This window comes from Lepidothrix coronata, unplaced genomic scaffold (assembly GCF_001604755.1).
Source record: "Lepidothrix coronata isolate B3197 unplaced genomic scaffold, Lepidothrix_coronata-1.0 Scaffold8, whole genome shotgun sequence".
NCBI lineage: Eukaryota > Metazoa > Chordata > Aves > Passeriformes > Pipridae > Lepidothrix > Lepidothrix coronata.
This window is the reverse complement of record NW_016690188.1, coordinates 8,889,907-9,023,912: the sequence shown is the minus strand read 5'-3', so window position 1 is coordinate 9,023,912 and position 134,006 is coordinate 8,889,907. Positions and strand designations below refer to the sequence as shown.

Here is a 134,006-nt window from a genome sequence, read left to right as displayed (position 1 = left end):
TCCACTGCGCAGGCTCGAAGGGTTAATGACCTTTCCCAAATCTTCGCTCGCGAAGACTGGCCATTATTAGTCGTACTACTATGTAATTACTCATAATCTCAGCTCTAAAAACACATCCTTTAGTTACAAAAACAAGATGAAAATGGGAACAATTAAGGTTTAAGAATTTTAAGAGAAAAAGGAAGGTTCCACATTTATTAATTTTAAGCCATACCAATCATAGAAGGGGAAGGATAATATGGATTTGGTACTTGATGCTCTGAACAGTTGGTGCTGACAACACAGTTTTCATAATAAAATCAGTTGTTGGCATGCCCCATGGATCTGAATGACTAGAAAAAAACAGTGAAAATACATTTTGGTTGTAAATATTATCCACTTATTAATACAACATATTACCTATTCTTTTTTTCCAATTCTACAAAAGATAATCTAAAGTTTTAGTATTTCCTTATCTTGGTAAAGTAGAAGGACCATTTACAACCCAAAATGTTGCTGATTTCCAAGTTATTCCTATTCCTTTATACAAATGAATCTACAAAATTTTAAACAAGGGTTCGTATTTTCCCTGATCTCAAGTAATTTTATCTCTTATAATAAAGAAATAAGAAGTTTTAAGACGGAGTTCCAGAATTTGCTTCACATAATCACAGCAAGTAAGACATTCTTCCAAAAAGTGTTCATAATTGAGTGACAGAGGAATCTAGGTAAAACATTTGCCATAGCTCAGAATTTGCTGGAACGAGAAAAAATGTCTGCTGACCACTAAGAACCAAAAAAAGGCATTGAATAATTCAAGAGACTCATAAAACCCCTCTTGCTCGTTGGTCTAAACTAACATTCTAAAAGCATATTCTTTCCTTATAGCAACTCCAAAATATTTCCATGACTATATATATAAACAAATTTAATCTGTGCAAATAGATCGGCAGTTGACAATATCTGCTTAACATAAACAAGAAAGGACAGTAATAACATTATATTTTTTCTCTACAGCAAAAGTGGCTGCTAAAGCTAGATTTTTAATAATCACAACATTCTTATACCAGGGTACTATATATATACTTAACTTCTATTTTATTTCAGAAAAGCTAGATGAGAATGGAAACAACTGAACACTGCATTTTGGGATTCAACTGTATTTTCAAATAAGTTTAAACTCTAGATCTTCATCTACAATTGTTTTCTGGTTAAGTATCAAGAAGGCTAGTTGGGCTTAGTTAAAAAAACCACATTCCTCTTCAACTTATTAAAAAAACCCCAAATAATTAAAAAATAAGTAAACAATTCTGTTTCATGCTGCAACCATGTAGTGGAATCTTGCTATTACAGTCTCCGAAATCTGTTTTAATTAGGGGGCTAAAAGGCGTAAGTATCACAATGAAAACAACAGTACCCAATGTCACATGGGTTTGGGCTAAGCTAATATAATTTCATGAGGTTCTGAAACAGTGATAGTTATCTTCTAAATTTTTGTACGAAAATAAAAGTTAAAAAAGTTATAATTGTACTTAAATTTTTAAATTACCCAGACTAATGATATTAGGAATGCTGCTAAATGGGATTGTCACGGAGGTTTAGTAAATGACACACATGTGAAATCATCCATTTTTATAACGTTTCTCCATATTTCATTTCTATGTCTACTGAGTGAAAACCACCACTGAAGTGGAAGTTCTTGCTTATACTTTGCTGAATTAAAGCACAGAATAAGAGCAGATGTATATTCAAATTTATTATAACAGCGACATTTTGAGTGGTTATTAAGACAAAAATATTGTCAACATAAGCAGGTGTCCAACTGATTTTATTGTTTCTATTTTTGTTGTCTATTCCATCAATTGACTATTAAGAAAAGCAAAAACAAAACAAACAAGAAGGTGCAACCACAACAAAACAAAGGTAATTATGCAAGATGCACCCCTTTCTGTATGTCCACTTTGTTCTTTTGGGGGAAAAAATGCAAACAACAGACTATTCATGCTACACTGAAAAACTTCAAGAGCTCTGAAGGAGCCATATTAAGAAATATTCTTCATCTAAAAAATGCAAGAAGTACTGCAATAATGCAGAAGTACCATAAAACAAAAGACTTCAAGAAGTATTATCTGCCTGGTACTGTTTGACACCTTTGCCACTCAATATGTTATGGGAAAGCAGCCTACAGTGTAGCTGAAGAGCAAACGTAAATTACAGAACCAAACGGGGAGGCAGCCTGTTGTCAGCCTCTCCTGCAAGCAGAAATCTAGGGGGTTCCAGCCTTGCATAGATATTCCTCTACATTTACTGCTCCTCATAAGCTTGTTGAACTAAAACACGTGCACATTGATCAGAAACTTAGAGCTTTCACAAGAAATACCTGCAGATTATTTTCCCACAGCTTTCAGCAGAAACAATGCATGTACTCAGAGAGAACATCTGATATGCTCGAAAGTCACCAAAAGTTTGCTTTTTCTAGAAAAAGTTAGAAAAACACTAACCAATTATTAGAAATCTCTGCCCACCAATGCAAGTATCTGATTATAAATGCATTTTACCATACTTGTCCAGACTTAACAATAACTAATTGGTTGAAAATCTATCTCTGAAAAATGTCAGAGTATGAAAATTAACTAAAATTAGAACAGAAGCAGAATACCATCTTCAAAACACAGTTCAGCCTGGCTACTAAAACACTGAGTTTTCTTTTTCCCTTTCAATCTGGTACATAGCTGAAATCCAAAACAATTGTAGCAACCCTGAAGGAACTAAAAAGGAGGCATTCATGCCAAGAAAGTTCCTCAAGAAGAAATCTACAGGTTGTTCTTTGATGTGAACTGTTGGTAGTGCACAAAGCAGTAGCTGCTCTGCTATGACCCCTTTTTATCTTGCTAAATTCCAAAGGGAAGCCAAGTTGGTTTTCCCTAAAACACTGATGAAAGGTATTTGTACCACTACAGAAAGAAATCAACCTAATCCAAGCAACTAAGTTTTGTATTTGGAGTAAAGGAATGCATCATGAAAATGTTTGAAAGAAGATGCAGTGTAACAAAAACCTCAAATACCAAAGATCACTGCAGCAGCATTCTTGCCGTATGCTGTAGCACAGACAGAGAAAAATACTGTGGGAGGAGAGGTCTCACATCAGAGCATTGTCTGAAAGAGCAGACAGCAAGGTCCTACTACACAAGGCAAGGTCAATGCAACTGGAGAGTCATCTGTTTAAGAAAACACACTATTATTAGATGCAAGTTATGCAGCACTTGTGCATACTGATAGAATAAAACCATTACCCCAAAAATAAATGTTTTCAAATGGTAGCTTCAAATTTGCTCTAAGCGTTTCTACTTTTTGTGTATCGTTTAAAACACTGAAGTGAGCAACATAAAGAATACTGAAAATACCCGAGCATTTAATTTTTTAATTACTTATGAAATGTTACAACTGACAAATACAATAATATATTCAATTTAATAAAGAGGCTCCACTGAAAATGTTGTAACAAATTATTAAACCTTACTTACTGATAGCACTGTAGAATAAAAAGTAGGTCAGAGTTGATAGCCTATTTAAACTACTATGATGTGCCTCAGACTACTGTGAATAAACATTACAGTAAATATACTGGCTCATAGAATACACTGCCTTGTACAAGACTCAAGCCTGCTCAATACTCTCCCGACTCAAAAGCTACACCAAATACATACCAGTTTTGGATGCAAAGAACGCAAAAGACAGCTCCACGGAGCACCTCACATAGGCCATAAGGTGTGTGTCCCTGCTGCTTTAAATTATTTACTGAAAGAGCTGGGATTACCTGCAGCACCATCATTGACACTTGATAAACTGCAGCAACGTAGTGGGCTCTGACAGAAGGATAATTCTGGTGGACAGTTGAGCTCATTCCTTCTAGCTCTTGTAGTTTACCCGTTTTCAGTAAGTGATAGCACATAAAGCTCTTGTTTGAACTTGCTGGATTATTTATGAATGACTGGGCAGTTAAGAAAAGAGTATTGTGGATGACCTACTTTAAAATCAGTGACATTAATTATGTCTTGCATAGAGATGTCAGCATGACAGAGTATATAAAACCAGAGGACCAGACTTCAATCTCACAGCAACATATTTACAAATTAACTTTGTTGTTTCAAATAAAACCAAAATTCTGTGCCTCAAAACAGAAGAAAAATTAGAGACCTCCCGATACAGGAAATTCATAGAAAAAAATGTCACCAGTTTATCCTCAGGTCTTAAACACAAGTCTCACTTCAGTAGATGAATGTTTTGCCCAAAAAAATCAGAGTGAAATATCACCAATATCTGGCAGAATCAGGACTACGGAAAACCCCACCCACAAGCAGATATATGTATAGGTTTGCCAAGACAAATAAAGCAATGTGCAGAGTAAGCTGGACTGCTCTCACATAATATGTACTCAGTCATGTAGGTCCTCAAGTACACGTGCAACAACTCTCTTCTAAATGATTAAGAAGGCTCAAGAAGGGACAGAGTTAATCTAAGGAAAAACATGGATTTCACGTTAGCATGCTAATAGCTTTCTAAAAGAAAGATGTGATGAAAAGTATTATTTACAAATGAATCAGATTTCATATTACAGGTACAGACAGCCATTAACCTGCTGTCTGCATAATCAAATGACAGTCATCGCTCAAATGAAATCATCAATGGCTGCATTGTGAACAGGCATGACAGTAAGTCTGTCCATGCTGGAGCTGTATGACTTGTTCCAGTGTTTCAGTCACTGATATTTTCAAGAAGTACACAAAATAAAAAAAGATGTAAATTATTACTAATAACACTTACCATTGTAATTTATAAAGTTTAAGAGTCATAGTCATGACCCAAAATCCATTTCATGGTAAGTGCTGTAAAAACATTAAACAAAATGACAACCCTTGTTCTGGAGTGTGGTCTTCAGTGTTTTAAAGGAAGACACTCTTCGAGAAATACTTTTGTAAACATGCATGTAAATTAAACTGATCACTAAAAAAAACTTAATTTTAACACTTTATGAAAAAAATCCCTACACAAATCATGGACTTCTAATGAAATAATAGATTAATTACTTTTTGCCTCCTTTATAACTAAAGAGTTTTTTAACTAATTCTCATTTCAAATCCAAAAACTACTGATAAATTACACCTGCTCTTCTCCAAAAAAAAAAAAATTAAAAAAGGGGGCTGGTAAGTTGAGTAAGATGTTTCCAGTGGTTGTAAATCTACAGCCTTTCATGAACAGTCACAACCATCACTTTCCAATATGTGCCTTGGATTTTGGTGCAGGTTCTAGTCACTGGTGGATCTTAACCTGAATATTTCTCTTAACTAAAACAGCCCTTTTGATACAAGAAATATTCTTTTCTATGGGTACTTAAAAATGGAGCTCAGATTTTTCCATTACATTTTTTTGGATAACCTAAATATAAAGAATTTATTTTTCTCATATTAAAAACTCCCAATTTTCAAATTATCTTATCATCTCTTTCATGAACTTGTTCTATGATCTCCAGTAAACAGAGTTTTCAGAAATTTTTTATTCTGCAGTTGGGCTTTCATGTTTCTCGATCTAAAAGTTTTACTTTGTGGGGAATTATTTTTTCCTTCTTAATGTCTTGGAACTCTGGTTTGAACACCCCACTTACACTGTACAAGATGTATCACATGAAATCTGTGTTAACTGAGAGGGTAGGAACTGCACTGCCTGGTCTGCAATCATAAAGTCTTAATAAAAAATTTCTTACCACATATGAAAACAGGAATGAACACACTACAGAATCTGAGATTAATACCTCGATATGGCAGAACAAGAATGAAATCTATTTAGATTACTAAAAAAGTAAGATTTTTAGTACTCCTCTGCCAATTTATGTAGATTGGACATGCTCTTTCAGTCTTGGGAATTTCTCCGTCAAGCACTTCCTAATACACAAAATGTTGTGTCTGTTTCTCGTTTCACTTTGTCTTACTGTCCACAGATTTGTTTAGGTGTTTTTGTAATGATCACAAACATTGGTTGTTTGCTATTGACTTTTCAGGGGATGAGATACCACAGATCAAAGATGATTATTTGTAGATGGAAACACATGCCTTCTCAAACTACATAATGGTCGCTGCTTTGCAGTGATTATTAAGTGGCTTCTTCATAATTGGCAGGTTCTCTGATCTCCTTTCAAATATACAAACGTAAAGGACTGAAATATTTAGCAAACACTTGTCATACAAACGTAGAGGATTGAAGTATTTAACAAACTTTTTGTCAAACTTTTAGCAAACTAAATACAACAGCAAGGCCAATTCTGCTTCTCACACAAACGCCTCACTATGAAACAAAACATTTTACTATTCCTTGAAGTACAGCCGATCCTTCAGGCATTTCTCTAGCACTCTTAACCCAGCTCTTAAACTTCCTCTATCAGAAGCCCAATTTGCAGTCACCTGTCTAGGCTCTCCTCTGTATCACCTGTGCTGGTGGCGTCCCAAGAGCGCGCAGCAGAATGGACAAGCATCGCACTCAGACACCTTGGTCCTGATTCTACTAACACTTCAATGAAACTACTTCTCTAAGTGTTTGCAGACTTTGAGTCATTGTAACTCAACGACACTTCACCAAGTGGGGCAAAGAGAAGTCTGGAGCTGGAAGGAATGCATTCGCACCTTCATGCCTGGGCGCCAGGGCCTGCAGCACCTGCAAGGAGCGCCTAGAGCCTGCAAGAGGAGCTTGCTGAGACCCACTGAGGGCACCCTTGTCATTTATAGCCACAGGGTCCTTCCAACACCACATCTCCGATGAGCTGCACCACTTTTGGACTACAATTTGCCAGACTTTAAGGTAAAACATTGTTTGTAGAGCCGCAGTGGAAGAGAGCATGTGGGATAAGGGCAATCATCCCATTTTGCTTTTGCGTTTGGGATTTTCTTGAACCCTCCCGGAGGAAGGGGGGAGCCCTGCAGCCGAAGGTCAGGCGAGGAGGGCGCGGGCAGCGGGTCCTGCCGGCGCTGCCGAACATGGCCGAAAGCGGAGCCCCCGCCCGCCCCCGGGCTCGGCCGCACCGGGCAGCCCTTCGCAACCCCCCGCCGGGGCCAGCGGGGCCGGAGGTGCCGGGACCCTGCCCCGCGGAGCCCTCGGAGGAGAGCCAGCCTCATTCGGGAGTCGGGGAAAGAGCCCGGGAAAGCGGGCGGGGGCGAGCAGGGGACGCACCTTTCAGCGTCCCCCTGGCATCTTCTCCTTCTTCTTCTCCTCCTCCTCCTCCTCCTCCTCGGGTCGGCCGTGACTCCAGCGGCGGCAGTGCCTCGGTGGCGGAGCGGTCTGCGGGACGGAGCCGCCCCGCCTCGCCGGGGCTCCACGGCCGCCGCTGCCCGGGGCGGCGGAGGGAGCAAGGCGCCTTCCCCGGCGGGCCAGGGGCGGGGGCTGCGGGCGCGGACCGCCCCGCCGGGCCCGGCAGGGACGGGGGGAGCCGGGGAGGGGCTGGGGGCCGCGCCGCCGGCTGAGTCAGCCGCGCTCAGAGGGCGCGGGGCCGCCCGCGAGGGTTGCCCCGGGACCGCCCCTCCTCGGCAGTGGGGAGCAGGGTTCTCCCGCCGGGCAGCTGCCCCCGGGCCGGGTCGCTGGGATCATACTCCGCACACGCGGCAGGCGGGGTGCGGCAGCTCCTCCTTGTCCTGCCCTGTGCAGCCCCGCGCTCCCACAGGCACCGCGGCGAGGCGGGCGGCTCTGCAGCCCCGCGGCAGCGCCGCCGCTCCCGTGCCTCGGGGGGTGCGCGGTCCGGGGCAGCTCCGCTCGCTCCGGGCGGCGTGTGGAGCACTCCACGTCCGGCAAGTGCGGCGGGTCACCCCGCCAGCAGCAGGGAACTGAACCGCTCCCTCCGGCTCCCAGTGCACGCCACTGCTCATAAAGGAGCAGGCGGCGCCCGCTGAGGGGGATCCTCGAAGCCTGGGAGCGCCCCAGGTCCCGTCCCGCCGCTGGGCACTCGCCAGCTGGAGCCCGCGGAAGAGCTTCCTCCTACCGCCCGCAAGCGAGCGCCGCCGGCCGAGCGCCGCAGCCCCGCGACCCCGTGCGCCTGGACGCGCTCCAGCGCCATCGCCGTGCGCGCCCCCCGAGCGGGGCCGGCGCGGGGGCGGGCCGGGCCGGGGCTGTGTCACCGCATCGGAATGTCGGCCCGCGCCCCCCGTCCCCCGCGCTGCTCATCCCCCGCAGCGTCCCGGGCGCGGAGCGGAGCGCGGGAACCGCGGCCGGGCTCGAGGAACATCATCTCCGGGGAGAGCGCGGAGCCTGGGGAAGGGGAAGGGAACGCGGCGTGGTTTCCATCGCCGGCGCGGAAAAAACGCGGTTTGGGAGAACTCAGCAGTGCATTTTTGCTTACGAGCTTTTCCATAAGGAGTACAAGAAGGAAAAGAGCCCCGTAAACTTCTAGTTTAAAGAAAGCATTCTCATTTTTTAAACTGGCGAGACTTGTCCATAGATAACACGGGTTTATTTAGGACATTTTTACGTGAAGGGCAACGATTGTCATAACAAAGGTATGTGGGGATTGTGTCCCAGTGAGGGGCTATAAAACTTACAGTTCATTCTTCATTCTCTTCCAATGCAAGGAACTCATCATACTATTTTCTATACGACCACTTGAAAGTCAGATTTATCCCTACATATTCTACTCTGTTACCTCAGCAAACACTCAGCACCTCATTGCAATAGTCTTGTGACCATAATGTATGAGTACTGATGCCCTGTAGATACTGATGATAGCAGAGAAAGTCTATTAGCACAAAGTCTGTTCAACAAATACATAAAAAAAGCCAGTGAAATTACCCAGTGGTGAGTTATGTATTTTCAAAAACTTTATATGTTGTTATTTGGATTTTTAAACAAACTAGGACAGATATAGAGTGTTATATATATATCATCATCATGGCTAGGCTTCGCGAACAAAGACTTGAGAAGGATTCTATCCACGCTTGCTACAAGCGCGCTGGAGGCTAAAAAGGCCAATGTGAGATAGACAAGTCCGGCTGCAAAAGGCACAGCGGAAAGTCTCCTTAGGTGGTATTGGCAAGACACGGTTCCTTCTGTGTTGTCTTTTCTCCTCAAGAATGATTCTGCATGTGTTCTCAAAAGAAGCAGCAGCGTTTTATATATATATATATATATATACACACTCATTCCTGGCTTTACATTTATTATCTATTCTGACTCTTTCCATGGCTTACAGGTTCTGATTACTAGAATAGGGAGAAAAAATGTATCCACTACAGTAAAACACGTTGATATTTTTAGCAGTGAAACATCTAAATCTTTTATTAAGAACCATGAGACGTGGCCAGTCTGAACTAATTCAGGTAATTAACTCATAATATTGAGCATTCTACACTGAAATACAGTATAGACTGGATAAAATCCAGGTCCTACGGAAAATTTAATATTCCCTTTGCCTCCAGCATGGCCTGGATTTCATTCACTGCATATAGTACCCAAAAAATGCCATAATACAATATTTTGCAAAAAGTAAAATTCGAGTAGTGAATCTTTTCCAATTCATGTTCTGTGTGATCTGTATATTTTTCAGTACTTTCATATATTTATGAAATACTGGCCCAAAATACATTACATAATACTCTAGTGTACTCTACAATTTCTTAGTGTTAATTGCTTCATAACAAATCTTGCAATAGGTTTTCAACTCTACAATACTGACAATAAACTATCCTCTAAACACGCAGGCAACAAGAACCTTTCCATGGAAGCTTTTTCCAGTTTCTCTCTGCTTTTCCATGTTTTTTCAAGAGTGCAGGAAAGTTACTATTGCATTATTCCAAGGGAAAATATATATAATTTCTCCTTTGCAATGTGTTCACACTTTATTTTTTTCAATTTGCAAAACTTCAACAATAAAAGATATCCCGTCCTGAAAAGAAAGTGATACTTTTTACAGAATGGAAAATTTGGAGAAATCACCATATCCTTGACTTGCCAAAAAATTAGGGCATCTGTCAAACTTCAGGCACACATCATTGGGCCAACTTGGCATACCAGGGATCAATAACATGCTCAAGCACTTTGTTGTATTAAGGATTTCATTCTTGAGATCCAGCTCCTGACCTGGAAATTGAAGACTTCCTTGTTTCACTGAGACACTGGAAGATTATTTAACAGTAAGATTTTTGAACACTGTGAAAGAGACAAGTCAGATACAACAGTGGCAGGTGATATGTACAGAATAATTAGATGCTCATTCCTTCCAGGATGACATCTGCTTCTGTGAATACTGTAGGAAAGAAGAAATTACCAGTATAACAAAGCTTCAGCACTGCTCTCTTTCTAAAATGTATTTATGCAATTAACAGTTCAAAAACTGCATCCCTGTAAAGCATTGGAGGATGAGAAAAGTTTGAATATGAAGTAATAATGATGCCTAGAAATATCTAATAAAGTTGCTACTTTTAATGTGATTTCCTTCTTTAAAAACAAGTCAAAAATTACACGCAGCTGATGAGAAAGATGAAATTGCATCCCAGCTACACATTTGCAGTTGAGACAAGGCATCTTCTTTCCATTCCAACAGAATGCAATGCTGCAATGCTGCAAGCAGATTTACTTTGGAAGAAGTGCATTTCTTTGGTGACAGGTTAGAAAGCTGCCTGTTAGGATAGTTAACCCAAGTAATCTCTTTGTCTCCATTATGGTAAGATTCACTGGGTTTGGACCTCTCTCCCTGGTTGTACACACAACAGAAATAATTCCCCTCAACCAAAGTCACTGACCTTTTTTCAAAATTAATTTGTTCCCAAGGCAGATACAGACCTGTCAGATACAGATCTGTCTGCAGGCACCCAGACCTCCACTTTCTCTGGGGACTCCCATGCCCGAGCTTTACAGAAGTGAATTTTGAGCTGCCTGGCAACCTCAGTGCTATACAGATGAAGAAAATATTTTTTTGCTGAACTTGACTCATGGGTCACAGTTTCTTTTTAACATTCTCAGCCAAGCAGAGAGTGCCTTAAGAATGCTTCAGTTTTCTCTCCCATTGTCCATCAGTGTCTACCCTGTTTTCATGAGAACTCACTGTTAATCATCACACTGTACTGCTACTCCATCAGGCTCGACAATACAGAAAGACAACACATCCAGCTCAAATACAGTACTTAAAGGCAGAGAAAAATACAGGACTTTCAGAAAACTTCGATGTGTCTTTTAGCTCTTTTATCAGCTAACAGTCTTCTACCGACCATGTATTTTGGAGTTTGGGTTACAAAACTGATTTAGAGATGAACTTCAAAGTGATGCATAAATATTAAATTCCACGCATTCCTGTGAGATGGTAAGTATTATTAACATTATACAGATGGGGAAACTAAAGCAATGTGAGTTTACTTGGGCAATTTTCCCATCATGAAAAAAAGTAACTACAGTGGTAGCATCAGTAGTCAAGAATACCTGGCTTTTTTCTGCACTCACTCTGAATGGCACATCACCTGCCTAAACCCTGCAGTATAATCTATAAAGGAATATTTTGTTTTCAATCATGATATTATATAGCAAAATTTTCAAACAACTTATTTAACAAATTACATAAAACACTTAAAATATGCTTTTAATTTAAAAAAAATAGCCAAAAGGTTTTTCCTTGGGCTTTGCTCCAAAATTCACCCTTCAGCTAGGACTAAAGAAAAGCACGCACACTTGCACACATGCAAACAGAAATTCTAAAGAAAATTAGAAACATATGAAAATAAGGATTGAGAATGTTTTCTTAACTGCACTCTGGTTTCAATACAGCAAAATTTTCATTGATTTACTAATGGATAGAATTTTTCTTGTGAAATAACACACAGGCCTTATCTGCAATTAATTCCTTGCTTCCATTAAACGAATTATCATCCTACAGAATTACAGCCCACAGAGGCAGGGCAGCTCAGATCTCTCTATAAAGCACAACCCTACTTAAGTCATACGGTGATTCCACCCTATGAGGAGAGTTTTTACAGAAAGAGTTTCAGTTGAGACAACCATTATTTTAGTAAGAGCTAGATTTTGAGGCTATTTATTATTGCTAGATAAATAATCACAAAATACAAGTTCTATACTGATTCTCAAAATAAATAAATAATACGAACTACTTGAATTTCAGAAATTGTTTTTAAATTATTAACTCTGGACTGGAGGTTTCTTATGAAGCCTGCTATTCTATGAATGTTACAGCTTTGTAACCTCATTACAGACTTATTGTTACTTTACGTGATGTAATGTGAGGTGTTTTGCCTATCTGACCACTAAAACCATCACCAGTCATGGAGGCAACTCTGAAAGTTTAATGAACTTGCTCAATGACTTTCTGACATTTCAATTAGGAAGAAAAAAATTTAACAAGATAAAACAAATAACTGTTAAAAAAGACTGAAATAATGACCTTTGGAATTGGTATCAGCTGTTTGACTTTCAAATCATTAGTAAAGTCATCCTCCAATTAGTCTTTGGAAGAGATACAAAAGGGTTTGTAGTAAACATGAAAAAAACTCATACGTTATTTTCAAATATCTCTAAGATAAGGATAATTAATTATACATATGGAATAATTGCATTATCACTTTTTTGGCTATTCAAGTTTTACTCTGAGAAATTTCATATATCAGTGGAGTAACTTCTAATATAGATCAAAATAAAGAAAGCCTTTTACATCTTAACTGTAAACTGACAGTTTAGGTGTACTCCCATTGTATAACTTAGCTATATTTTTAGTATGCCATTATTTTATGGCATCATAAAATATGACAGTTTTTTAAAAGTTAGAGACTATATTAGAATGCAGGTCTTCAAAACATTGGAGCAATAACTCTTGTTTACTTCATATTACAGTTCAGGGACAATGGAAGTCAAATTATTAATACCAGTAATTGAATAAAGTTAATAAATGTAATAAAACTGAACACTATACCATAATTTTCTGTTAATTCTCTCTAGAAAAAACCAATAAGACCCCAGAAGATGGAAAGTACATAGCTATTAATTAATCTATGAGAGTTTATGGGTCATTAATAATACATAAATATTAGTGATATTAAAGTGGCAAGTAATAAACACATCCCAGATCATATTATACAGTCATGATGAAAATGTATTGAGAAGCCTGCTTTATTACTTTCCTCATATAAAGTTCCTCAATACACAGTAAAGTCTTTAATATATTCATAATGATAAAATGTATTGTTGCTTATATGAAATTACATGGTCCAACCAGGATGGACTACTGTCTTGAGCACCTAAACAATAAAGTCTGATTTATGTAATCTATTACGTGTATCTGTCCCTGCATAAGGCCATTAACTGTTCCAGCTCACCTAATTAATCCTGTTGAACAGTATTTCTAGGCTTGTTTCTCCTGAGTGACATTTTCAAGGAAGCTTCACCAAAAGATAGTTTTTTATTGCCTCGTAATTGTGCCTTTAGTTTGAATACCTAATTATTATTGTACTCACGGATTCAGTTCATCTGTAAAACAACAAATGAGCTGACTTGCCTGTGCTCCATCATTCCTTTAAACAAGCAGCCAGGACAATGAGTTATTAATTTAATAAATTATAAAATCTATATTGTCTTAATGCTCATATCTAAACAACGACTCTGCAGGTTAATTTACTATTAACTCCATTCAGTTCCTTTACTGTCAACCTGCCATAGGATATATTTGACCAAATTCAAGAACCAACACAAGAATTTGTTTAGGTAACCAACTAGAATGGTTAAAGCCATAAGATATTTTAACTGTTTATTTTTAATAGCTGAAAAATTTGGTTGCTAACACAGTGGGCAATGATATTAGAAAACATGTAAGTACCCAGTATGTTTGTATTTTTGCTCTTCTTAATGTTAAGATACTTTATGTTGGATGATTCCAAGTACCCTCTTTGTAAAAAGTTTAACTCAAAATCTTGTAGTGTTTTCCATGTGTAGTGTAATTCTAACGTAGTATTACAGTAACAGACTCATTGAAAAGGAAAATAAAGTGAGGAAAATCTTTTAGCACTGTAACAGCACCCATGTTTTAGCCTGGTGAGCACTTCAATGCATTGCTGAAATCTGTAAAAGGTAAATAAATAAATAAATAAATAAATAAATAAATAAATAAAAATAATAATCTAGTGTTTTCTACAAAGTCAGGCTGGCTGATTAGGTGTTGAAAATGTGAGAGCACGGGAATGCTTGTGGTTAATAGTTATTCAGGAATGAGCATATATGACCAGGACTTTCCATGGGAGAAGCCAGACAATCAGACTGCAAAAAAGGTAATAATTACTTTGCTTTTTGCTCATGAAATTATAAAAAGGATATTAACTTTGCAATATCTATTACAGCCTCTCCCCCAAAAAGGAACATTATTAAATTTACTGTAAATTCTAAAAATACGTACTTTACAATCAACATGTAAAACTCTAGTATTAAATAAAGAAAAAAAAATTGCCTTACTCCATTGTCACATCTGTGTGCATAGTTTCACAGCTAGTCCTGAACAACTCAATTTTATGTAACTTTAAATACAACAGAACCTTAGTAAAATGTTTTTTTCTTTTATAATAAAACCAAAATAAACTTCAGCTTCTGTTTTATATGCCAGTTGAGATTCTTTGCAGTAATTCCTTCCACATCTGCTCTGCAGCTTTCAGATTTATAAAAGCAGTATCTCCCCATTTCCTTTCATCAAAATAGCCTAATGCTGTGCTTTATAGACATGTTGGTAGAGTTTAACACTGAGTCACTAATTACAACTTGGAGTCATATATAGGCTAAAGGCTAAGAAAATAAATACGTGTGGTTATGAAGAATTGAATACTGAAAATCCCAAACAACCTAGTCAAAAATTCTTCAAGTGTGATAACATACCAATAAAAGTACACATGAAATTATCACAGACATTATAAAAATAAAATTGAGAGTTAAAGAAAAAGTAAATAATAAAACTAAACACAAGTACCACCAGATTCTAAATTAATGACCTAAGATCATGTGCAGAAAATTTGCCAACCAGATTGTTACAGAAAAACTGTCCCTTAAGAACTAAATGGTTTGGGAAAGAGGCTGGTATGGGAAGATCTTCATAAACCATTTTTCCAAAACATAAATTCCTAGGATTTCTGAAGGCAGTACAGTATTAGTATCTCCCAATTTCAAGTTTCTCAGTTGCCAGTGTATTGTAAATGCCATTGGCTTTCCAGTGAACAGCCCATCGATGTGAGCATTCGAGAGGACAGAGAGCGTAACATGGGCAACCTCAAACCACATTAATCTTCACTATATGCAGGATTAGAAGTTTTGCATTGTCCTGACTGATCTGTAGTGCTGTATTGCCTTTTCTGTGCACTGTCACTGCACACCCAATATCTGAGGAAATCTGTTTTGTCACAAAAAATTATCAGTAAAGACTGCAAAAATAAAGCTTTTAATCTTGAAATGAAGTTCTAAATATCCAAGAAAATGATACAAAAGGCAAAATAGAAAAATATGCTACAAAAACATGAGGGCATCACAGAACCTGGAAAGACCAGAGTCCTCCAGAAAATTTAAAAGAGCAGAACAAATTGGCAAGTATATTTCTCTCAAAGAAAACAGCATATAAGTTTGTTGATCAAAACTGACATCTAGAGAGCTACAAGCTAACTAACATAAAGTATTATCCAGTACCTCAAGGCCAAGGTTTCCAGGTTTCAATAAAGGCATACTAAAGAAACAGAAATGTAGGTATAACTCTAGTTTTCCTATTTTCTTCCATGCTAATCATGGGATACAGGCTGTAATCTGAAGCAAGGAACATGCTCTTAAGGGTATTCTTATATAATCAGCAGAGAACAAACCGTTCCTTCTCTTCCTTAAATCTGTACCCGATCACACAAACAGGGCTCATTGGGACAGCTTTGCTGCAGAGTACTTGCCAGTAAGAGAACGAAGATTATCCCCCAGACTTTTCCTTTCTGTTTTCTCTCCCCTCCCTCCTATAGAACGGCAGATACAAGGGGCTGTTCTCTAGAGCTGGGTCAAGATGATTCATGATAGACATTGACATTAAAATGTACAAGTCCTATTGATGCAGAAAATATGGTTAATCTGTAAAGTTTACAGTCTTTAAATCTATATGTGTATACATAGATATGGGTATATAGATGTTTCACACCTTCCTCCCTTCCTTGAAAAAACAACATAGCCTAAGTGTGCTGATAATATCATAAATTGAAATCAGCCACCTTTACTGCAAATTAAGAACTAATGAACTGCAAAGGAAATAAGCTACATGGTTCTGGCAGACAAAGCAGGAAAGGGAGATGAATCACATGAGCAAACGAGGCTTCCAGGGTAGAAAAGGCTATCTGGCTACTTGCAGTGCTCCCATGGGAGATTTCAGACTTTTAATAATGAAGAAAATGTTTTGTCATATGGCAAGGATAAAGAACATCAGCTAAGTGTTTTCGTATGGAACCCCTACATATATTACTACAAACAGTAGAACATAGGATCTTGGTCATATTACATAAAGATGATGTTTAATGAAGAAATTGAATACACATCTATTACAAGGCTTTGGTTGGCATGAAGTATTTCTGGTAAAGTGAAAAAAACCCAAAAAAATCAGGGTTACTTTTTAGAAGTGAACAGCTTTTTCCTTCACTTCCTGATCAAAACTTAGTAGTGATTGAACAGTTTTTATAGTAATATAAAGGAATATTTGTTTTAAGAAATAAAGAGCAAATGGGAAAGTAGAAAGTAAATATTAATATCTGATTCACAGTGCACTGTGAGGGTTTTTTATGAAATAAAATGGATCTGCCACGTAGCCTTTCCAAATAATATTAAAAAGGTTTTTCTCTAGCATTACTTAGCCTCCCAAAAACTGTCCGGTACTTCCTATTAAGTAGAACAACACCTACCAGTGCCAGTTAACACCAGCAAAAAATCCTCCAGCCAACCTTCCAATGGAAAACATTTTGACAAGTATTTTTTCTAGCTTACTGTAGTACTTAACTGCGTCACCTCCTCCCTTTCTAACATTCTTCTCCCTTAAATTAAATTGGAACCACCCTTCTCAACTGTACCAGGCTTTAGGCGCAGCACGGTGCACCTATGCTCAAAAGCTTGCACGACTTCCCCACTTAATCAACTGCTCTGACTGAAGAGGCTCTTCCAGCACACCTGGTCCTGTCCATAGCCCTGTGCTGTGGTGACCAGAGCAAGAGAGTTACTGGGAAACTCTGGCATTGGAAATATTGGGCAGCAGGGCCCTGGAGATAAGGTACGAGATAATATATAGGGCCTCCCTGCCTCAGCACTTGCACCAAGAACCTGCTCAAGAACTATGTAGGGGTCTCACCCCAGCCCCAAAATAAAAATCTAGAGTGGAACAGAAATATCTTTTTAAATACCCCAGCCAAATAGGAGAAAAACAGCGGGCAACAATTACAACCTGCTGATAACTGCTCAGACAGCATACATGCCCTGTATCTGTGCAAAATTAGAACTAGTAACCTAAATTCATTCTAGCTCATCACTTTGATTCTTGCCCCAAAGAATTTAATAGCGAGAATGTACTTGTTATCCCTTCCTTTTTTCTTTTTCTTTTAATAAAAAGAATGCTTAAGACATAAGCTACATATAGATTGCTTCATACCCAGCAACATCATTACCAGTGAGATGTCCAATTTCTGCTAATTCATTGATGTTCACATGAAGGGACCAGGCCCACTCTCTTCTTGCTCCCCAGAACTTCAGAGAGTGTTGCCAAAGTCCTCCTGTACCCTCTAGTATCTTTTGCTCTGAAAGGAGGTGGATGATACCTTTTAAAACATCAAAGAGATTATTCAAGGACCTACTGAGCAGCATTCTGTATAGTCATTTAAATGCTTTAGTGGTACTTGGACTCCTATTTAAATGTAATATTTACAGTGTGTACATCACACTGCATTGAAACTTTTATTGTCCAGAGCTGCGGATTGGGATTTTTAAGAGGGTTTAAGTTTATGCACTAAGGAATAAATTAAGAAAAACAGCCCCACCTGCCGACAGAACCGCCACAGTACAGAGTGAAAGTTTAAGAACTTCATACTTGCCAACCAGAAAACACGGGTCTTCTTTCCATCTCTTTCACAGAGACTCAGAATCACCTCATTTCAGCAGAGCCAAAACTCAAATCTCTCTTTTTTCCTTTGCTCAGGATGTAAATTCAGATGACAAATTAGTTTCTCATTATCCTTTCCAGAATTCACTGCTCCTCGACAGGATAACATACGAACTTCATTCAGTTCAATAGAAGCTAATTGAAGAGTACAAAGTATCAACTGAAACCTATCTGAACAATTCATCTGCATATCATATCTCATGTACTGTTTCCTGTGCTCAGGACTGTAAAAACACTTAACTGAATCAATAAGGGGATAATTCACAGTGTTTGTTCTTTTTCTTTTGGGTTTGTGGGGTTTTGGCTTTTTTTTTTTTTTTTAGTGAATAGACATAATTCTAAAATTTTGTTTCAAGAGATTTATTATCTAGCAATAGATAATAGCTCTCATCTCTCATGCTATGTCGCCTACCATTTGTAAATAAGGAAGATTTCAATATTATCTATCCAAAAATCTTTTTCCCCTTCCCTTAAAGCTTAGATTTCTATCTATTACATATTTTTAGCTGTTTGGGGAACCCACAAAACTGCCAAGAGAAAGTGGCAAAGTTTCTTTGACAATTAATCTTCCCTTGCCTATACCTGGCACAGTAAGTTCTCTTGAAGTACCTTGCTTTTTCCTTTACTGATGCCTGTGAAACAGATGGCATCAAGTTGTCCTACAATAAGTTAATTTTTGAGCCTACTAAGTGAAGAAGGGGGTGCTGGATAGACAGGCTAACACTGCTAGTTATTTCCCACTATGTAACTCATCATTCCCCATCTATTTTTCCCTCTCTAACATTTCAAGTCGCACCCAGAAATAAAATTTGCTCCATGCATAAAGCTCTCAAGCATAAGCTTCAGAAGTCCACCGACACTGTAGGAAGAAGCACTTACAAGGATAACAAAAAAAAGTACTCCAATATTTTTGTAATATTTATCAATGATGACGGTTTTACACATGAGATTTTTTTCCCTGCTTTTTCCTCTTTAGTGAAAAGTTAATTATTGACACACTAAATAATGGGAAGCACTAGGATGAATTAAGTATCACCTTGTGACAAGAGAGATAAGACTTGAATTCAAATCATGATGTACAGAAATAAAACAAAACAAAAAAATACACAGAAACAAATCACCACTTGCACACAGGAAAATTGAACTTTACTGATCTGTTGATGCCACAGTGTTTCCAGTCAAGAAACTGCTGTATGGAAGCTGATGGAGCTTCTTTTTGTTTCTAGCCAGTTGCAAGGCACAAAAAATGACATAGCATGATAGTATTAGCAGAATTTAAGGCATATGCTCGTGTTTAACAGGGACTGTTTGATTAACAGTTCTTTCAAAAAGCTTTTACAATCACTACATTCAGTTATATTCCACTAATCAATGCAAAACCAGAGACTAATTCTTCAGGATCATTTTATTAGCAATGATGAATATAAATCTCTTATGAAAATATTCTTAACATTTCAATATATAAGAATTGTCTATAAAAATATACTACTACATAACAAAGCCAATACCTTCTACAAAACATATAACTCAACATATATTTAACAATACATAGGATATAGTAAAAATCCTTTAATTAATGCTGAGGGTATTTTTACCCCCTTTTGTCATACAGTAACTCATATAACATAGGAAATTACTCATTCAGATATACAGAAGTGTTATCACCATAGAAGTCTACGTATGTTCCACCCTGAAGTTACCTGCATCTGCAGGAATATAAAGCCAAACTGTTCTTTGGATGGACAGGCAGTTAGGACCACAAAAACATTCTGCTGGTAGCTGCAATGTCCTGCTGAAGTCAGTGTTGCACATCTGCTGTCAGCACTACCAACGCTGAACCCCTGCAGGGACAGAGATCGTGTTTCTACTGCCTTCGCGGGACTGATGCCACAGATGAGCCTACCGTGGCTACATAGGAAACAGACTCTTCCTGGTTAACTACTGCTAGTTAGCAAGAAAATAACTTCTAAAGAGGCTACCTCTATAGAAATAAACCTTCTTCCAACAGACAGCTTGAACAAAAGCTCAAGGAAGAGAAAATACCATGGGAGTGTTTATTCCAAGTGATGATCAAGGGTAGTAGTATCCATCTTGTCATTGCCAATTACAGGAGGCTCCATCTTGGTGTTTTGGAATTGGGAAAGAGCCTAGTTTCAAGTTTCAGAATAAAAATGACACATTGAACTAGTTATTTTACGAGTGCTGATAAGGTGAGGCTACTTCATGCCTAGTGTTAGACAAATGCAGGAAATCCATTTTAATTATGCAGACTGCCCTTGTCTACACAATGAGCTTGTCAAATTCTTGGTGTGGGCTTTTAGATCATACTTTTGACAACCAACTTAACCTGAAAGAAACTGGCTGCTGCACAGTAACAGTATATAGCTTTTTCTGCCATCAGCTTTCTATAGAAGAGTTGGGTACATAAGGCTTTAAGGCTATAAAGTCCCACTGAAGACTACAGACAATTACAGTGTCTTGCATAGTGAAGAACATAAGAACCATGCATGTGATGCATCAATAACAACTATATCTTTTGACCCTCCCTATGTTTATGTGCAAAACAATCAATAATTATTACTCTTTCTACTCAGAATCCACTGAAATCTGTACATTGAATGAATATATTGAAATTCAAGAGAAACTTAACTTTATAACACAGCAACTGCAATGCAACAATATTCCTTTGTATTACAAAGGAAGAAGTTTCTAATAGAAAAGTATGTTTATCAAACTTTAAAGTAAAGATCACAACAGGACATCAATATACTTCTGACTCAAAGCTCAGAAAAATATCTTTTGACCCTGAGAAACTTGCTGTATTAAAACTTTAAAAGCTAAAAAAGATCAGAATCTGAAAGAATCAAGGCTCAGCCAGTTTCCTTTCAGATTCTCAAACTGTTAAGCTTTGAAGAAAAGTTTTACCATCTTAACAGAAATTTTAAGAAATATTTTCCGTTAAAAAACCCCTATCATTTCACAGTACCCATACTTTTGCAATTTCATTATCTTCAAGGGTTACAACTAATATTTAGGTTTTCAACCTATCTTTGAGAGGAAGAAAAAATATAAAATTGAGGCAGTTGAAAAACTTAAAGCTTAAATATCTTCCATGCCCAATATCATCTAGAAAAGCTAATTACAGAAACTAGCTTGTTATACTTTATGACTAGAGAAGCCCTAGTCAAGTCCTTCATTCTCCTACCAGTTAAATAATTCTCTAAAAGATGGACCAAAATCAAAATAATGTTCCAACACATACAGTGTTCTCCAACATAGGATCTTGTTTAGATAATTATTTTAACAACTTAAATATTTAGGAAGGTTTGGGAACAGCAAGAGGAAATAAGCAGATGGAGCCATAAGGAGACCCTATAGGTTTGAACAAAGAAAAAAAAAATAGTCATCTGGGTTTTTTGGCACCACAGGTATGAAAATATATCAAAAGAGTTTCTGCAAAAACTTGAGATAAAAATTACCAGTCACTATATTTGGATTCTGATTTCAGATCAGCTTATTTTCTAGATTTATTTATATGTTAAGGGCAAGAAAACAATCCTTTCTTCAGCAGCCTGTTCTTCTCTACCAAGTGTAAACAAGATTCATTGAAATCATATGAGCTAAAGAGTTCTTGATGTAAGCTTCCACATTATTTTTATTCTGTACTGACAAAGCAGCATTCATATGCTGTAATTTGAAGTATTATCTAATTCCCCTTCCTACTGTTTTTATACTGTCATCGAGTTCAGGCTACCCTGGTTTTGCTCTTTCCAACAACCCTACTAAAAAGATACATAGCTGGATCAGCTCCCAGGTCTAGCTCATCACATAACCACATAAGCACAAGCACTGAGCCAACAGGAGGGAGCAAGGCTAGCTGACAATCCAAGTTTACATCAATCTGAACTGCTCTGGAACCACACCTTTATAAGTGGCAATTCAAACATATGCATATTAAACATGAAGTGAAGCAGTAAAAAATGCAGTTTGTTTTCCTTCCCTTCCCTGAAAGTTATTGCTTAATGGCAGAGATGGCTGAGCAGCAGAAAAACAATCCCGGTTCACAGTTCCAAGTATTAAGCAAAATAGGTGCCAAACTGGAATTTTATTACTATGAGGCTTTAAAGAGATAGGAAAGCAGTTTCATGCTACTCTTGACCCCTTCAGGAGTAGTTGAACTTCAGCCTTCAGGAGAAGCAGAAAACACATAACTATGAGCAGGAACTGACTCTTTCACTCAAGTGGAATCTGCTCATACCCATGAACACATACGGATTCGGGGTGCTGGTTTACGTACAGAAACTCGCACAAAGAGGCTTCTCACACCAGATACATCCCAAAGTACTATATGCATTCCAGCCCTTCGGGACTGAAGTCCCTAGATCTGCCCTGACAGGATGCAATGCTTGTTGACAAAGGAAAAGACATGTGACTAGACATCTACAAATCAAAATAAGGAAACATCCACCACTTTCAGTGATTTTGAAACAAATGTGTATCAAGTGTATAGAACACTGCATTTTCCTTTAGAAAAACACTACAGTGAGTAAATAACTGAAAACTTCCTCATGATACAAATGTCCAAACAAAGATCGACTTAAAATTTTCTTTAAACTCTACTGAGACAAGACCTGAAAGTACATAAGACTCAACTTGGGAAAATCCCACTTCCTGATACTAAACATTTAGTCCTCCTCAAACGTGAAGGACACCAAGATCAGTAACACAAGTATTTTTTCTTAGTGTTTGTTGCTATCAAGATAAAAGTGAGAAGATGAGCAAGAAAAGTGATCAAGGTAGATTTAAAAGCGCCAGCTGCAGAAATGGGGCTGAAGTTGCCCACTAGCACTGCCTGATGTAGTGTGGATGCTTGAATGTGATGAGATGTGTATGCATAGCTTTACCCTTCCACCAAGCTCTCCTCAAACCTCTTCTGTAGAATCTCTGTATGGCCTTGGCCAACCTGCATTTTCTGTGAAACTGCAACTACCTGCACTCTTGTACATTCTTAGGAAGTAGGCAAAAGCTCTATTGTAAATGCTCCTAACTTTATGAAGGCCAAGGAGACTTAAACTTGGTCTCATAAAGAACTTTCATACAGAAGAATCTAAACAAAAGGGTCGTAAGCAGCATTAAAAATAACCTCTATTAAATACCTAAAAAATATAATCTTTTGCATAGAATAAAGAAAAGTGCAGCTACAGAGTAACATTCCATACCACAAGAAATGGCTAATTTACAAGTGGTATACAATTAAACATTGTCTTTCATCAGTGAGAGTGCAGCAACTAAAGACATGTTTATTGAGAAAATCACATTTGGGAAAAAAAAGGGGATTAGGTTCTTTCACTGTGTCTGTAAAGCAAATGCACACACTTAACATTCTTTTTAAAAGAAAGCAAAGCTGATAGATAATTTTCGTAAGTTAATTTTCTCTTTATATTATTTGGAAAGATGAAATATCTTTTGTTCTTTTAAAATCCAAATTAAAAACAAATCCCCATTTGACATCTGTTTTGTGCAAAAAAAATAGCTTGTAAATGTGCAAGCTTTATCTGTTCTATAAAAGTTGGTTGCTTAAAGATTACTAACTCTCATTCCTTTCTAACTTTTTACTGCAATCCCTCTGGTAATCAAGCACAGAATAGTATTAAATAAGCCTGGGAGACTATTTCCACTGCTCTGAAGAATAAAGAAAGGGTCTAAGAAGTGGGGAGTCAAGAACTTTAGGAAAATAAATATTCATAGAATCACAGAATATGCAGAGTTGGAAGGGACCCATCAGGACCATCATATGCAACTCCTGGCCCTGCACAGGACACCCTAAGAATCACGTCATGTGCCTGAGAGCGTTGTCCACTTCTGATAGGAAGCAACAACTTTAAAGTATCTTTCCACTGCTCATATTTTCAGGCCTAAATATGAAAAAGAAGAGCATATACCTAATCAATTATTAAAACATCTTCAATTTTGGTTTAAAATAAAAAAAAAATCAATTTATTTTATTGGGTATAATTTGGTACTGCAATTTGGTAAATGGGATGTTTAAAATAAATAAATATTGTGTGTGTATATATATCTCTCAAGATTGCTTGTTTCTGCAACCAATTAGTGTCTATACTCTTAGATTTCACTTTGTTTAGCTTTTTTCACGCTTTGTCGCCACTTGCGAATGGCGGTTCCAGAACTACTGGCTACTACACACAGGGCACCACCCACAGTCCACCAAGTTGGCAGATGATTGAGAAAAAGAATTTGCAAAATAAAAGCAAAAACCACATCCATTGTTCTCATTATGGATACAGGTCCAGCTTTCTCTATCTGTAATGCTTTTGTGAGAAATATCTGACCCCCTAAACCTAACAAGCCTATTAATATTAGAAAAACTCTATCTTTACCACAGTGTGGTAAACGCCATTCATTCAAAACAAACAATGCTATAACACATCCAATTAAACCAATGACTGCATAATACCAAATTGACAAAAAATAATGCACAGATTTTCCCACCTTCCTTAGTATAACAATAGTCGAAGCTGCAGATGCTGTGCTTGCAATTGCTGCTATAGTTCCTTTAAGGTGATCTGTGTAACTTCCTTCAATCCCCACACCACGTGACCCAAACAGAAATGGTGGTCTAGCAATAAGAATCACTCCAGTGATTGCAAAGAGGGTAAACAGAAGATCCCAAGGACTGTATTTCTCTTTGAGAAAGATCCATGCCAGCAATGACGTAAAAACAGGACTGCTAAAAGTTATAACAGTGGCATCAGCCAGTGGCATGACTTGGTAAGCGTAGTAGAGAAGAACCATTGCAGTAGAGCCAAGGAATCCTCGGAAGAAAAGAAAAATTCTTTTACCTTTTGGTCCCAAAAACCCTGTTCTGAAAAACAGAAATGTCACATTAATGTCACTGGCTTGCTTATATCATGACTAACATTCAAACACATTTAGATGTACGCATCCATCCAGATGGTACACACCTTTCTAGATAAGGGACTTCGATATCCAGACATTTTAACTGTTTGATCACAGAACAATTTACTTTCATCATGACCCCCGATCACATTCAGAGTTCAGAACCTGTTCTTGCTATTAATTTTTTGTGTGCAAAATAAGCCAAGAGTATCTACAAATTATCTTCTTTTTAAGATCACCACTTCATGGAAGATCAAAGCATTTGATAAGATAATCCTTGTAGAAAATACTACAATTCAGGGAGTCAAAGATTTTCAGTTTTCTGAATCATATTAAGAAACTACCAACTAATCCAAAACAATGCAGTTATGCAACTGAAGTTCAAATTAAAATAATATTGCAATCTGATTTGAGTGATAATCGTAGATATACTTTTAAGAAATAACTTTAAATTTAAACATTTGCTATACTTACTTGTAGTATATTAAACCAGGAAGAACGAATGCCATTTGGAAAACACATCGAAATGCACTCACTTCCACTGAATGTATATCTTCCAGTTTTTTAAGAAATAAAGAGGCCACTGAGAAAAGGAAGGCAGACAGTACGGTATAAAACAGACCAAGTCCTGGACACGCAGCTTTCTTCTTTGTTCCTGCAACAGACATACTACAGTTAATAAGGATCTATTAGAAAACTTCTCTGATCAGGTAATTCTCCACTGCAGTGCTCCATACATCTGTAGCAATTCTTGTGGTAGAGGACAGGGGGATCAAAGAAACAAATGCAAATATTACATGTATTTACCAGATCTACCTTGAAAATATTTTTCACTGACCACCACAGGTCTCTTTTTTAACTTAACACAAGGCATAAGAGATGAACTCTAACACCTGAGATACACAAGTTCTCATAGTTCTACACAAGTTAGCTTTACTTCTTGTAGCTATCAGACTAGTATGGGTGATTTACTATAGGGACTAGTTATGATTCTGCCCAAGGACCAGTAAACTGGTCTGTAACTGACTACAAAATGGCCCATGGTCAGATTCTGAAACTTATTACCTTATTGCCTTAGTTAATTAAGGTTCAGAAGCAAGTATTTAATTTCCTTTCTCACCAATCCACACATATAAAAGCTGTGTAAAGAACATCACTTTTGTTATACCTCATATTTACTTTGTAGCTAAATCACCCTAAATATGACCTAGAACTACAGAATTTTCATATAACATTTTTATCTTGCTGTAAAAATTCAAATATGTTTTTCAAATAGGAATCACATATACATTTTTAAACAGAATAAACTCAAGTGACTAATGGTAAAGAATCATAGGCCTAATGACTATCATAATTTCACAAAGACCATAGTTTATGCTTATTTATCATACTTGTCTTTCCAGAAATAGTGTCCCAAGTCCAATGTTTCTATTCAAGCTTCCTGATTACCTCAGGCTCTCTTTAGCAACATACTCCTCCTCATTCCACTCATTTTCTCCACCCTTAACTATTAAAAAAAAAAAAAAGCCAACACAGAAGGAGAACTGCTGCTGCTGACCTCAACACCATCTACAAAGAAATTAGCCTTTTCTGTTAACTGCTTTGTTTCATAGAAGGAACAGCTTTTCCACTGAACCTAGAGGTGAACACCATGGAAAAAGAGAACCCATCTAAAAATTTGAGTGGGATGTTACCTCACTGTCTCTTTTTCTCTGTCTGCCTAAAACACTGGTATTTACCTTTTCTTCTACAACACTCTCTAAAGATAGGAGCAAGAACTCCATGTCCCACAGACAGTGTTTTGATAAAAGGTGCCTCATCTCACATTAGTGCAGCAGCCTGTGAGCCTTATGGATCCTCTAAAACATAATCAGCAGGGTACTGCTGTGAGTTGCTTAGCAACTAAATATGGTTTTGAGAGGCTTTTTTCGCTTTGTTTTGGGTGTGTGGCTGTTTTTTTTTAACTAACAAAACTTGTCACAAACTCTTTTGATCCTCCTCGAGATCAGCACTCAAGGCTGAGAAACTGCATCTTACTACCTAAGAGCTGAGACTGTGGGCTGACACAGTTCTAGAGGCCCAGGCTTTAAAACAGATCTGAAGTAGGCAAAAGGCCTGCTTCTCAAGGGATCCTGCTACACTGCAGCTGAAAGTGAGTTACAGCTTCTACTAGAAATATTTCTATTTAGCAACAGCCACTTACATAAAAGTGACTATAAAAACTACCACCAACCAATACTGGACCGGGACATCTACCAACTATGAAACAGTGGATTTCAAAAATGTTCATGAATTATGTAATGTCCTAATCCACACAGTCACACAACAGAACTACAAAATCAACAACGTCTCAATATTAAAGCAAGAAGAATCAAACTGGCCTGTAACTGAAATGGGAAATCCAAACCCATGGTGGCTTATGGATGAACACAGCACAAACAGAACTATTAACTTTCATTTCAGGCATGATAGCTTGTCTGATTACTACAGAACAAAGCCAATCTAAATAATGAAAGTGTTGAAATGGAAAACCAATCCAATTAAAGCAAAATATGCTGAAAGGATCTTATACCCAGAGCTAAGCTTTGCACTGGCAGGAACAAAGAAAAAGCAGAAGGAACTCATTTCTGTAAGCTACCCAATATACCAAGCCTACCAGAAACATAATCTTTTAATACTAGAATTTAAACCATCAACATCTTGCATTGCCAAGGCATGTACTCACTGCAATGAGAAAGTGTTTTATTTCCTTTTAAAAATAAAATGGTACAAGTTCTTCCACCAAAAACAAGAACTGCAGTTCTGAAGAGTACTTATTTCGAAGTAAGTTGTAAGGAGAAGTTAGGTTAAGATAATATTCCCACCCCACAAAATCTTAAGCCTCCAAATACTAGCCCAACACCATCAAAACACTCAAGCACGCATGCTTTTTTAAGACTACAGGAGCCTGGAAATAAAAAAGTTTCAAGCAGTACCCAAGTCATCTTTTTTGAGTGGCTAAAGATTTGGTTTTCCAATTTTATTCTCTGGCCAACTCCAACCTTTCTAAAAATTTTCCACTCCTGTTTTAAGTCCTAGGCAAATGCCTCCCACTGCACACCGTTTTATGTGTAAATTCCGTTGGTGTTTTAATGCCATGCTTTGTTCTAAAAAGTTTTTATGTGAAGAAAATCACATTTCTCACATATATGCATCTCAAGAATAGCAGCAGAGACAGACGAGTACTGGCTATTGCGAAGGTGGTCAGCAAGAAGATGATTCGCCCAGACCTTCAGGAAAGGCAGAAGACTGTGATCCATTCTTCACATAATAAAAAGCAGAACAGCTCTCCTACAGTCTTCTGTTAAGTGCCAGGAGCACAACAGCCTGCGTATGAACTAATCACGGTCATGCAAACAGGATCTAAGGGTGATTCATATAGTTCAGTCATAGACTCTGTCAAAAATTTTGCTAGACAGACTACTCAAAAACAAAGTACTTTTCTTGGTGAGTTAATGCAAGTTTCTCAGTTCAAACACTGGTTGCTTCCCCCCCCGCCCAGCTTTGCCTCAGAAGTGACACTAATGGGAATTTCAGTGGTCAAGTACACTCTTCTCTTCTGAGCTCTCCACAGCACACTATCAAATCTATTTTCCGCTAGAAAGTTAATTAGAGTCAATTTAATGACAAATACATTTTCAGCGATGTTGTTTAAAAACTACACATGCTAAAGGACTTCAGATAACAATTTCAGAAGTTATTTTAAGATGGCATTTATGTTTTAAAAGGACTCCATGTAAAACTGACACATGTTGAGTATTTCAGAGGAAGTTTGTGGCTTTAACAATTGAAAATGACCAAGAAGCGAAGCACGGATTAAGACAAAACAAAGACTACACTCACACTAAAGCATGGTAAGAACTGCCCAGGAAGTCACAGCCACAAGTTCGTGGACTTGCTGAACTGCACTCATGCCCCTGCTCAAACGTGTTTAGCAGTGCCAGAAGTTCACACTGCCAGAAGATGCCTCTTATTTACCCGAAACTGTCAGGTCTTTCTTCAAAACTTTGACAACAGGAAGTACTGTTTTCCGAGGGATAATCGCTCCCGAAGCGCTCTCAAGAGGCGACAGAGGAGCCGCCCACCCCTGGGGATGAGCGGCCCCAGCGCTCTGCCCGCTCCCGCTGCCGGGGGGGTCACCGGTCACCCGGGGCGAGGGGCACGGAAGAGGTCGTGCCTGCCGTTCCTACGCACTTCTCCGCGGGGGCCGGCTTGCCCGGGGAAGAGGAGCGGGAAGGAGCGGGCGGGGCCGAGCACGCTCCCGGGTGACCCGGCGGGCACCAGGTGTGACCCGCCTCGGCAGCGGCGTGGCGGCCGCAGGTACCGGGCGCCCTCTGCGGCCGCCCGAGCCCGCTCGGCTCCGCGCCCGCCGCCACGTGCGGACAGCCCGGTGCCCTCGGGCCGCTCCCCTGCCCCCGCGCCGGCAATGTCACCCCGACAGCGGGCAGGACGCTGCCCTCCCTGTCCCACTCCCCCTCCTCACCAGCTGCCTCGCAGCAGCGCGGCCAGGGCAAGCCCGAGCTGCAGTCACAAGCGCGGCGCTCCTCGGCGCCCGCCGCCTCAATGCCGGGCGCCGGGCACAGGCACGGCTGCCCCGCACCCGCCCCGTCCTCCTGGCCCCGCTGCACCTCCGGCTCCTGCCCGCCCGCCGCCGGAGCAGCGGCGCCCTCGTCGCCCTGACCCGGCACCATGAGGACGCGGGGCTGCCGCGATGCTCCCGGCGTTTCTCGGCTGCCGGCGACACCTGCCCTGCTGCGCATGCGGCGCGGCCGCCCAGCACCGCCCGGCGCCCTCCCTCGGCCCGCCCGCAGCGCCGGGCACCCGCGGGGCGGGGGGGTGCGACCGGGTCCCGGCTCCGCCACCCCCCGCCAGGCCCCGCCTGGAAGCAGCCGGGTGGCCGTGCCCTCCCGCGGCCGTATCTCACCGGCTGCCCGGCGGCAGCCGAGCGCCCCTCCGGGGGCAGGAGGCAGCGCCCTGCCGCTTCCTCCCCGGCGGCCCCCCGAGAGGGACCCGGCGCGGGCAGCGGTGGCTGTGCCGGGGAGGAGAGAGGCTGCGGTGCCTCGGGAGGGGGAGCTCTGACCCCGCCGCAGAGCGGGTGCCCGGCGGGGCCGCACAGGCCGCGGCTGCCGCGAGCAGAGGAGGCAAAACACCGGGAAACGACGACGCGAAGTTGTTTTAGGGGCGTTGTTGCGTCACGTGCGCGCCCGAAATGAGCGTCTCGCTGCTCTTGTACGCGGGACTGACCCCTCACAGCGGACGCTCCCCAGCCCGTACGGGCTCATCAGCACAGGCAGCACCTGTCGCGGCCTCTGCGGGTGTCACGGTGTGATCCCGCCGGACCAGGTTCCACCCCATTGGAATAGCCAGGCAGACCCTCGGTGGGCCCGTCAGTGTTGCCGTGTCAGTGAGCAGGGGCAGAGCATCACTCCCTGGAGTACCTGCTGCCTGCACCGGCTGCACCCAGGGGTCCAAGTGGAGATGGGAACCTGGCAGGCGACTCAGGATTGTTAGTAGGGTACAGAAATCACTTCACCTTGTCGTGGTGTATTCTCCTTAAGGAAACAATGCCGCCTATGTCTTTGGGTCAGGGAATCGAAAAGGATGCAAAGAAATACAGAATAGCCCTTTTTCCTTACCAATCAAAAAGTGCAGAGTAAAAAAAGCAGGATAAATTTCAAATACCAAAAAATTTCCCTTTCGAGCAAGTTGAGCTGTTATCAATAATTACATTTCTATTCTTCTAAAAGAAGACATTTATGTTCACACTAATCTCTTAACTGCATAAATTAATCTGTGTTTATTTCTTCATTCTTAACAAGGTGAAATGTAATATATAGCTTTAACAAAATGAATACTAAATGGTAAATACAAACTATTTCACCCAAAGTTTTAAGTTTTTCCTCCAGCTACCTTATAAAAGCTATTTCAAGCTTTCCTTGCCACTAATTTAACACTTTTTATAGTCCATGCTAACCCACCATAAGTATTTCATTATAAGCCATAAGTATTTCATTATAAGCCATAAGTATTTCATTATCTTGGAGCTAGCATTTGATTAATATGACCAGAATTATTTCACAAATTACTCTTAACTAAAAATTAGATGTGCTATATCAATTATTTAAATGATAAGTCAATTAATAAGGTCATATTGGAATCCGAATTATTTCTAAATATTTACATTAGCTGATCTCCTAGTGCTATAAACAAAAAAAAATAAATATATGGTACGCTAGTTATAAATAATTTTTATTAAAGCTCTTATCAGCATAGCCCTCTAAAAATTCTATATTGAAAGCTTTAATAAATCTTTCCTCTGGAGATGCAATTGCAGCTGCTTGTCCCACAGAGCGGACAAGCAGGCCAGCAAAATTTTCCAAACAGAGAGCCTTAATTAAGAAGTTATTTTTTCTTAATGCACTTCCCTATCCCTCAGAGCTTGGTTTAATTTAGAGAGGGAGGTGCAAATAAACCTGGCAGCCTGCTGCTTTCCCAAGAAACTTAAACTTCTCTGTATTCCAAGGCAGCTTTTACATGTCAGTGTTCCATGAATTGCCAACACAAAGTTAGAGCTGGCCTTGCCCAGACAAGTTTTGGTGAGAGAACAGTGGAGATTCTGTTTCTCAGCAGCCATCCTGGGGTGTCAATCCTGCAGGTCTCTCAGAGGAAGACCTGGCACATCCCCTGCCCAGCAACGGTGAAAGAGGCTGGCAGAGCGCACCCACACAGATTTTTGTGGCCTATCGTCACAGTCACTAGGTGAGTTACCTCTGTAGGCAGCAACAGCAGAAGCAGCTGGCTAACTTGAGTCTTCTGTGAAGAAAACTAGAGCTAGAACATAGTCTACAGTACAGACACAGAACAAAACATAGTGAGTACTTACCATTTCTGGGTATTTGTCTATAAACTTGTTAAAATACACAGATTATATATTTATTTTATAATACTGCCACTACGAAACCTAAAGTAAATTTTTTAAGTGCCACAATGCCAAGTACTGAGCTGTAGAGAGTTTCAAAGAGACTGCAACAACCCCCTCCATACTCCTCCACGTCTGGGTTTGAAAGGGACCATCTAAGGGCAGTGTTTGTTTATGCCAAGATACATAAAGTGTTCTGTTTGCTCCTGGTCAAACTGCCAGACTTGTCTCAGCTTGAGAGCTTCCAAGTTCTCCTTGTAAAGTACAGCCCTCTTCTCTGAGCAAGGAGTCAGAGCAGTTGCAGCTGCCCAGACTAACCAGCAGGCAAATGTAACTTGCAGTCATGATGCCCTAGATTGGAAAATTAAGTAGGTGCATTAATGTGACAGGTTAATGTTTTATGTAGCCCTTTCAAGTACACATTAAGCCCTGTCTGTGTAATACTGTGCCTAGAACTAGCTGTTCCTTTCTCCAGCACATCACCAGCTTGCCATAGTAAAGCAGTAAGGACCTCCTATAGCCTCTTCCCTGAGTGCAAAGTGTGTAAGAAAAAGCTTTATTAAACTTGGGCAATTTGATCATTAAAAGTTAAACTACAGCATCAAGCTAGAATGGCATTTATTTGGTTTCCAAAGTACCATAGGTACAGAAAGGGAGATACCTCCTGCACTGTCACCACTCTCCCCAAAGGGAGCTTTCTTGGATTACTCTTTTTCAAAGGAAAAATATTATCATCTCATCCAGAATTTAGGCAGACACTTTATTTCATTATATATGCCAGGAACAAGCCAGTACTTCTCTGCAGGTTGAGATACAAACCTGACAGGTACTTTAAAGTACTGTAGCGAGTCACTGGTCTGGGTCTGTGTGTCTGGTAAGGGACCCTTTAGTGTCCTATTTTCATCTCCCTGCCTGCAAGTGCAATCTCTGACTCCTCAGAGTGGCTTTTCAGAAACTTTAACAAGCACAAATGACAAAGCAATTAAGTGAGTTTTGTGGAGAACCGTGGGAGTTTTCTGTGAGATTATAAGAACTTTATCCACTATCACATCACTTCTTTTATCCACCGCTGAGATACCCTAATAAGCTTTTTGGAACACTGCTGCTCTTGGGGGGCTAGTGAGAACTAAATAATGTAAACTAAGGGAGCCCTGGAACTGACCTAGCCCTTATTCACCTCACTTAAGGGCAGCACTAAAGATTTTGCAGAGCTCCAGTGGCAAAGACAGCAGGATGGACTCCTGGTACCGCACATGGAACACCCTGGTGACATCTATCCCAGTTTATCTGAACATAGCTGTGTCAGCACAATTATGTACTGCTTAAGCTATAAAAATAGTAGAAGATTTAAATCAAAACAGCAGTCTGTATTGATGGCTTTTATTCTGTAAAAATGCTAATTCTGTAAAACCACTTTTAAGATCTTAATTTGGGATTTGTCTAGCAATAAATTTATTAAAACTACTATAGACTAATGAAGAGGAAGGAACAATAAATAATAAACTTGCATTTTTTCATTTCCTTCTGAAAAGGTTTAACAAAAAAATAGATAAGAATTACTTTATCAGCTTCTGAAATGGATCCAACTTTTAAGTGCATTGTAATAACCATTTACCTCTGCACCTGAGTGCCATAAAACAGAGGATTATGGCAGCACCAAGGAGTTTCATTGTCCTGGTTAGTCATTCAAACTTCTGGCCAACCCAGAGTTGTTTGGGAATCATAGAATAGCTGAGGTTGATGGTCACATGGTGCCTTAAAAGGTCATCTAGCCCAACCCCCCCCCCTCCTCCCGCTAAAGGCAGGGTCAGCTAGAGTTCAAGACTGTCTCTTGGGCGTTTGAATATCTCCAAGGATGGAGACTGCACCACCTCCCTGTGCAACATGCTCCTGTGTTCAATCATACTCACATTAAAAAAAAAAAAAGTTATGTGTAAAATGAATAAACACTTATAGTCTTTCAGCCCAGTGAAAATGTGGTCCATATAAGCTCCTGTCTCTCCATCAAATTTCCAGTGCCTGTCTTAGTGGGCTTTATGACCATCTTATGTGTTAGAAGAGACTCATATTTTTCAGCTTCCCTGTTAAGGTGGATGGTGAATGATTCTCAGTTTTGCCATCACCACAAATTGTTTCCACATGTATGTATATATATATATATATATAAAAGACCTTTGCACAAACGTTTAATCTTGTGCCACAGTATGTTCAGAGTATCACAGTTTTCTTCTTCTTGAGCTTATGGTTGTACTGAATAGTGCTATGAAACAGGAGACAGGGTGGATCATTGTAATAACAGGGAATCCTGCAATTATGGTCAATATAATGGTGCTATCCTGGGGCTATTTTTAGCTGCATTTTTCAGACTGCACTATTAGCAGTTGCTCTTCAGGAGACTGAAAGTACTGAGATAAGTACCTTCAGGTAGAAGTAAGGAGTAAAAAAAAAATTCTGTGGTTTTCAGAATGATTTTTTTTTTACTTCTGAAGAATTGAAAAATAATGGATAAGCAGGACAATATTCAAATTCTGCTTCTGTACTTATTAGTGTGCTTTCAATCCAGTATTAAAGGTGTGCTGCTTAGCTGATTTTGGTCACATAAAGGTCATGCAGCATTGCTTCTATCCTCAGATAGCTTAAATACACCGCTGGGTATGTGCTTCTCCTGATAAGCATCTCCTCCTGGTACATGCTTAAATTTAAATATTTTCAAAATAAAATTATTTATTTTGAAATTTCTAAATTTAATGTTTCAACTATATAAGCCTCCAACATAGTTTTCATTTAAAATTCTTTCCCAAATCCATCCCTGTTTCTGGACCTTTCAAAAAATTGTGTTTGGCAATTTTGATAACTTTGCTTGGTTTTTTTCCACCTCTTCCTTGGAGAGATTTCGGAAATCACCTAAGAATTTGCCCTGTTATTTAGTGCAAATTACTGCTTATGTATAGCTGAGATTACTATAAAAGCCTGTTCAACAAGCCTGTTCAACATAGGTACAAAAGCCAAAGGGCTTGGAAAAGGGAGGGCAGATATTCTTTGAACCACAGACAGAGAAAATAGGAGCAGGCAGCAGGTTATCAGTTATCATTCTGCAACGTTTGAATAGAAATAATGTAATAATGAAATTCATGCTCTAAATTACTTGGTTAGGGAATTAGGAGTAGATGAGGGGAAGCGCTTTCTTCCTTCTTCATGGCACTCAGCACTGTGGAGAGAAGAGAAAGAAAAATAAAAAATCATGTAACTTTGTGGTGACTTTCCAGAGATTTCTGTCAGGCAGCGCAGTACAAAACTCAGAGAGCAGAAGTACAGCTTGAGTGCCATTGAGTATCAGAGCTCCCAAAGAAGAAGAGAGAAAAGTGGGAGTTGATCAAAGTTGCTATTTTCACTTGTTTTGTTCTGTTCTATAATGGCCTTTGTGACTGTTAAAAGAAGGTAACTTGTTCAATTACATTTTTTCACTGTCACTTTAACTGACTTTTTACAGCAGTAGAGATGGCTGAATGTATAGTTTCTCTTCGTGGAAAGGGAGAGAACTATTTCAATCAGCTGCATTTCTTGGCGCAGGCACAGTATGTTTCCTATTTTGTAAGCTATCTGCCTGGGGCTGCTCTGCAGGGCAGGAAGGGGGAAACTTCCTTATTTGCAACTCCTATGAATTATTAAGCATTTGTTTACATGCCTTACTTGAAGGAAATTATTGTTCCTTAGCTTCTACTTGTCCCCAGAACAAAAATTACAATGTACATAACCTTGTCACAGGTGATGGATCAGTGTTACTGTATTGGAACTCTATCATACATTTATATATTAATATATAAGTATATAAACCACTATATATTATATAAAACACTAACATGATTCAGCCTGTGCACCTCTCACCTTGTTCCGACAAGCTAGAGCAATGCTTACTCCTCTCAGTTTGCTTGTAGTAGTATGTTGAAAGGGGAGTGATTTGAAATGCAACTGCGACTGTTTTTATGGAAAGAAAACCTTGCAACACAGGTTTAAAACCCTTTCCCTTTGTCACAGACATAAGTGGGGGCTTAATTACCTCCAGGAGCTGCAATGCAGAAGAGCATTCCTTGTTATAGCAAAAAAGCCTACTGCTGCCATGCATGCAGAATGTATCTATTCCAGGTATTTTGCTGTCCACAACAATACCCCCTTAAGGCAAGAAGCATGGTTTCTTTTCCTTCCTTGCTGGAGGCTGACGGGGTATCCTGGGAAATCATCGTGCTGAAATTCCCATACTGTTGGGGTTTTTTTTTTTAAGCATCACTTCCGAGCAGGCAAGACATTGGAGCACATGAACCCAGGTCTAACTCCAATGGTTATTTTGGTCCCTGTAACCTCAGCTAGCTTAGATCCTGTGAGCAGTGCCAGAGTGGCAGCCCCTCAGGAATGGGCTGACCAAGCTTTTGCGCAGTGTGCTGATCTCTGCGATCTGTTCTTGGCTCCCCAGCAAGTGGACGCTAAGTGAGCTCGGGTTTGATGACACACACAAGCTGATTACTCCCTCTGAAATACCAGCAAAACTGGGAATGTTCTGACATGCAAGAGCCGGTGCCCTCAAGACCTTGCTGAGTTGTCCTTGACACTGGGAGGAATGCCTCTGGTCTGTGGTTGTACTTCCAGGAAATTTTCGCTGTCTAGGTTTGCATGGAGCTTGTTCCCTTCTTCCAAGGGCAGCTTCTGGGCTGCCTGCTCCTTGCACAGGCACAAGGAAGGCTACAAGGTGCTCTCAGAGAAGAAAACACCTTTGCAATTTACTGGCTTAAGAGAGCTCTGGTTGTATACAGTGATATTGCTCTAGCATAGTTGATATGTAATAGTCTTGCCAGGTACAATTTACAGTTCATGTCATTGAATTAACTGATTATTTTGCAACTGTACTTGGTTACATTTATGCAGCTTTTAGACAACAGTCACAACCATAGGATTTTTTGAGAAACAGTTGAAATTATCTTCCGTTTTTCTTATTCTTAAATCCTCTGATATTGTCACTGTTCTCAAAATAATTTTACAGAAATTCTGAAATTAGTTGTAATTCTGGAACAAACATTCATTTCCAATTTGGTTCAAGATAATAAAATATGATTATCATACTGCTGTTGCAGTTTGATGAACTCCAGAACCCTGTATAGAAAGGCAGAGCTTTCCTAGCAGCTGCTGTACCAGATATTTTTTCTTAAAGTGAGTTTAGTTTGAAGGAGCTATTGTTATTTTAAATAATGCTAAGGTAAAGTTAGAGATAGGATTTAAGACTGGACTAGTGCCAGCACATATGAATTATTTAAAAGCAGTGGATTTTTATTTGTGTTTGCAGTCTATAATCCAGGTAGCTAATGCCTTCAAATGTAAACATTAAAAGGATGTTCTCTTTTCAGGAATAATCTATATCTCAGAAAATTTAGAGATTCACAGGTGCAATTAAATTTTCTGTTCCAGATTTGTCCTTTTCCTTCCTTTGTTTCACACTCTAGAGCAACATATTCACTGGTATTTTTCCTGAATGGGCAGTATCATTATGTTATTGTATATGGGGGACAAAAAGGGAGCAGGATAGGGGTTTCAAATTTCAGTTATTTGGAAATTGTGACATTGGGGTTGGTTGGTTGTTTGTTTGTTTTCCCAAAATTCGTGATCTGTTCCTGTGATTTAGAAATTACTCCCTCACAGGATAATAATATTATCTGGTTAATCACAAGGTACTGTGCAGCTAATATTCCTGGAGCTCTAATGTTCAAATCTTAATAATAAGCTTATAAAAAGGCTAAGTTCTGTTCTTCCCACGGGAGTCTACTTTGGTCAGGACTAAAACAGCTGAATACGGCCCAAGTTGTGCAATTACATTCTCAAGTGTTTGCAAATAGTTTGCCAAATTTTTTTAATTGTTAACATAATTTCAAGGAATTATGTTGCCTGTATCTTCCAGATTTTTTCGGTATTGTAAGTGGTTCTGAACAGATAATTCATATGTACAACGTATATATTTTATTTTTTGGACCTCAGCAACGAAGTTGAACAATGTGCCTCAAGAAATGAAGGTAGGAAATACCACACTGGAGCATATTCATTATCCCACTTCTTGGCTTTTCACCCAAAGTGGCTACAGCCAGATACTTCTGACAGAAGTGCAAAGAACCTCCTCTTTCCTAATAGCAATTATGTTCAGTACTAAAAAACAGAATTACAATTTTTATGTAATTTGTCCATGTTTGACTTTCTGAATGCTATGTTATTGTACTCAACAACTGCCTATTACAACAAATGCCACAGTTTATTTTAGGGGGGAAGGTATTTCAGTTTATGGCTTGGTGTTTAGCAGTGTCAAGTGTCATCTTGTTCCACATCTTCAATGAGTTTTTCCATATCTCTCTGAGTCATTAATCATCCTGCAGTGTGTTTTTTTGAGATGGCTACATTAGTATTTCATGCAGCATCTCAGATAAGGCAACACCATTGATTTGCCATGACATGTAGTATTGTATTCCCCCTATTACCCTGCACATTTGGTAACATTATTTATTCTTTCCTGTTGTTGTATGTTGAGATCAGTGTCTTGCTGAGTTGCTCAGGACAATATCAAGTTGACTTCCTTTATTGCTAATTTTAAACTTTGCGAGCATTTCTTTCCTATATTTTGCATTTCTGGACACTCAACTTACTGTTCAGCTTGTCCCACATGCTAAGGTACCTCATTTCTCCTGAAATTTTACACTTCCATTTTCATTTATAGTTTCAGGTAAACGTGGATCTTACTGGACTGAAACTCCACTGGTTATCCAATGAACTTCTTATAAAAATAGACATTATATTTGTTACTTCCAGTTCTTTTGCACATAAATGGTTTTTAATGAAGGACTGTGTATTCTTAGCAGATCAGCCTGTTTATTCTGAAGCTCTTTCAGCATTTTTGGATGCTCACCATCTGGGCAGGTTGACAACTTGCTAACATACTGCTGTCACTATCCAGGCCTTCAAACAGGAAGTGAGAATGGGTCAGAAAGTCCTTTTTCAATTGAAATAATTCAGTAGGAGGCATAAAGTAAGGCTGAGTTGAAAAAAACTTTTGAGAATTCAGAAACTGATTTGATGAATGGGAGATTGGGAACAGTAACATAATTATTGCCATCATCCACTTCAGTTTATTTGGAGTATAAATAAACAATTATATGAATATAAATATGCGTATTTAGGGGCAAATTGCTTTCTACTGTAACAAATTTGAAGACAGAAGTATTACACTGCCATAACTAATTGGAGAGATTCAAAGTCTCAAAGCGCAAATACAACACTACTTCTGTACAGCACACTGAAGGTCTTTGTAGTTATAGTTCATTTCAGGAAAATTCCTGAATAGAAATAGGGTTAGGTTCGCCTCTGAGCACTTTGTTTAAGTGAACTATAAACAGAGACATGCCTGTAACACCAGCCATTAGAATTCAGAGTCATCAGTAATGAAGAAAAGTTGCCATTAGCAGTAAGTCAGGCAGTGTACCGCAGCTCTGTCTTGAGGAATTGAACTCCCTGAGACCTCGACATTTATCGGTCAGCTCGTGGCCACAAAAACACATTCAGCCATTCTAATCAATAGAAGTCTAAATCACAGCTTTACTACCACACTCAGGTCTGCAGATCAGCGAGTATGTGAGGAGAAGGCTTGCAGACATATGAAAGGTAGCGGCAAGTGTTGGCAATATGTATAACAAATCAGAGAGAAAGCCTGCTAGGCAGTGGGGGAGGCATTAGCAGCTGAGTGAATTGAGTGTTTGGGTTTGCATTTTCCATCTGCTGAACCTGGCTTAACTTCTGTCCAGCCCTGGCAGGGCCCTGGCCCTTGTGGTGGGCGGTAGCGTGCTTACCACTCCATATGTGTCACCACGGTCGAGACTAATGTAACAAAGAGGTGTCAAAAGGAAAAAATTCCACATATTAGGATCAAGGATGTAGTGCATTAAGTTTGTAAGCCTCTTACTATATTTTGCAAGAGCTGGGTGATTGTCTGGATTTTCAGGGGTCCCCACAGAGGAGGAACAGATTCTGGTTTTGCGGTAAGGAAAATACTTCCTTGAAAGGGAAAATTTCCAGACTCCTGAGACTTGCTGTGGGCTGATACTCTGTCCCTTGTAACATTTTGGGCATGATGACTTCTCTGCTTTCTCTTGGTGCTATTGTAAGTCTGAGGACCGTTCGTTACTTCTGTGGTTTAAATATTCTTTATTTTCCATTGAATGCTAATACAATATATTGTTATGCTCATATACATAAATACAGCTTTTAGACAGTGAGCTTCCCACTAAAACATATCAAAGCATATCACACATCTTATTAATTATGCCAATAATTGTTTCCCATCCTCAAGTGTACTCTGAATGGCTGCTACAACCCCTTCAAATAAAGGTAAAAAAATTAAGATAATAAAGAGAAGTTATAGTTAAAATTAAATACAAACCAATAATACATTTCTGTTTGTTTTGTTACCTTACACAACCAGATTTTTCCTTTCTGAAGGAAAGAATGTAGGAAGAGTGCATTTTGGAATATTTTTTCAATGGAAAATAAGTAGAAACAAAAAACCCGCAAGTCCTAGACATTACAATAGACAAAATAAAAAAAGTTACACGTGGTGTAGTGTCAGGTATTCTGAATGTATTTTATATATCTCTTCCAGAGTAAAGAGGTGTATATTCTTTTATATTTTTGCTCTATTAAAAATAATGAAGTAGTTGTAGGAATACAATACAATTCCACTAACCTTTTTTTTATGTCTTAGACGTTAATACAACTAAGCAGCATCAAGGATCAGCAGTACCCATTAATAACCTTCAGTACTGTCTTCTGTAATACATTTAGTACTTTACATACTCTGTCAGTCATACACAAAACAATTAGGGAGTTTAGAAAATCCATTACGACTACAGAAGACAACCAGTCAGCCACAAGTAAGATAGACTTTGCTGAAAGAAAAGGGTTTTTTTAAACAACATTTTTAAGAAGTATCAATGTATATATGATAAAAGGTTCTATTCTAGTTATTGTCTGAGTCTTTCACTGATACCAGAGGGAATCCTGAGCAGAGAGCCAGGATGGAATATGGCCTTATGCTCAGATGAGCTGTTAAAATGCCCAGTCTCTGAAATTAGAACGAAACAGCATAGGGAACCACCTAATGAGCCTTTACACTCTTCTACGTTAAGGATTATGAGTTCCATTCTAAAAATAACCCAGTTCCTCATGTGGTGCAAAGAAATGCTATACTTGCACAATAAGAAACTGCCTGTAGTCCCTGTGAGTATCCACCTGACATAAACTGACTAGAGAAAGGGATTTTCAAAAGAGAACAGATTTATATTCAGCATTTTATAGTAATTAGTTGACCTTCCAAAAAGGATATAAGCATTAAGAACTTTCCAAAAGAATTAGTACTTGACTGCAGGTCAAATTTTCTGCAGGAACAACTAAACCATTAATGCAGTTATGTACTCCAGCAGTTTAATCTCTTGCTACCCTCCACTGTACTGCTGTTAGCTTTACAGACATCATGAATGTAAAAGTCTACTGACTCACACCCTTGCAGGCTTTTAAACTCTTCTTTTAAACCCAGGAGTAACAGTGAATTCCCATAAGTCTGTCATGTTATTTCAGGAAAACAATCACAGCGCTACTGTAGCATAGGGCATAGCCAGCATGGCTGGCTGGCTCTGAAATATGACTCCATGAAGCAACTTTCTCAAGGTAGAATTGTGAGACAATATATTGGGCAATAGTGTTTGTAAATAAACGTTGGTAGCAGATTAGCAAGGTTCTCTGACTCCACTTAAATTCATAATATGTCCATAATAAGAGGGATACATAGCTATTACCTCTATAATTTGATAGAGAGTGCATGTAGGCAAGTATAATGGGAAAAATCAGATCAAAATCATTGCATGTAACTCAATAGGACCTTAAGTAAAAGACTGAAACAAAAGACAAGATGAAGCCGAAAACACTTCATGATTTGCTGGTAGATTGGAGATGGGTTCATGACTTTGCATTTCATTTCTTTGCCATGCAAGCACTGAAGAAGAAATGGACAAACTGAGTTCATAATCACAGATGTGCAGTCAACACTGAGAAATATTAAAAAAGATTATTTGGGTTCATCTGGGGTTTGAAATCATGCTCATATAAAAGCTAAAAATATATAAAGAAAATAAGGTTTGACATATAAAAGAAACCTGTCAAACAAGAGATGATTTATCAAGATGCTTTTTGAAAATGTATTTACTAAGAAAAAATTTGGACATTTCAGCTGTGAAACATAGTTTAAAATCTTTCTAGACACACTGTAAATACTTATGGAATAGGTAGTTATTAAGCCAATTACTGACCAGAACCCAGGCAGCTATGAATAAAAAGGTATCCAAAAAATTACCATATTAAAATAGTATTGTTCAAGTGGGATTTTTTCTTTTCAAATAACATTTAATATAACCCCCCTCCATTCTTTATAATAGAAACATAGTGTTTAGGACTGGCTTCTTAAAATACACATTAATCAGCTCATGTGATTAGCTGACATGCATATGATTAGTCTTATTTGCCAGTCAACATTTGTGAATGTTAGAAATGTTAGAAATGTGTATAAATATACATGGTATTCATGTGTATATTTTAAAGATGGCACTGGAGCCACAATGCTTGATAACTTCAAGTGAAGTGCAAAGGTTTCTAAAATAAACTTGAGCTCTCTTCCTGAGCTCTACCAAATCATCTTCAGCAGCAGTGTAGGTTTCTCACAAGTGATGCACTAGATGTATGTAAACAAAAGACTATTTTAACTTTGAGTTTGTAATAGATTTTGATGCCAAATTCAAATTTGGCACAGCTTAACAGATATAGGTATCCTTCCTGGAGTTGCATATGCTATACAAACTGAATTTATCCTGCCAAATTCAAAATTCCCTGAATTTCAGAAGGATCTGTTACTAAACTTCATTGCAGGATAGTAGAAAAAAATTACTTCACATTCACTACCTTCATTCAGAATAAGGAATAAATTCATTGAAGACTAAATAATTCAATTACAGTGAAAAGACTTGACAGGGACACACAGAATTCATGCAAGTGATGTGTGACAGTTCAGCTATAGAAATATTGCTAGCTGAAAAATAAGCTGTGCTTCTAGCTTTCAGCACAGTAACAGCCCCAGTGTTATACAAGAGATTTGTTTTGTGCTGCTTCAGCATCAGGTGGAGAAAGACAGACCTTTACCTTGTCTTTTATTCTGCAGATTTATTTATAAATTTTAGAGAATTGGGTGCTTCCAGCTATACACAGTACAAAGCTCCATCCTATAATTAGATGTGTATTACTGAACCCTTCATCCTATAGCCAGATCTATATAACTAAATACTTTTTTCTGGGTAGAGTTCTGTTTAAATTAGTGAAGCTTCACATAACTGCAAGGATATGTCCAGGTGATAATTTATAGACTTGTGTTACAATGTAGTATTTTTATCAAGAACTTCTTTTTGTATGTAAAACCCACCTGATCTTCAATATTGGACATCTTCTATGCAGTTCAACATTGTGTTGGGCAATATGCCTTCTTGGATTTATTTTATATGTGTATAATATATACACAAATAAAAAGTATCACCTGCAAATAATATTTGGAATGTGAAAGACACAAAATGTAAACATTTTATTTGGCAGTTTTTTCAAACAGGTGAATAAATAAATGGAAAAGTACATCTTAATATTCTTTATAGCAACAGATGCAGTTGCACACGTATTTACATATTGTGGATGCAAAGAACAGTTAATTTAATTTCCTTTTGTTAAAAAATGCAACTTCCAACACCACTAGACTTGACAATTAAAGATGAAGATACTAGTAATACTTTGTTCTAGCAATCTCAACTTTTAAAGGCATTCATTTGGAAGTAAGATAAGAGAGTCATCATGCATTTAGTTCATTTTGTCCGCTTACGGTAGAAAGTCTCATGTAATTTCAGAATTATGAGTGTCATGCGCTTAAGTCAACTCTGACATGTTTATAAATCAATGTAGTTCCCTTAAAACTTGAAGCAAAGAGAAAATCTATGGATTTATCGATGGAGACATGTATGAAAGATCTTGGCGCCTGTACGTTTAATTCTTGAAACTTCACAAATTTTGCCTTTTCCGCATCCCAATAATAGACTTGAGTAAAAGAATAATCACTTCCAAGAATGGCATATTGATAATTACTTATCTGAAGTGGTTGGAATACCATTGACCCTCGGGATGGCATCCTTTGTAAATCCAGAAATGCTGAACCACCCCATTTCATTACTTTAGAGTCCCCAATAAATCTTGTTAAGCAAATGTATACATCCTCTTTCACTTTGAAATGTTTCACTGCATATGCATCTTCCATATCTTGGATATCAAACCGCTTAACAAATTCATTGGTTCCTTTGTTCCATTGATATATTACAGGTCTTTGGGAACTACTTGACAGAATTAAATGTGGTTTGCCAGATATTTCAAGATACTCCACATCAGTATCTCTGTACCAGGCATGCAGAGACTGATGGGAATAAAATCCATTCCCATTCCACTTGTAAACTGTGGTGAAACCAGCCTTTGAACTGTCTGCAACAACAAAATACCAGTCTTCAGCAATCCTGAAAGTTTCAATGTCATTGGGTTTTCGGATTTTAAGGATTTCAATATCTTGAATTTTTATAAACTTATTAGCAAAAATATCTCTTTTATATATGTGGGAGCCTCCAAACAGCTGTGCGACAATGACATACAGCTGACTCTCAATAACTATAGGTTTACACACAACAGTCGAAGTACCTATGAAAAGAAAAGTAAAAGACAGGGTTAGCACCACTTTTGGATCAGCTGTTGGAATGTTATTTGTCAAGCTGTATTCATACCTGTAATGTTGTCATAATTCCTGAACATCACTTCCACATGGTCCCATTCAAGAAAGATGCATTTTCCAGTAAAAGGCTGAGCAATAACCACGTGTTCATCATTCATATATGAGAAAGTATCTACTGACAGAGATTGGTATGGCAGGGACTGATAAACTACAAATTCTGCAAAAGTGCACACAACAGATGATAATTATAGGGATACTTACATACTGTACTGAAAAAAATCTGCTTATCAGACAGCAATTTTTTACAAATTACAGTGTTTCATCACTAGTCCAATTTTTCTGTTGATAAAGGAGCACTGCAATTTGGTTTTCAATCTTTCTTAATCAAAAGAGGTGCTGTTTTATGTTCCAGTTCTCCAAATCCTTATGTAACATATTAAAGTCTGAGTAGATGCTGCAATATAAGACTCCGCTCGCAAATGATTCCCATGTCACACTTACACCTGCACAGAATTCATATTGATTTTAGTGGAAGTTCCATCCAGCACGCAGACTTCCTGCTAAAATGGGCTCTAGAATGAAAAACTATAGCTTTGACTTCAATTTAACAAGATTAAATAATTTGAAGCACATTACCTGTAATAAAGCAATCAAATTCTTCTGGAGAGAGGCTATTGATTTTGCGCTTCTTATATTCTGCTGGGCTTTCACAGTAAATGTCTTCGACTGTTGCATTGGTGCTGCCCAGCCATTCCACTAACCACTTCAGTTTGCAGTCACAATTAAATGCATTGCCTCTAAGATCTCTACAACAAATCAATCATGCATTGAAAATAAGTAGTCAGCTGATGTATTCCTCCTTGCAGAACAAAAAAATAGGCTCATGTTAAATATGTGCCCTCTTGCTTATTCTCACTTGATGCCTTCCTGGCTTAATTTGTCCTGACCTATAGTTAAATCCACATACCAGCACACACAGAGATTTAATTATAGTAAGGTAAACAAGGAGACCATAACTTCATGATCAGCCAGACATTTTTGTTGATTTCCCCAAGTTTACAGGTACTCAAATGCTTACCAAACTATTGACCCCTGTTTGTTTTGGACTACACTTTCTCTATAAGAGCATTCTAGATAACAAAATAGGAATTAACATAACCTTATGGTCAGTCAGTCAGTATTCACTGTCCCCTTTAGATATACTCATTTAGGGCTTTAGGAGGCACAAGCAAAGGTGTTCTGTTCAAGTCTTTTACAGCTGTCTTGAGTTAGATTTCCGATCGTATGTACAGGAACAGGCAAGTGCCAGGACCAGACTGTGTAACCACCTGGCCATGGTCAGTCATGCCAAGTAATGCTACCAGATACACTGACCATCTCCACATCTTACTACTGCAGCTCTACACTAGGAATTCAGCCTACCTTGTGACTACAGGGAGCAGGCTTTTTCTGTGCTTATTATGCCAAATCAGGAGAACCGGGATTTGGTATAGTGTAAACAGGATCTATTTCAGTGAAGCAGCTACAGAATTTACCTGTTTATCTATATTTTGTATTTTTACTGGTATTTGGTTATATTTAAACAAGCTGATGTTTTGTTTTGGTTGCAATTAGATTTAGCAGGGGATATGGTACTTACTAAGACACATGCTTTTGTGATACAAGATAGCTTTCCCAGAAATTGCTTGCACATTAAAATGTTACTCCATTAAATACCTTCCCCTCATGCCTTGCTCTCTCATGCATCCCTAAGGATACTTCCTTCTTATTCACAAAGTATTAATGAACATGCATCTTTATTACATAACTACTAACAAAATTACTTATCTTCGTAACTGGTGCAATATTCAGAACTAATGTAAATTCTCAACAACAGTAGGTAAAAAAAGAATCCTACTCATTCTATGTAGTCTCTATCCAGTAATAAAATCCCCTTACTTGCTACTGGTTTGAATGGTTACTCAGAATGTCCTCTAAAATAAACTCCTTATACTTTTAGTATAATTAATAGATTAATTAATTGCTTTCTTACACATTTGTTAAAGAATCCAAGCCTTTGAATATGTCTTTTGGAAGGGACTGGAGATTATTATTTGCAAGACTCCTGCAAAAGAAAACACTTTTGTATTAGTACTAGTTCATGGAACTACACATTTTTGCAAGGTGTAATATACTGTGTGGGGTTTTTTTCTTATGGTAAAGAACACTGGTATTCTCCAGCACTTCATTGTAAAAGACTGCTTTTAAGGCTAGCTCATTTACTTTGTGACTTTTCCTTCTGTTAAACTGCCAAGCCTCCTTCTACTTTCACACTCTTCAGCGGCCTTGCAGCATTTACAATACCTCACTTAGAAGAGTAAAAAGTGCAATCACCTTTGGTGTTTTGCCAATGCCATTTAACATTTTAAAACAATTAGTCATGATTGGATCTACTGATGTTTTCCTTAAGAGATCTCAATACATGGTGTTCATATTACTGCACTTTCCCCACTTTCTTGTAATCTTTTCTGGAAGGAAAATCTTGGTACTATGTTGCATTGTGATGGGTTTAGGTTTAGCTCATAGTTTTTGGAAATATGCAGTAATAGACAATAAATTGCATGAATTTCTATCCTGGAATGTGTGTGTGTGTGTGTGTGTATGTGTGTACAGGACCAGCAAAAAGCTGCCATTAATCCCCAATTTTTAATATTGGGAGAATTCATTTCAATTCAGTGAGTATTCCAGCTAGTAAAAGTGACAAGGAAACGTGAGCAGGCTTTAAACAAACAATACATAACACTTCAGTCAGACATATCTGTGTGAGTCCACCAAAGGTCTTGGAGATGTCTTAGAGCGCATGACAGAAAAAGAATGATGTTGTAGGGTATAGTTTACACCTCTTTCAAATAGCAAAATTATTTATTACTTATGAGAAGAAACAAAAGTGGAAAGAAATCATTCCTGTTTAAGATCCCAGTTAGAATTTGCAACTAGTAGGACTTGGAACCTCTTCTGTTTTAATTTGTAAACATAAAAGTTATTCATTAACCACAATTATTTCAGTCAAGCAAAGACACTTAAGCATAAACTTAAATTCAGGAACAGGCCTAGAGATACTAGATCTGCTGCCTCATTTAAAATTAAGTGTTTGTCTTATCAGGAATAGTAACTATGAGATGATTCCATTAGTCCATTCTGACTTCACCATTTTCAAAGTACATCTGATTGCAATACTGCATGTGTATGTATCGTCTGCTTCACTTATGCGTAATTTTATGCTCAAGAGCAATTTTTGAAAGTCAGGTGACTCACATGGAGAAAGCTGTGTGGACTTGCAAGCTGAGACAAGTTTAATGCCTTGTATAGTTTTTATATATTATTATATAGCAAACTGAAAGGGATGATGTACTTGGAAGTAGCAGTGGGTCACCACAGCCATGGGAATATGACTGACAGAAAAATTTAAATAAGTTTATGCATTTGTCAATTTTTGAATGAAAATTATGTATTTTATATTTCACTGTTAAAAAGCATATATTAGAAACCATTGGCTTGCCTAGATGGTGCTGGTGTTTGGTGCTGGTATTGGCTTTATAATAAGAGAGTAAAGGTTGACTCAAACATGCAGTTACACTACAGTCACAGTTCTGAAAGAAATGCAATCAAAATTATATATTGGGCATAGAAATTATGGTCCAATGCTAACTGTAAGATTTTGACATCAAATTAGTAAATTAGTAAAAAGAAGTTATTTTTCTTTAATTTTTATTTTCTTAAATCTCATCAGAAAATAAATCCTGTTGCATAACAATAAATATTAGATGGCTTTCTTTTACAATAAGGACACACCGTAATTATCAAAGGGAATGGCATTATAGAAATACAAATGTTTGGATAGCTTACCTCATTGCAAAACTAATGTTGTGAAAAGGGAGCGAACAGATTAAACAGAACAAAGTTCATCTTATCTAACTTCATAAAACTCATTTGTATGCTTATTTACTAAGATTCTTTTTAATATATGTTGTGTACACAAGTACTCTCTTGTTTTTTAAATGAAAAATGCCTCGGGGTGCCAAATGATTATTCTTAAAATGTATGTGCAATTTTCCCCAAAGGATGGGGAGTGGTTCTGCAAGCAGATTAAACTAGTCACATTCTGTGGTGCCTTTGCAGTTATTTTCCGCAAATTTCTCATTGTCTTTGCGAATAGCACTCCATGGACAATAGCAGCATGATGCACAACTCTATGTCCCAAAAATATGTGTGCAAATGGAAGTGGCTCCTCAAATGTGGTTGTCTTTTGCATATGTTTTCTCTTGTGAGACTCCTGAAGCCTCCCCAGAAACCAATGTAGCAGGCAAGACAAGATGTTACTCTTGGACTGTATGCTCTGTGGAGAAGAAACTGTGCCTGTCTCTGTGTTAGAAAAGCAATTTTTTCACTGGCAGCAGCAGATAATAAATAAGTAAATGAATATGATAAATAATGTACTGGACCCATTTGTGAATATAAAGCTATTCATGTGCATAACTATTTTGAAGATAGGGTCCCAGTTACCAGCCTTATCCAATTATCTACCTTTTTTAACAACAGTATAATTATGCCTGTACCTCTACTATGGGTTGTTATGGGATGTGCACAGCCTTTTTATGTAGCTTTTTCCCTTTCCTCTCTCTTTCCTCTTCCTCAGACCTAGAGCCATTCCACAAGTAACTTTATCTACATGAGTAGTCACAGTAGGCTTGGTGGTAAAGGATGTGGTGAATTGCAATTCCACTATTATATTTATGCATTAATTATTTTAAATGTAACCTTTGCTTTCTCTCCTCTATCAAAATATATGAAAGAAAAAGTTAAATGACCCTGTTTCAAAACCCTCTTGGAGGTCATCATGTTAAGGCCAAAAGGTCAGAATCCATTCCTCTATCTATAACACACACCCCAACAGAGATGCTTCAGAATACAGTTGCTTAGAACTGGCTATAAACCCATGTCAGGTACACTACACGTTTTAGTCTCCCTTTTTTCCAGTATTTTTGTATTTTTTTCTGTCTTCTTATAGTGTGTATTGTGTTTTCAATAAATTTATTCCTTGTTAAAAGATACACTTCTTGTAAGGTAAGAGACAAAAGCCTGTCTAGAAACTGTCTCACCAGCTCAGAGCACAATGATGCCGCTCCTGTGTTTGCAGTGAAATGTTGTAGGTATTTGTTGCCAGTGTGTGTTTCACCTGCTGAGCAGAGTGTGAAAAACTCCCTCGCTGGGGTGGGCATAGGGTGAATTGATCCCAACAGCCACACTGGCATCCAGAGTGCCTTGGACTAATTTCCCCTATTGGCTAATGCAGCAAGGGGCTGCAGCATGTCAGAGAGCAAGGGTTGGCCAAGACAGCCAAAGGGCTGAGCAGCAACACAAGGAATGTTATGCAGACCCCAGTGTCAGTGTGTGACAGGTCCTGACTGTGGGATGCTCCTGCTCGTGTGCAGGAGAGGACAGGGTGCAGAGCAGGGCTTTGAAGCCAGTCCTGCTGGAGTCTGGTTGCTCTACTTTACAGTGAAGTGGAATAAGTGGATCAGTAAGACATAATAAATGCATCTTGTTGCAAATCTTTGATTTAAAATTGTTCTGGGTGGGAATTTTCAAATTTGATTTAGTCAAAGTCTTTTGGATACCGTTAGTGGCTGAAGTGGACATGGGTACAGGCAGTGATGGCCTGTCCCTGGAATGGCTGTAAATATTATTCTGGATCCATGCCAGACTGGGGTGCCTGGGAAGAGCTATGTGTTCATGCCTCAGCCTCTCGCCCTCCTAACCACAGCTCCCACTTTCCTCCTCCCCATGTCCCAAACTGGGACTCACCTCATCAGTGCCAAGATTCCCAACTCCTTTCTCTCTGCTCCCACATGCTCAGTTGGAAATCCCCAGTGCTCGGAGCAGAGAAAGTCAGGGAGCTACTGCCAAACATGTACTGCTTGGAAGCTGTTTGGGGCATTGCCTTCTATACATACCATAGTTTGGAAGTCTTTGGTGGAAACACAAAGATTAACATTCTAATCAAATTGCTATTGATACCACGTAAACAAATATGAACGGATATATATCAAAACGAGAAATTCAACAACACAGTGGTTCAGTTACTATATTAAATATATCAAGTAATATATCCAACCACTTTACTTACAGGTGAATTAAAGATTTCAGTCCTCTGAAAGTATTTCTTGAGATGGACTTAATGTTGTTGTTCTCTATGAACCTGTAATGGGTCGTAAAGTCATTCTGGTCAAAGCAATGCCTGGAACTTGGAAGCCCACCCACTCTATTCAATAATGCCAGGAAATATACTTTTGTCCACTCACAAATATTCTAGATGAGGAAGGCCCATGAAAGCATCATCACTAATAACATCAAAAGTGTTGGACGTAAACAACCTGCATAAAAAAGTGCAAAACAAAAGATCAGCTTTAGAAAATGGTTCAGCAAGCCATGGTAAGCCAAATTTCCACTGCCTGGTTTCATGGTTTTTTCTGTGTACTATAGGACTGTAAGGCTGATATACTGCACCATAGTCTGGTGCAGAGGGAAGGACCCAAAAATTGTCTACTGGGGCTGTCTGATAAAATTCCATTGACTTCTGTGGAATGTAAACGTGGGTTTATCAAGCCAGTAAAACAATGGGATTTTACAAGTGCTTCTGGAGATATACTAGGACAACAATGAGATGTTCAAGTACTACAGAGGTTTAAATTCTCTTGGTTTAAATTGCTGGTTAGCCAGACATCAGGCTGAATTTGCACCACTGACAAGCAGGAAAATCCCTTCAGTTATAGGTTAACTTTGTAAACTTATTTAACCTGAGGGTACTGAGAAGTTACTGAGAAAAAAAAAAGGAAAATCTCTTAATTTAGGCAGTGTTCAAATCAGAATTATTTTTAAGACCAGGTTGTACCTTCTGGAGATAGCTCTTAGTGTGTGCATCTAACAGTAAAAATATCAACAACACATTTAATTTTATGTAATTTTGTAAGTATTAAAAGTGCACTAGCATTGATTTTGCCAGTATTATTTATGCTTATCAGCCATGTTTGCATTTGTCCATTTTAATTCAGCTCTGGACTGCCACAGATTTAATATGGTGAGACATCATCAACTACGGTGAACTTTACCCCAGTGGAATTCTTGATGCACATCTATATTTTAATCAGTTGGACCTGATGGATAAATAGATTCATGCTATGACATCCTTAGACATTCAGGAATGAAAGATTTCCAAGTACAAATTAATCCACTTAATGAGTTCATCTCTTATTTTGAAGTTTTCATTAAGACAAAACTGCAGTTGATTTTTTCTCACTTGGCTATTACAGAATATGTTTTTCGCACTTTAAGTGTGATCCTTTATGAATTGTATGAAAAAATATAAGCAGGAAATTCTTTCTTATTGTCACAAATAAGAAATAACTTCAAATTTAGAGAAAATAAGTATTTTTGTAAAATCTCTGAACCAAAAGACAAATTTAGTAAATCCTGCAACTAATTTTACTGTTCTGATGTGATTTCACTGGATAATTCTTCCTTTTATTTACTCTAGTGTATAATTTAAAGAACAGGATGGTATCTCTTTAAATAGTATAGGTACGGTAGAGATTGCCAGGCTTATAGCATAGGTCTTGCACTTGGTGAGCTCATTTGCCTCCCGTCTCATACCTCTCCCCAGTGACTGTGTCACACGTATTTGATGCACCAAGTGGTTTTTCTCCCACTCTCTGACCTCAAACACCAGATTGCTTGATCTGAGACCCACCAGCCAACTACTTCTGGGGACAGAGACTGAAGACACTGCACTGTAACCAGGGATTATATGGCTTAGCAGGAACTGTACAGTGATAGCAGGTACGAATCCTGGTGCCATGATTGCCTCCCTTCTTTCTATGGGCTTTCATGTCACCAGTTTATAAGGGCACTCTCAGCACGTTGCTGATACACAGAGATACAAGTGCTGAAGATGAGAGCAGGGAGATTTTCTCTATATTTAGGAAATACTCCTGCTGGCACTTCACGGTAGTTGTGTAGGTTCCTCGTACTTTTGTTGTCACATGAAGAGCACAGAGCATACCATCCATACCACACAAGACGAAAAGCTCTCCTGGCCTGGGAGTTACAAGTAGTGTTTAGCATGAGACCATGATTTTTTCAGAGACCATTGCCGCTACTACATTAAAAATAGTAGTAAATAATAATAGCAGCAGACATATTCCATAGTTAGACTGGTGCACTGGAGATACCAAATTACATTCGGACTTCAAAAATGTAGTGCTGGAGACTAGTACTATTTCTATATTTATTTCTATTAATATAGAAATACATACAGGCTTCTAAATCTTGCTGTTGGCTAAATTAAAGCACCAAAACAGCTATAATCATGCAAAGCTAAAACTTACTGTAATTTTTAATTAACCTGAGTTTTCTATATTTTTATTTCCCTTACTATCTTCTGCCAAAGATGAAAATTTTTCTTTCTCATATACAAACTGGAGTATTGTCCCCACAGATACAATCCTGCTCCTATGGTCTGTGTTAAGGAGTCATTAGCCTTAGATCAGCAGCCTGACATTTCAGAGATGGCAAGCAGCTCAACTACCATATTAGAAATATATCTGGAAACCAGATCACTCATCAGAGCCCATAGTGGAACAAAAACTGCTTTTCTGGGGTCACAGGTTTTGTTGCAGCATTTACGGACACCAGTGTAGAACGTGCGTTTCACTGTATGGCAGAAATGGAAATTATTATTATTACCAAAAGGCCATAAAGCCGTTGCCAGACCCCACTGTGCCAGGCACTATAATAACTCAAAATAAGATGACTGTGTCTGTCCTACTCCACCCTACCCAGTTCTGCCTGCCTGGCAGTGGCATCGCCAAGTGTAGGTGGCGTATCGTAGCCAAGAGAGATGATGTCCTACTCACTCTCTTCAGACACAAGCTCCACCAATGCTGCTGCTTTTTTTTTCCTCTCCTTTGAAAGGCCCATTGCAGGAATTATGTGAAATGTGTCCCTTTTGTGATTTGTGACCAACTGGGAAAAGATTCTCTGGAATAAAGCACCATGGAAAAGCATTTAGGTTTCCATAGTAACTGCATTTACCTATTTACCCTGTATCCAAAATTGTACAGTATGTCTGCACCTCCTTATCAGCTCCACTTGAGGTAGCAGAGTACAGCCAGGGTCAGGGCTTCAGCTATTGGTATGCCAGCCGTTTAATTTAACAGTCCTAGGGCTCCAATACATCAACATTACACCTCTGACCACATCCAGAGTGCACGGGAAGTCAGCTCGGGACAGACATCCGATTTTGATTTTGATCACATCGGGGAGTCTGTCTTGCCGGATTTCTGAGACAAATCTGGGTGTGTGTCAGCCTGGCAGCACATCCACTATAAACAGTTCAGGTTACACCCCCTCTACCTCTGTATAGCTCACAATTACATAATCATATGCCCACATTTCTAGGAAAGCTTGTGAGCCTGTAAAAATCCTATGTTGAAATGCAGCTAATAGTTAAACATCCCAAAATATTCTTTTTCTGTGTATACCTCATTGCAGTATTTGATTGTGAAATAGCTGTTTTAATTTTTTTAATTGGAAGAAAATCTTCATTACTTTTAGGCATGAAATAACAAACAGGTTCAAATCCAGGTGCTATGAAGGCAAAACTCCCACTGAAGTGACTAAACTTCCACAGAAGTCAATGGCAATTTTACATGGAAAAGGACCTCAGGATCTGTCCCACTGCAATGAGGGGCCTGATCTGAGGGGTTCTGAGCTCACAGTCTATGGGAGTTACAAATGGAGAGCTTTATACAGGGAGCAGGTCCCAGGACTGCAGAAAAGAAACAAGAGTAGTTGTTGCAATGCTCAAGTCCCTACTATGATGGTAATTAAAGTATAATGAAGATAACAAACATTCTGTCACCAAAAGCTTCAGCATGTAATAATTCCAAGTAGCACTGACAACAGATAGCCTTGCAAAATACTAAGTAGAAACACTTTGAAAAAATTAAACATGCACTTTCAAATTGCTAAAAAGTCTTGTATTTTATCATCTAATTAATCTTCTGCTGATGTTTCCTATAAAATTAATACTGAGACCCTTTCTAAAATATTTATGAATACATATACATTTCATAACAAAAATTGTATCATATAAATATTTCTCACAGAAGCTGCAGAGATGGTGTGAGCAAAAAACTCCCTTCTGGGATTTTAGTAAAAGCAGATCTCACAAAGGATCTGTAAAGAAGAAAAAAACAACCATATATTAATGTAGCATCATATATCCATGGTTATAATACTGATCTGGTCATCACAGAGAAATCTTTTTATATTAGTTAAAAAAATACTCCCCCCCAAAAAATAATGTTGCAGGTTTCATGTAGTACAGAAGAAGGTATAAAATGAGATGTGTGCACATACACAGACAGACAGACAGATGAAAGAGATATAAAAATCAGGATTCAAAGATGCAACACAATTTTAACACATTAGCTGATGATTCTGAATGCTGGAGGTACTCCCTGCAGCAAGCATCCTTCTGTATGCACTGAAAACACCACACATTCTAGTTCATTTTAAATCATAAATTAAATAACCAAATGCTTACAGCCCTTACAGTGAGATAACATCAGGCGGAACGCTGCGAGGAATAGATCTGGCATTTTCACATAAAGCATTATCTTTGGTACAAGTACACCAGGCAGGACATTTTGGCTTCACTGGTTTCTTCCCTTCAGTCAGCAAAAGCACAGATAAAAGGCATAAGAAATAAGCAATTCTTCTAAAGGGTCTGCTGGCATTTCCCATTCTTTTGATCCGCTCTCGTTCCAGCCAGTTGAAAGAATATCCCAAAACATGAACAGGGTTCTTTATTCAGCCATTGGATGTCTTTCTATAAGTCCAGGTCAATATTTGTCTCTGCTTTCCCAACCCTTTTCTTTCTCTTTCACTCTGTTTTTGTAGACAGAAACCTGCAGCTGATCTGTATGTTTCCACTCACTCAGGCAACGTACTGCTCAGAGAAGAGACCTGCGAGGTGCTGTAAGATGGGGAAAATCCAACCGGCTGAAGGGAAAAAAAAAGGAAGGAAAAAAAAAAGACTTGCATCACCACAAAAACACTGAGCACAACACAGCATTAGATTGCAAAGTGATGTAACTGAGAAATACACTGCTTTCTGTTTTCACAGGGAGGCCCTTTCCCTGTTACCAAAAATAGTACAGCATTATGTTTTGCTGGTGGGTGGGTGAGTGGGTGTGGGGTGGAGTGTATGTGTGTGGGGGAGAAATCAGTCATCTCTTACTGGATCCCTACAACCTCGTGAACCTTTCAGAATTATGCTTCACATATTTCAAGCAGCAGAACTAACGACAGTATCCACAGGAAAATGAAATCGAGTGAAACCATCAAAAGCATTGCTGCAGAAGCTGTTAGATTAATTTTTATCCTTAGCCCTTATTGCACATATTTATACCACTGAAAAACAAGCTGCCACACATGGAAAATATTACAATGTATGAGAGAATGCCTATGACTGTAATTCCTAAACAAAATATTTTCTCACGCAAAATAAGACCCCAAGTAACTGCAGCTTTTTTTTTTTTTGCCTTTTTTTTTCTTTTTTTTAAAAAGAACCCTTCTTATTTGTTACATGTTTCCTGTGCTGGTTAAATAAAGTGGATCAAGCACAGCTCAATATGGAAAACATTAATTTGAAGTTCAAGTTAAAATATTTATTTGCTTGGAAACTGTTTTGATCATTTTAGATGGAAAAAAGGAAAATTGTTATTTAAACACCAGTTATGTTAAACATGTAGTTAAGAATGGACCTTCTTTGAAAAGTGACAGGATAGGGAAGGATCTTGGTGGTAATGATGAATCTTTACAATACTGCTTGAAGGCTGCAATTGAAATGAGTGCAAGGTGTCGTATGAGTACCCTGTAAGATACAGTTCTCAGCTTGACCACTTTACAGTAAACTACAATAAATATTTCATAGGGAACTTAAGCAGCACCTAAGTGTTATTATATTAAGAATGGTAAGACAAAACCAATGAATGCCAAATGGCTGGAAAGCCATATGGGACAATTTTTTGTTTTCAATATAGGATTGCTATTAGAAGAGTTTTGCAAACTCTAACGGGTCTTAACACTTCTCTGTAGGACTGTTGACATTACACAGCTCACAAAGCCTACTAGGGTCAACCCAGTGGTACAGACATTTAACACAGTCAGGCTCACATAGATGCTGTCTCCTCACCAGGAGATGCTTGATCTCCTGATAAGATCTCTCTACACTTCTGGTTACCTCTCCCTTGATTCTACAGGGGCCACCTGGCTCTGGCCCATTACTCCTGCTCTACAGGCCATGAAATCTCAAGATCAACACTGGGCCATGTCCATCTTCCTCAGGAACAATGCCAGCAAGGCCCTAGTGCATATCCAGATATGGGTGCCCAGCAGGAATTTGATATGCTATGGGTGCATATGGCAAAGGGGAACAACAGCCTACAAAACCGCAAGAAACTCAGTGTATGGATACAAGGCAGGACCCCCAACATTGCTGAATCCTTGACTGGGCAGTGTCTGAGGTCTGTCGGCCTGGGATGAGAGAAGGTGCACAGAGCTCACACCAGGTGGTGGGGCTGCATCCTCTGAGGGACTGGGTGCAGCCAAAAATGTCCAGAAAGCTTTCAGAAGCAGACGGCCACCTTCAAAGGCCCTGCTGGGAGAGGACTGCAGTGCCTGTGCATGGCTTCCCGCCAGGCATCCGTGCCTGTGGAAGAAAGGGCAGCTCGTGCTTTCTCAGCTCCCTCACTGTCTGTGTTGTGTTTTTATAAAGCTCTTTATTAATTTAAGTGAGGGCCCATGTTTCTGCTCTTAAGAAAATCTTCCCTGTCAGCAATCAGCAATTCTCCTGAAGCAGAACTGACTTCATCTAAGAATGACAGAAACCTGTGTTATTTTTGAGCCCTTCCACCTTCTGTAAGAAAATGGTACAGAATTACAGTAACCAAAGCACTGAAATAATTATTAAGCAAATGTCAATGCCTTCCCCTGCATATAAAGGTTACTTCTTGCTCTGGAAATGATCTAATTGTATAACTGAGAAGGGAGCTGGATTTGTGGGACTGGATAAGTAGGGTACACCATCTTCTCCCCTCCCAGATGTCCAATGGCACAGACTTGGTGAGGTAAGAACAGAAAATTCTCTAACTTTTTTTTCTGAAAGAGAAGAGGCCTGTTGTTGTTTGTTTGTTTGTTTATTCCTGGCAAAGCTACCCATTGCCATGGCAATATTTTGCCATTGATGGTGAAACCCCGTGTTTTATTTCCTTTGGCTCATTCACTGAAATCCACCATCAATTACCTAAGCATTTCTCTTTAGTTAATACTCTGACCACATTGCGAACCTCCTGAAAACTTTGCAGTGTAGCCTTTTTTTCAGTAACAAAAGCATATTCTGCAGCAGAGGAGTAACCTGACTCTGGTTTTGTCCATGCCGAGAACCGCCTGGAAGTTAGTTTTCTATTCCAAACTACATGCCAAAACAACCGCTTTTTCCAAAATTGCAAATGTTATGAATAACAGCTCCATCAAAAGACAGGCATAATTTTCCAGGGGCCTTTTCTGCCAAGCTCAGCATCTCATTTCTTGCCATGTGGTAGTTTAAAACCACATTGGTTTGTGGATTTCCAGTGGCACAGCTTCTCCCCAGCCCCAGCGACACTTGGCTCACCCTTTGCAATGCCATCGCTGTTTGTTTGCTGGCCAGCGGAGCAGGCAGTGGCCTGCTGTGCCCACGGACCAGCGCCTGGCTCTCGCTCTCTGCTTGTCTTTCTGGGTGTTTCAGGTACTGAGTAGGCATAATGGATTCAAAAATCATTTATTTTTCTTTCAGCAAGGTTCCAGCAGGGGGGATGAGGGAGTTGTGGATGCGTTCCTCGGTCTGCTTCCCATCACTTGACGTTCTGGACGAAAAACCCGCACCTTGCGGTGCGGCGGAGGGGGCCGGCGGGCGGGCATGTTCCGGGACGGCCAGGGGGACCCCGGCTGAGGCCCGGCACGGGCCCTGCTCCGCCGCTCCGCCGCGGCCCCGTATCCCGGCAACCCGGGGCCCGGGCGGCGCCCGCCGAGCCGCGGCCTCGGCCGAAGGGCCTGAGGGAGCGCCGCGGCCGCCCCTCACCGCCGGGGCCCCCGCGATGTCAGCCCTCGCTGCAACAGGGAAGGGCTCGCCCGGCCCCAAGCCGGGTGGCCCCGGTGCTTCTGCACGACTCTGCCGATATATTTCGCCTCTTCGGTGTTGAGCCAACTATGCCCTAGTGACCCATCGTTCCCCACGCGGTGGCTCTCTACGTGGTATCAAACAGCTTGTTTCTTCCAGTGTATCCAAATGGTGTGATAACAACATTTTTTGATGATAATCAACCATCTAGTAACAAGCGTGGTGCAGGTATTTGACAGTAAAAATTAAAGCTACTTTTGCTTGCTCTTACTAGAGGTATTCACCACCCACCACTGCCTGTGTTCCAGGCAGTGTTACCACAACTTCTGTGGCTTGGTTTCTAGAGCAAAAATATGCATTTATTATTATTAATATTTACTAAGCATACATTTTTAGCAAGTGTTCTCCAATATCTGGTTAAAATGTGAATACTTCTACACGTAAACCTGTTTGCTACAATATTTGAGGAAAGTAAACACAAATGTTCAGAACATAGAACAAAAAATTATTTAAAAAATATTTAATATTTTTGAGATATAAACTCTGTTCCAATGACTATATTTGCATATTTGTATTAGACCAATATGTTTTTATTACCAACATACTACAAAATTTGAATAAGCTTCCTGTGGTTTCATGCTCAGTACATTTCCCTTTGCAGATATATATACTGTTAGAGTTGTCCTTAATTTCATCCTGCTTTTAGAAAACTGTGTTGCCTTTTTTTCTGCTCAGGAGGAGCTGCCTGCACATATGTAGCCTAATCCAAAACCCACTGATGATGATAATGATGAGACTTTAGTGAATTTTACTGTGCTTGGTGTTCAGCCCATAATATTACACCACGCAGATGGGCAATAGTCCGAATCACACCCAGTATTCAAGGATCTCCTAAAGAGCAAAACATTGTCATTGCTATGTTACCACTGTGTTTGGAGCAGAAGGATTTTGAGATCAAAGACTCCTACAAACATGAGTCTCAGTTTTTTGCTCTCTCAGTGCCACCCTTTTAACAAATTCTGTAGCAAATGGCAAATTTAAAGCAGCTGAGAATGAGGCTGTACTTTCAATAAACAAAACTAAGTCTTGTGAATTCTAAACAGTTCTGAAAAGACTATGCTTCCTGGTGGATCTGGCACCAAGAGCCATTGCCAGGAAGAGGCCTTCTGCAGGTTAGGCATAAAACTCGAGATGCCTTTACAACAGCTCATCGCACAGATGAGCTATGGGAATGATCACAGGGCTGCCCAAAACTTTTTATTTGGAAAATTCTGATGACTTTGCCCTATCCTGTCTATACAGGTTTGTATTATGGGTATCCTTCTTTATTATACCAACAGAGTTTCCTTAAAAGCAGGACAACCAGGCCAGTCCCTGCGCCAAAAAGCTGAGGAAATGGGTACTTAATTGCTGCCAGCTCTGGAGGAAAGAAAAACTTGGAGGGTGGTCTTCTTTCCCTTGCATAAAGTAGTCAGTTCACAGTTCACCATGGAGTTAGAAGTGATCACCTCTGATGTGAGTCAGGTCTTAGTTCTCATGGCCAAAACTGCATAGTGATGTAGAACACCTACTCCACTGAGCATAACCTGGTGAGTGTGAAGGGGTCTCCAGAACTGCTCGCTGGCTTAGGTACACCATAATTTGACTGATGACAAAAAGTATGTCAGACAAGATGTAGTGGTACCTGAATGATCTCTCTTTAAGAAAAACAGATGCACAATGTATTTCATTCACAGAGAAGCCAGGCAAAATTAATCTATGTTTAGGTTTTATTTTGTTGCAACCAAGGACCTTCAACATTTTTATGATTCTTGATGTTTCCTTTTCAATTGTAGGCTTTTAAATAATAGAAAATATTAGAAATTGCCTCAGAAGACACTTTAAAGATATGGGATTTCTACCCTTTGCAATTTTTGAAAGGCTCTCTCAGGCTGAGAGGGACCCTGGGAGAATACCTCATCCAACCTTCTGGGTAACCAAGAGGGATAAAGGCTAAGAAGCTAGATAGGAAGTATCCAAAATGTAATATATTTTCACATCACATGGCTTTTAAGCCAGTGTCACAAAATTTTAAAAACCTAATCCATCATCTTTGAACAGCTGATGTTGACAATACTGCTAATGTTAAGTGGGTTTACACATTCTGTGAGATGCCTGTTACATGCTGGTCTATCTTCCAGTGCAGGCAAATCAGTGTCATAACTTGGTAGCTTTACCTTATGTAAGTAAAGAAAAAGAACAAAACTACCAAACAGAAAATCCCATTAACTGTCTTTCAGGTCAGATCATGGACATAATCTCTACTGGACTGGCCCTTTACCATGAGAACAAGTCTTATTGATCTGGTAATGTATTGACCCCCAGTTTCTCCTGGGGGTCTCTATTCCTGCTCTTCGAAATAAAATTGGGCCACTATATAAATCCCAGAGCTGGGATTCCTCAGCTCTTCCCTAGATCCTGCATTCTGTTTCTCAGCAGACTGGGACCAGTTGCTTTCTCAGGTTTTGGAAAGGCTCCTAAACTCTGTTACAAAGCAGTGTGCTTTGCAGCACACAATCCAGTAGCATGAAGTTAACTGCTGTCCTGATTACCAGCCACTTTTCTCTAGACCTGAACAAATCGTTCTTGCTTTGCTTCTGTTGTCTCTGTTTTGCCTTGAAAATCCTAACAATGGATATTTAGAGCTGGGGGGGAAATGAAAGACCAAACATACAAGCTCAAGAGCAAAGCAGAGCCCAATTCAAAGATGTGTGAAGCTGTGCTACTTCATGGTTCACAGCACGAACTGAGACCGCACCTAATACAGGGGGAAGTATAAGAAAAGAAACAATATAAAAGAACACTAGGTTTCCACTTGGTGCAGAAATCTGCATTTTTTCAATCTTTCAAGAAAACTTTCAAGATTTGCTTGTAGTTGATTTATACTCAGGGAAGGTCAACTTCTCACATATTGAAAATGGGGACACTTGTGAGACAGACAACATGCCCATCCACTTCAATGGAACCAGCATCACATTCATCACATAGCATACATCCTACTGTAAGTGGCCTCTATATGAACCTCTCAGGGAGGAAAAGTCTTGTTCAAATATGTAAGTTACTTTTTTGCCTTTCTCCCCCCTACATAGCTAGATGAGACACTAAAAACATGGTACTACTGAGAGAATCTATGCTTGATTTATAATTGGAAATGGTCTCATGACTTTTGAAGAAACAGGCATGGTGATTTTAAGAATGTACTTCTGTGCAATGCTTTCCTTAATGGGATGGTTTCTCTCTTACCCACTCTTCCAAGTACTCTTGATTCTGCTCTCTTCCACAGCTCACTACTGGTGTTTCTGGCTCCAATGCTATTCTCTAAACTGGATTAAATAAATGATTTGGTAAAAGAACAAGAAAACAAATCAAACCCTAAACAAGCCCAAGTCTTTCCGAAAAAAAAAAAAAAATTGCTAGAGCCAGAACCAGCAGCTGAAGTGGGCAGAGAGCACTGGTTTCATAGTTAGAAAAAATGTATAGGGAGCCACACTCTTGAGGGGCAGTTCCATGTTACAAATGCTCACAAACATTTAAATGAACCATAAACCAGAACTGGTGACAAAGTACCTCAGTCTGTACCAAAAATGGACAAAAAAGGAACGTCATAAAATGCCCTAGTATTTAGCTAGCATAGCTTAAAAGTGATTGATTATCTGATCAGAGGACAGACTTTCAACAGGTGTATACAACCTGACACTTGATAATTATGATCTCTGCCGGCTCCTTGCACTATTTCTTAGTTTATTAGTTATTCATAGATTATTCATAGAAGGTATCCTTCATGCCTACAGAAGGAGGCATAAGAGGGATAGAAAATCCAGTCCAGTAGGAACCCTGTATCCAAAACAAAATGTCCCAGATTTTCTAGCGTGAGCAAGTGCTTTCTACAGACCCAAAACAACATACTACTGTCACTGTAGCTAAATGCCATTTAATTGGCAGCTAGAAAAGTCTGTGATACATTTCTTCATGGAAAAATGTTTGAACTCTTCCAGTTTGTCAAGACGCTAATTAAAAACAGACGGCATGTTACAAAATCCTTTCTTTGACCTGTGCTATCTTACATGCCCTTCTGTACTTTTTTCATGGCATTGGCTCCCTGAAGAATTAATCTAATCTTTATAAACTTGTCTTTAGTTTTCCTTGTCATTTTGCAGACAGAAAAAAAGTAACAAAATATTATTTATTTAAATGTACATAGGAAATTTATTTGTAACATCGCAGAGACAACAGGCTTTTGAGGAGAGTCTTTACTTGTTGAAAACACAAGGTTTTTACATACTGAATAATTCAAAATGAAAGAAATCTTAGTGCCACTGAAGTCACTGAAATAGTTTGAGTAAAAGCCTTTCTGGAGTGCCACTGACATAATAAATTGCACAATAAGAAGGACATGCCTCATCAAACACATATTATTGTTTCATCATTGCTAATCAAAACGCTTTACAAAGCAGGGATTTGGATCAGCGCTGAAACATTTTCAGGGGTTGTTGGTAATAGCTCCATAAGTATTTTACTGATGTTTTTATTGTTCTTAACAATGCAAGAAATTTGGAAAAATACCTTATTCAGTAAGAGTTAATTCTTGCTACCTCAAGCAAATGCCAGATCTGCCTGACACCCCACCCTACACCATGGCAGGCACGCTGCCACTGCATAAGCCCAGCACAGATTCTCCATCAAATAAGATACTGCACCAAGCTGAATTTCCCTTCTCCTTATGAACCACATCCCCCAGCAGAGGAGACTCTGGAGGGCAGAAGAAGTCCATCACATCTGTTTGCTCATATGCCAACATGCTATTTACTCAGTACAGCTTTAAGAAAAGATGCTCTTTTGGCTGCTGGCCCTCTCCCTCTGCAGTGGGAGAACAAAACCAATACAGCATCTTTATCTAAGAACTGTCTGCAGTTTTAAATATAATTTTCATAGCAGCAGAGAAATACATGTTTTATTTATGACTGCTCAGAAGCTAAAGGATTTTCCCTACCTTGACTATAGTAGCATTCACATTTTGGTTCAAAATGCTTCCTAATTATCACTTTTCTAAGATAACAATCCAAATACCATACAGCTGACTTTTTTTTTAGACACCAATCACTTGTAGGCAACTGTAAGTTTCCACTGTTGCTGCCCTTGTGATTTAGGCAAGAGTCATTAAAACTGGAGGGCCTAATTCCCAGCCTCAATATAAGGCATTAGTAAGAAGCAATAAACTCCTCAATGAAGCAATATAGCTCCCCAGCTAAATAAATGGCACACACTACTGATTAAACAAAGGCACATGTGGCATTTTTTCCTAAGAATTTTTTTTAGAAGCAAATGGATAAATATATCTGCATAAGCTGCCAGGGAACAGCAGATATAAGAGAAAGAGAGAAGAGCAAAAAACCAGGAGTGGGAACTCAAGAGAACCATTGAGACATCACAGATTTTGGCCTCCAGACATGGAGAAGGGGTCTTGAGAAATGTCTCTAGAGAACTTCTCGGAGCAAGTATTGGCTGAAAAGAGCTTGGAGCTGCAAATAGTCTCCTGCTGTTCAATTTGCTCTTCATTCAGGGAAATGAAGGCTATACATTCTTTGCAAGTAAAGACTGAATCAAAGATACCTGATTCCATTAACAATTTATTTTCCTGAACAGAACAACTGGAAATAGTAACTTTTTAGATAACTGATCAGGTCAGGAGTAGTAATAATTCTGTATATTCTGATGCCCCTGCCTCCCCTCAGGGAGGCAGATGCCCCTTCACATACACATTATATATATTAAGATCTCTCTCAAGAGCTATATATAGCTTCTATTCACAGGCGAGCACCACAACCACTTATTCATTCTTTCCATGCTTTACCTGCTGTTTTCAAGGCTGCCCTGATGCTAAAAATAGCTTCGCATATTAGAGGAGGGTTGCTATAGATTCCAAATGAGTGATGTTCCAAAGACAGCTAAATCCCTCTTTGCCGAGGACATGGAGGATCCGTGTGGATGCAGCTGACAGGCAGCTGTGACCAGGGCTGTGATGCCCTTTCATAAAGACTCTCGGGCTCTGAGGTTGGGGTATCTGTGTTGTTTTTAAGACTGCACTGAACTGCAAATCCATACAAATCCTGGATGTCATCGCAAGTTTAAGGCTTTGTTTTTCATACTGTAGTGTTAGATCACAGTACAACAGTGCCTTCGTATATTAATGGCACATTAGCTTCTTTTTAACAAGGAAAACAATTTAATAGTCTGTTGTATGGGCATATTTTTCTGCAGGCATTGATGTCTTCAAGTAAGAAAATATCAAAATGCTTCAATAGTCTTCTCACTATAGAGTGGAAAGGATGACAATTCATCATTTACTTGATTACTTTCAAGAAAGCAATGAAATGGCATTAAAAATTGTACTACAATAACTGCTGTTGTTTTGAACTTCTGGCCGTGTGTCCTGTGACAATACTGACAAAGCTAATGTTAATTTTGGAGGGTACCTTCCTGTCTACAATTTAATGGATAGTGCAAGTGAAAAAATGCTTGTACATAACCTTCCAACTCATTTACTGCAGTGAAGTAAGTTCCAACTATTGCAGTGAAGTCTGCAATAGTTAAGTGTCATTTGACTAAGATTTTTAACCCTTCATTTACAAAATTTGTCTAAGAAAAGGTTTGGAATCATAGGAAAGATTTTATTTTACCAAGCTTGGACATGTAGAAGTTTTGAGGACTCTTTCCAGAATATATTTATCTCTATATTCTGCAACTAAAGGCATCATAAAATGTTTTCCAGCTTTTAGAAATAATTTTTCTATGTTAGGAGAATATCACTGGTTGCATCCTTTCAGGATAGTGAATATTGGATTAATGGAGATAAGCAAGTATCTGAATAAAACTTACTTTTCTTTCATAATGTAGTAAAATCCTTTCAAAGTATAACAATCTGATCTTGAATGTGAAGGTAAGATACATGAATTAAAGGGTAAGTTTCAAGAAGTAATGGATGGCAAAATATTGGCCATTAAAGTAACTCCTGCGTAGAAATATGGGCGTTTCATTCCACAGTATACATTAGCTCCCAAACATGTAATAAAACAGGTTCATGTCTGTATACAGAATATCTTAAACTTCCTCAGCCACATTAAATTTTTTAAAAATGTAGTGATTTTTAGAAAATTACAATGAAAAGTTGAAACTCAACAGAAAAGCATATGATAAAGATTATGCTTCNGTATTAGAAACTGAATTCAATGTTTCATCTCGAAAGACCAATTTTTCTAGCTCTTAAAACTTGTGGTTGGATTATGACCACATCTAAGATAAATGAGGTGGTTAGAATAGTATTTTCCTGTTGTTAACAGACTCATATTATAGAAACCTGCCAAATACCAATCCTGTTAAGGCTGAGGTTCAAATAAAAGTTGTACAGGGAAAGAGCGGCATGGATTTACTAAAGATTGTTAAAATATATTAAACCAGATCCTAACATAACTTTAAATAACACAATCCATCTTTTAAGAATGGTGTATTTGAGGCCAGTGTAATGCAAACTTTCGAGAAGATGTAATGAAATGCTAAAGGAAATGTTTTTCCACTCAAATCCCACTTCACATCCTGACCCTTATCTTCCATGTGGTTATGTTTTATTTCCATTCAAGAAAGGCAGTCATCTACATATGAAACTGTTAATGTTTTGACTTGCAAATTGAATGTGGCTTCATCAAGCAGCACGATCTCCCCCAGGGTGCAAGCAGGAATATTTCTTTTTACATGCCGTAGACACTTTCCTCGGTGTTTTTTTGAGTCTGCCATTTTCACTTCTAGAGTTGTGGGTATTGCACAGCTCAGTGTTGCTGGCTATATAACAAAACTTGATATTTGTAACTAAGTTAGACTAATTATTCCCATTTAAGATAGTTATCTTTCCCATTCCACTTAGGTGCCATGGAATGAATAGTATCCTGGCAATACTTTCAATAGAAAGGTTGATAGTATTTCAGTACTTTATGTGTGAATGATATTGCTGATTAAATAACACAAAATTGTATTTAATTTGAAATATAATCCCTATTATTTCCAAAACCCAGCAATCAGTAGTATACTTTTACTAATAAAAGGTTAGTTCTAGCAGAATGGCTAATGGTATTATTAATTAAATGAGGTCTCACAGCAGTACTCTAAAAGTATGTTCATTAAAAACTGTGAAATAGGAATTTTTAACTGATTCATCCTACTTCACTGCTCAGAGCAGCCTCTTTATATCCCTGTACCCTTGAGTTTCCATTGAAGGATCAGCTACTGATCACCTCAACATAGATGCTGTCAGCTTGCAGCTACTGTACTACTTTACTAAGTAAGTAATCCTACTGATATAATAAGATGAAGTGACTGTCATCATTACATCATATTATGCTCTTATACCTTATTTTTTAAAATTTGTCTGTGAGATTCCAAACAATTGACTACACCACTACTGCAAATAATCTCTGACATATTTTCTTAGCTTTAGGTCAACTACTGGAAAACACTGTGATGAACACTTCTGACCAGGTGCATAATACAGTTTGTAGGACTGGTCTTCTTGACTCCTGTATTAAGATCTCAACATCTAAATTAAGAGGAAACATATCTCCAAAAAAACAGGTGTTTTCTGGAACATGTATGTAGGAATGAGACCTTATTTCTCTATTACACTTTATCTTAGACTCAGACTTTGAAGCACCTTTCTTTTCCAGGTTATGCTGAATACTAGGTACATAAATTGTGCTTAACTGCTTCCATGATTCAGAAGATCATGATTTGTGGGTCACCCTTCTGTATAGAAGACTTTCGATTCCAAACATTCACTGTCAATGATTTGTACTTTTTCTCAATTCTCATAAGTGAATATTATGAATATACATACATGGTAGACATTAGGCACAAAAATGCATGTCAGGAAACAAGAGAATGTGTACCGTTTCCACTATGGTTTAAATGTGCAATGGACTGTAATTTTGCTCACATATTCTTTTATTGCCACCAAAAAATCCATTGGGAAACAATATAATTTAAAGAAAACAAGTACATTGCTTGTTTGTCAGTTGTTTGGTTTTTTTTTTTATTTCCACATTACTATATTTTCCTTCTCTTGCTAACTATTGTCTATCATTTTTCATCTTATATAATAACTCTGATATCAAACTGGAAAAGATTTCCCTTTTTCTTGTATTTATGTAATGGAATGCCATCAGTCACTTTCCACCATAGAAGATCTAGACATAAAAGTAAGATTAAGCATTCTTTGCTCTCTTAGGAAATTGTTCATACTTCAGGGAATTTAAGCATAATGAACTTCTAAAATCTCCTCAAAGGAAAACTGGAACACAGTGGAGGAGTTAGTTTCTGTATTCCACCTATTTCAATGCAGGTTGATAAAACTAAGAAGTAGTATTTTGTATATTTTGGTAATTACTTTTTAATTAAATTCCTGACAGGCTGAAGTCACTACCCTTGTTTATGCATGCCTACATAATAATCTTTTAGTGAGCTTTGTTCTCAGCACAGCTGCCAGACTGTAAGCTCTGGAGACCAAAATTACCTGCCACACAACAAATGTGGCACTAGCAGTGACAATTAAAGGACACTAGACAGAAGTCCACATAATATATCTCTAGGGGATTCATCAAGTAAAATTCTTTCCATTTTGCAAAAATAATCCCAAACTTTAGAAATAACATGGAAGGTTGCTTCCAAGAACCATTTGTTTATGAAAGTCTGATTTATTATTTCCATAACTTAATCAATCTTTACAGGAGCATACTAGTATTATTTACACTATACATCTTAATAAGGGCTCGAAGACAACTTTATTTTAATGATATTTTTGAAGTACACAGAAGTTTTAGGATCAAAGTTGATGCTCAAAGTGTTCCCTTAATTGCAACAAAATGAATGAATGAAACAATCTGGTTTTCAAGATATTATTATAAGACTCTTACATAACTCTGTAGTCATAGTCAAGAAAACTAAAATAGATGTTAAAGTTAAAACAGTTATATTTCTTTTGTAGTGTATCCGTGATTCTTTAGCATGTTGAGTGGAAGTGATGCTACCATCAAATAAACTGTTGAGAAGGACTTAAACTACTTCAGTCCATAATAATGAAGATTAAGGCTGCTCCTCTGCAAACAATAACAAAAAAACTTTTTGTGAATTGTGTCGTAGGAGATGGAGCAAATAGAATAAATCAGGTTAGGCTGTATTTCCTAACATTGTGGCCTAAACTGGGATTCTATTTACCAAACTGATCAGCTGAGAATAAGGGTGCAATTTCCTCATATTTGACTTCTTGGGAGATTTTCAGATGAACAGAAAGATTCAACTTCATTTTTAATAAAATCCTTTGATACTTGTTTTTATCCAAACAGCAGAATGAGCTTAATCTGGAATTTGAGATATGCACTGTTCTCTTCTTGAATTTTTCATTAATGTTTATAATACTAATTTCTCTGGTTTCAAAAAAAGTGCTATGTAGACAGACAACAGAACCAGCATCTTCAGTGCAGTAGGCAATAAGTGGTTGTGGAGACTGGCAGTGATTTGTTCATCCCTGAAGTACAGGAGCCAGGAGTAACAAAGGTCCACGGGTCAAATTCTACCTCATATGGCCTTGTAAAATGCCATCATCTGTTGGCTCTCTTTGCAAAAGAACTGTTTTTCAAATCGTTTTTCATACTGGAAGTCCTAGTGTTCTAGAAATTCTGTCCCCACACAATGTATCTGACATTGATATCCAATTATGTTTAACAGGAGTAATTAAGAGGAAAACGTCCACCAATAGCTGGAATTTAGGAAATTTGATACTCTTGTAATAGGATTAGATATCATATTACTACTCTATTTTATCTTATTAACAACTAAAATGCAATACAATGATTTTCATTACTCATACAAAGGTCTGGGATTTTGGAACTAGGAAGGAAACTGATGATAAATCAGATGCTGCTTTTCCAAAGGCACTTTTCTAACAATGATTACACACTGAAATGGTAATTGCAACTTCAAAATAGCACATAGCTGCACAGCTGATCTTGAAATAATGGACACAGCATGGGTTTGCCTCTGATTATTTTTTGTACCTGACTCTATACTGGAAATAACTTTAAACACAGAAGTGCTTTTCTTGAATAAATTACGTTATCAGCCAAACAAATAAAACTGCATTTGCCTTTTAGCACAGCAACATTGACATCTAGTGGCTAGTTAAGCTCCACATTTGATATTCTTTGTATGACAAAAAATTGTGGAACACGCCATTTACTGAATTTGACAAAATAAACGTACATTGCAACAGCCTGTTCTCTCCACGTAACCTCCAGATGATTACAAAATGACTAGTCTTTTAATGACCAGTTTGGAGTGACCAGTACCAGTGATGGGAACTGGTAAGCATGAGCCATTATTCCTCCTATACAGTCCCACTTGTTTTCCCTGACTGTCAGGAAGTCTTAAGCTTGGGAGTCAGCTGCCTGACTGAAGTGTACACCTTCCTCAGGGCTTGTTGGGAGGCACAGTGCAGCCCTGAACTTGTACACGGGTACATCTAAATGAAAAACTACACTTACTGAATGTGATGGCACATACTGGCATATGTGAACGTCCATTTTTAGTTTTACTTGCTTTTCTACAAATTACTAGGGGGCTTCAGATAGGAGGAGATAAAAATCAGGAACGTGACAGATGCTGAGGTACTGTTTGCACTATGAAGACACGAAAATAAATGATTTGGCAACTTACTTCATAGACATGTAAAAGATAGGAATATCAAATAATTTTAGAAAGTCTAATTTCCTCACTTGTCAACAAAATAAATGACAATGGAGAAAAAAGGAAAGATTAGACAGGACAGGCTGCAATTTTACTAGCCTTCTTCATTGTTCCACATTACTGTCTCATAATCAAACTCAAATGTAGTCAGGTATGTCCCCTGCAAACAGCTCTTAAAATGGATGTACCTGACTGTCTTGTCCTTGTTCTCCATACCAGTGGTAGCTGCCTCTTCAGGCCTGCTGGCAAAGCCTCCTGATTTATTTCATTAAAAATTGGACCAATGTTTTAATTGGCTAACCAAACTAATTTTGATTCAACAAATCAGAAGCTGTTGAGTTCAAACAACTTTATCAGAAGATCTTCTGCAGGAAGGCTGATGTATTTCTTCCTGGCTAAACACTGTTAAGGACTAAACAGCTATACTTTTTGTTTCTTAGAAATATGTAGAGAAATCTGAGTCTGAAGAAGAGCAATAGAACATAAGAGTTCTCCAAAATGTAACCAATATAGAAAGGTTAAAGTACTTTCTTAGGCTGCAAAGAGGGAAGGCTGTGGGCATATGTCTTCCAATTTTTAAAGTTGTTATTCAAATGATGATCAATTCTTTCTTCCTGTATCAACTAGTGAAGGGCATTAAGAAATTATCTCAAGTAGCAACAAAGAAGATTTTTCTTAGATAGTAGGAAAAAAATCCTTTATACCTAAGAGGTTAATAGATTAAGCTATTTATGCTGTGAACTTTCCTATACTGGAAGCTTTTGGGAACAGCTCAGTAAGTATGTTGGTATTCTTTGAATTCTGCATCTCTGTCATGTATGTACCATGTCTGACTTAAGCTTTTTGGATACACTAGGTCTCACACTTCGCTCATTCTAGATTTAGGGCAGGACTAAAGTAAAAACTACAGTGATGTCTCCTTTGTGAACCATGAAGTTCAGGGCTACTGTAATTTAAGACAATTGTGTCACACTAGTGCTAAGTGATCTAAGAGAGCTGCTGCTGAAAGGGCAACTCTTTTCTCATCTCCTCCTTCACTCCTGTCCCATCCCTCCATCCTAACCTTTTTTTTGCCCCACCACTATTACTCAGACACCACAGCAGGATAGTCACAGGAGCTAGGCTGGTAGAAAATTAAATACTGCAGTTCAGCAGAAGTGGTCAGATGAGCACCAGGGCCACTTCAAGAAGAGGAATGCTCTCTTCAGTGGCAGCTAACCCATAGATTGATTTATCTGTAAAGGAAAGCTGTGCTTCTAAGCACAGCTTAGAATCATTGTACAATCATTGAAATCCAACTTAAAACCGTAGCACCTCCTGCCCTGCAAAGAGTTATGACCCTCTCTTCTCTTCTTTTTCCCATATCTTCCAGTCCTGTGGGACTCATATGGGAGAAGTGCCTTCTTGGTGTCAAAGCATACTGTTGCTGGATTTAAGCTGTGGACATACTCCCACAGGAGCAAACTATGATGCACATACCAGGGGCTAAGGACAGGTTCGGTTCCAACTTCTAATTTATTTGGGAGGCCATTTCTGATCCAGTTCCCCAGCTGTAGCTTACTGTAGCCCATATACAAAAAGCAATTGGGTGATATTTGAAAGCAACACAGTCAGATATCAGAAAAGCACAGCATAGCAAGATGAAATTATCTAGCCGCTATTCTGAGAAAAGCTGTTTATAAAATAACTTCAGCATCTACAGCAGTTGCTATAGTTGGACTCACTGCAGAATTTTCCTGTCCCAGAAACTTTGTTTTTTCTATATGCAGGCTTTTGTGGCCACAACACAATGCCAAGAGATTCAAGAATTGTAAATCTTTCCTCTACCTTTCCCACTCTTCTTCAAAGTGCATAATCAATGATATGTTGGCCCATTTTCCAGAATCATGTCAGGATTCATTCACACTAAAGCAGTCTGGCATTTCCATAAGACAGGAACAACAAAAAGATGCCTGCTATTACAGCTTTGAGGGTATACATTATTTATTTTGAGATATTTAAATTATTAATTAGGAGAATTCCATTTTTGCAACAGTCTCTGCCCTTTAGAGGAAAAGGGCCACATTCAGTAGGACTTCAGCAGAATACTGCATACACTCAGATAAGCATAGTCCCACTCAGTTCTTTTCTGTGTGACACTTTAGCATCACCTTTATATCCCTTCACAGCAATAACATAATGAGTAACACAAACACTAGGTCAGTAGAAAAAACTTTTGGTTTTAAAAGGGAGATTTGGTAGCCAAGGTAAAGAGGTACACTGTCAACTATGGTGTGCGATCACCATACTGTGTAACAGCAACTACCTATAACTTGTATTTTACACTCTGCATACTGCAAGGACAGCAGTAGTATTTTAAGTATTTCCCTGTATTAAGTGTATCTGTGGTTTAAGAATCCAAATCAATAACACAAATGGAAACTTTGATGCAGTCCAGAAGAAAGTATCTGTGATGGATTGATTAAAGCATTTCAGAGCTCAGCAGTCAAAATGCTGGTTCAGGTATTGTGTTTGATGGGAAACTAACCATTCTTTGACAGCTGCTTGCTGTATCTGATGACTTAATGCTGAAGATTGGTACTTCCCAGCTACCTTATCAGAAAACACTTTCAGTTTATAAAGCTCCTCTCTCTGATACAACCCGCAGGCTCTAAAACTCTATTGCCCAGTTGCCGTCGGTCCTCACAGAGAAACTGGGTCTCATACGTTCTGGGTCACATTTTGTCCTTCTAGCTGCGAGATGCGATCGAAAAGCAGAATCGGAGTTACAGAACGCCGTGCCGAGGCTGTGCCGCGCCGAGGGCAGCGCGCACCTCCCGCACGACACGGGCACGCCTGGCAACTGCTGCCCGCCGCGGAGCACCTCCCGGGGCCCTTCCGCCCTGGGGCGTCCCCTTCTCCCTCAGGGGTCCCCTCCAGAACGCCGTCCTCCCCTTCCCCCACCCCTCCGGAGGGACCCTTTCCGCCGGGCCCCGCTGCCCGCAGCCGGGTCTGAACCGGTGCCCCCCGTAGTGGGGACTGACCTGCCCGAAAGCGCCGGGGGTGGTGCGAGGGCGAACCGGGGCGAGGAGGAGAGGGGCGCGCCGAGACCTCTCCGAGCCCCTGCGGCCGAATCCTACCTTCCCAGAGGCGGAGACCGCGGCAGCCGGGGCCGCGCACCGGGTTCCCGGGCAGGGAGACTCCCCTCGCCCCTAAACATGATGAGCGGCTTTCCCCTCCCCTCCCGTGCCGGCTCGCCTTCGCCCTCCCCCGCGCCCCGCTGCCCCGCGCCGCCCGCCCGCCGCGGAGAGAGGGAGGAGGGAAGGGAGCCCCTGGCGCGGGCGCGCTCCGCCTCTGCCCCGCTTTCTGGGAGCGGCTGGCGGAGCAGTGCCGGCTCCGGGAGCAGGGCCGGGCGGCGCAGGCGGCCCTGGCCGCGTCGCCGCCATGGAGCCCAACCAGCTGCGCCTCTCCGCGGCCGTGAGTGGGGCAGGAGGGAGGGGGAGGAACGGAGGGGGCCCGGCAGGGACAGGCCCGGCGGAGGCCGCGGCCTCCATGGCGGCGGGGCCGGGGCGGGCGGGAAAGGGCCGCGCCGCCCTCCCCGGACGGGCTGCCCGGGGTTCGCGGCCGTGCCCCGCTCCGGCGGTGGGAGACGGGTCAGGCGGGCCGGGAGAGGACTGGGCGGCTTCCAGGACATGAGAACGGCTTCAAAGTCGCGTCGGACCCACACGGCCCGGCGTTCGATGTGACTTTTCTCCGTGGAGCTCCACGAAATTCTAATCCTCGCTGTCGTGGTCTTCCGATGCCTACCTTTTACTCCTTCTTCTTTCGTAGTTTTAATAAAGGGGCAGTATCTTGTGGGTGCTTTTCTCTTTGTCAGGGCCGTTCACTGTACAGTATATGCAAGCACTCCTTGTAGTTGATTCTACAAGGAAGAGTAAATTTGAAGCTAATTGAATTTACTCTCAGGTTTTTTTCCCCCAAGTTGCGGCTACAAAGCCTCATAGACATCAGGGTGGGAAGAGTGTGTTACAGTGAAGCGTTCTGACTTTACACATGGCACCCTTTATCCAGACAGGATGGCTCGTCAAGCCCCCCTAGAGATCCCACGCTCCCTTCAGTCCTTCCCAGAGTAGTTTGTACCAAAACGAGCACTCAGGCCTGTTCCGGGCCACATCTGGGCTGTGAGCAGACATGAGCACAGACCTGTGTGCTGGGCAGATAAAGGGAAAGATGAGAGTTACGGTTATGACGGGAGTAGCAAGATTAGGGCTGAGGTCAGGAACCACGAGTTGGGAATTTTTGTCTAGGATTGTTTTGACTTTTTTTTCTTTTTTGTGTTCAGCTGTATGTTGTGGTCAGGAGCCAACATGAACTGTGATGTGTCCATTTCACTAGTGTGCATTTACCTCATTAGAGAGACACCTTCTCTGGATGCAAATAAATGTAAATGCAGTGCTGGGGAATCTGTAGTGTCCTATATCGAGATCAAGAGTTGGTATCTATGTCTGCCGTCAGCTGTGGACAGCATTCATTTATTTACTGTGTTTAAATTGCTGGGGTTTAGGACTCCTAAGTTAAGTGGACTCTGTTCTGTCTCCGATTGTTTCATTATTAGTTAATCCAAGATGTTGGGATTACTTAAATGTGAGCTAAATGTACCCCAGAACATATTGGTATTTGTTTTAATTTTGTGGTTTCAGTTTGTTTTGTTGTTTGGGAATAAAAAGTTCAGAGTTGATGCAACGGACAAAATACACGGTACCATTTAAGTTACATACCTTTCAGGTTTGCGTTTTGATAAAACACTTGGTATTTACATTAATAATTTACCAGAAGCATTCTGAGTCTCTGACAAATTCCATCAAAGCAAAGTTTATATTAAAGGGTTTATTAAATAGTGAAAATAGTTATTTTAAATATTGTTGACAATTTTGCATGCCCATGTCTACATCTGCTAGCTTGGGCACAAAGCTTTGGTATCTGCCCCTCTTTTACTACAGTTAAATACATTTTCTTTATCTGGGATTGTTCTCTGGGGTTTTTTTTCTTGTGGGGAAGGGAAGAAATCTGTCATGAAATTTTACAGTATGAAGCAGGTATGTGTTTACATTGTCCTTCCAAAATGGAAAGATTCATTTATGGATGAGATTCTTTGATGGAGTTCATGAAATGTTTTACCTGAAAGTCAGGTCATCTTGATATCATCCTAAGGCATCAGGTCAGTAATTGTTCAGTCCCAGTCTCCAAGAGTGCCATCCGGCACTGCTGGAGCTGCTGATGCCAAACTCAGCTTCAGTGCAGTACCTGCCCATCTGCTGTTGCCTTCGAAGGAGGAGTGACCTAGAAGTGTCAGGACGTCAGTCATGGGTTGTATTCTTTTTCACTCTGAATTTATCTGGGAGCTATTGTAGTGATTCAGAGGAATGTCTGAAGCTGTGGAGAGTTTTCCTGTTGGAAGAGCAGCCTATGCCTGCCTTAGCCATACTCACCCTTATATTCACAGTTAACTTTTCAAAAGGCAGTCATCAACTTCTGAGAGCCCTACAGTATGATTCTGTTGGAGCAGCTTTTCTTGCGTCTTTTTTTCTTTTTGTTTGAATCATTCCTGGAATCAGTTGAGAGCTGATTACTGAGGATGTCTACTTCTTTCCTGGGCCCCATCATCCAAGGTCTTAGTGAAAATCTTTCACTAAGGTGAAAGGTCTTTCATTACTTAGTGAAAATCTCCTTTCATTTGATCTTTCCTCTTTTGGCCTTTTTCTATACTTCTTCTGTCTCATGTTGACTTTCATGCTCATTGTGTTGCGTGGGACCTTCTCCCCTTTTGAGCGTGAAGGAAGCTCCATGTTCATCTGGGAAGCATTACTTTTGCTATTTAAAACATTCCCAGATTACCATGATATTTTTTAAATTTAGAGGCCAAATATAAATATATTTTCTGCACACTCTTAGAGTATTCAACCTTTTCTAAAGACCACATAAGCTTCGTTAATAAAAGTAGTGGTAGGCTGGCTATTAGAACCACCTCAGCTATGGAACTTAGTACCATTGCTGCTCTTTTGCCAGTGCATGACAACCACTGATATCTGCTGCACTTTTGTTTGTTTGTGTGTCTGGTAACTGATAATTTTTCTGTTTCTTGGGAAATAGAAAGCATAAAGGTAAATCAGAAAGTTCTGGTTTGCTTTTGTTCAAATATATATGTATATGCAAGCTATGTGTTCTTCAGAAGAGTTCAAGAGTGGAAGGAACATTACAGTATTAGTTTATTATTAGCAATAATAAAAAAAAATTAAAAAAATCTTAAAACCAATCCTTCACTGTCAGTTTGAGAAGATAGTGTTTTACATACTCTGCATGATACAAATCGATTGTTGGGGTCAGTAGACAAGAGAAGGCACCTCATCAAAATTATCCTGAAGAGATGTGTCTTTTTTGCAGAGTTTGTGATTCTCAGCTTTTTGTCTGAGGAGGGGTATGATTGTACGTAATGTAAGAATCAGCTGAATCAAATATGTTTCTTTTCTCATTCACAGTCTGAATTACCAAGATACTTAGGTAGTGTGTGTTTGAGCCTTTCCACCTGCAGATATATAATAACCTTCCCTCTTGTTTTTACCTCAGTCGTGTAAAAGGTTTTTTTGGTGTCTGTGCTGGTTTATGCAGTTCCCAGCTCTGGCTGCACTCTCCCCGTGCTACCCCTTCAGCTGGCTGGTGTAGCTGGTTGCAGGGGCTCTGGATGAACTGTCAGAAAACTGACCTGAATTAAAATACTCTTTTTTGGATAGGTTCCTTTGTAAATTGGGTGAGTTGTTTTGTCTGGTTCCTGTGTAGTTTCACAACTGTAACTGAGCGACTGGAAGGAAGGTACCAGAGTAAGAGTGAGGGAGAGGAGATAGGATCTACTTAAACCATTGCTTCTGCCGAAGGAATTGAACATGGTACTGTACCTTGAAAAATGGAGGTGATGTATCTGGGCATCAGTCGGTGCTTGGTTGCTGAAGGCATTAATTTGACATTGTAGTCCCAAAGTTTATGGAAAAAAATACTTCATTTCCTGGTAGGAATGTTGTGCTGATTAGGTGGTATATTTTTGCAGGCATGTTGTTGGTTTGTATTTTAGTTATAGTTTCAATCAGATTTCCAGTTACCAGTATAAGATCTAATGATCTAAAATGCTGTACCACAGCCCAAGAAACTTTTGTTCCCATCTTTCTTTGTATATAATGTGGGCGTATTGGTTGCTGTCCTCCAGCCCCCTGGAAGACTTGCTTCTGGGGAGAATACTCGCCTTTTTCTTATATAAGGAACACTGAAATTAAAATCCAAAGGTGTTTATCATACTTTTGGTTTTCTGCATCTATGCGAAGATTAAATATGGGGACATCTGCATATAAATTATTTATAGAGGGATCTTTAGACAGATTGACAGTGTCTTTCTTTACCCTGTGTTATTTGGAATATGCTCTGCATTGTCTGTTGAATTTGGCTTCATTTAGACGTATGTGAGAATTTGCACTTTTTTGCTTCCTCTCTGTCTTTCTCTTTTATTTATACATGATAGACAGTACTAATTTGTAATTATGCCATATCCATGTTACATTAGCAGATATATTGACTGGTCTATTATTTTCAGGCACATGGCCATGGAGGCTATGATTCTGATTTCAGTGATGAGGAGAGTGGAGAGAAGTCTCTGCAAAAAACTAAAAGGTAATGTAGTATAGACTTAACACTTTGCATTACACATTTTGTGCAAATGGCCTCTTAGTGTGCATAGAAGATGATGCTGTTGTATGTAAAGTCTGGTGTTGAAATGGTTTTTGAAAAAATCAATCTCTTTGATTTCTGCATCTCCTCATGTCAAGCTTGCCAAAGCTTGTCATCTCCTAGGGGCAGCTGATTGAGATCTGTTCTGCCATCTCCATCTGTTGTCTATATCCTCCTCACTTCTCGGAGCAGAGTGTTTCGTTTTTCCAAGCATTAGTATCCACTGCTGGGATTTGGCAGCACTGTTCACTTCACTGTGAATCCATCAGGACAAATGGAACTGCTAGGAGAGCAAGGCAAGAAAGGCCAAGTAGTAGCAGGCTTTGTAGATATAAAACATATAAAGTGAAGAACTAATGCTACTTCTTTATTATTTAATTTGTGGAGAGACCTGGGAATTGGTGAATTGTATTGTATTCAATCCTTGAAGTGTAACTGCATATCTCTTATTTGAGATGACTTTTGCTAATTCTTTCAGTAGTTCCCACAATTAGTGACCTGGAAATTTGTAGTCTGATTTCCTTATATTGTAAAGATTTTTATTTATTTATGTATTTATCTTGTTTTGGCAGTGTAGTCCTTTGACACTTTCTGCACCATACTGAACATTTGACCCACATTATGCATGTACTTTTCTTTTTTCTGTCTCTCCCTTACTTTTTACTGGACTTTATTTAAGAAGACTTTCTGGAAACTTTCCTAGGCCACTTGCATATTTTCCTTTGTAGAAAAATTGAAAGAATGGATTTTGTAGTGTCTGACTGCATTGTGGGAAAAACATTTCATGTTTTAATCGTTGGAATAAGAGCAGGCATTGTGGTGTTTCATTTATTTTATAAATATAGCTGTTCTCCATTAAAACAGTGACTGGTTTTGTTCAGATTTTGTTTTCTTTAGAAGGCCATTGTACATTCTACCCTTCCACTTTCGAGGTGGAATATTAACTAACCATCAGGAGCCTTTCAAAAATACCATCATTATCCTTGTTCTGGCACACTACTGCTGATTCCCAGTAGGGCTCTTATGTGGGTTCACTCTATGTGTAGATCTTCTTGCTGTATGATGATATTTATTTTCACTTTAAGGAAAATAGTAGTCTTAAATTTTTTCCAAATTGCTGTTTTATGGAGTCTCCTTATGGGAATTTTGTGCTTACAGATCCTTTTGAGCAAATGATGCCCTTAGTTTCTAGACTTCTATTCCATAGCTTGGAATACAAATTCTCTGGCTTGCTTTCTTCAAGTTTCTGACTTCCATTCTTTCTGTCAGCTGATGATTATGGAAAAATCTTTTCTTCACCTCTACTCATGAATGAAACTAACTAAATATACCTTTTACTAGCTAAAATGCATCTCTTTATAGTTAACTTTTTATTACTTTGTTGAATTCTTAAGGTATTTTTAGTTCTATGTTTTAGGACAAGTATGGTTCACAACATGGCAGTTGAGTTTTAAATTTGTGATTCATGTGATTGCACTACAAGAGGCAGAGCTGTTTAATGAGGTGATGGGCCATTGGCATGGAAGGGTGGGATAGGGTTATTAGCAGTCACTGTCTTTCAGTGAGCACACTGTCCTTTCTGTTCCTACTTTGCTGTGTAGCTGAGATTTGTAGCTGAGATTTGTGGAGGACTTAGAATGTAGAGTGAAACTTCGGAAACTTCGGAGGTTTTTCATTGTGGTTCTATAGTGATAGTATTGATAAAAATAAATATTACAAATTTTAAGCATTTTCCTTTAAATGCTAACTGTGATTGCCTTTCTGATTTTGTTCTGCAAATGAGGTAAAGTCCAAGCTGATATTGGTTCTGAAGTTTTGTTTCATTCATGTAGAAACTAGCAATATAACAGTTTTTGTTAATCAAGTTAGTGGAAGGTTTGGCATATGGAAATTCTATTGCTTATGGAAAGTTCTTGACTAACTTTTCTTCCTTTTTCCCACCTACCTTTAGAATAGAGGAGGATGGCCTTCTGGTAAAGCCGTTCCAAAAAGCAAAGCAAGGCAGTGTGGTTCACAGACAATTCGCAGCTGAAGAATGTGATAGGTATCTTTTATATACTGATTTTGTGAGATATTTTTTTACCTTAAGGGAAAGATAGCTTTCACTGAAGCATGTTTGTTATTAACAGGGAAGAAGCAAGAAAAAGAAGATTTCACTTGATATCAATGAGTGCTGTATCCTTCTGTTTCATTTTTCTTCAAGTTTGAAGGTGGGGCACGGGTTATCCATTAGGGTAAAATACTGGGATTTCTCAGTTATGACAGTAGTTGACAGTGCAGTACCAGATACTGAGTCATTCTTCAAAAGAGCTACTTTTTGTTGTTGAGATACAAGTTATTTGAAAAAGAAGGCATATATAGTGTTTTTATTTTTGAAGAGGCTTATTTTCTGAATAAATAATTACAAATTTTGCTCAAATTGTGGTACAAAATGTGTTTCAAATTATGTCTCTGAGACCAATGTATTCTAAAAAGCATTACATAATTTTCCATGATTTTCATCTCCAAACTAAAGCATACAACTTTTACTTGTATGTTGATGGTAAAAATGTAATAAATTGTTTCATTTTAGTAGCCAGACTATTTTTATAATGCAGAAATACAAACCTGTTTTAAACCAAAACTGCAATACTGAGAAGCTGTTGTCTAAATTACAGCTGAGAAAATAAACCAAGTTTCTATGTATATGAGTACAGAGCATGTTTGATAAAGGAAGACAGTTTTATAAAGGTCTGGCAGCTGAATGAGGTTTTAAACATGAAATTGCCTTGAATTCCTGTATTTGGAAAGTAGCTTCTATGAGAGGTTATTAAGTAAAAGTTGCTAATTAATTCTGTTCTTTCTGGAAATTACTGAACTGTTTGTGAGGAAAAAAATGTCTTTCTCTTAAGTATACAAAAAGTTTTTTGGTTTTGTTTTTTTTTTTTTAGTTTTAAGCTATGGTAAAACAAAAGAAGATAAGTTCTGAAACAATCCTTAATTGCTTTATTCAGTATGAAAGACATAAAAAGTTAGTGCATGACTACATTTTATACTATGGTGGCAAAATAGAGGACTTCCGACGAACTGGGTGAGAACCATTAGCAAACTTTCCCCTCGTGACCCTTAAACTCCCCTGTTATGTCAAGCTGGTAAATATATATTATGGCTTTAGGGGCAGAAGTGGATGTGGCTGTGTGTGAAATTACTAATTTTTTTGGTCAAAAATGGTAACTACAGTACTTGTAAATTGTAAATCCTAAAAAACAAAATTGCATTGTTTCATTTTTTAGATAAGACCTTACCTTGAGCTGAATTATTTTTGTTTTGTTATGCAAAAAGAAAGATGACAGGTGAGCATTAATTGAAGGTACATTGAGAAATATCTGTCAGTACCTTCAAAATAACAGCCTGAAATACTTTTGAAATGTACAGAAATGCTATCCATTGTCCAGAATAATAACCTTCTTTAGAGTATATATAACTGCCTTTTAAAATTACTGTCTTCAATAAAGAGTGTAAAAAGTGTTTTCAGATAGGATCAAGTCATCCACAATTGCAGTGGCCATTTTCCACCCTGAGTTTTTTTTGGTTTTTAGGGAACAGGTATGCCAGGGAATACCTGGTAGTTTTATTTCATAGCAATGTATTCCTGTATGCTGTGGGGTGGAGATCATAACTGTGGAATACTGATGCTTACCAAATTATTATTTGATGGACTTTTCACTTTAATATTACATTGTACTAAAAAAAAGTGTGTCCTTTTATAGAGCAAATGACAAGACGGATCTTGATGTTATTAGAGAAAACCACAGATTCCTGTGGAATGAAGAAGACGAAGCAGACATGAATTGGTACTGAAAATATTATAGAACATGTTATTTTTAGATCACTTGTACTAAATTTGTAGTGTCCCCTACTAATGAGCATTACTGTGCATACTTAGTGATCATTCTTTGATCTTTGATGCATTTGAAAATGAAAGACCATTAGGAGGTATTTCATATTGCGATATTGCTCAAGTGGCAACATGAGTTGATGACAGAAAAACTAATAAATAATTGTGCATTCTCTGAGATTCAAATGACTGTTCTGAAAACTCTGAAGAAATCTGAGTTTGAAAAAACATAGTTTAGTATGTATTGCAAATTTATTTTATGTATATTTTTCCAATTTTATGGAAATTACTCCTTAGTTTAATGTGTGTATCTGTTTCATTTCTCTGCAACTTGTGTTCTTTGCATGAAACAACGTCTTGTTGATGTCATTACAATGTAAAGTGAATTGTGTCATGTTCTGTATTTAATAAAAAAATACCTTTTGTTATAGGGAGAAGAGGCTTGCAAAGAAGTATTATGATAAACTGTTCAAAGAATACTGCATAGCAGATCTCAGCAGATACAAAGAGAATAAGGTATGTTTAATTATTGTAAATCACACTGGTTTTGAAGTATGTCCTTTTTAAAAATTGCCTTATGATTGTGGATACATTGTGAAACTGGAATGTTGTACCCCTTCCCTAGAGAAAGAGTTGTGAGAATTTGTCAAGTTACTTAATAAGCAGCAGCAGTTTGAATCCAAGCATTGTCACTGCCCCAAAAATGTGCTTCTGTGGGAATATGAGCATTTCTGTCAGATGGTGTTTTATGAAGAGGTACATTGTGTGTGAAAAAGGCAGAAAACGCAAAGAGGTTAAAGGAAGAAGGCTAGAGAGGTTGCTTGGAGAGGAGCAATAGATGAAGCCTAGAAAACCCTGGAATGTTACTGTTAAAAAAAAAAGTCTAAAAAGAGTTTTGTACTTGAATGCTGGCAGAAACAATTTTGGAAAAGTCTATTCTAAAGTAGCATCTTTTGCTGGTTGTTCTTTTTTTCTGTTTGTGGAAACAGGATCTGTATGTGCCTTGTAAATAAATAGAATTTCTTAAGAGAAACAGCCCAGTTCCAGCACCAGGTTTTCTTCTTAACTGGAACAGCCTTTATTTTCTCCAAGTTTTTGGCTGACTAACTTCTTAGTCAGAGAGCATACAGGAATTTTCTATTGTGGTTTTGCAAAGAGTGTAGCTAACTCAGATGTGTCTTGGTGTTAACACACAGTAACCCAGTGCTGTAAACAGTGTCTATATAGTTCTTTTAGACTATTTATAGTATTGAAAACTACATTAACTGGTAAATAGTTGAAAGAACTGGGCTTAACTCTATTAGGCAGAAAAGATGATAGTCATCTAAAGACAGTTGGAAAAGTAAAATGTGAACATTTAATTAAAATCAACAAAAATTAAAACGCTGAAGATGCCTTCCCTTCTTTTTTTGAGTAAATTTCCTTTTATTTTCCTATAGCTGTTTCATATTGCTCAATGTCCTCTCTGTCCCCTAGCTGATTTCCCTGGAGCAGGCTTACAGATTTTGTTTCTTTCACTGCTGTGCCAAGTTTCCGTGTGTTTGCTATCTTTTGTGGGAAACCCTTCTGCCCTAGAGTTTTTGTGCGTGTGTGTTGTGTGAACAGTATTTCCCTGTCAGACTTCAAGTGTGTCTGTCCTCCCTTTGAGGTCACTCTTAATTCCCATTTATACACATAAGTCATTATCTATATTTTTGGAATTGCCATGTCAGCATAACTGCTGTGTCATGCAGTTTGTAAAATATTTATGCTTTCTGTTCTCAAATATTTTCTGATCATATGAAAGTCCTTTCTTAGAAATTCTTAGAAAAATAGGAAAAACGAGATTTTTTTCAATTACTGATTTATCCATGCCTATGTTTGGTAGAGAAGGATTTCAAAGCAGGCTTTTTTCTTGGAAGTCTGAAATGGGCTGCTGATCCCATTCGCACCAATGGAATGCAGTCTGTGCTTTCAGATTTTTCCTGCCTTGATTTTTTTTTCTGCATTTTGAGAAACTGTTGGATATCTTTAGCCCCTTGTGCCTTCTGTTTTGCAGTGCTGGTGCTATGAGAGGTTGCAGGGTGGATAACAAGCTTCTTAGCTGGCCAACTTTTTGTATGATAGTTGTTGATGCTTTACATGATGGTACTTCATATTGATATAAGAAAGTGGAAGCATTGATTTGCTGGAACAACCTCCCCAGTGGCACGTTACAATCCCCACAGCTGGAGGTTTTGCAGGTGCAATTGCACAGGGTGCTGGATAATCTCATCTCTGCCCCCTTTCCCATGAATAGTTGAACAAGGTTGAACAGCAATGGTTGTCGAGGTGCCTTCCAGCCTGGGCTGTTCTTTGATTCTGTTGGTTCTATATCCTGCTTAGATGGTGTCAAAGTAAAGTTGGAGGTCAGTTTTCTGTAATGTTTTAAACATTTATATTGCACAGATTGAGTCTTGCACATACATGCTCATCTGGCTTTTCACAGCTGTACTTGTTTTGCTCCAACAAAATCTTCTAGTCAGATAATTTTTCTAAAGATCTCTGCATAGAGATTGTAGCTCAGATCTCTTTTGGAATTTTTCTTCCAAGAAAAAACTATGTTTTCTGAAATACTGGATAATTATAAGGGCAAGTTTCATGGGAGCGTCTCTCCTGAGGTCTGAAAAATAAGCAGAGCACCTTGTCAAAGGCTGAAGCTCAGAAGAAAACAGTAAGAAGCTGTAAGATATATGAACCCCCAAGGCTGCAGCCACATTGCAAATGTTGCTGGTTCAGACTGTTTCACTGACATGCACACATGACTGTGCACACACACACACATGCAGACACACACACACATCCACACAGAGGTGGTTGAGACTCCCCTAGTCTCGCAGCACACCCCCTGTGCTGTCAGCCCTACACATACAGAGGTGTTCTCACACCCAGAGCTGACCCCTGCAGACTCGCTCACCCTCCATGCTCCCAGGCCCTTCACCTTGCTGATGGTCTGGCTTGGTCTTCACTGCTGCTCACACACTCACTTGCACTCATCTTGGTTGCTGGCACTGCAGTCAAAGAGGACCTTTTGATCCATGATCCCACTTTTCATTGTGTGGTTAGAACATACAATCTTTTCCTTTTAATCAAATGCCAATGTGAACCTCTGGTATGAGGCTACTTAGAGACAGTGTGTTCTGACAGCTATTGCTTGTGATGGGTCTGTTACTCGTTACATTTTCCCTAGATAAGAAATTTTTGGGTCAAGGTTGTCTTTGAACCTTCAGTGCATCTTGTCTGCAAGCTTTCAGGCTGATAAATGACCATCTGTATTGTCAGATAGTTTAATTCTATTGTCAGTTTTGTGATGCAGCAAGGGAGCTGCATTAGCTCTGCTCTGCATCTAAGCTTTACTTTGATATGCATTGGACTTGAAATGTTTTCTTCTTGTTGTTGTCTTATTTTTCTAGAAAAGTTCTTATTTGCTGTCTCTGCTTTGTTTTGTAGCTTAACAGATTGGAAATGTCTCCTATTGCCAAGAAATGAAATCTGTTTGACACCTGGTCATTAAATAGAATACATTTTATTCTTTTGGTTTTATTATTTCCAGATTTCTAGGCCAACTTGTCTTCCACTTGGAAATGTTAATATTTTTGCTTTTGTAATTGTTTTTCAGTATGGAGACTTTCCTGTGAAAATAAAAATATGTAAAGTATTTTTATAAATAAAATATCATTCTGGCAAGCAGAGGCAGAGAGATATATTTAATTAAAAGAGAAAGAAATTAAATTTTTCTGACTGAGATTGAATGGATCAACCACATGCAGGAAATCAATCAACTAAAATTATTCTTTCCGATACTGAATACATTGAGTATTTACAACTTAATTTTGGTTCTTAACAGTTTGGATTTAGATGGCGACATGAGAAAGAAGTAATTTCAGGAAAAGGTAATGCTGTCTTTCATTTTTTATTACATTTCTTGATGCATTTTGACATAATTTTGTTAGACGGTATTTGACAATACTGGTAAGTTTATCAGATAATAATGGACGATAAATTGACTTAACTTCCAACTTTGCTGTTTTATGCACATAGGTCTAGAGTGCACAGTGATCTGCATATTTTAACATTAAAAGAACATTTGGTTTATTGTCAAAAGATCAGATTTGTAGTGAACACCACCATAACGCATTTGATAATGTAGAATACTCTTAATTGAAGTGTCTCAGTACATTTCCTCAGGAAATTATTTATTAATAGTTTCTCCAATGCTGTTCTGCAAAAGGTTAACTTTTTAATCAAAGTTTCTTGTGTGATGTCTGTTTGAGGTTAAATTGGAATTGAAAGCCTCAGTGGGAATAGTGGGAATGGTTATCATGTCTCCCAGTCCTGTTTCTGAATTGGCAGCTTAATTCTGTGTGTGAATTCTTACCAGTGTGTTACTGGGACCTTGCACAGCAGTCCCCATTCCGTGGCCTAGGTGCTTGGGCATTTTCAAGTTGCTGAACAAGCAAGAAAATGAGGTGAATAGATTGCTCTTCCTGTGGGTGGATCCTCATACGTGTGTAGTTTTCAGAAGTCATGGATGCAGACACAAGAAAATCGTGTGGGGTGATATCGTTGGTCAGTGTCTCTCAGCTACAGTTTTGTGGAGAGCTGCATTCTGTAAACAGCTCTATTATACTATACTACGGAAAGTTAAAAAAAAATTATGTTTTTAAAAATGTATATTTCACATTAGGAAGTGTAAACATTAATGATGGGATTTTTAAGCTATAAAGATTAGAACTTCTAAAGGTGGTTGTAGTAATATGTTGCATTGAGCACTACAGATTATGTTACCAGATAGTTACATTTGGTGCGTGCTTTATTGAATGCTTTAAAAAGATAATTAAAATTAAATGAGAAATAAATTATTTTTATGTCTTCATGGGGGAAAAGAATTTAAAGCTGCATTGTAATTTTAATATCTGGTACTCCATATTTTAAAATGTGGCAAAAAGTGCAGAATTACATGTTTAAAGCTTTTTAATGGAATGCTGATGGAAAGCGTACAATGGAATATAAGAATTGATAAATCCTTCCCTTTCACCACTGGAGGGCGCGAGAACCCAACGCGCTCACGGATGTCGGACTCTCTTCCCGAGTGCGGTTCTAAACTATCCTTTAAAGAAGGCGTGGGTCTTCAATGCTATTTTCAAATATAAATCAGCAATATAAATTGATTTACTCAAATCTAATAAAACGTTATTACATGCCTGTCTGATAATTTGCATTGTATGTACTTAATTTAGCTGTGTCAGTAATAGTGGTGATGAGAACCACTGCTGGTGCCTTCAAATGTTCACATTGCAAGTGGTGTTTCATTGCAGAACTGAAGTATCTGAGGACACTGCCAATCCACTAGTTAGCAGCTTAAGCAGAATTTTCTGAGGTTAATCGTTCACCAACAGTCCTGCTTGTGAGCCTATTAATACACATCCTTCACATCCCTTCTACCAGCCCTGTATACAAATCAGGCTTCTGCAAAAGGAATATATGTATCTTTATTTCTCCAATATTATGAAGTCAGTGCTGTAAACAACATTGGTTAGGTGCAGATTGTATTAAAATCATTGTTGCCTTTCACATAATGAACTGAAGGAAGCTATTAAAGCTGACATATAATTTCTCACAAAATTGGATTTCCTTTTCTTGAAAGAAAGGTGTTTATGAAAGGTCATTAGAATACAAGTTGTATGTCTGGTGTATCAGGTAAATTAGATAGGCAATAAGAATGGGCATCTTCATTTGGTATGTACATGATACTTTCAATAGTTTGATGTCATTAAAGATGCATGTCTGTATCACACTTCCTAATCCATCACCACTACTAAGTAAGTAATTATTTAGGGTATAGAATGTCTCCTAGTAACATTCATTTTTTCAGAGTTCAGTATTAGGCTTATTCTTAGCATATCTTCATCCATACATTTCAAAACACAGTTCCAGTTTTGTTTTTCTTTGCAAATAGGCAGCATTAGGCAAGTTCAATTGATTGATTGATTGCTTTGTTGTTCTCTGTTATTGTTTCCTTACTCTAGATGTTATTTTTAGATTTGCACTCTTTTTTGTTTGAAAGAAATGGAACACAAAAAGCAAAAACTGAGCAAAACTGGAAATAACAAGCCTAAACCTATGCATGTTAATCATTGAACCACACTTTGCTGGTTTTGACCTCTTTACAGGTCAGTTTTCCTGTGGAAATAAGCACTGTGATGAGCAAGAAGGCCTGAAGAGCTGGGAGGTGAATTTTGGTTACATTGAGCATGGTGAAAAGAGGAATGCACTTGTGAAGTTGCGTAAGTCAGCCCTTCAAGGATATGTACACTAAAAGAAGACAAATATCTTGTGCTTTAAAAGCCATCAAACAAGACTCAATTATATTAGTTCATGCAAAGTGAAAAATGCAGAATAGGATATAATTTTCTTAATCACAGGTGGTAGTATGATGGTCTTGATTTAGAGAGAACAGCTATTATCATTATATATAATGAAGTTGTTACAGATTGACCACTTCATACTGTATAATGAATGATGTTATAAAATTAGAATAATCGATTATAAGCTGTTGTGTATACAGGCATGTCTGGTTTTAATGGACAATACGACATTGCAGGGAGGATTTCAGCATTGTCATTGCTCATTCAGTTACAACCCTTAGGAGTCCTTAGGGTTTTGGACCAGACAACTTCTTGCACACCTTCAGCTCTACGGATTTTAATATTTATGTTTTCTTACAGAGTTCTTATCTTTAATTAAATAATTTCTTTTCCATTCTTGCATCTTGACTGGGATTTTCTTTTTCAGTATTGTATATATTTTGATACATTCATCAGATAATTAAACTTACCATAGTTTACACAGTTACTTTGTGTAAAACAAACTAATGGTGGTTTTTTTCTTTTGTGCGCAAGACAATCCATGTAGGAACACTTGGTCTCTGGCAAAGCTCTAAGACACTTATGGGTCTTCAGTGTTATTATAGAACAATTTGATCTGTCCCCAAAGATCCATAAAATGTGATGTCTGTACGTGATAAGCACTGATACTTTTTTAATGAATAGTTATCAATGCTAAACCTGTGATCTTTCTCCAGGTTTAGTAAAATCCGGGTTTGTACTGAAGAATTTCGTTGTGGTATTTTTCTAAATCCTGGCTGCAATTACATTGTAACTACAGTTTTGAAGGAAAAGCTACTGGAACTGAAAGATCTACTTCTAAATTTTGTTAATTATGCTTATCAGAATGATGGCTGCAATGTTCTTATTTTCTCTTTTTCAGGACTATGTCCAGAATGTTCCTACAAACTAAACTTTCATCACCGGTAATGAAATATTTTAAAATATGGGGGGTGAATTATTGATAGGTTACAGTTATGATGAACAGCAAATAGGGGAAAGACTTCACCTAGATGATTAGGAACTTAATTTATGCTGAACTAGCATAAATGTTCTGTAGTTCTTATAAAGTCACTGACTTGTCCCTGTTGAGAGTTAGGGACTGCACTAACGAAAGTGCGAAACCCCTCAAACTGGAAGAATCCCATCCCTACCACCACAGAAGTTTCATTTGCTTAATTTCAGCCTAGTGATTATTTTCCTTATCTGAACATTTATGCAAAACACTTTTTAAATTTCCCCTCTTGCTTTGTTTCAGAGCTGAAATGCTTTTCCTTTTACTAGAAATAGTGGCTTTATGTGTGAGTCAAGTGACTGTGCTTGGAAAGTTTGAATTTGAATGTTTGTTCTTCTTTGAGAATCACTTATTAATTGGAGAGAAAATTAGTGTATTTTGAACCTACAAAATGTGTGCATTAAGATTAGATTTTTTTAAATTTGTTTTTTATATAGTATCTGTAATCTTATTGAATTCCACAGCTATTGACACTCAGGTTTTATGATTTTTTAAATTTTGATGTGGCATTAACTTAGTTGCATGTCTCAGTAATTAACCCATACAATTATCTGCAAAGCATGTGAAAGGCAAACCTCTGAGCCAGGAAACAATGATTTCTTTTCTAAAGTAACAGTAATCAAACGTGCATCTAGTAGTCAATCCATTTTGAAAGTTAATTCATATGCAATTTCACTAGAGCACTGTGTAGGCAGATATTAGGAGGGATAATTCGTTAACTGAGATTAGTTTGATCTGTCTTGATTTTTGGAACTAAAGTCTTAAAACCACTTGAATTCTGAATAAGCATGGTCACACATTTTGACTGTTCCAGAGTAATACTTACTTTGAAACAATTTCACTGACCTCTTCTTACAAAGAAGTAGGAAAAAACCTATGTTCTTACAACAAGCCAGTATAAGTAATGCTGAAAATAAAACACATGGCTTGGTTGTTTGCAGCAGCTTCTTAGGCTTGAGAGTCCTCTACCTCAGGTTTTGTTGCTATCAAATATGAAAATATATTTTAAAATCTGTATTAACTGTGTTTTTCTCACTACATATATACAAAGTTATTTGCTAAAAGAAAAAAACTCAAAATAAGTAAGAATTCGGCATGTTATAAAATTGTTTTCTGTATTTAATGTTTGTTTGCCAATGCACTGTTTTTGTTGTCTGTATCAGTGTCCTATTAGTGAGTTTAGCATTTCCTGTGCTTTACCTTCAGCTCTAGAGCTCTTGTGTTTCTATAGCACTTTTCTTTTTAAAACCAAATTAATTTTTTCAGTTTAGCTACTGTTAGGTTTCTGGAAAAAATGAGAACTGTTTGACTGAATTAAATGCTTTAGATTTCCTGTTGCATAAGAAGTACATATAATAGAGAAGGTGTATATTCATCTTTTTTAAAGGAGGAAAGAAGTCAAAACACACAAGAAAGGAGGCACAGCTGTACAGGACTCTAAAGAGCCAAAAAATAAGAAGACTAAATTTTCTCGTTCAACAAAAAAGAAGTCCAAAAAAAAGACCCATAAAGGTACATTTAAGTTTTAAACCTTTAGTTATTAAAATATACAAATGTGTTAGTTGAACCTTAGTTTTGCTATAGCTGCATAGATATAGTTGCATAATTATGTATAGATAAATACATTTAGTTATACATAGAGATATGTAACTTTCTTGATTCTAACACAGGTAGTCAAAAAGATAAATTTCTGAGGTAAAATTTCCTAGATGCAAAAAAAAAGATAAATTTCTTATATGTAGCAGAGAGGGAGAGCCTTTTGAAAAATATGCATTACAAGGAAAATTTGTCCAAAAATTGGACATTGCATACCAGAAAGGGTTGTGAAGTATTTCATTTCATGAGGCTTTGGGGTTGAAAGCCTTTTAGAAATGTTAGATAACCTTTTTACACCACAGATCTTGGGATAACATAATTGAACTAAAACTGAGACCTTTGCACTCATGCAAAAAAAAATCCTTCTTCTTCGGTATTTGCTTGCTTTTTTTGAGTGTGGTGTGTGCGTGTTTGTGCACGTTTGTGTGTAATACATTGTGAAACAATGTGTGTGAACAACTGTGTGTAATCCTTGTGAACAATTTAAGATAACGGATAACCAAGGTAAGCTTACTATTTTTTTTCTATCTTGGTGCTTCTTTACAGATCAGGTTTCTTCAGAAGATTCAGATAGTTCTGATAAAGGTAAAGTATTTTAATATCTCTTATGTTTTTGTAATAAGTTGTATTATTTCATTTGTCATTGATCTTAGTTTTATAAGCTGACTTTTTTATTATTTTATAAGATAAAAATGCTGCGTGCAAACAAACAAATATGAAGGTTCAAATTAATTACTTATATATCCTGGAGAAAAACTGTAGGGAATTTTAAGAAGGAAATTGTTTAAGCAAAGAATGAAAATGTGGGCAGATAACAGAATAGAAATAATCAGAAAAATGAGAGGTCAGACTGTTCCAGAAAAGAGGGTGCAAAAATAGGTACATTATTAATTGCATGGGTCCAGGTATGCAAATGTATGCTGTGTAATCTGTACTGTGTAAGGAAAGTACTTTTCTGATATAATAACTAGTACATTTTCCTTCACAGAATTGTATGTACTCTGCTCAAAAAAAAAAAAGATTTTAAATACATCCTAGGCTTTTAATAAAGTCTTTTCCAACTACCACCAGTAGTACCTCAGAGACCTACTTGTTGCACTCAGTCTCAGTAACTCTTTAGGCACTGGTTGTCTCTGTAGCTCAGTAATTCCAGTCTCCAGTTTCTTTTTGATTAAAAAAGCCCCATCTTCTGGTCATGGCAATTCTTGCTGCAGACTGTCTAGAAGAGATTGAGTGTTTCTACTGATTTCTGTGCTCTGCTGTACGTTTTTAAGGATGTCTTGAGGCTCCAGGTTTTCACAGTTAGCTACAGGAAGACCTGAAGCAGTTTTCTTGTGACTTGGACCATGCCCAAAGTTTCTGTTTTGCCAGGAAAACTTTATTGGAAGATCAGTTTTTTCTAGGTCAGTGCATGTTTCTGATACGAGTTTTCACTCCTATATACTTACACAAAACAGTTATGCAGTAATCCGTGTTTTCTGACAATTGCACTGGTAAGTCACGATATAAATAGTCATATAAGTAGAAATAAGGTAATTGATCCATTTAATGTCATTAATTGAAACAGTATTGTAATTCTGGGTTTGCGATTGTTTGATTTTAGGAACAAAATGCTGTGCTGCTGTTGTGTCGAGAGCAGTGTTTTCACACAATTGTTGTTATGTTTGGCCAAAATGTTAGTTCATGGTATCCAAGACTCTTTTTGATGCTACATTGATTAAAGTTGCAAAACATTTTCATTTTCATTTTATGCAAGGTAAAGTGTTAATTCTCATGATTGTAGTTAAACATTGCTCCTAGTAATATGCCATCTAAGTAAAAAAAAAGATTAATTATTTTACAGTTTATTTAATAAACACTTTAAATTTTTTAACAGATTCTAATAACAGTGATGCAGAAGATGGTCCTTCAGATGCTGACTTTTGGAAAGGTCCCCTACAAGATGCAGATGAAAAATCACGGTTAGTTTGATCCTGTGAACTTGTAGCTGGTAAAATGTACAGTGTCCATTCGGAACTGCAAAGGCAGAGATTTTTCCTGAGTGTTTCAATGAATAATCTGACATTTAAAGTTATGTCAAATCTTTTTTCATGCTAACCTAAGAATGTGTTTTTAAAGAGGAGTCATACACAACTCTGGATGAAAACCTTTCTCAAGCCACTGATACCACTGTCTTACCTTCTACTATGCTGTTAATTATTTTAGAAGTAAATCCTAACAGCTCACTACTGTTGCTCAGTCAAGAAGTTGTGAAGGATATTGGAATAATTCAAAATTATCTATATGTTCTACAATTCTAAGGAGAAGTTTGCTAAATATTTTTCATACAAAGATTATCTCCTAGATAAAAATCCAAAGCAGAACTGTCTTTGACATTTTTGTTGTTGTTGTTCTTACAGGGAGGAGGAGTTTGATGAGTATTTTCAAGACTTGTTTCTCTAAACCTTGAAATTGATATAGGCTGACTTTCTTCGTGAATTGTCAAGATGGAAGTCTGGAAATCCAGTCATAATTTACCGGAGACCTCTTTCTTCCAGCATACGTTTTCTTCAGTCACTCATATGAACAATTTGGGTAGATTATCTTTGTAGAAGGCTTCAAATCTAAAAACTTTGTCTCTTATGATAGGTTGCATACTCATGAAACAAGAGAAATAACTCTTTCAGTGCAAAAGATATATGGCACCCAGACTTAAACAAACAAGAATATATGGTTTATTAACATTACATCAGAAGTTCACTGCTTTTTATTTTATCCCAAACTTCAGGTATTGTCAGATTTTTATGAAGGAGCATTTGTAAGTTTCTGTGAGTAGTTTAAAGCCATACACTTTAATATATTTGTATTTTTAATTTATTTAACAAGAGGTAATAGCCTTAAATTTATTGGCCATGTAGACTTTAATATTCAGGTATTAGTCTCTGTAAGTATTTTTAAGTGTTATTGGAGAAGTTCAAGTTTTATCAAATATGTACTCTGCTTGAATTAAGTAAATTGTGAAATGTCTCCCATAGTCCTTTAAAAAGTTCAGTTTATTGTGACTTTGTTTTAAATTTTAGCTAGAATGCGATGTGTCTTATAATTCCATTTATAAAAATTTGGTTGGTATTTTTGGTGTAAAACATACATGTGTGGCTTTCTACCGGAGATGTACATGTGACTTTTATGTTATCTGTGGCTTCTGATCTCCTTTCCATTAACTGAATGTTAATCCTTCTTTAAAGTGTAATCCTAAATATACAAGTAAAGCATGTATATTGCTTGAGAAACGTACTGGATTTGTATTCCTCTTCAAGGTGCAACATATCTTTAAAGATTCATTCAGTTATGTTTCACAAGAAACAGTCTGCACATGAACAAGTACAGTGGGTGTTTTTTTCTGTCAGGTGCAAATTACTTTGGATACGAAGAACAAACTTTTTTAAATTAAATTTTCATGTTATTCTGAGGAAAGTTACTATTGTATAAAATATATCTTTTGATAAGTACTTTTCACTGTAGATATATGTATACAAACTATTTATAGTATTTGATGTGGAAAAAGGAACAGCAGAGATGGTTGCAGTGTATTTATGAACATTTAACATGCACTCATGTGAATAAGTTGAGAACTCTATTTACAAGTATTACTTAACAAAATTACATTTTGAACAGTTTGTACTTACATAATAGATGACAGTACAAGGACATATTTAGGGTGTCCTTGAGTAAGAAATAAATGTAACCTTGCATGAAGGCTTCTTTAGGTAAGAAGGTGGATTTAAAGGTTAATTCTCTGTCATCTTGCAAGCTTGGTTGAGAGTCAAATCCAATCTGCAGCAATCTGCTTACACGTGTGCAACTTGCCCAAAGGGGCTTTTGTCGAATGCGTTGCTATATTTGTTGCTTCAAGTATTGTATATTAAGTATGTGTTCTGGATAACTAACTCCTCTTTGGGTCTTTAAAATACATTTATAAAAATTTACAGTATACATAGTAAATACATAATTTAATACAGTTTGAATAAAATTACATTATCAAACAACCTTGAAATAGTTTTCTTTAGTAGCTGCATTTAATACAGAAAATAACACATGATATACCCAGTTTTATGTCATAACTGTTTGCATAAAATATTTGGCTCATTTATAAGTCAGGATGTTTTAAGTGTTTGGGTTTTTTTTGTGGATTCCTTTAATTTTGAGTGATAATTGTACACAGTATCTCTGTTCATAGAGCGTTCTTAGAAAGGTGTATATAGAGCAATTCACTGATTCTCCCTTCTCTGTGAATACTGAGGGCCCTTCAGAGGGGAAAAAAAGTGTGGGTCTTCTTTGTTTAAAGGGGGAGGAAAAGTGGCAGGATTGAGTCTGCATGTTGAATTTACTTATTGCAGGAACTGCGTTTGACATCCATCTCCTTGGATTTGGAACTGGTTCCAGTGAATACTCAGATCTGTGCATAATATACCAGCCATTTCCCCTCCTCCCTCTGCAGGAGGAGCTGGCTTTGCAAGACCTGAGTAGAATGAATGGAGTGGACTGTCATTGTTCAAGAACAGGTTTTGGTAGCTCTTCATTGTTCATGAGGAGCTAATTTGTGTGCAGTCTGTCTCTGGTATTAGAGAGAGAGGTAATGTGAATTCTAATGTGCTCTACCTCTTTTCCTTTCCCTTCTCATTATTAAATTGTTGCCAACTAATTGGTTTTGAAATACTTTAATTTATTGCATTTTCAAAAGGGTACATTGGGAGTATGTGAGCCTTTTAAAATGCTTTTGAATGTAGATCCTACTGTGGATATGCTGGTATCTTAGCAAACTCTCTTGGCAATTTTGAAAAAACACAGTGTACCATGGGCTTGCTTTTTATAAACAGAGCCAGCTAATTGTGTTGAGCATTCCTAAAGTGAAGGAGATGTTTACTCTAGAACTTTATATAGTGTTGAGAATGAAGGGAATGGATGGAATTCCAGATTAAGGAAAGACACGTAATATAAAAATCTAAATATACAAGTAGCAATAGTTGAATTTTTTGTTTGAATTGTACACATTAGATTTCATTCCATAATTTCATAGATCTGCCAAAAATTGTATGTTTTCTGGACAGTGTGCAGAATGATCTATTTTAATAAAAACACTCTATGTAAATTGAGTGACATGGAAAAATACCTAGAGCGCACAGTTCACACCGTTATTATTTTCAGTTTTTAATTGTAACCATTTTTTACTTCATTAAAAATTATTTCCAACAAATGGCAAATGTTTTAAGAGGATTGTTAAAGAGATCAAGCTATACTATTCTATGCAAAGCAGAAATCCACTGGGGTTCATTGACGTTCTTTCTAGATGTCTTTTCTGTAGCAGGAACAGTTTGAGACAAAGAATTACAAAACTACACATGTTTTGGATTTTCCTTCTTCACCTCCACCTGGATTTTCTGCTAAAAAACAGATAAGAAAAGTAAAATGAGTATTTTCTGTTAATTTTAGCTGCTCTAATTTCTTGTTATAGAGGTGTTGCTTTTGTTTTATGCATATTATGTGTGTTTGACCTTCTGAAATTTCACTGCTTGTCTGGGAAATAGGAATATGAAACAATGACACATTATATATACATATGTGCATATAGTGTAGGAGTGGATACTAACATTTCTCAAAGGACCAAACACACACTGAACCACTCTTACTGGAAAGTTTCAGCAGTTAAGTAGATATGACTGTCCCACACATACAAAACTGAGGAATGCAAGCCATGCAAAAAAAAAAGGAACTCTTTGATCAATATAATCTGTGAATCTATTTTTGAAGCAGATGATACAAAAACTTTAATTTGACCTAATTACATAAACCTTTATTCAACCCTGCGTGAATCCCTTTGTAATTACTGGTTAAGAGAGAGAGATAGTTTTTATATTTTTATCTATAGCTACTGATTCTGTTACTGTCTCTCTCAAATGATTCCACAGATGTTCATTGGTCATAGTTAAGATTCTTTCAATGTAATCAATTGCGTTTCCAGGTTCATTTAAGGTAAGATACCAATATTAGAATTAAAACTTACATTCGAAAGCTGTGGATCACCATGTTACTAGGTCATTTTCGACCCTTTCCACCTGCATTGAAACATGTCACATAATCAGTGTCCTACCCTCTGTAATTTGTGGATATAATCAACACTATGTTACTAACTATGTATTTGATTTTCTCAGTTTAATACTCTGCTCTGTTTTACTTTCTCTTCTGAACTTTCCACTGTAGTGGTTCAGCAAACATGTTTATTTTGTTTTCTGTCTACTGAATGGCTAAGAATAGCCCGGTCAGTGTGATCTAGAGAAAGGACCATGGTTCAGCATGTATCAAATTCTTGTTTGTATGAACTGACTTAACAAACCCATATATTTACATGGCCTTGATTTGACAGTGTCAGGTCTGTCCTTCACAAATGTGCATGGCCTCATTCCAGTGTGTGTTCAAAAAGATGCAGAATAATTCCCTTTCTTTTTGGGATGCCAGTTATTCTATGCAAAGGCCAGATCTTTGGCTCCTGCAAATCAATCTGTGCTTGGCTGTTTTCCCTGTGGGAAAATACTTCCTAAGTCAGTGGCTTAAGTGATTCCAAAATACCAATGTTCTAAGATGATCCTAACTTCAAGTGAGAGTGGAAATACCCAACTCTTCCTAAATGTATTATTTTGTTCTTATTTAAGAAGCTTATGCTTAAGGGCATAACATCTGACTTTAGTAACTACACTCTTTGCCAAGAAAGCAAATATGTAAGGAGGTTTGAAGTTGCGTGAGGAGATCCCAGATTGTTTTGTTTTGTCTTGCTAATATTTCTGTGAAGTTCAGGTGCTTACATTCCAGTGTAAGGAAAAGAATACTTTTTATGTACTGACAACCAGCTAGTTCTCAGCAATAAATTAATCTTAAGTAAAATTATATGAGCAATTTCAAGAAAAAAAGTGTCATTGAAAATAAATTTGGGACACAATTTGGAGGGTGTAATTTCTGTGAAAGGGTGCGTAAGTGGTTTCACAGCATGAGCAGGCCAAAATATTTGACTAATTTTATTAAACTTTTCCAAAAATCTACTTTGATTAAATCATGTAATTTACAGTACTTTTTAAACCACTTTGCAATAACTTTTAAATTTTTTTTTAATTTTATTTTAACCTAGTATCAATATTTTTAGGAGCCAATAATCCTGGTTCCACTTCACACACTGACAGTAACTTGATGGGTGGCCTTGAGTAGCCCCTCTTTTGTGTGAAATGTGAAGAATACTCACCTATTTCCCACAGACCCTGATGAGCAAATGAATTATTCAGTACTGTTTTATGTTTTAAAAATGTGAAACACAGAGTAAACTAACTTTTCTTCTTCAAACTAGCTGACAATTAATCACTTTGGCATAATCACACATGGTTTTGTTTTAATCTCTGAACCAGTCATCTCAGTTGATTGGCAGAGCTGTTGACCTGCTGTTGCACATGCATTACAGAATAAAAATAACTGACTCATTTGACTCTTACACTTGAGTGATAGGTTCTCAGTTTCTGTAAAATCAGATTCTCTTCTAGGTTAGGATATGCAGAACCATGCTTTCAGTTTCAGGACTTGGACTCTCTTTGGAAGAGTAGTGTTAAATTTGTAATATGAGAGAGTGTATTTCAGCCAAGAAACTTGTGGTAGGGAATTAGAGCCCAAAGCTTTATCTTAAACTTGGAAGAGATTTGGGGATTTGCACTGCTTTTTATGTTCCAAATGCATAACCTCCATTCCCTTATGTTTTTCATTTCCAACTTAAACAAAGCACTTGAATACATTTGGGGTTGGTGCCACACAGAATTTTAATACATATCTAGTATTTCAGATAAGCATTTAATTACATTCAATTTTAAGTCTTTAGGCAAAAGAAATTTTACATTCCCTTCACGTTTGTGATGGTCATATTTTATATAATCCTGCAGTTCGGAAAATGATGTCAGCATACTGGATTTGTGTCATCTTTAAAGTTTACTCCTCTTCCAAGTAAAGATAAAGCTAATTTGGCAAATTCAAAACTTGCATACTATTAGTATAAAGTTTAATAGAATATTGCACAAGTGCACTGCATGTGTGAATTTGAGAGAGAGAGAGAATATGTTGACTGCCTTACAAATATATGTAAATGAAAATCTAAGAAGTTACTTAACCTTTTTGGGCAGCTGCTTCTTCTTCCTTTTTCTTTTGTTCCTCAATGGCTTTCATTTTCTCATCATATTCATCAGCTCGTGTTTTCCATTCAACCCTGTTGTTTTGAAGACCATCAAACATAGGTGTAATTTCCTTGTGAAACCTTGAGAATTCCTGTACAAACAATTTAAATTAGTACGTTAAAAATTTTAAGCACTGATGAGTTGTAAAACCTGAAATTGTGGAAATACTGCTGAGAAAGCATTTAATTTTTCTGTTAGATCTAATTCTAAGGGATATTATTGAAAATACCATATTGGGATAATAATGCCCTATTGTGCACATAGTCTGTTAGGAAAATATTGGAATTGTATACTTCACATTTTAGTATCTTCCCTAATCCTACATATGATAGTCTGACTCATATAATACAGTTATAGATATGATACATGATATTTTATTGTATAATTATCAGGAAAAAATAAAAAAGTCTGTTATCCTGTAGTATATTTCAAGCAGATGAGGATATATCTGAAGATGTTAAAATATTACATGTCACTTTTCTGCATGACTCTTTGGGATAATATAAAAAACTAGACAAGGATTAATAATGTTGACATTTCAATGCCTTATAGAAGGTACAGAATATCTATACATCCAGAGTATTTCGAGTTTTCTGTTCCCTTTGCTGTGCCATTAACTGCTTTCTGTAACCATCCGCATGTTGTTTGCTTATATTAAATGGGACTGTGAAAAATCAAGCTGGACTTTGTAACTCAGCCGTTCAGGGTAATAACAAAACCTCAGCACCTTCAAGTTTCACTGGTATCTTCCCTTTATATGAATTTGCTTCACATCTCTTGCGTTTGCTCTGTGGAAGCAATTCTTTGAAAATTTGAAATCTTTGAAAAATTATGACAGTTGTGATGGTTGTTCACCCTGTGACCAAGAGTCCCGCTGCTGTCTAGAATTTTTTAACTGCAACAGCTTGTACTAATTGTGCCATCAAAACTGCTGCAGTAGGAAAACAAAACCAGTCACTCTTACCTTGTACACAAATGTACACACAAAATCTATGAAACCAACTTGGAGCTTAGGTAGTTCATCTCCTTTGTTTCTGTCCATCATAGGCTAGAACAGAAGAGCAGTAATTTAGAATACGTAGATATCATGCTTTTTGGTATCATGATCTAGTAAGCATCATAGATGTTTTAATGACAGTTAATATTGCTTAACACAGTTAAATTATTTAGTACTTACAATAGGTTGTTGCTGTAGCACAGTTCGTTCCAGGTCGCCTTGCTCCCAGAATTCGTTTGCAACCATGAGGGCAACCTGAATAATCACAATTGAGTGGAATTATCAGCAGAAAGCAGTAAATTTAAATAAATAAAAGAACAAGGCTTTCCAGAAAATGGGGGAAAAAAACCTGTCAATTTTTTTCAGCAGTACTATCTGCTGTACTGAAGGCTTTTTCCAGCAAATTAATAATATCCTGATGCATGCTGAGTAAATGATAGATTATTGTCAATGGGAACAAGGCAATATTAGCAACATAACAGTCCTGTAGTACTGCAATGTATAGAACTTAAGAAGACTCCACAAGCATCCTACAGTTGTATTTTGATTATGCATTCTTAAAACATATTCCTTCCTGTAAGCCTAAGTGATGTGCTTCAGCAGGATGGTTGATAAGTACTGGAGTACTTGAAGTACTTATGTACCATTCTGTATTGCAGAATTTATTTTTAACATGTTTAAGCTATGGCTTAGCAATGGCACCGAGATCTACAGAACAGACACAATTCAAACCATACTGTTGTTAAATCTGTACCTTAAAAATAGCTGGAGGGTAGTAAAAGTTGTATAGCACAAAAATACAGCTGCCAGAATTTGGGATACCAGTTTTAGAGGAAGGACAAGTAGAGAAAGATTGGCAGCCTGTGAAGTGGTTGAGGAGAGACATCATGGAACACCTACACTCACAGTGACAAAGATAGAGGTTCTTTTCTGAAAGCAACAGGTACTTAAATATATATCAACGGATATTAAATTATTTTTTTTTTTGACTGATTGTACAACAGATGGGCAGTAAAACAGAGAGTAAATCCAGTATTGTCTATTTCAAAAGTACTTACCTTACTCTGCACTTCCCAAGGCTTGGTTATTGCAGACAGGTCACATCCAGTCATCATCATAGCCCTTTGAAAACAAAAAAACCAAAATGAGTGTCGTTTTTGGTGTCAAGAGGATGGTGTCAGGCTCTTTTCTGTGCTGCCCGGTGACAGGATGAGAAGCAATGGCCATAAACTAAAACACAAGAAATTCCATCTCAACATGAGGGAGAACAAATATACATTGAGGGTGGCAGAGCACTGGAACAGGCTGCCCAGGGAAGTCGTGGATTCTCCCTTTTTGGAGACGTTCAAACCCCACCTTAACATGTTCCTGTGTAACGTGTTTTAGGTGACCCTGCCGTGGCAGGGGAATTGGACTAAATGCAGATGTCCCTGCCAAACCTAACTATTCTGTGAATAGTTAGGATGATTATTAAAAAAAAAAAAAAAAGTCTGGATTTTAAAATGAATTTAGATACCTAAGATGCAGATGGATGCACATTTTGAGAAGATTGTAGACATCTATTTTAAAATCATGGTTATGCTTGTCATTGGACAATAACATCAAGTCTTAATTTGCATATTTAGGAGCCCAAATTCTTTTAAAATCTAGTTCTAGATAACTGGTTGAATAAAGAGTAAAATATTAACCACCTACATGATGACTTCTTTTTTTGTTGGGTCAATAGATATATACTTAATTGCCTGCTCTTCTGTTTCCATTTTTTCAATTGCATCCACAATCTTTTGGAACATAGTTCTTTTCCTGTTAAAACATACCAATAGAACATATATTAGAGAACATAAGTCACTATATTAATAACTAAATAGAAAACCATATTTACTATATTTGTGCTTTTCCAAACTAGCATCCTAGTCATAGTAGTATCAAAGTGAAACCCTCCTGTTGAACTCAAACTTTTCAGGTAACCTAGACATTTAGATTTTGCTGTATACTACTGACATGTAAAGTAATGTGTCAGAATTCTGACAAAGAAACAAATAACCAATTTCCTACCTCTTTATATTAAACTGGGGTGGCATTCTCATTTCTTTAGTATTAAATGTGCATTTCTGTACCATACTGAACTGGGAAAAGTGAAGCAAATACTAATAAATATTCTTTCACTTCCTCCCATCAAAAATCCAAAGAATTGCTAAGACCTGACTAAGAAGAAATTTCAAAAACATAAAAAGTGTCTTGGTATTCCGTAATAAATCTTCTGATTTTTGTTTAGAATCAATGAAAAAATGGAATTACTGTTATTTAAAATTTAATAACTGCTATTAAACAACTTTCTGAATTTTTTCCTGTCTTCTGTCTTTAAATTGTCCCAATCATAAAACAAAAGGCTCCATATATCTTTAAAGAAAATACTCATTATAAAAGCACATCAAGTCACTAACTTAGGAACAGAATGGATGATTTGATATTTGGACTCTTTGGCATATTTAGCACATCATTTGATGTCCATAGGGTTTTTGTAAACCAGCATGTTCATTTTCAGCATCCTCTTGTTTAGTGTGAGTATTTACTGTATGGTATGCTAAATATCACATATGGGCACAACGTTATGATTAGGCTTCCGAATCCACACTTCAGGAATAGTGTTTGTTGTAACTAAAGCATATTGCAATGAATTTATACTACTGAATTTATATGAAATATTGTGTATGTTTATGTATTCTCTAATTTGTAAGTTTATAATAAATCTAAGAATGTCTTGGTTTTTACAATAATTAGACTTAATAACAATTTTAAGTAAAGTTCTATGCATATAAACATTTAAAAATTACAGTTATACATTCTATAGGATTGACTTCTTTTCAGTACAAAATTATACAGAATTTAGTACTTACTTGAAATACAAAGCCAAGTCAGTTGCTATTATTGCAACTTCAAATAAGTGTAGGACGGTTTCAAACTGGCGCTTATTTAGGTTCTGGAAGATGTTTAAACTCTGCAAGGTGGAAAGTTTATGAATTCAATTCCTTTTATAACACTGTCTTTGGTTTGTACTATACAGGTTCTCGCAGCATAGTATAATGAAATTGGCCAACTACAGTCCCTAAATTAAAATAATGCTACAAATTAAAAATTCACACTCCGTAAATCTAATAATCCTAGAATTTTTAAAGCTTTCCAGTAGAGACCTTTTCCCCCTGTTAACCTGGATTGGTACTATTGCCTGCAGTGGTGTTAGGGGCCTACCATGGTAAATGCAATGCACTTTTCCTCAGGCAAAGGGAATGAGACCGTCACACTCAGCAGTTTTCTGGGTGTCCTGGCTTTATTTCTTTCTTTAACAGAAGATGCTGCTGGTGAGAGCCTCCGGAGGTCCTGACAACTGCTCTGGCCAAGAGCAGGAGTTAGTCCCCAGCATCTCACATTTGAAAAAGTACATTGACATCAATAAAGGTAAAGGTGTTTTGTTTCTTTGTTTTCAACGAACAAATGCTTAGCATAAGGATTTATTCCATGACCTCATGAGGTCAGGCAACAGCATCACCACAGGGATTAGAAGTGGAAAATGAGGGTGGAAGTGGGTGCCTGCCATGCTGCTGTAAACAAGGGATGGAAGGGGTGCATGCATGCACATCTTGCTTTAAATCGCTTATTTCCGTGGAAAATACAGAGTAAAGAGTGTAAATTGTCTCCCTTGCTGCAGCCAGAGCCTGGCGCTGCGGAGGGCTGGAAGGCCGATCCCCGGTGGAGGAGAAGGGCCTGTGGGGCAGCTGGGCCTGGGGACACTGCAGTGGGGAGCATCACCTCGGCAGCGGCTGGGGAAGGGCAACTGCGGGCGGCTGCCTGGTGCAGGAAGATCAGTAATGGGAGCTGCAGCAGAGCCTCATGAGACCCCTTCTCTGTTTAGCAAGGTAAAGGTGTGGGGTGGGTCTGGCCTGGCAGCAGGGGGGCCCTCCATAAACAGCTCCATCCCTTTGTTCCTCAGCTGCCAGAGCCCGAAGCTGAACTGGGTTCTCTGTTCAGGCACAGCGGTTTAATGACAACATGTGGTTGTCATGTATGTATTGTATTTTCTGCTTTGGTTTCAATATCAGCTGTTTTGTGAAAATGGAAAAAACTCTGAGGCACGTGAGTAAGGCCCAGAGGAAAAGCTTTTCTATCTGAAGTGAGTCTGTTTCTGGTGGAATTACTGATATTTCTCTAAAAGTGGAAAATGTGTAAGAATTTGGCTTAAACTTCTGAATTTTAGCATAATTTCTTGATCTGAAGATAGAGGAATGAATGAGACCCAGTGAAATTTGGAACACTATGACCTAATTGGATCTTTTGTGTTGATCGTAGTAAGCAGAATGTCCATGACGTACCTCATCTTGCAGCAGGGTTTTACTGTACTCTAGATGATGCCTTTCTAAAATGGAAGAGCCATGAAGTTTTGCCAGTGGAGCAGCTGACCTGTTGAAAAATAGGCAATTATTTATATTATTTTGAAGACAATAGTTTTTATTCAGGTTTCATGTATTTAGGGTTAAAATGCTTCTGATCTCCATGTTCAATAGTTTAATCTGTATACATTAATCATTGGTATGACACAGAGGAAAAAATCCAACTTGCTTGCCTTCATTTTTGTGAATGAGTGATGATGGAAATTGGAGAGCACTGGGTGTTCAGTGCCCACTAAAGTCAAAGGTGTTGTTAGATACTTCAAAACGCAAAAGCTGTGTTATTTAATATATGCCTCTATTTTGTCTTGCATGTTCAGTTTTGCTGTTTGTACAGTCTATGCCAATCCTGTGTACCTTAAAAATAGTTTTTATCCATCCTTTAGTGTTTATTTTGTGGTATGGCTTTTGAACTCTCATATATCTGTAATGACTGGGTCATGTTCCCTGGGATTCTAGTTAACTCTAAGTTCAATCTGAAATAACAGTATAATGGAGTTTAAGTCCTCTAATGCCCTTGGGCTTCTCCCCTCCCCCCAAACCCACCATTTTATGGACCACACAAGTCCTGACAGCTTAGGTGTGTTCAGTCTTATCACAAAACTAAAAGCGTTCCCCTGACATTGGACTAAGCTTCAAGCAGAGGAAATTCTGTGTCAGACTATGATGGTGGAATGAAGGGAGAAGTATCCTGCCTACAAGGGCTCCAGGTGGTTCTGCATGTTTAGAACTGTATTTTCCTCCTTTCTTCCCTCAGCTAATAGCTGTATTCCTCAGATAACCCCGGATGGGCTACATCATACGTATATTTTCTGATGTGATTAAGACTGTTGTGGTAAAGCCTAATGAGTTTTATAAATAGCTTTACTGCGTATGACCTCACGTAGAGGGCTTTCAGCTAGGGAAGACCACAGTAGGAGGATTTAAACCCCACCTTAAACTTGTTTGGATGAGAGGCAGTCCACTGGATAAGAATCAATGTCTGTCATTCTCTCTCTCCTACGTCACCTGGAGAATCCCTGGGAATAATCGGAAAATCCCCCTGCGTCACTGTTCTAGCACAGAGGCTGAAATGCCTCTCCTGTGAGGAGTGTATTCAGGGTCAGAGGGGGAGGATAAATCATTCTGGAGACATAGCTGGTGGAAACTGTAGTCAGAAAATTATAATCTTCTGGTACACGTGACATTTTGAGAAACGTGTGTTCTCTGGCTAGCACTTAGAAACAAGCCCTCACAGATCATGTAAGAGACTAAATGGTCGATTCTTCACTCTTCAAGACAAGAGTGAGTCTCACCATGATATGTATTGTTGTAATACAAAGGTAAATTTAAAATGAATTAATATCGTTTTATAACAAGCATCTGCTAATTCATATTGTTTCATAACAAACAAGATAGAAACCGCAAAGAAATCCTTTAGAATATTTTGTCAGAACAAGAGGGAGCATGAACTGCAAAGCTGAACCTCCTGATGTGTAACTGGGCATGTGGACTCAGTGGTAAACTCAAACTTGTTAGCTCAGAATCCTGTATAACATGAGGAGGTTACACCTCAGGAGAGGAGCTACATCAGTCAGGAAACTGAGTGTGAGAAGGAACAACTGAGCTAGTCATATTAGGCAGTGGAAAAGAGAGGAAAAATCCCGTCTTACTCTAAACTGGCCCTTGTCTATGTCACATCCTTCATCCCTCTCCAGAAAAGTGCTTATGCCCCTTTGTCTTGAAAAAGACAAAATGCCCTTTCTCATTTCTTTGTGGCCTCGTGCACGAAGTTTTGTCTACTACAATCCATGCATTGCTAGCGTTTCTTAAAAATGCAGCATCAGGTGACCCTTCTAAGATTCTGCTTTTGCATTTTGTCTTTGTGTTTCAGCTGTCTGAAGTGCTCTGAAACAGAAACCTTCTGTAGCATAATTATTTATTCATGCCAGATGAATATGGAATATATACCTTATATTTTTGCAAGTTTTGACATTATTTTTTTTCATTTGTCACTAAAAACAGTACATTACCATGTTTTTGAGCATTTGTACTTACTTCATTTGATACAAGTTATTGGTCCCTCTGTGATCAATGTCATGGCAGAAAGCAGCAGCAACCATGGCAAAGGCTTCTAGATCAGTATAGTATTTCTTTATTTTGCCTGTCTGTAAAAGAAAACAGATAATTCCAAGTGTATCTCTTCCTGAGTTTCCCATTTGGAATTGAAAGAAAACTAAATAATGAATGTAAGGTTAATATTAGCAACATTACCATCAGTAGAGTAAACATTGTTTGTCCCACATTGAATCCATGTCTCCAGTTATGGTAAGTGATATCTCGATAACCCTTCCTGACTGTGTACATCCATCTTGTAAGAACCTATTAGGAACAAAAGTGATTAAGACTGTGCTGCTAATTGAAACAAAACAATGGAATTCCTATAAAATTACTGGAATATACTATGAATTTACTGTAATAATGTGCCAGTTCTTTGAAAATAAATGCTTTTCATTGAATTAAACATTGAAACAGCAAATTGTTCTTACAGAAATGCATGTTGATTTAATCCCCTATATAGCTCACACAATTCAAGATTAGTTTTATGTTTTTATGACAAATATGTAAATGTTTCATTAAAAATGGAAGGTTGTTAACCATACTGCTAATATTTTAGTATTATCTACTTCTAGATTAAAGTACCTAAAATCAGCTATTTAAAAATAAATATAAACAGGAAAAAATAAACTAAACCTCAGCTGGGACTTTGAACTTTTCAACAACATTTATCTCAAAGAACAGTCGTATTCCACAAGTTATCAGGCCATGCTCTGTAACAGGAAAGTCACTGAAGCGAAATTCATACAGTTCTAAATCTTTTGGATCAGGTAATTCTTCTTTCTGTTAGGAAAAATCAAAAACAAGGGGTTTTCTGGCAAGAACAAAGTTGGAAAAGCTTTTTTTTTTCATTTTCTTCAGTAGAAATATTGCTCAAGGAAAGTGTGCTTACTGTGTCTTCAAAGGCCTCAGGTGTCAGTACAAACTAATATGTATTAAGTCATGAAACACAGTTGTGATACTGCTGGGTTTCTTCTCAAAGACAATAAATAAAAGCCTTGGACAGATTCTTCCTACTCTGAATTCCAACACAATTTGTTTTGGCCATCTCAACATTTCCTTAGTTTAGAAACCTCGAGCCTTGGAAATTCTCCTTCCTGGTATAAAATCCAATGATTCTCACACTTTTAGCCTGATCTCAAGGGTACAGTTCATCTTTTTCACAACCAAAATTGTTCTCACTGAGTGTTCTTCCTTTTTGGATCTTATGAATAGTGAAGCATATAGTAACCAAAACCAACATGTCTAGACCAAAACATTTTTTACTATTACAGTTGAATAAAGCATAGCAACAACATTTTGTTTTTACCAGAAAGTTTCCTTGCATGCCTGCCTACCCATAGCTTTGTCTTCTCTTGGAGACACTATAGGCAAGCAAAGATTCCTGTACATTATTTGACTTCTGGAGTGCTAGCTGTTTGCTTCTGCTCCGTAACCAGCCCTCAAAATAGGTCTGTCCTACCTTTTCTTCTGTGATAGTCTCTCTTTGTACTAGTCTATATATACTTAATAGACAAATCGAAAGTGGACTGGAAAATCCTACAAGATCAGATTTAAAAACTCACAAATCTTATTTATGTTTTCATTTGTCTGAGGTAGTAGATTCTTGACTGCTTCACTATTGAATGATCTCAGTGTATGCACAAAGTAAAAATTGTTACAATTCTTAAATGTACCAAGCATATAGTTTGTATTGTTATTATGGTTTATTTTAATCCCTTCCAAGTAATTTACTTTCTAGTGCTGTAGTTGCTGGTGATTCTGCCTTTCTGTAGTTTACAGCAGTCCGTTCTGAACAGTCTGACCACTGAAGAAAATGAGGGATCATTCCAGAAGTAGTAGACTGTGTAAGTACATAACCTTTGCCCCACGTACTAAATTTCATTAGAAGTTGTCTGGTTGCCATTCCGAGATTTTTCTCTCTCTGAAGGGCAGACACAGAGTTTTGTCCAGCTTGTACTGATCACCTCCATAAAACATATACTAAATTCTAAAATGCAGAAGATACCAAAGTTAAGAAACCCAGCACCACTTGTGAACTCTTCTATAGCACTCTTCATCTGTGTATCCCAAAGCCTAGGGGGAGCAGTATCATATTTTAAAGAATGTGCTCCAATCCAAACAAGAATTAACTGAAGGAAGTCTGATGCAACACTAAGAGTAGATTATATTATTACAATGACTGCCTTCCTCCATAGCAGTCTATAAATGACCTCTACTTTTTGGATAAGGAAAAAAGATGACTGAATGTATGCATGTATTTTAAAAATAAGGCTAAACATCCATTTCCTTCTCCCTGGGTTTTTCCTTTATATCTACGCAAATCAGAGATCAAGGGCAAAGAAACCTAGACGAGTGATGGTTTAAGACCCATTACTTTGTGAATCATCAGATCTAGAAACACCTGCTTTATCTCATTAGGTATCTGGGACTCCAGGTCTTATAATAGGATAAAGCATATGCATGTAGCCTTGGAAGTGCAGATGATATTAGACCTTTGAATTTGTGACTTCACAATGTTGAGAGAACCCACTTTAATTGCTTTTTGGAGATTAAAATCATACCAATATTATGTTTTCACATTTAGAGCCTTTACCATAATACTCAGGTTTTGCTGTACCAGTAGAGAAATTTTATAATGTTTATCTATTGTTTTTTGCAGTTTTGCATGCAACCAAAATAAATTTCCTTTAGCAGGTATGTGAGGCTACACATGATCTGTTGATATTTTTTTGTTTCACCACTTGCAAGCTGTCTGAGCATCTGTTTTGTAGAAGCCAGTAAAACATTAACACCAATGCATTCCAGCATGCACATGTACATAGCTAAAAATAGTTTCAAGAGGTCTTTTCCCTATGGCTACGTGTACCTCAGCAAATGTGGTGTAATAGTAGGAAATATGTGAAGTGGTTGGTACAGGAAATCAACAGATTTGTGTATATTTGACCTTTTTTCTTCAGCCTAGCTCTGTTTTGATCTATTAACAGTGGAAGTTCATTCAGTGTTTTCCTGGAGCACATCTTTGAGGTTTTTTTTCAGATAAAATAGGCCAGTGAATGTGCTCCAGGACTGCTGCACAAGAAAAGAAGTGCACTAAATGGGAAAAATGGGGAGTTTTCTTTCAAAAAGGCACTTCCTTTCTAGGTTGAAATACTAAGGCAACCAGAGAACTGCACAGTCTGGAAAAGAAATGACTCATTTTTGTTTTAGTGTTACCAGAGTAGTAGAACAGAGACCTGATTAGGTCAAATCTGTTTTGTCACTGTGAAGTCACAGATCACTGTCTTTGGACTTCTCCGCCTAAGGAAATGCAGGAAAATTAATCTGAAAGTAGGTTTGTTCTACTGACACTCCTATATTACCCCTACATACTCTTACTGAGAATGAAAGTGGCCTCACTTCAATATCCTTTCTTTTATTTTCAAAATTAAATAAATTAAATTCAATTACAGATGTAGCATTGTCTCCATGGATATTTTAAAAGGTTAAGCACTTTAAATGTTAATTCATATAAACACTTCTTTATATGGCCTTGACTATCCAAGTCTGTTGATGTATGTTTGGGACAGAATGTTTCCCTGTAGGTAACGGTGGGGTCTCACATACAGGGACAGTAGAGACTGACCATGTATTACTAAATAAGCTCCATCTAGCCTGTGGCACTGATAGCTAATGTCAATTGTATTAATCAGGATTTGGCTATATGCAGCTTTTTCTACGATGAGGACACATTACTGTCTGACAGAAATACATCACCAGAATTTTCAGTTTAATGACTTACCAAAATCCTGACGAGATCCTTTTGGTCACATTCATCCAAACTATTTACATTTAATTTCTCCTTGTATTTCTAAAAATGAAAAAGGGTAAGAAAATTAAGTGTTTGTGTAGCAAATTTCCCACTTTAATTTTGTGGTTGTGTACAGAAACTTACCAGGATAGATTCAACTTCAGCAGGAGTGGCCTTTGTCTGGTACATAAGCATTTCCTGAGCAATGTCTTTCCTGTTTTCAAGCTTGTTCATTTTGTCATAAGTGTCAGTATTTAAAACAGACCACCCTAGGAACTGTGTGAGAGTCTAGAACAAAGCCAAACAAAGCAGAGATGATGCCAGGACAATAAAATGAACAATTTGAACTTACTTTTCTTAGGGTCCAGTTTCTGATAACACCCTTTGAAAAACAATGTGCCATTCTATTTGTTAGAGGCCTTTATCTTCCATCAACTGGTTCTCTAAGTACTCATAGCTTTTAATGAGGTTGTTTATCTCAGCCTAGTAATTAAGGCCCCATATTCCCACTTTATATAGCAGACTTTGAGGCTTATGAAGCTTAAGTCAGGTGAGTGGACTTGGATACACTGTGTAGCATCTTATCTTGCCTGAGTACATATGATCGTGGATATTATGTGAACTCCCATGATCACAGGCTCAATATCCATTGGCAAGAAGCATGCCATTCTGCTTACCCGTGGTGACCATGACTAAATAGTCAAATGATTGAAAATAGAATTTTGTGTGACTTCTTTTCGTTACTGGCATGTAAATGATCGCTCATAATTTTTTGGTTTTATATAGGCAAATAAAATCTCTGATTCTTAAGAAACTGTATGGTGAAGCAGATAGACATTTGTCTAGATGTTAATACAGCCTATTTGGAAATTTTCAGACATTTAAAATTACTTTTTACTATAGTATTTTTTATTAACATTACATGCTCCTTAAACCCTCTAATCCTATTAAGCTTACTTCAATGATCTGTTCATCATACTCATCAAAAGGCTTTCCATCTTTCCTGTTGTAAAATGTTGCAACTCCCACAATTTCTTCTTTTTTGTTGACAATAGGCAATGACAGGACATTTTTGACAACCCATCCGGACTCATCCACTGGTCCTTTCTGTAGGAAAGCCAAAACCCAGGAAATGTGTATTTCTTTGAAAGTAATAACACAGCTATTGATATAAGCAATGCAACAACAAGATCCATGCATCACAAAGGAGAAATTATTTATGTAATCAACTGTATAACTAATTAGTGGCAAACATTAGCATATTTGTCTACAATATCTATATTGTAGAATATAGATATAATTAATTATATTATATATAATATAATAAATATATATGTATAAATATATAACTATAATTAATTATATATCTATAATTATTAACATTACTGAAATTACCTGAAATGTGAAATATTCATCTTCTGGTGCATTCATCATGTTACAAATCTGCAACATAAAGAAAATGAGCCATTGTTTAAATAGAATATAATGGGTATCAAGCCTTAGCCTAATATTTTAAAAAGGCATGTTTATTTTCTAAGCTAGGAACAGTAAACATCCCAGCCAGCTAGAGAAATTAAAACTTAGTTTTAAAACTTTGTTCCCATTAAATTAGATGTGGTTATTCTACCAGACATCATTCTGGAGTGTTTGTAGCAAACTCCCTCATGTAGGATGTCTCACAGTGCAAAAGCATAATGATTAAGAAAATGACTTCCAGTTTAAAATGGCATGGGGGTTTCTAGAATGAAATAATTGAGTTCTAAAGGCTCTATTAAACATACCATAGGGTTACTAATAGCTATCACACACCATGACTTTGAATTACTTATATTGTCTACACAAGAAGATTTAAGAAAAAAAAAGAAAATTTTAAAACTTTGTATGTGATGGGTTTGTTACTTTGACATTTTTTTATGAGACTTAGCACACCTGGAAAGTGACATCAGATGCACACATTATTCCTCTGATATCACCATAATCAGAGGAAAATTTTCCAGATGTTTTGGCCATTTGTGCTGAGGCCTTGTCTCCATCCAGACTACTGATTCACATGGTTTCACTAGGAACCAATGACACTGGAACAGCATGGTATTTTTGTAGAGGATTTTGGTCATGGGGAGGTTTGGGATTGTTTTTTTTTGTTCAATCAGAACAACTGTATGAACTTAAACTTCTAGATTTTACTATTGTTATGAACTTACAAGTCCATTTTCAGCAACATATGTTGGCAATCCACTGATAAGACACCAGTGATCTGCTGGAGGTGACCTTTAGAGAGACAATGAAATTAAATTATTTCTACAATATAGACATGTTATTCTATCCCAGCAATATATCTAATTACCACACATTTGCAGGGTGCCAATGAATACTCACGGAATGACTTTGATTTCTTCTTGTCCATGTAAAAGATAGTCAATAATCTTATAAAAGTTAACTTCCTAAAAGAAAAGAGAAAAACATGTAGGTGACCTGTACAACCTCAATGTCAAACTTAAGATTCATAAAAAGAAAAATTAATATCCTTACTCGTCCATCAGGTGTCTTGGGGCCTTTGTATGGCTCTGCCTCCCCCAGCCGGATTGGCCACTCATCATAGAACTCCTGGAAAATGATGCACAGGGTTTAGCAAAAGAAAAAAACCAAACCAGTTCTGTGTTCAAAGATAACATCACATCTGTGGATTGCAATTTTGTTTTTTTATTTCTCCATAGTTTACTATGGTCACATTTCAGACAATATTAAGAAAACATTGTTCATTATAATCCAGGCAATGTTTACCAGTAAATTACAGGCTAATCTGAATCTTATCTCTAGACAGTTGTACAGCTTAATTATTGTTTTAGAAGGCAGGTATTTCAGACCTGGACTTCCCTCTTCTACCCTTTCTCATATGGAATTATTAGTATGAAAAATTATTTCAAAATTAGCCTTCAGGTTTATCATGATTGTATCCTTTGCCGTGCTTATATTTCACATGTAATCTTTGTAACATGGTTAAATTTATATGTAAATTATCCCAAAGGGCTAGAAAGGATGGTAACTTTGTATCTTTGAGACTTAAGGTTAGGAGTAGGACATTTCTAGCAAGTAGGCAAAATAGTTGTTACCTTCTCTTTAGTCATGTCCAGCAGACCAATGGAGTATCTTTCACAATTCAGATACATTCGAATAGTGTACAGTGCTTTGTGAAACTGCCGTTCTATGTCTGTTAGCTCTTCAAATACTTTGTTGGCAGACCACAAAAGCATCTATTTACAAAAGAGAAAAAGGGTAAATATTCATAACAGTGGGAAACACATGCATCCTAGGCATTCCAGAACAAAATGATAAGGTGCCTTACTGTTATCATATGAAAAAATAAATAGATGGTATCCTTACTTCAGTAAGCATGCAAGAATATAAAATAGTGGGAATAATAATGGTTTCACACAAAAATTAAATATTATCATTAAAAAATTCTTCTATACCTGACTTCTTCGTGATTCGATATTGTAGAGATACGATGTGTGATGATTTCTTATGACCAAAGACACAAAATTGAGGTATTTTTTAAATACCTAAAAATGATAAAGAGCAAAAATAAGACTAAAGTATCAAACCAAGGGATAGAATCACTCAAACTACTAATTGAACTAACAGCTATATCGTTGTGTGTCATTTAATGTTATTACCTCTTCATCCTCTTTTGAGAACTCAGGGGCATTTAATTTGTTGAGTGCCATCAGAACAGCAAGCACCTCTTTACCCTGTGTAATTGGAGTTGCCAACATATTGACTGTTTTATAACCAGTTTTTTTGTCCAGCAAGTCAGAAAAATGGTTGTTCTGAAAGAAAGAAAAAAATCACAAATTAAATGCGGAACAATTAGTTACGTGCAAAGAGCAAATGATCATTTCATTTGACAACTTCTGTTTGCAATGCTGTGAGCACAGTTTCACACTTCAGTAGGTTTATACTTGCAAAAAACCCGTTATCATTATTTAACTCAATCTTGCAGAGTTATATGTACAAGCTTAATTTAGGCATTGGCTATGAAGATAGTTTCTGAAACCAAGTTGTGTGCAGGTCTTTATTATAATGCTGAGAAATCTGAGGAATTAAAAATGTGTGAAAATCTAGAATAAATGAAAGAACAATAAGAACTGCTCCCTGATTACCCGTGAATCTAATACATATGGCTTGCATGTAAGAGATTTACTTCATAGCTATGTCAATATTTATTATTATTTAATTATTTCTGTAGATAAAGTTCATTATACTGTTCCAACACCCACTGTTTAAAACTACCATCTGCTTCTGGCAGAGAAGCATCCCCTGCACGTACACATGTGGCTGAGCTGTTTCTTATTTCTTCCTGTCTGACAGACTCCCAGTCCTGTTGCTCCCAGCCCAACATGCTCTTCTGGTGAAAGGGAGGGTATAGGACTAGGGGGATCAGAACACAGAGCTGCTTTTGCTGTGTGTGTGATCCTGTGGGAATAAAACCATGTGACTAATGAATGAGCCACAACTAACTATCCAACCAGTTTCATCCTTGAAACTGAATGCTTAGGAGGGTTTAGCAAAAGTTATTATTTTAAATTTTTAATGTAAAAAATACTGAGAGGCTAGTTCATGTTTCATGGAAAACTGATTTATTTCTTCATATCAAAGAAATTCTTGGTGTTTTCTTGAATGGCTTTAGTGTTCTCTTAAAAAGAGAGATTTAAAAATTTTGGGGGAAATCTGTTTGTCAAGGGCTGTTATGTTTTGTGATGTGCTTATGAGAATACACCTGAATGAGGTGAGTTATGATTTGGGGGGTTGAAGTCTATTGATGTGTGCATACTGAGAAGTGACATGGTTCTACTAAGCAGCTAAAATAGCCAGACTGTCTTCACTGAGCCTTTTCCATCCCCTCACATATGCCACTGCTAAAGGGCAGTGCTCAGACTTCTTCAGAGAGATGAGTGGTCAAGCCTTGATCTGCAGTCAATGGCAGAATCTCCTTGAATTTCCTTTAACAAATCTGCTTCTGATTTCTCAAGGTGATGAGCAGTTGGTGTTAAATAAGAATGTCAGGAGGCAGCAAATGTCCTGGTAACCAGGGAAGGTCAGACTGCATTGGAACACCATGGATAGGAATGGCAGCTGGCCAGAGCAAGCCCAACAGAGTCCTGTTTTAAGGACATCCACGCAGAATCAAGATTCCCAAATCTTACCAGTCTTCTGCTGTTGACAAATATTTGTAAAGCCACTTATAAAGCAACTGACTTGTTACTCCATGTCCACCCACAAAGCTGGTAAATATTACTGCTACTGATTACTGCATTAGCTTAGGCAGCTGAGATCTGAGTGGTGGATCTCAAGGTGTCTTCCTTGCTGATAGGCTGGAGAATGTTGCAGAATGCCACATAATGGAATTTCAGCTTTCATAAGTTATAGAGAGAGCTACTTAAACAAAAACCCCAACAAATAAATATTTTCTAGAGCATAAAATCAAGCTTGACTGTACTCAGAAATGCCAGAATAAATTTTTTTGTCTGCTATTTAGATCCTTCCTCTTAATTTCCTTTCCCCCTCTTTGGTCTAGCAACTTTTTCTAGTATATTTTGAATTTATAGCATACACAACCCTGAGAAGGAAGACTGAATTTTATTATGGGATCAAAATATTAGGGTTGGATTTTTTTTTTCCCTTCAGTTCTTCATACTCTTTAGATAGTCTGTCTTCTACATTTACCTTTTATGTTTCCTTCTAGAGCTGCATTTTGGTGAAAGGAATTAAATTTCTGGAAGTAACTCTTAAATGTCTTTTTTATATTTACAGCCTGGACTCTCTTACTGAGAGTTGATTCTCTCAAGGACAGCCTGTGTCATCCTTATAAATAGCATTCAATGTGTCAGGCTGTGTTTGGATCCCTGGAAAGTGTAGCCAGTTTTGAATATATCGTCCACATGAAAAGGTGATGTCTTCTCTATTTTTGACAAAATTTCCCTGTTTTGCTGTTTTCAGTTTTTCTCAGAGAAAGGCGTAGGGCAGTCTCACTCAACAGACAGAAAATGCCAATCTATCTCTTCTGTGTAAGAATCAAATAGCCTGCTAAATAAATAAGTTATTACATGGAAATACTTGGTTTTCTCTGAGATGTGCTACCTACTGACATAACCATTCTGGACTTGGATGTGGTTTTGGGCTTCAGTAACAAATTCTAAATCTCTGTTTTAGCCACTGAAAATCAAGTAAATCGTATAGATAATTTAACCCTATTTTGTAGTCCTTCTGCATCACTAAGAGCATCTAGCATGATTGTGAGGCTCAAGTTTCTGGTTTTAAGGCACTGTGTACTGCTATGAGGGAATAAATAAAAATTTCAGACACCGCTGTATTTCTGAATGCTTAAAATGGATGTATATATACCAAAGAAGCTGAATCAGCAGGACACAGCTGCTATGTCTTTGTTCAATAACTCCAGGCTGAAGGTACAAGCAGTGGTGTTAAGAAGTGTTCAGAAGAAGCAATTTGGTCATGTGAATTTTTCAGAGGATAGAAATATTTTAATGCAAGTCTCTGTTCAGAAAGTTCAGTAACCACAAGAAAATTACTTTTTGCAATGTCTTTTAGAGCACTGTTTTGAACTTTCAGCTCTCAGTCAAAACATAAAATAGGCTTTAAAAAAAGAAATGATGGAAAAAACAATCTGCTGCTGACTCCTTAACTGTGGTACATCTGAAAGAATTTCCTGCTAGCTCCACTTAAAGTTGAGATACCAAGGCATTTGCTATACAATGATCAGTTCTTTAGATACATCCCGAGATATGCAACGTGTCCTGGATTTGCACTAAGGTAGCACCAGCACCTACCTAGCACAGCCAGCTAGCACAACCCTTTCAGTGAAGAAATGTTTTTAATATCCAATCTAAACTTCCCCTGGCACAACTTGAGGCCCTTTCTTCTTGTCCTGTCACCTGTTAGTTGGGAGAAGACACTGACTCCCACCTCGCTACAATCATCTTTCAGGTAGTTGTAGAGAGTGATAAGGATCTCCCTGAGCCTCCTTTTCTCCAGGCGAAACACTCCCAGCTCCCTCAGCTGCTCCTCATTAGACTTGTGGTCCAGATCCTTCTCCAGCTTTTTTGCCCTTCTCTGGAGGTGCTCCAGCTCCTCAATATGTTTTTTGCAGTGAGGGGCCCAGAACTGGAAACAGGATTCGAGATGCAGCCTCACCAGCACTGAGTACAGAGACATGATCCCTGCCCCACTCCTGCTGGTCACACTATTGCTGATCCAAGTCAGGATGCCATGGTCCTTCTTGGCCACCTGGGCTCACACTGGCTCGTGTTCAGCCGGTGTCGACCGGGACCCCCAGGTTCTTTTCCATTGGGCAGCTTCCAGCCACTCTTCCCCAAACCTGTAGTGCCACATGGGGTTGAAGTGACCCAATAGAACAGAAGTGATAAGACTTAATCCTGCAGATGAAGTAATAGGGCCAAGAGAGTAAATGCCTGTTTTTCTCCACCTCTTTCTTCTTGTAAAGCACAGAGGAAGAAGGGCTTACTGTGACCCCTTGCAGTTATGCCTATTTTGCTTCTTTTGGGTGGGAGGTTTGTGTTGCATAGATGAGCTTAGACTGGTCAAAATGTATCATCCTTTGGATGTGTGATGACTAGGAGTGGGTGTGGAGCACTACTGGAATGGGAACCGCAGGAATCTCTGACATGAGGAGCTGGTGTCACACTCCCATATTTCCTTGCATTATCTCTACATGTTTCTGGTTTTCTTTCTGGTAGCTCTGCAGTATTTTCTTCTCTTCCTGATATTTTGTTCTTCCACTCTTTGTCTTCCACTGGTTCAGGTTTCTCAAAATTTTAAGTGCTCACTAGGTGGTATTGGTGTGCTATATTGCCTCATCTCATACTTCTGCTTAGCCTAATTTCAACTCATGAATGTTTTTGTTTCATAATGATGTAATTGAGTATGAATAGAATATGAAAAACACCTACCATTAGCTACAAAATGTCATCAATCTGATTCAAGACCAAACCCAATTAATTAAATGAGTTGGCCATTCCTTAGGCCACACTCCAAAAATCATGTATTGTCAGGGATGTAAATTGCATTTTGAGATGTAACTTACTGGCATTACAGAACAAATTGACTTTGTTATCTTCAAGATCACTGGGGTTGTGAAACTGAATCAAGTAGAAATTAATATATATTTAACAGCACTTGGGGGTTGAACTTTTCAGTTTTGTCATTGAAATGCCTGCTTGTTACTTACCATATGTAGTGGCTATTTTGGAACTTTTTTAAATTGGATTTGTATTGTATTGCTTTAAGTATTTTTTCACATAAACTAAGAAAACTAGGTTAAAAGGGAGATTTTCCTTTTAATTTTTAACATGCATTTTTTCTTCAATTTTGGGAACTTTCCTCTTTTAACACTAAATCAAGGGAAGAATTGTTTGGTGTTTCCTTCTGAAAGGCATGATTAGTAGAAATTTGTTCCTATGTGGAAATATTTTCTGGTAAACTGACTGAACCTTTGTCTTTATAACAGATAGGAACATGTTTACATTTTTCGAGTTAATATTTACTGTGTTGAGTGTGAATTTCTGACAATCTGATTTTTATTATCAAGATGATAAGATAGAGGAGAGGAAATTAACATTCACAATGCACATTCTTCTGAGGTGAAAGGCCACCTCATTTCAGGCACAGCCTGGAGTCTGGGGCCCAGCACATTCACATCAGTCTGAAACTCCTGTCGCTTCAGACAGGCCTGGAATTAAAGTCTCTCCCACCCTTGCATTAAAGAGAAGTAAAGCTGCAGTCTGAAGCTGGATCAGATTGCAAGGGGATGATACAAGTACTTGCAACTTGAAGATGTATTTAAGTTGGTTTGTATCATAGATTTCCAGTGTTTAAATTAAGTGACACAAAGATCACTGTTCTGGGTGCTTAATCTGAGTTGGAATGTTGCCATGGCCTCTTGTTTCTTCACTTCACTGAGGTTTGTACAGGACCTCTAAAAATGAGGCATCATCTTATTTCAGCATCAGAACATTTCACTCCCTTTGTAGTTCTAATCCAAAAGCTTTCACTTCTTTTGAAGCATTTTTTTCACCATTTTTATAATTTTATACTCTACTAAAGCCAAGAATATTTTTTCTTGAGTTTCCAACCCTCAGTTAAATCCCCGTCTTCAGATACCTCTGAATTGAAAGGAATAGTGTAATAATTTAAATAGATTATGGATTAAAGCAGATATATATAGTATTTATTATTGTTTCTTACAAACTGAGAATGTGAGATTTTGATTCCCCAGAAGACATACTCCTTGTCGAACTATTTCTTAGTTTTATTTGGAAATAATGCCTTACTAAAAAATGTAAAGTAATTTTACTGTCCTTTATACTGTTGCCTGTGTTATCAGTTACTATTTAAAGAATATTAATGGACATACCAAATTTTTATGCAACCTATTATTTTCCTTTGTAATATTTGAGTCACATACTCTGCTGGACCCTGGGAATAATGTGAGACAAATTGTTAGGGTAAGGGTCCTGCCTGGCCTTCTATTTCTCACAACTGTTAAATCCTGGATTAAACACTATTAGCTCTCGCAGTCAACAGGTCCATAATCATGTGGGGAGAGACTGTTCTGCCTGCTAATTGAATTACAGAAGGTCTGTATCTTTTCCTCTGCTTTTCTTTTCTGAAGCATTAGTCAGGATGAGGAGCTTCCTCACGTTTATTGGTACCTTTCCAGGTTGAAGAAGGAGATAATCCCTAAAGAACTGGTTACCAGGCACTAAAAGTGGAGTCATTTATTTTTTCTCCCAATGATTTATTGCTGTTCTGATCTTTTATTACATTTATTTTTGTTATAAAGGCGTGATGATTAAAGAATGAAAATGTCACACCATGGGTTTGTCACTGTTGTCATGTACTTGAGACTTAAAAAGCACTATGCTGTTTGGATATGGACTGTGTCAACAGTAGAAAGTGGCTAGACACAACATTTTTAAAGTACTGTAGCCATCTAGAAGTAGTCATTGTGCATTTTGTATTCTGACAAGGCAGTAAGGGCAAAATTCCTCTCTGGCTTAATTCTGTTTGTAATTTTTTGTTCAGAACTTGAGTAGCAGATAATCTAGTTTGACTGAAGTGCATATGAAGTGAACTGAAGAATGATCATCCTTTCAAAACATGATAAAGGCTTCAGTGGCTGCCTATTTCTGCTGCCATGGACTAATTATATTCCTTAAATGTTACTGACTCAAGCTGCAGTTCTGGATTCCTTATGGAGGTAAAGATTCTGGTGACATTAGTGGGACTTTTGCCTGTGTGAGGAGTGTGGACTTGGACAGGAACATTTTGTACACATAGAATGGAAATCGTGACAATTTTGAGGTCTCTGGGATTGTTTTTAAATATCAAACCTTGGTCCCAGAGAAGTCTCTGGGAGTTTTGTACTTAACTTATAAAGTATAAATATTTATATGACATTTAGTTGCCAAATGTAGGTTAAAGAGACTGTGATTTAATTGCATTTTTAAGTATGTGCTTAATGGCAGAGACCTCAGTAATCCTAAGAAAGTGAATGGGTGCCTAAGTAAAAATTACCTTAGAATGACTGAATAATAACTGGACAGATATCAAGCTGATATGAATTAATTTATGAGCGCAAAATACCTAGTAGGATTAGATGGACAGAAAATTTCTCTTATTTAAGCATATTCAAATGACATTTCTCACAAAATTTTGATCAAATCCTACTGCAAACACAGAAATATTTGGGCAGCCCTGTTCTGGGCGCCTCTCGCATACTGATGTTGAGAAGCAGTGCAGTGTCTGATAGGAGGCACATCTTTCTTGATCCTCCTGATCTTTTCTCATGTAATCAGTCTTATGAATTTAGAAGGATTATCCTCCAATCCCCCCACGTGGTGGTAAGAGGCAGTAAGTCAGACTCTTCTTGTCAGAACAGCAGTCATTGAAGAAAACGTTAGTGGTCAGTTGAAAATCAACTGATTTGTTTTATCAAATCAGTCATTCTTCTGTTTGCTCCTGTGATTCCTATTTACATCTGAGGTAGTTTACTATATATTGGAATGTTCTTTTCACATATATATATGTTTTAATTTGTTTCTGAGCTTTGAAAATAGCCCTTTATAACTGTAAGCATTATAAAATTTATTATTTTTTCATTTACCTCTTGGAAAGCATAGATAATATCAATTATAAATATTTTTATTATTTAAAATGAGCTTAGGACATTGAGGTAATTTCTATCTCTGAAATGGCCTGAAATTTTTAATTGACTGTATAGGAAATACTGAGAATCCAGACTGTCATCTTGAGAATTATCTTAGCACCATTTGATTATGCTCAGCTTTTCCACATAAGACTAAAATGTCACCATCTGATGATATAAGGTTAGCTATTTTTAAAGAAATCTTCAACAATCCAAGCATATTTATGTTTCCCCATATATTTCAGAGTAGATTCTAAAGCAGATGTCATTCATGCATGTTTAATTTTTGTTAGGTCACTCATAATTTTAATTAACATTTATAATAACCTTTATCAGCCTCTTAAGTACAGAAGGTGATTCTGTGCAAATTTAATAAGAACTTCAAAAATATCAGAACAGATCAGACTCATTAATCTTCTTCTATAGATGGTTCTGAACGAAAGCCCTGGATCTAGACCTACTTGATTGGATCCATTTAAAATCAAACACTGACTTGAACCTGAACATATATGTTGGCATCATCTTCATCTGTCCTCAGTCACCTACTTAAAAGGATGCATCTTCATTACAAAAGCTGCAAATTAGGTGTATTCAGAGATAGATGTATGGCAGCACAGAATGATAAGGGAGAGCCCTTGCAAGCCCATATTGGAAAACAGAATAGAAGCCTGCCTTGTTCAACAGAAACACAAATATTCACTGGTCTCTATTTATCTAATATTCTTCTCCTTTATTATAGTCATTGACATTACAACAGCTATGAGGATACTGGAAATACCTCACAAGGCTACATGATGTGGTTCTACTGGATTTTATGCAATCTGCTGATGCTTTTCTCATGTTATTAGTCTGAATTTTGTCTCTGAGATGTTTCGAAATAATGACTTTTTACCTGGGTAGGAAGCTGAGTAAGCAAATGCACAGAAACCCAGTCCCCAAGAAAAGTCACTTACCTTTGTCACATCAGGTACATTAAAAAACTTCTTGGTATGAGCAGTCCATCCCACTATCCCGATGTCCAGAGGAAAAACAGTCTCATTTTCTGGTTTTACCAAATTTTCCTCATAGCTGGAAGTTGGAGTGACATCCAAAAGCCTGGTGGCTACCTCTGGAATACCATTTCGGGAACGACAAAGAAACATACTACACCGATCAGCTGCCAGCAGCTGTGCCAGCCTCTGCAGGGCCTTGTGCACTATCTTTTCCATAACACCTGCTTCATCTTGGATTTCTGTTATCAACTCAAAAAGTATGTTACTTTCCTCCAGGCGAGACATGTCTTTGAAGCTGACTCCTTCCTTCACATCTCCAGGGTTCACTTTAAAGATACTTCCCAGCACTTCTGCCCTCATTTTTCGGTCAAAATACTCCTTGGCAAACTGAGGATTGTTCTCCAGGTATTTTTCAACAGCATCTTTATTTACCTCACCCATTTTTGCTGGATTTTTCTTAGGATTTCTTTTAGAAATTCATCACCATCAAAGCAGGAGTGGTAGGAAGAAGTCCTAACTTGTTACTAGTAAGAAAAATGTACTTTGTACATATTGTATAGCTCACAGACATAATACATTCACCTTCCTCTGTGGCTTTCAAGCCTTCTGAAACTCTTGAGATATGACAGAAGGCACTGGCTTAGCATCTTCTTAGTGTGAGATCTTGGAGACTGCTAATTAAAGAGATGTCAGGACACTAAACCCCTGAGCATTCTTAGCTCATAAATCCTCAGGGAATCATTTTAGCATTTTAAACTAACCAATTAATTCTTAGACCTTATAAAATTGTCTGAAGTGTAGATATGTATACCTGTAGGTTATCTCCTTCATTCACAGCATATATATTGTACTATGCACACGAAAGTTCCCATTAAAACTTAATATGAGCTAGATGCTCATCCCACATTAGACACGTGCACAGACGTACACACGTGTATTTGTGAGAGTTACTTAAGGGCAGGAAAATAGAATGTTGTGGAGAAATCTTTTAAATTTTGAAATTTAGTTTTACTTGAAATAGGGAGTAGGTGATAGAAATTGGATTACTGAAAGTAAATAATTATTAAGCTATACATGCATAAAATGGGTGAAATCCTAAAAACCTCACAAAACTAAAGAACCTACAAAAGTCCGAGCTGGTGCAAGTGCTAGGTGAAGATGGAATAAAAGAATTAGAATTTGACTCACCACAGCCAGACATGACTTGTTTATATATTTTTTTTCTAAAATAGATAGCTAAAAGAAAAAAACAAAATCAGAAAATTGATTAAATTCTGAGTTGAGGAGACAGTAAAATTTTTTATTCTATAAGCATAACTATCCAGTCAGGTTCTATGCCTTCTTCAGAAAAAAATTGATATTTCTGCTGTCTTAAATAGCAGAAAAATGGTAATAACTGACGGATATTTGGCAAAGAGGGAATCTTGACTCTGCTCTTAAATATACATGGTTATGCATCTTTAAAGTTTCCTACCATCAGAAGTTCAACATTACTCACATGAATTGAAAAGGAATGATGGAAACTGTTGAATTTTAGGAGCAAACACCCCAAGGCTATGTGAGTGAGAAGGCTGAGTTTAAACTGAGTGCCAACTATGACAGCAAATCATCTGTGTTCATTGAAACAGATCTGAATTTCAGCACAGTAGGAAGGTTCCAATACAACTAATCTTATTTCTGTTTGTGGCATCCACATTGCTTAGAAGGAGAAAGAGATTCTTGATGTAAGAAGAAAGAAACATATACCCTTTGGCAATTCTTAATTTGTAAAGAATAATTGCCAAAGTACAACTTCATCTGTCTTCCAGAAGCCACAGTGTGTCGACATTGGTTTTTATCAACAGATCTATAAGAATCAATATGGGCAACTAACACAGATACTCTCGTGCACAAAGAACAGGTCACTGATTGGTGTGTAGCTAACTCACTACACTAGTTTTCCCTCTGACCATGATATGAAACACCAGGTATGACACTAGTTTTTGCTGGACTGCAGTTGCCAAATAGAGTTAAAAATGCATATGAAAATCAGCACAGTATAAACATATTTTTTCCTGGTTCCTTTTCTCTGACTGAGTTGTTTCTCCCCAACAGTGTGGAGGGCAGCATAGGACACTGGTGAGTGTGTAAGTTTACAGCATCTTCTCCACGGTTGACCTGGCAATACTAAATTGTGGCAGCACAGCAGGATGTTCTCACCATTGCACACACATAGGGCTCACAAGAAAACAGTAGAAGAAATGCACATATATCTTAGTCTTTTAATAGTTTCATGATTTGATCAATATGTATAAAAGCAATAGAGCCTTGAAAAGAATTTTATATGTAATTGCACATCAAGTTAAATTACTTCTTATCATATTCCTAATTTCTAGCTCATTACTTCTAATGCTGTGCTTTAAAAAAAGAGGATGTTGCAGAGCTTCAATGAAATCATGTGAAGGAATAGTGACCTTTTTTTGCATTATTTGTTTGGTCATGTTTGTTTACTGACTTTGGAACATTCTACACAGTAGTTTCTTTGAAGTAGGAGGGGTTTATAGGGGATCTGTCTCATGCCCGGTTAAAACATTCTAGAAAATTGTCTTCTATGTAATATTTACACATTCCTCTCTATCACATGTGAGAAACCAATTTTAGAAGCATTAATTCTTTATATTGTCATCATGTTAATCAAATGAAATAGAGTGGTCTGTCACTCTCCGGACGGAGAATAATTAAAAATAGGCAACCTGATCGGGTTATACCATTTTCTTTGGGGGCAGGGAGGTTGGTGGGTTTACATTTTTGTAAACTAACAGTTTTATTATCATTTTATTATCATTTTTTCTGTGTGCAAGATCATATAAAATACTTATCATGGTTCCACAAAATCTCCCTCATGCCCATCTGTTTTTACAAAAAATACACTATATTTATAAATTACACTATTTGTACTTTGAGAAAACAAGTAAACGTTGTATTTTAATTAGGTACCACCATAAGGTGATAAATCTTTCTTTGTCACAAAATATTTCAGATGTAGCTGGTTTGTCCCATAATCATTCTTATATATCAAATAATTCTTTTTGTTTTTTCCTTATTATATGTTCACTATTGAAATTGCACTCTTGCTCTGTAAGTGTGAAATGACATGGAAAGAAGTATCAGAAACCAATAGAAGTTCTTGATGAAGTAGTTTATGTTTGGAAGACAGGTAAGTTGGCTTTTTTTCAACAACTGCTGTATTAGTCATGTTGTATTTCATCATGAACTCTATCTTCATACTGATTAACCATGAATAATAAAAGTTGAAGTGATTTTATAGAAATTAAAATGTAGATTGATACATATATGTACCTTATATTTATGGAATCCCACATTTTAGAGTTAGGAAAATACATTGTGTTTTCCTATTTATTGATGCCTTTTTGTTTTTCTCATAATAGTATTTTAATGACTTGTGTAAAATAGGGCATTTAAACATTTTGAAGTACTATCATTGTAATGAATTTTAAAGTTTCTCTGCTGGAATATGACATTTGTTTTCTGTTTTGTCTCCTTTACTCTCCTTATTTTCCACACTATTGAACACTTCAGTAAAACTAAGTACATTTGTATTTAAGTTTATTCTAAGAAACTATACCAAAAAGTAATTTCATGTTTCTGGCACTTTAAAACATGATTTTGCTGATGTCTTTCCCTCCAGAATTTTAATGAAATCACCTATTAAAATACATTTTAATGTAGGTTCCATTATATGCATGGAGGTTAAATATTGGAAACTAACCTTGCACAGTCATTTTCACTGCACTTTTAAGTGCAAAAATAATATGCATTTGGATTTGATTCTTTTGCATGATGAGATTGTTTGATATAAAAACATGATGACCAGGGTGCTTATTTTTTAAACGGTTTAATTTTAGAAAATATCAGAAATATTTGTGCTTTGTGATTTTAATATATATGATGTCATTTGCCTTTGACGTTCATAGTTACTACAGAAATTGAACTATTTATGGAGTAGTTCTTAGTAGTAGACCATTCCTGAGCCCTTGTGATACATGGAAACTCCTAAGAAGGATAAGTGACAGACATGGTTATTTAAATAGATTCAAGCAGCACGTAAATGTCAAAGGCATTTATAAGGTTTCCCAGTTCACTTCAGTGTTCGTCTCTGAATGTGTCTGTCCAATCCAAACTGATAGCAGTTAATGTGGTTTATTCAGCTAAGATTTTCTGAAGAAACACAGATCAAATGTGTTTATTTCAACTGTATGACTTTCGATGTGGGTAATTTTGTGGTCACTGTCTGGACACTGGAGATTGATATCTCTGATATAATCCAAGAAATTAATATTCAGAAATATTATTGATCTTTTTCTAAGTGAGTAGGCTATGAGAATGGATTCTGTAGGTTTTTACAAGAGTTATTGTGCGACCCTAAAATAGCCAGGTTTTGGCAATGAACTGTTTTATTGTCACTGATCTTGTATATTCTGGGGACCTTTATAAACATTTCAACTTGTATGTTTCTTTTACAATAATTTTCTATCCCTTTTCTTACAAAATAATCTTAAAAATGTAACCACTGAAGATAGTAAGCTAACTGCTTTTTTTTTTTCACATAGCTGTTAGTTCCCCTAAAACTACTAATGATTAGCTCTGGGACTTCATGAAATAACAGAATCACAGAATCACAGAATATGCTGAGTTGGAAGAGACCCGCAAGGATCATCGAATCCAGCCCTCGGCCCTGCACAGGACCATCCCCAAGAGTCACATCATGTGCCTGAGAGTATTGTCCAAATACTTCTGGAACTCTGTCAGGCTTGGTGCTGTGACCATTTCCATGGGGAGCCTGTTCTAGCACCCAGCCACCCTCTGAATGAAGAAACTTTTCCTGATATCTAACCTAAACCTCCCCTGACACAGCTTCAGGCCATTCCCTCGGGTTCTGTCACTGGTCACCACAGAGAAGAGATCAGATCTTGCCCTTCCTCTTCCCTTACAAGGAAGTTGCAACTGCAATGAGGTCTCCCCTCAGTCTCCTCTTCTCCAGGCTGAACAGACCAAGTGACCTCAGCCGCTCTTCATATGGCTTCCCCTCAAGGCTACCATCTTCATTGCCCTCCTTTTGAGTCAACAGAGGTTATAGACTCTGGGGGAAATTTCCTAAAGTAAATGGCCAGTTTAGCATGAAGGGATTAACCTGGCTCGCCAGATGCACTGTAGCTTTGACCAAAAGCATGGGTTTCTTCATAGCTTGGCATGAATTTTTGCATACGGACTGAGCAAAGGGCAGCAGCCTTTTAATTTCAGCCATTCTGACATTTACTCCCTGCTGAGCTTACCTGATCAGTTTTTATTACTGAGAATGTTACTCAGCACCGCTGAGAAGGGTCCGACTCTGTCTTCTTCATTCCCTCCTGCCAGCTATTTATACACTTGATAAGATCCCCCCAAGCCATCTTTTCAGACTGAACAGTTCCAGCTCTCTCAGCCTCTCTTTTTGTCAGATTCTCTTATTTCCCAATGATCTTTTTTGTGGCTCTTTGCTGGACTCACTTGAGTTTAGAGCTCTTCTGCAGGCCAGCCTGTTGGCAAACTTGACATCTTTGTTTCAAGTTATTTCCATGTTAGTAATATGCCTAGAAGAACATTTCAATTGAGAATCACTATCCTCAGAAAGATTTGCTAAAGAAAGTAAAGGTACCATTTTAAACTATGTTTGTTAGTAAATACTGTTTGTAAAGAGTTCAGTGTAAATTTACTCCCTAACCAGAATGTCGAGTCATTCAATTACCAAATCAGGTAGTACACAGGCTGGCATGGAGCAAAGGCCAATCTTCTACTCCATTCTGTCCTTGACCTCTGTACCTGGACTGCCACTGAGGGGAATGGTTGTGATGGTGACAGTGTACACAGTTGTCCCTTGCAAAGTACACGGAGCTCCTTAGCTCAAATCATGCCATTTCCTGCTGCATATGAGTCTGGTTTCACAGGGCAGTGGCTACACTTGTATCCACTGCTCTGTGCACAGAGCAGTCATTCATTCATCTGCAAAGTCTACCTCTAAGAGTTTAATGTTTGTGAATGGCATTCTACAAATAAATAGCCCTAAGAAGACAGCAAAAAGTCTTTCAATCTTTGTGCAGTCTGGCTGGAAATGGATGCTCCATTTCCCATTAGCAGCTTTTGAGCCAACTTTCTCCTAAGAGCTAGACTTATTCTTATGGCCACAAATAAAATTCTAGTTCTTTTAATATTTAAAACTTAAATGTTGCAGGGTTTAAAATGTTTTAAGTAGTATTTTGACTCTTGTTTCTTCTTTTTTTTTTCTAAATAAAGCTAAAATAACTCCTACAATGAAAGTTTTCTTCCCACCATTTCCTCTGAAAAGCTGAACTTTTCTGTGTATTTTCTCTTTCTATTCCTAATGGAAAATATTGCCGTTGCTGAAATCTGACTGGGAAATGCAGATGTGACTTCACTGTAGCTGCACTACCACAAATTTCCAACTATAACAGGTCAAAAGAAGAGTTTTCTTAGGCATTGCCTATGGGCTGTAGAGATTGTAGAGATCCAGACTTGAGAATGAGTTAGAAGTTATAATTACTAAGACTCTTCACCAGGTATGAGTTGCCAAATAGTGCAGAGATCAGTAGAGGTACACAATTAAAGAAATTCTGTGCCATGGCTAATACAAAATTACGTGTTTCTGATTTATTTAGTTTAATTTAAGAGACTGTAATAGCTCTTGCTATATAGAACCAGTTCTATTAAAATTTATTAGCAGAAGTACATTTTTGTTTCAGTGAAGCCTGGATTGGTCTACTTTCTGTAAAACTGCTGACAACAGGCAGTATTGTATAACAGGAACACTGACCTAGATTTTCAGAGGTGGTCAAACCTCAACAGGTTTTGATTGATTTGGATGAGTGACTGTAAACTCCTTTGAAAACCACTGCCATAGGATTTTCATAGATAATTATGTTATTGAAAAAAATTATAGAAATAGATTTGATCCTGCAAGAACCTCACTGGCAATATAAAGCAGTATACAGGTTTTTGAACAGGACAAACTTAAGAGAAATTATAATATTTCCGGAATTGACAGAGAATAAAGAAATAGTATTTTCTTTGGTATTAAAGGAAATATATAGATTTAAAGCTTATAAATTAAGCTATAATCCATTTTATTGCTATCAGTCGTGTGAGACACTGAACAAAGAAAATCCATGTTGATTTTGATCTTGTAAGTATAATGAATTCATATATTAAGACTAGTGAGTGTTTTGTAGAAGTTTTATAAAAATGCATATGTGTCATTGGTCTCACCATTGCCAGAGATCAGAGCAAATTTCTAAAAGCCACCAGAAGGGTATAGGTGGTTCTCTTCAGTCTCTGTAGGAATTAGCAAACTTGAAAATCTCAGTTTAAAAATGGAAATGTTGACTTATTGAAAAGCTACCGTTGAAAGTTTCAGGACAATTAATATACATACACCTTTCTGGTTCCCTGTGTTTAATATGTTTTTTACTCCAAATAGAAGCTTAATATTAAACATAATGGAATTTTTAGTGTCTGATATTATCCAGGAAATCAAAGGCTGAAGAGCAGACTTGGAATAGCCCTGAGCAACTGATGTTTGAGAAAGTGAACAGAAACATACTGTCTATGCAAAAAGGCTCCAACACAGAGCAGAAAAGGAAGATAATTCAAACAGACTGCATTACATATGTAAAGAGATTGTAAAGGACAGAACAGTAAAAAGTTTAATATTTTTATGAATATATGAAAGGAATAGAAGGCTGAAGTAAATTTCTGGGAAGACCAGGCTGAATAAATTAGTTTAATTCTCTACATCAGCTACTAATGAAGTGGTTTTTTTATGCTACATTGGTGCCTCCATATTTAAATTATGTTTTTGCTTAATTTTTAAAGTAATGAACACAGACTTTTCAAATTACAGGCTTCTGCCTTTATTCTTTCAAAATTGGGAAGTGAAAAAATTGGTGAATTAGTTCTCTTGGTAGCAATCATGCTTTTCCTATCCTGCTCTAGTTACATGCCTAGAAAATAATTAACAGGTTTTCTCTAATGCTTCCTAAAGATGTTGAAACTCGAGAACAAATATTGACTGAGAGGCAGCAAAACTTGCCTGGACAGGAGAAAATAATGGTTTATATAACTGAAAACAGTTTGTCAAAAACAGAATAGAAACTGTGGAATATCTGATTTAAAACTGATGTCCAAAGGGTCAAATGTGATGTGTACATGTATTTGGGTATTTGCAGGCCACACTTAGGTGCTGCTGCCTTTGCAGTATCACACAAAAGAGCTCTTTCGCCTTCCTGAAGATCTGCAGGGCCCCAGTTCCTGTTGCTGGGAGCCAATCATGAGATGATTTAGCACCCAAGACAGCCTTTTGGAAGCAAGAGGGAATCAGTCATGAGGACATGAATTGGTTCTGGCATGACCGGACTTTCAGAAACATTAGCAGAAACTTGCAAGTATGTTTGCCGCTGTTTATAAGGGAAAAGAGGAAAGGAATTTGGGAAGGAGGTGGAGGAAGCAAGTCTGCACCTTGTAACTGGGTTTAGCACACTGGGTGAGAAGGATTTTGGACTGCAGTGCATAAAATCACAGGGGAGGTGGAGGCAGTCTCCGCCATGCAAAGGTGGAGTGCCTCTCATTCCATTTGTTCTCCACATACATGTGCACTCCCCTTCCCCCAGGTGCGAGCTCTGCTTTTGGGTCAGGAAAAGCAAAGAAAGGCATTTGTTCCTAGCACCTGCTTGGCTGCAGATCTGGGTCAAAGACCACCTGAGCCCATGGGTGTTATGCAAGAGGTTGTTATGAAGGGGCCCAGCCTGCAGCAGGCACTGACCCACATACCTACTCCCCCTCCAACTCTGGCTTTGTAGCCCAGGGGGTTGCGAAAGCCCAGGACTACATAAAGTGTTCCCTGTCCAGGCACCGCCATCAACACTTAGGCTCTCCAGAGGCTACAGGGACCGGCACTGTCTGTAAGGGACCTGCTGTTGTGGGCTGGGGACAACCAGGTGCCTTGCCTGCACATGCATCAGGGAAAGCTGCTGGATGTCCTGGTGACCTGGCAGGGCAGCCTTCCACCCTTCCTCGCTTGTGTGACAGAGCCTGTTTCTGATGCTATTCTCTGTTTGCTGCAGGTACAGGATGGCCCACACGGAGAGAGCTCTGCCCTGGCTGCTGCTGCTGGCACTGGCCTTGCTGGGCAGCACCACCGCGGAGCGGGACTGCCGAGTAAGCAGCTTCAAAGTCAAGGAGAACTTCGACAAGACCAGGGTAAATCTCCTTTCTCTTCTGGATCTGTGATGTCTTGCCTAGCTCCTCTTCCCAGCCTACAGAATTTGACATTCAGTAGCACCAGTGTGTTCGCATTTTCAGAGTCACAGACTGCAATACTGAGAAACAGCAGAAGCGTGTAATGTTGCCCACACCTCCACAGATGCTGGATCTTGATGCATCTGATAAATACTGCAGAAACTGAGGTTTAGAGACTGGACTCAAACTGTATGGTCTAAGCAAAAGAAGTGTGATGACTTTGTTGTTTCTATGAAAAATTAATAATCTGGTGTTTTCAGATATGATTGCAAGGAAAAAAAATTGTACATAAATCTGTCAAGATCTGCCAGTTGTTAATCTCTTTCCACCAAATTTTGTATTCCTCATACTGGAGAGCTGCAGATACAAATAAGATAACTGAAAAAGGTCAATATTTCCACAAACTCTGACTGCAGTAGGATGTATTGGTGGGTTTATGCTGTTGGAACAGCTAGATTTGTTTCTTAGGTGCAACTTGGAGGCAGGGGGTCAAAGATCTGCATGCCATTCCCTCTGTCACCTGCCCTAGTCTGTAGTGTCTGTAATGTTTCCATTCTTTTAGGTCTAACTGAAGCCTTTCTTATTTCCTTGCAGTACAGTGGCACCTGGTATGGTATGGCAAAAAAAGATCCTGAGGGACTATTTCTGCGGGACAATGTGGTAGCCCAGTTCACTGTAGATGAGAATGGACAAATGAGTGCTACTGCAAAGGGCAGAGTCAGACTCTTCAAGTAAGCTGTTTGCAATTTTCCTCTTGTTCCATTTCACTAAGCTTCTGCTGCACTTACTGGTGCTCCAAACCTGCCTGCTATCCCTGTGCCAGTCACACTGAATCTGTGCTGTTAGATTTGACTGTGATATTTTCTTTGTCTCTGGCTACAGTAACTGGGATGTCTGTGCTGACATGATCGGCTCTTTCACTGACACAGAGGATCCTGCCAAGTTCAAGATGAAGTACTGGGGTGTTGCCTCTTTTCTGCAGAAAGGAAGTGAGTACTTAACTACAGAAGATGCAGAACTACTTGGAAGCCTAGTTGTATTGCATGTCCATGCTGGGGCAGGAAAAAGTACTGTTGAATTTCTTAAGCACATTTAAAAGAGGTAATAACTATCATACACGAAACCTTAACGTGAACAAGGTAATCACTACTTTTTATATGGGACAGCTGGCTGGCTTTCTTTAAACAAGTGAAGATCAGGCCTTTGTATTTCTTTTGTTTGTTACCCAACAATATAATC

The 134,006-nt window shown here is 37.9% G+C and overlaps 6 protein-coding genes across 17 annotated transcripts in view; 2 read left to right on the top strand and 4 right to left on the bottom strand.

Moving 5' to 3' along the window:
• The window catches only part of PLCE1 (phospholipase C epsilon 1), a 148,118-nt gene extending 140,818 nt beyond the window's left edge, over positions 1 to 7,300 (bottom strand). For all 4 annotated transcript variants that reach the window (XM_017803875.1, XM_017803877.1, XM_017803878.1 and 1 more), the window contains exon 1: positions 7,198 to 7,300. The gene's annotated coding sequence lies outside the window, so the exon portion shown is untranslated. The remainder of the gene's footprint in view (positions 1 to 7,197) is intronic.
• A 12,232-nt stretch (positions 7,301 to 19,532) lies between these two features.
• SLC35G1 (solute carrier family 35 member G1) lies at positions 19,533 to 29,862 on the bottom strand. Its single transcript, XM_017839529.1, has 3 exons — positions 29,586 to 29,862; positions 25,538 to 25,718; positions 19,533 to 25,028 (listed from the first exon to the last, which is right to left on the bottom strand). The coding sequence occupies exons 1-3, from the start codon at positions 29,860 to 29,862 to the stop codon at positions 24,269 to 24,271; spliced, it is 1,218 nt and encodes a 405-aa protein (XP_017695018.1). The 3' UTR covers positions 19,533 to 24,268.
• Positions 29,863 to 43,686: 13,824 nt separating this feature from the next.
• LGI1 (leucine rich glioma inactivated 1) lies at positions 43,687 to 74,214 on the bottom strand. Of its 4 annotated transcripts, none has more exons than XM_017840139.1 (9): positions 74,005 to 74,214; positions 55,550 to 55,998; positions 55,099 to 55,170; positions 51,237 to 51,308; positions 51,062 to 51,133; positions 46,928 to 46,999; positions 45,532 to 45,701; positions 44,948 to 45,112; positions 43,687 to 44,864 (listed from the first exon to the last, which is right to left on the bottom strand). In XM_017840139.1, exons 2-9 carry the CDS (start codon positions 55,738 to 55,740, stop codon positions 44,044 to 44,046), a joined length of 1,635 nt encoding a protein of 544 aa, XP_017695628.1. In that variant the 5' UTR covers positions 55,741 to 55,998; positions 74,005 to 74,214; the 3' UTR covers positions 43,687 to 44,043. The 4 variants fall into 4 exon arrangements, with proteins under 4 accessions (XP_017695628.1, XP_017695635.1, XP_017695643.1 ...); XM_017840146.1 differs by having other exon boundaries at positions 74,101 to 74,213; XM_017840154.1 differs by lacking the exon at positions 74,005 to 74,214 and adding an exon at positions 58,673 to 58,775.
• Positions 59,336 to 96,458, top strand: LOC108510486 (protein FRA10AC1). 4 transcript variants are annotated; one of them, XM_017840173.1, is made up of 14 exons: positions 59,336 to 59,386; positions 78,597 to 78,673; positions 80,682 to 80,774; positions 80,860 to 80,905; positions 81,724 to 81,800; positions 82,480 to 82,563; positions 83,039 to 83,123; positions 86,473 to 86,518; positions 88,799 to 88,912; positions 89,895 to 89,937; positions 91,414 to 91,538; positions 92,169 to 92,207; positions 93,499 to 93,583; positions 94,022 to 96,458. In XM_017840173.1, exons 1-14 carry the CDS (start codon positions 59,351 to 59,353, stop codon positions 94,062 to 94,064), a joined length of 993 nt encoding a protein of 330 aa, XP_017695662.1. In that variant the 5' UTR covers positions 59,336 to 59,350; the 3' UTR covers positions 94,065 to 96,458. The 4 variants fall into 4 exon arrangements, with proteins under 4 accessions (XP_017695662.1, XP_017695670.1, XP_017695680.1 ...); XM_017840181.1 differs by lacking the exon at positions 59,336 to 59,386 and adding an exon at positions 74,340 to 74,437; XM_017840191.1 differs by lacking the exon at positions 59,336 to 59,386 and adding an exon at positions 76,258 to 77,901.
• PDE6C (phosphodiesterase 6C) lies at positions 96,424 to 124,283 on the bottom strand. The gene is made up of 22 exons (XM_017840128.1): positions 123,381 to 124,283; positions 114,860 to 115,012; positions 114,656 to 114,745; positions 114,296 to 114,436; positions 113,715 to 113,789; positions 113,562 to 113,626; positions 113,387 to 113,453; positions 112,581 to 112,628; positions 112,143 to 112,292; positions 111,330 to 111,473; positions 111,177 to 111,245; positions 108,032 to 108,178; positions 107,552 to 107,659; positions 107,336 to 107,445; positions 105,224 to 105,311; positions 103,754 to 103,854; positions 102,552 to 102,659; positions 101,915 to 101,978; positions 101,037 to 101,111; positions 100,824 to 100,907; positions 99,797 to 99,950; positions 96,424 to 97,042 (listed from the first exon to the last, which is right to left on the bottom strand). The coding sequence occupies exons 1-22, from the start codon at positions 123,858 to 123,860 to the stop codon at positions 96,987 to 96,989; spliced, it is 2,577 nt and encodes an 858-aa protein (XP_017695617.1). The 5' UTR covers positions 123,861 to 124,283; the 3' UTR covers positions 96,424 to 96,986.
• An 8,013-nt stretch (positions 124,284 to 132,296) lies between these two features.
• RBP4 (retinol binding protein 4) overlaps positions 132,297 to 134,006 on the top strand; it is a 7,207-nt gene continuing 5,497 nt past the window's right edge. Inside the window, exons 1-4 of one of the 3 annotated variants that reach the window (XM_017840207.1) lie at positions 132,297 to 132,430; positions 132,593 to 132,728; positions 133,362 to 133,498; positions 133,650 to 133,756. In XM_017840207.1, the coding sequence (XP_017695696.1) occupies positions 132,600 to 132,728; positions 133,362 to 133,498; positions 133,650 to 133,756 (373 nt within the window). In that variant the 5' untranslated portion in view covers positions 132,297 to 132,430; positions 132,593 to 132,599. Of the gene's footprint in view, positions 132,467 to 132,488; positions 132,512 to 132,592; positions 132,729 to 133,361; positions 133,499 to 133,649; positions 133,757 to 134,006 lie in introns of those variants that run through there. The other 2 variants (XM_017840215.1, XM_017840200.1) reach the window with 2 other exon arrangements.

Bases quoted from the DNA above. Each gene is read 5' to 3' on its own strand.
- SLC35G1 (XM_017839529.1), bottom strand. From the start codon at position 29,862: ATGCGCAGCAGGGCAGGTGTCGCCGGCAGCCGAGAAACGCCGGGAGCA. The intron at 25,719-29,585 runs GTGAGGAGGGGG...TGTCTGTTGCAG, and splicing joins GCGCTGCTGCGAGGCAGCTG to GAACAAAGAAGAAAGCTGCG. The intron at 25,029-25,537 runs GTAAGTATAGCA...TCTGTTTTTCAG, and splicing joins CCTGGTTTAATATACTACAA to AACAGGGTTTTTGGGACCAA.
- LGI1 (XM_017840139.1), bottom strand. From the start codon at position 55,740: ATGGGAAATGCCAGCAGACCCTTTAGAAGAATTGCTTATTTCTTATGC. The intron at 51,134-51,236 runs GTGAGTGGACAA...GACCCATTACAG, and splicing joins CTTCCTCATCTAGAATATTT to GTTCATAGAGAACAACAACA. The intron at 45,113-45,531 runs GTAATGTGCTTC...GCACTTTTGCAG, and splicing joins ATTTGATTGCTTTATTACAG to AATTTGTAGTTTATCAGTCC.
- PDE6C (XM_017840128.1), bottom strand. From the start codon at position 123,860: ATGGGTGAGGTAAATAAAGATGCTGTTGAAAAATACCTGGAGAACAAT. The intron at 114,437-114,655 runs GTATAGAAGAAT...TTTTGTAAATAG, and splicing joins TCGAATCACGAAGAAGTCAG to ATGCTTTTGTGGTCTGCCAA. The intron at 103,855-105,223 runs GTACGTCATGGA...TCCACCTTGCAG, and splicing joins AAACCCTGCTGCAAGATGAG to AGTTTAAACATCTTCCAGAA.
- LOC108510486 (XM_017840173.1), top strand. From the start codon at position 59,351: ATGATAATCAACCATCTAGTAACAAGCGTGGTGCAG. The intron at 81,801-82,479 runs GTGAGAACCATT...GTCCTTTTATAG, and splicing joins GAGGACTTCCGACGAACTGG to AGCAAATGACAAGACGGATC. The intron at 82,564-83,038 runs GTACTGAAAATA...CTTTTGTTATAG, and splicing joins GACGAAGCAGACATGAATTG to GGAGAAGAGGCTTGCAAAGA.